Source organism: Prunus persica, chromosome G1 (assembly GCF_000346465.2).
Source record: "Prunus persica cultivar Lovell chromosome G1, Prunus_persica_NCBIv2, whole genome shotgun sequence".
Taxonomy (NCBI): Eukaryota; Viridiplantae; Streptophyta; class Magnoliopsida; order Rosales; family Rosaceae; genus Prunus; species Prunus persica.
In genome coordinates, this window is record NC_034009.1 from 5,115,316 (window position 1) to 5,258,988 (window position 143,673).

General features: G+C 35.2%; 11 protein-coding genes and 1 pseudogene across 18 annotated transcripts in view; 6 read left to right on the top strand and 6 right to left on the bottom strand.

The window, feature by feature from the left end:
- LOC18793999 lies at positions 3,487-3,881 on the bottom strand (annotated as a pseudogene).
- LOC109946808 (calcium-transporting ATPase 8, plasma membrane-type-like) lies at positions 5,712-21,570 on the bottom strand. Its single transcript, XM_020555661.1, has 27 exons — positions 21,538-21,570; positions 20,992-21,064; positions 20,513-20,598; positions 20,294-20,377; positions 20,045-20,200; positions 18,691-18,759; positions 18,507-18,589; positions 18,195-18,297; positions 18,051-18,106; positions 17,890-17,932; positions 17,702-17,782; positions 17,471-17,611; positions 17,315-17,377; positions 17,118-17,216; positions 16,823-16,933; positions 16,346-16,516; positions 16,056-16,115; positions 15,783-15,950; positions 7,969-8,085; positions 7,752-7,850; positions 7,482-7,619; positions 7,182-7,282; positions 6,893-6,938; positions 6,619-6,747; positions 6,126-6,236; positions 5,927-6,018; positions 5,712-5,832 (listed from the first exon to the last, which is right to left on the bottom strand). The coding sequence occupies exons 1-27, from the start codon at positions 21,568-21,570 to the stop codon at positions 5,778-5,780; spliced, it is 2,568 nt and encodes an 855-aa protein (XP_020411250.1). The 3' UTR covers positions 5,712-5,777.
- Positions 21,333-28,894, bottom strand: LOC109946809 (calcium-transporting ATPase 10, plasma membrane-type-like). Its single transcript, XM_020555667.1, has 6 exons — positions 28,808-28,894; positions 28,159-28,272; positions 28,029-28,071; positions 27,233-27,348; positions 21,953-22,084; positions 21,333-21,838 (listed from the first exon to the last, which is right to left on the bottom strand). Exons 1-6 carry the CDS (start codon positions 28,892-28,894, stop codon positions 21,707-21,709), a joined length of 624 nt encoding a protein of 207 aa, XP_020411256.1. The 3' UTR covers positions 21,333-21,706.
- Positions 40,060-41,335, top strand: LOC18792839 (senescence-specific cysteine protease SAG39). The gene is made up of 2 exons (XM_007227607.2): positions 40,060-40,495; positions 40,604-41,335. The coding sequence occupies exons 1-2, from the start codon at positions 40,060-40,062 to the stop codon at positions 41,194-41,196; spliced, it is 1,029 nt and encodes a 342-aa protein (XP_007227669.1). The 3' UTR covers positions 41,197-41,335.
- On the top strand, positions 46,657-47,972 carry LOC18791692 (senescence-specific cysteine protease SAG39). The gene is made up of 2 exons (XM_007226430.2): positions 46,657-47,092; positions 47,200-47,972. The coding sequence occupies exons 1-2, from the start codon at positions 46,657-46,659 to the stop codon at positions 47,790-47,792; spliced, it is 1,029 nt and encodes a 342-aa protein (XP_007226492.1). The 3' UTR covers positions 47,793-47,972.
- LOC18793375 (choline monooxygenase, chloroplastic) lies at positions 52,344-55,500 on the top strand. Its single transcript, XM_007225231.2, has 10 exons — positions 52,344-52,723; positions 52,834-52,879; positions 52,970-53,105; positions 53,208-53,282; positions 53,387-53,587; positions 53,877-53,972; positions 54,253-54,374; positions 54,487-54,580; positions 54,987-55,037; positions 55,122-55,500. The coding sequence occupies exons 1-10, from the start codon at positions 52,438-52,440 to the stop codon at positions 55,257-55,259; spliced, it is 1,245 nt and encodes a 414-aa protein (XP_007225293.2). The 5' UTR covers positions 52,344-52,437; the 3' UTR covers positions 55,260-55,500.
- LOC18790372 (calcium-transporting ATPase 10, plasma membrane-type) lies at positions 55,740-75,529 on the bottom strand. Of its 4 annotated transcripts, none has more exons than XM_020554271.1 (35): positions 75,286-75,529; positions 70,382-70,549; positions 68,346-68,462; positions 68,222-68,264; positions 67,296-67,405; positions 67,076-67,207; positions 66,866-66,955; positions 66,475-66,544; positions 65,561-65,631; positions 65,387-65,470; positions 65,220-65,297; positions 65,067-65,138; positions 63,527-63,610; positions 63,360-63,442; positions 63,172-63,280; positions 63,006-63,061; positions 62,727-62,769; positions 62,539-62,622; positions 62,003-62,140; positions 61,829-61,894; positions 61,633-61,731; positions 60,788-60,898; positions 60,280-60,450; positions 60,134-60,193; positions 59,157-59,321; positions 58,935-59,051; positions 58,650-58,748; positions 58,345-58,482; positions 58,156-58,256; positions 57,475-57,520; positions 57,222-57,359; positions 56,718-56,825; positions 56,544-56,635; positions 56,335-56,434; positions 55,740-56,079 (listed from the first exon to the last, which is right to left on the bottom strand). In XM_020554271.1, exons 2-35 carry the CDS (start codon positions 70,535-70,537, stop codon positions 56,062-56,064), a joined length of 3,249 nt encoding a protein of 1,082 aa, XP_020409860.1. In that variant the 5' UTR covers positions 70,538-70,549; positions 75,286-75,529; the 3' UTR covers positions 55,740-56,061. The 4 variants fall into 4 exon arrangements, with proteins under 4 accessions (XP_020409860.1, XP_020409859.1, XP_020409862.1 ...); XM_020554273.1 differs by having other exon boundaries at positions 55,794-56,221; XM_020554270.1 differs by lacking the exon at positions 75,286-75,529 and having other exon boundaries at positions 70,382-71,189.
- LOC18790172 (lisH domain-containing protein C1711.05) lies at positions 99,639-104,555 on the bottom strand. The gene is made up of 7 exons (XM_020566095.1): positions 104,188-104,555; positions 103,731-103,789; positions 103,021-103,061; positions 102,132-102,850; positions 101,085-101,174; positions 100,935-100,996; positions 99,639-100,025 (listed from the first exon to the last, which is right to left on the bottom strand). The coding sequence occupies exons 1-7, from the start codon at positions 104,431-104,433 to the stop codon at positions 99,920-99,922; spliced, it is 1,323 nt and encodes a 440-aa protein (XP_020421684.1). The 5' UTR covers positions 104,434-104,555; the 3' UTR covers positions 99,639-99,919.
- On the top strand, positions 104,688-106,389 carry LOC18788702 (60S ribosomal protein L7-2). Its single transcript, XM_007223692.2, has 6 exons — positions 104,688-105,041; positions 105,141-105,238; positions 105,355-105,412; positions 105,529-105,608; positions 105,717-105,819; positions 105,922-106,389. The coding sequence occupies exons 1-6, from the start codon at positions 104,859-104,861 to the stop codon at positions 106,135-106,137; spliced, it is 738 nt and encodes a 245-aa protein (XP_007223754.1). The 5' UTR covers positions 104,688-104,858; the 3' UTR covers positions 106,138-106,389.
- LOC18792428 (zinc finger CCHC domain-containing protein 10) lies at positions 110,669-112,254 on the top strand. Of its 2 annotated transcripts, none has more exons than XM_007222130.2 (3): positions 110,669-110,867; positions 110,954-111,022; positions 111,149-112,254. In XM_007222130.2, exon 3 carries the CDS (start codon positions 111,219-111,221, stop codon positions 112,014-112,016), a length of 798 nt encoding a protein of 265 aa, XP_007222192.1. In that variant the 5' UTR covers positions 110,669-110,867; positions 110,954-111,022; positions 111,149-111,218; the 3' UTR covers positions 112,017-112,254. The 2 variants fall into 2 exon arrangements, with proteins under 2 accessions (XP_007222192.1, XP_020410996.1); XM_020555407.1 differs by having other exon boundaries at positions 110,669-110,816.
- On the bottom strand, positions 118,822-119,397 carry LOC18792993. Its single transcript, XM_007223918.2, has one exon. The coding sequence runs from the start codon at positions 119,270-119,272 to the stop codon at positions 119,069-119,071; it is 204 nt and encodes a 67-aa protein (XP_007223980.1). The 5' UTR covers positions 119,273-119,397; the 3' UTR covers positions 118,822-119,068.
- Positions 133,996-143,673, top strand: part of LOC18791202 — a 12,149-nt gene continuing 2,471 nt past the window's right edge. For 2 of the 4 annotated variants that reach the window (XM_020554237.1, XM_020554239.1), the window contains exons 1-15: positions 133,996-134,185; positions 136,122-136,173; positions 136,263-136,339; positions 136,419-136,552; positions 136,667-136,763; positions 136,888-136,945; positions 137,364-137,472; positions 137,578-137,701; positions 137,786-137,981; positions 138,069-138,394; positions 139,211-139,299; positions 139,429-139,499; positions 141,525-141,641; positions 142,478-142,543; positions 143,020-143,157. In XM_020554237.1, the coding sequence (XP_020409826.1) occupies positions 134,133-134,185; positions 136,122-136,173; positions 136,263-136,339; positions 136,419-136,552; positions 136,667-136,763; positions 136,888-136,945; positions 137,364-137,472; positions 137,578-137,701; positions 137,786-137,981; positions 138,069-138,394; positions 139,211-139,299; positions 139,429-139,499; positions 141,525-141,641; positions 142,478-142,543; positions 143,020-143,157 (1,707 nt within the window). In that variant the 5' untranslated portion in view covers positions 133,996-134,132. Of the gene's footprint in view, positions 134,186-136,121; positions 136,174-136,250; positions 136,340-136,418; positions 136,553-136,666; positions 136,764-136,887; positions 136,946-137,363; positions 137,473-137,577; positions 137,702-137,785; positions 137,982-138,068; positions 138,395-139,210; positions 139,300-139,428; positions 139,500-141,524; positions 141,642-142,477; positions 142,544-143,019; positions 143,158-143,673 lie in introns of all 4 variants that reach the window. The other 2 variants (XM_020554236.1, XM_020554238.1) reach the window with 2 other exon arrangements.

A 143,673-nucleotide genomic window follows, 5' to 3' on the forward strand; every position in this document is an offset into this window, starting at 1 on the left:
ATATAATATGGATATGTCACATTATGTGGTATAGAAAGGTGTGATAATAATGTGGTAAGTGTAGCATTGCTCCTGTTGAAAATGCTCTATCCTTGCGTTAGCATAATAGAAATAAATTTGAAATGTGAATAATGGTCAAAATTTCTAAACTGGTATACATAATTAATTCCTTTGTTTGTATTCACGAACAAAGAAATTTAGAAATTTCATGTTTGGATGGTATAATTTTCGACAGTTCATTTTACTCTCCAACTACTCCAAGTTTAACTAGAAAAAGTGGAAAACATGTGATTTTGATGGTCTAACCACTGCTCTAGGGAATATGGTGGTTGTGTTATGACAAATATTCGAGGGCATATTATCGAAACCATGTACTGCCATTCATTTCAACAATTAAATTATTAGATATGCTTTTTCTTAACTCTCTCAAATCATGCACTAAAACATTTTGAGATGATAATGTGAAAAGATACTTTAGTGGTTGAGAGAGGAGTTTTATTTTATTTTTTCCTGAAAAGGGCACATGTAGTTTGATCGGACTATGAGCGTAAGCATATACGAGTGGTAAGAACTCAGAAAATTTTCATTGTGATCTACATATTACCATTACTGGTTCTCTAAGCTCCATGTATGAATGAAATTTTTGGTCTCACGGTGATACTGCAACGTGATGTTAATAATTTTTTCATGTTATAACATGTGTATCTATTTATTATTATTATATTATAACTTTGTCATCTACTCATATTATAACACGTGAATTATTAACACCAAATAACGGTATGACATGTCACACGTTTTTAAAATATCAATCCTATCATCCACATATGATGACGTTACTAAAGTTGGATGAAATATTATTTTTAATTGGATGGTGACTCCACCAAGCAACGATGTATATTATTTTTATCCTAGGAGCATGAAATATTAGAGAAATAATTGGATGGTGACTCCACAGGATACGGTACTAAAGTTGTTCTTAACATGAGGTTTTAGCTTCTCAAGATCTCATCTAAAGTTCTGAACTTCGTGAATTCGATAGGAGATATACGTATACTAATTACATAATAAAACATATATGAAACATCGGTCCTCTTGTTTTACATTATTAATTAGTATCCCACACTGGAGATAGAAACTAGCATAAAGAGCTTTTTCTTTGGATCAAGAAAAAATAACTTCATTGAACTAGCAAATTGCAAACTTTACAAATGTAGGAACTGAAAAAACCATGAAAACTAGATTCAAGTTGGAAAATTGTGTCTCGTTAAAATCTTGACATAAAAAACCCCATAAAGATGAAAATTCGATATTAAAAAAAAGTACAACTCATAAAAAAACTCCCTGCCTACCCATCATCCCTATCTTCAATCAAAATAGAAAACAACCAAAAAGGTCCATCACTATCCCATCTACAATCTTGCCGTACATATAACCCATGTTGAGCCAACGAATGAGCTGCCCCGTTGCCCTTCTTGGGTTGGAATAAAACATTCACAACTCTCAGTTAAAAGCCTTTTAATATCGTACACAAGAGCTTAAAGAATCTTAAGTTAAGTCTCTATATATTTATTGTCAATTGATTTTATGTTGAATGCTCACATTCTATTATGATATCAAAAGTCACAGTTATTTGTTATGTGACAGTCCCTACGACCACATAACCCTTTTTGAAGGGAAGAAAGAAACTTCGAATCCCATATATGGTGCGCCGAGCTCTTATAATATTTGGGTTGTGAAATCTACTATTGTTTGTCATTTCCACAAATTTTTTCTTCTCCCATTTGGCGTGCAAGTATACACAGCAAAAACTATTTGTGCCTCCAGGTCCTCTTTTATCTTATCCTCTAATTATTCCGACCAATGAATGATTTGTGCAGCACATGCTTTTTAGTTGGCAGTGATTACTTATCTTAATCTATATAGCAGACCTTAATTCAATAATCTCAGTGCTAATGAAACAATCATCAATTTGATGATTTTTTTTCCATTAAAAGTTGGTTAGCATAATTTATGCCGAGAATAATGCGTTTATTCTCTGCATATCCATTGTATGTGACATAGATTTTAAGTATGAATATTTCCGCACTGCCCTAAAATTTGACTTAAAATTTGGAGGCGACGAGAGCCCATCTAAGTCAAAAAATTAAGATGTGATTTAGGATTGTATTTAAAAAAAAGCGACGAACCAATTTAAGTGCAGACTAATTTAATAGAAGCCGCCTACAACTTTTGTCACCTGGTCTCTTATAAAGAAATCTCAAATTCTTTGCTTTTCTTGTGAGCCGTACATGTTTAAAATCCCTGAAATGTACAGCGTAAGCACTAGATATTAGTGATAAGGGTAGGAACTTGTTCAACAAGGGTTGCTAATACATATCCATGGCTTATGTCACGTACGTTAAAATAGTTAGCCCGCATTAAAAATTCTGGACATAAAATAGGTACTGTACGGCAAGTCTTGGATGATTATGAGATAATAAGATTAAGAAGTCAAACAACTCCTGTTTTTTTTCTCACAAGAACAAAAACCGTACCAGATATTCACATTTCGTACATGTTTAAATGTGGCTTTCTTTAGCAAATGACAACGAAATGATGTGCTCATCTGATGCTTGACAAAATACATATAGGACTGGACCTGATGTTTAAAAGAAGGTTTGTTTAACACATCGCTTAAGAAGTTAATATAATACAAATGGTTTTATTGAAAATTAAAATATGATGATGACAGTACACATCTTGCTAAGCATAATTTAAACTAGGAATATAACATTCTTAATTGGTTAGGTCGGCTTTCATTTGTTTTTTGTTTATATTTTAATTAAAGATTGATAACGAAAAAATGACGCAAGAGGGAAGAAAAAGATTATAGATGCAAATGAGGGAGAAAATGTATATGGAAATAATTCATAAAGTAAATAAAATTAATAGTATATGGGAAATGGAAATTGCAGACAATCTTTTGGCTTGGGCCACAGAGTTAGCAAAAACTAGTATAAAAAATAGCCAAAATTTACTCTATACTTTCATAAATGTCAGTTTTTATAAAAAGTTTCAAAAATAGCTAAAAACTCACTTAAATAGACATAAATGCCATTAAAACTAAAATTCACATAAATAATAGAAAGTCAGTCAGAGAAAGAAAAAAAGACTATGCCAAGAAAACTTGATTTCATATCTAAGCATATGATTCGACTACTATGCCAAATAGACATCTCCACCTGTGACCTTTTCAAGCATTAACTGAAGAAGATAACGCCGAATATAGCAAATCAGAAGTATACAACTTTTGTTTTTTGTTTTTGTTTTTTTTGTTTCTTTTTTCTTTAAGAACTTATTGGTCTTCAAAATGGCAAGGTTCTAAACAATTGGAGACAATAGAAATAACCTAGGACCCTAGATTACATTATCAACTAAGAAAAATCAATCCAAATGTGATAATATACATTTTAACTAAGTGCAATTTCCTGAATGTTTGATCAATCAAGCATCATCAGCATCGCTTCCACCAATATGAGTTTCTAGAGTTAGAAAGTAGTTGCTTCCATCAAGACCAAGAATATGGAATGTCTCAAGGATAAATTTCCCTTCCGTGTACTTCTGGCTTTTCTCCTTTGTAGCCTCATATTTCCCACCCCACCATTAAACTACATGAAACACAAAATATGTTAGCAACAGTGTAATAGTGTTATCATGATCCACTCTTCTTTCTCTCCAAGTGTGACATTTACAAATTTATCAAAAAGATAAACCCTTCCATGTCTCCAGTTAAACGACTTATAATTTTAGAAAGTATGTCATCAACAAGAGCAGGATGGGTTTTGCAGTGCTTGCCGCTACATGTTTCCTTCAAGACTGATCCCAAATAGCCTTCCCATGTCGTTACTCTAGAGTCTACATCTCTAGCTTTCTTAATTTCTCTTCCCGCAGTTACAAGGGACCATATAGTAACAAAATAGACTCTGTGTCGCACTCTCCTTTTTTTTTTTTTTCCTTTGTCTGACTGACTTTCTTTTATTCGTTTATGTGAGTTTTAGTTTTGAGGCTATTTAAGTCTATTTAAGTGAATTTTTTACTATTTTTGAAAATTTTTATAAAAATTGACATTTATGAAATGGGGGTAAATTTGGGCTATTTTTGATAAAATCTTGTTAGGAAAGCAAAGGGCCGTTCTCTTCTCATTAAAACGGTGAAGAAGTTTATCATTTAAGTATATCCATGATTTTCAATACATTTGTAACATCCCGACCTAATTTTAACAATTTATTTAATCTATTTAATTATTTGTTTTATTTAAGTGAGAAATTACAATTTTGCCCTCGAATAAGGTCAAGATAGTCACTTTTTGTTCTTTATCCGAATTTGGATAATTGAGTTACCGTTGCGTTGGGATTGTCGAAACGAATACTTAGATGTCTAAACCACAAGTTGCCTAAACCACAACCACATCAACTTAATGACATCCACACATGAATCATCAACTCCACCAAGCTTGGACCAGCCTATGCCCCACAGATAATGCAACAACCAATCACAGCAAGAACAGGGGAAATCAAAACCCGAAGCCAAAGAAAATCAGGAGAGTGGAAGGTGGTGGTGCAAGCACTAGAGTAAGAGCTCTATACACGTTCAGATGGGGACAAGAGAAATCGCGTTTTGGATTAGCTGCTACAACCCACGGGAGAGGCCAGATCAAAAAGGGAGAAAGAGAATCCAAGGGGGAGATGGAAGATGGTAGGACGAAATTGGGTTTAGAGAGAGGTTGATGGAGAATTGGGAACACATAATTAAAATGAGACATATAGCCTTAGATCCTCCCACAAGAGTGGGTAGAAATCACCAAAGAATGCAAAGAGAGAGGGAATGGTGGGAATGGTAGAGGATGGTGAGAATGGTTGATTATGGTGACACTAGTAGAGGGAAGAGAGAGGAGAGAAGAGAAGGTTAAGAGAAGAGGAGAGGAGAGGAGAGGGGTCCTCCTCCTTGATGATAAAGCGACGGGTGGGTATTTCTTAGGGTTAGTCGAGCGCTGGGAGAGAGAGTTGAGAACGTCTTGGGTCATAATCAGTTCTTCCTCTTTTGTTTAACTTTGGGATTTTTATGAACATTTTTTGTATTTCTTTTGAGTTTGAATAGTGTAGATGATGAGATTAATCTTCAACTATTTTTAAATTTGAAATTCAGAACAATTATATTATTGTAAAGAATGAATATATTATTAATCAATATGAAATGATAGTACAAAGCGGGCCAAAACGAGTAGTTAATGTAGTATTAACTAATTACCCGGTTAGCGTTTGAGCCACTGAATAAAACAAGAACCCTCTAATTATTTTTTAAAATTTTGTGAATGGCCCCCTCTAATGTTTAATCCTGACTCCGCCACTGGGCTCCTATATTGAGCATAATAGTGAAGCTCTTTTTTATTTTTTACGCACCGACATGGGATTTCTTCCATATCCTTGGTCCGGGGCGTGATATGGACATGGAATATTATAGGAAAGTTGAGCAGATGATAGCGTTTGCCTATGCTTACTTTAAATCAAGTAACAAAAGGAACCTCTTTTGTAACCGAGGAGAAATGAATGAATTAAACTAATCAACCTAATTGACCGTAAACCAGGTTCTCTAGTTAGGAAACAAACAAATCAATTACAGCATTCAAAATTATAAAATGTATGTGTGTTGAGTATAAGGTATCTCTCGCCCGTTTGACCAGCCTGATCCTTTTGCGGTTGCTTGTGTTGGAATGCTGTATGAGTTGAACTGCTTTGCTAGTTCTTGTGTGTAGTCAAGTCCTTCATGAATAAAATTATCGCAAAAAACGTTCTGCAAGAGAGAGAATTTTGTCAACGACCAACAGAAGATTATAAATATGAGTGTTCAACTATGTTCTACTACATGCCAAAATCATAGAACTTACTCGGAAAAACCCAAAGTGAGGGAAAACTGCCACTCTTTCAGGTTAAGCGCCACTGTGGAGAAAGCTTTCCCTAGAAACTCAATGATGATAAACTAAAGAACACAAAAAACAAAGTGTCATCAAATGCAAAATTCGTGAAGACGACAAGGAAAAACAAGAACAAACAAAAAAAGAAGAAAACAAACTAAATATTTCTAACCTGACTTATGAGAATTGTTCCCGCTATTCCCATAAAGAGATAGTTTGAAGTAATCCACTTCTTAGGCTTCGATAGCATACCCTTCTTTCGAGCTCCCAATTGATGTATAATCTGTGATTTGAAAAATTCTGAATCATTGAAATCATAATGTAACATAATCTCATTCAATCGGGAAGGGCACATGAAGGGCTATGGCTCTTTTCTTCTTTTGATAGAGAAAGGAGAAACGCGATTCGAACCTTGAACTTATTCCAGGATTGGGAAGAGAAATAGAAGGACTACACTAATAGCTAGGTATGTTTCAAAGTGCGCTAATTTATGAAAAATCATGCTCGAACTTTAGACTAAAACTAACTTTTCAATTGAAACAGCCATATCAACGTTGTCATTTCACATGCTAGACAAAACAGGGAAGCTAATTAATATCTCATATTGCTGGGATCCTAGTTAAACTACTTTCTTATGATTGATGAGTTAAGACTAATTAACTTACTTGACAAACAACAAATGTATTAAATATCATTGTGTTATTCACTTTGATGGCATGACTGCGGTTATAACTTTTCAGTAAACTCCGTCCTTGAAAATTGATGATAAGAATGGCAACAATTTGGTACACGCCCTGAAATTTCCAAACCAAATTTAGAATGACAAATTATGAGGAAGACAACTAGGAATACGAAAATATATATATGTAAGAAAACTACATGGATTGATCTAATAATACTTTTTGGGTAACATGAAATCAAGAGAAAACATCCATGTACCTGAAAAAGCAGTTTCTTCCACTTTACATATCTTTTAACAGGTTGTCTGTAAAACATTGTCCCATTAGAACATCAAATTTATGCCAGCCAACAATTTGGTTTAACTAGCTAGCAAACTCAAAATTCAAGAGATATGGGCCTACTGGAAGTAAGCATTTTGATCAAAATAAGAACTAACAGAACATAACTATGTCAGCAGGAAGTGAAGGTCATCACCATGGATCATGAAAATTTCATGGTTAGTTATTTATAAATTAATCAGATATGTCCATCATCAAAGAAATGTTACCCAGGTTCGATAAGGAGTCCCGACGTCAGTTCATCTGCTGGAGGTTTAGTAACCGATGATAGTGGTACAAGAGCTACTATGAGTAGGTTCACCCAGAGAAGCTGTACAAAGCACAAGCAGAAAATATTCCTTAATTAGGTGCATCCTCACCTAAAGACTTAATAATTGAACAACCTAATCCTAAATCACAACTGCAATTATTCTAGTAACAAGTAGAGAGAAAGGGAGCAACACAAACACACACACAGAGAGAGAGAGAGAGAGAGAGAGAGAGAGAGAGAGAGAGAGAGAGAGAATTACCTGAACAGCATTTAATGGGACGTGACCATAGAAAACTGCAGCCATGAAATTGGTAGTTAGTGCTACAACATTGACTGTAAGCTGCAACTGCATAAACTTGATGATAATTGGATGTACAGATCGCCCCCATTTAAAAGCCTACATCCATTTAACCATTCCAATGTTATATAATGATCAGCATTAACTATTTTCAATTAACAACAAAATTAAAACACTTTCAGTTCAAGCATATGGCAAGATTATGTTGGGATCTATCCTACAAAAACAAACCTTTACACACGTAGCAAAATTATCATCCAAGATAATTATATCCGAACTCTCTTTAGCAACTCCAGTCCCTCGGATACCCATAGCAAAACCAATGTCGGCCTAGACAAGATCAAAAGTAACCGAAAGTCCAAGCAAAAACCATTAAAACGCATGCAAGAGATCACTTGGGGAGGGAGGAAGAGCCAACAAAAAAAGAAAAGTAAAAAGGCTCTCAAACCTGATGTAGTGCATCAGCATCGTCGGTGACATTTCCAGTGACGGCAACCATCTCTCCGATTTTCTTCAGTGCTTGCACAAACAAAATCTTGACATCGGGGGAACACCATGCCATGACCTACACAATAATCGAAAGTAGGGTGTGATATTGTTTTTATCTAGGGAGGGGGATTCGAACTTGTAACATCTTCCAACTAAGTGAAAAGAAATACCACCGAACTAGTAACTATATTAGTGTGATATTGTTTTTATCTGGGAAAGGGGATTCGAACCTGTAATATCTTCCAACAAAGTGAAAATAAATATGTCAATGAGCTGTACATTCCTAATTAGTCTAAGTCAACTATTTGATTATGCAAGATTATAGGAACATAATTACTTTCCAAGAATATTTTCCTAGGCTCTGTATATATAACCTTCCTATTTGTTATATATAAATATGAATGAAATATTATTTTTTACCCAATCTGATATGGTATCAGTGCTGTCGATTATGACTGTCTCTTGACCTAACCCTAGCAATCGCTTCCGCAACAGCAGCCGTCAACAAACCCAGCACCAAAAAATCACTCAATCGTTCCCTTACCTTCTTTTCCCCAAAACCTCTATTTCTTATTGCAAACTAGCCTATATTCCATCTATATTCCATCAGTTTGTCTTATTGTTCACCTTCATCAAATTAGTTTGTCAAACCAGCCTGTATTTCACCTCACAACCCAACACCAGTTTGTCAAACTAGTTGTCACGTCATTCAACAAATATTCAAATCTCACAAACCAACTCAAATCACCGTTTCCCTTCAAGCCAATATTTTTTTGTGTCCTTTTCTCTTCAGTTATCCAGAGTAACGTTTACAGATTTCTTTTTTGCCTTTTCTTCTCTCATCACTTGTAAGCCAATATCATGGCCAACGATGATGGGTCAGCAAACACCAATCAATCCTTGGTGTCAGGAGGCTCCAAAACTACCACACAAATCGTCACTTTGCAGAGTGACACCTCCAACTTCTCCGCAGGAATCAAACTGGATGAGAATAATTATTCTCTATGGCATCAAATCATAGAGATGAAGATAGCTGGGCGAGAAAAACATGGCCACTTGACCGGTGATATTGCCCAACCTGCAGACACAGATCCCACATTTAATAAATGGCGTGCATCGGATTGCCAAGTCAAGAGTTGGTTGTTCGACGCCATGCAACCTAATCAGATTAAACGATTTATTCGTTATGACACAGCAAAGCAAGTACGGGCTGCAATCAAGCAAAACCTATTCAGATGGTACTGATGAAGCCAAGATTTATGACCTTCACAGACGGTCATTCATAATGAAGCAAGCTGGCGCATCAGTTGCCAAATATTACAGTGAGCTCACTGAGATTTTTCAGGAGCTTGATCAATTAAGTCCAAGCACCATGGAGCATCCGAAAGACATTGAGACTAGACGCAAAGAGGTTGATCGTCTCCGAGTTTATATATTTCTTGCAGGTTTGGACAATAATTTCTATCAAATCCGAGGAGAGATTTTGCGGATGGAGCCAAAACCGAACTGGAGGCTACATATGCACATATTAAAAGAAAGAGTAACCGACAGGGAACCATGTCTGAAGTTGGTATAACGTCCGAAGCCACGGCCTTGGCTACTGCGAGGTTCAAACAATCTCGACCGAACAACTATAGTGTCGACCATACTCGTTGTAACACCCTGACCCCAAATTTCCCCAAATTTAACCCTTATTTAATTATTTAAGGGTATTTTAGTCATATTTTTAACCGGAGAGAGTTTGGGACCGTGACTTGTATTTTTGGATAGGTCGTACTGAGACGAGTTCATAGACACGTAGTGGGCTCGAATCGGAGTTGTAACGAGAGAGATATGGTCAAAAGAAGCCCAGTGGCACAATCGTAAATATTTTAAAATGAGATTTTTTTTATAAAAATCTGGTTTTCTCTCTCTCTCTCTCTCTCTCTCTCTCTCTCTCTCTCTCTCTCTCTCCCGCGGGTCTCTCTCTCTCCTCTCTCTCGCGCGCGACAGCCGGCCACATTTTGGCCGGCCGTGCTCTCCTCCGGCCACCAATGACGACGGGACCGGTACCAAAATGACCGGGCCGTCGTCCTCTTCCTACCCCAGCCACCTCCCGCCGCCAGCCGCCGCGAATTCGCCGGAATCTAGAGATGAAGCGGCCGACGTCACCGAAACTTCAAAGCCGCCGATCTCCCTCCTCCGACCACCAATTCCGTCGACCCAGGTATGGATTTTGAACCTCTCGAGCTGCTCCAGCTGATGGTTGGGTAGGATTAGATCGATTCTTAGCGTAGCCAACTCGATTTTCGAATTGAAAATCGGCCGAAACTTCAGCCGCCGTGATCGGCCATTTCCGGCCACTTTTTGGGGTAGGTACAAGAACAAAAGTGGCTCCAAATAGGGTGTTATACCTAGGGTAGGAGTTTGGAGCCGTGGTTTTGAGATTTTCCGGCGAAGCGTTATCGCTTTGGGCACCACGCGCTGCCGGCGCGTGCGGCGGCACGTGGGCACGGTGGAAAAAGTAGCACTGTGTTCCGATGAGATCTTTAGGTTGTCACGAGTGTGTAGGATTTCGTGGATCTCAATTTGGACATCGTTTGACTATCGAACGGACGATCGCATATTGTGCGTAATCCGGGTTCGATAGGTTGGGACCGTTAGATGGTCCCAAATTTAATATATGTTAATCTGGGTAATTCTAGGATCGTGTAGGAATTCACGGATTGTGAATCGGAGACCCGGATGTTCCGAATAATAATTTAAAGTTTATATTTTATTTTAATTGTCAGATCGTACGATCGTGGGCAATCCGACCGTCCGATCTGAACCAAACTCGCAGGACAAGTGTCCTATACTTGGTAGAACCCATAGGGACTTCCGGATCGGAAATTGGAGGTCGTGGGTTCCGCAGGTCCGTTTGACCTGGGTTAGAGTAGTTTGACCCTTGGTTGACCGCGAGTCTCTCGGAGTAATCTCACCTTTCTAGGGGGGATTATCGGGTGCTAGATGATTGTGGAGGGTTACACAATATTAGAATTAATTTATATAATTATAATTATATATGGTTGTACAAGGGTACAACAGGGTCTAGAATGTCAGTTTGGAGTGCTATACGCACTACTTTAGGTACCTCCCTGGATTTTGGATTCACTACAAGCACCACCAAGTGAAAGTTAGGTCCCACGTGGCGTAGGTTATCCGGCGTTGGGACAAGCCCCATACGTGGCGTTGGTTGTACCGGCGTATGGAGAAATTTGTAATATGATGTTCAGGTCGCACGTGGCGTAGGTTATCCGGCGTGTCGACAGACCCCATATGTGGTGTTGGTTGTACTGGCGTATGGGGAGATTTGTGATATGATGTTGAGGTCCCGCGTGGCGTAGGTTATCCGGCGTTGGGACAGGCCCCATACGTGGCGTTGGTTGTACCGGCGTATGGGGAGTTATGTGATATGATGTGCAGGTCTCACGTGGCGTAGGTTATCCGGCGTTGAGACAGACCCCATACGTGGCGTTGGTTGTACCGGCGTATGGGGAGATATTATGATAGTATGGCATGGTCGCACATGGCGTAGGTTATCCGGCGTGTTGACAGGCCCCATACGTGGCGTTGGTTGTACCGGCGTATGGGGAGATTATATGAAATACAGAGAAATGAAATAAGGTATCGCCCAAGTGTGGAATTGGGTTCTAGGGAAGAACTACGTGTGGCTTGATCCCTCAAGGAGGGTACGTAGGCAGCCTAAGGTTATTAGGCGCAGCCACAGACTAAATGCTAGTCATAATTGGTATTTGAATTGTTTGGTAGTTAGTTAAGAATTATTGGAAGGCCGAAGGCCATTTGTGTGAATTGCATGAAATTATATTGTGTATGCTGCCAGTTGGGAATATTAAATGCGTTTTTATGCAGGTTGAAATTTTGGGAAATGTCCAATTTATAGGGGAGACTCTGCCGAAATTTCGGCAGGAAGTCCCGGTTTTTAGTAAGCGGGCCTGGCATCGGGGTGATGTCAGGAATTCCAAAGGGTTCGCCTCGGGTTTGGAGAAAATTCGGGGCGGGTCCTTAAACTCGTAACCAGCCTCCAATGAAGTGTACCAAATGTGGTTTAGATAACCACACAATTAAGGGCTGTTATGAGATCATTGGTTATCCAGAAGGATGGGTCCACAAAAGGCGAAAAAAAGATTCTACCAGAGCCTCATTTGCATCCGCTCAGTCATCTGAGGAGACTGCATCAGAACCTCCATCAGGTACATCTGGCTCCAAGGCCTTGGCCACCTCAGGTACCTCTTGCACATCTTCACTTACTTGTAATAGATCATGGATTATTGACACTGGCGCTACTGATCACACGACATCTAGTTTTACTGGGTTGCACTCTACCAAACCATCAAGCCAAACACATATTACCAGTGCCAATGGAACCACCTCCCAAGTTATGGGAGAAGGGTCTTTATCTCTTACATCTTCATTAGGTCTTGATCATGTCTTAGTTGTCCCTTCACTTGATTATGACTTGTTATCTGTTCCTCAAATCATTGATTCCCTTAATTGTACCGTGTGTTTTGGCCATTGTATTGTCTATTTCAGGATCTTCTCACTAGGACCGTGATTGGATGTGGTACTAGGAGGGGAAAGTTGTATTATCTGGACTTGACCGAAGACAGCAGTATAAGATTGAGTCAGACACATCATGTGAAAGGAGATGAGTCTATCAGGATGAAGAAAATTTGGCTATGACATAGACGATTAGGGCATGCTTCTTTTGGTTATCTGAAACTTTTATTTCCAGATTTGTTTTCCCAGTTTGCTGAATCAGACTTTCATTGTGAAACTTGCATTTTGGCCAAAAGCCATCGTATTTCTTACCCATTAAGATTGAATAAAAGTTCTTTGCCTTTCATGATTGTCCATTCTGATGTTTGGGAACCATCACGAGTTCCCACTATTAGCGGTTTTAAGTGGTTTATGACGTTTATTGATGATTGCACCCGGATGACCTGGGTTTTTCCCTTAAAACAGAAAAGTGAAGTCACCGCCAAATTCAAGTTATTTTATCAATATGTTGCTACTCAGTTTGACAAGAAAATCACTACGCTTCGGTCTGACAATGGTGTCGCAGAGCGTAAGAATCGTCATCTCTTGGAGGTTGTTCGTGCCTCTTTATTTGAGGCCCATATGCGTCATCATTTTTGGGGGGAGGCTCTTTGTTCTGCTGCTTACCTCATTAATAGAACACCATCCAGCACTCTTTAGTATCAAACTCCATTTCAGACATTGACTACTCTCCTCACCATGCCATCCACACCAAATCTCGAACCACGTCTCTTTGGTTGTGTTGCTTATGTTCAGGTGTATCCACATCAGTGTGGGAAACTTGATCCGTGTGCACTGCGTTGTGTCTTTGTGGGTTATGCTGACACTCAGAAGGGCTATAAGTGTTTCCATCCTCCCACTCAGACCATGCATGTTATCGCATATGTGACTTTCCACGAAAGTGAGTTATATTACTCAGGGGAAGTTTCTGAGCATCCTCTGCATGGGGAGAGCTCTATCTTTGCAGAAGATACTCAGAGCATCCAAATTCAACAAACTGTTTTAGAGCAGTCAGTGTCCGAGCAACCAGCTACAGTAGTGCAACAAGATCAAGAGTTACTGGAAACTCCAGATGATGGTTCAGATAATTTCCCTCCTACTACAGTACCATCACCAATCATCCAATCAGGTTCTAAAGATTCCCCGCAGGTAACTGAGCATTTAAACTCCAACTTAAGCACTTTACATGAGTCGAGTCATACAGGAAACACAGGTTATCAGTTACCTATTCGTACCACTAGAGGGATTCCTAGACAAGAGTATGACTCGGACCCAAAAACAAAAGTTAAATAGCCTATTGCTAATCATGTGTCCCTACATAGGTTGTCTCCGTCATGTGCATCATTTGTATGTCAATTATCCACTGTATCTATTTCAAGTAATGTGCAGGAAGCTCTGAAAGATCCCAAGTGGACTCAAGCGATGAATGATGAAATGGAGGCCCTCCAGAAGAATTCCACTTGGAAGATGACTATCCTTCCCAAAGGGAAGAGAACAGTGGGTTGTAGATGGATATATACTGTAAAGTTCAAGGCAGATGGCACCATTGAACGATACAAAGCAAGATTGGTGGCGAAAGGTTATACTCAGACTTATGAGATTGACTATGGGGAGACATTTGCCCCTGTAGCCAAGATAAACACAATTCGGGTACTTCTTTCTCTGGCAGCAAACCTAAACTGGCCATTACACCAGTTTGATGTCAAAAATGTCTTCCTGCAAGGCGACCTAGAAGAAGAAGTCTATATGGATTCCCCTCCAGGATGCAAGATGGGGCCCAATACTAGCAACATGGTGTGTAAACTGAGAAAGTCTCTTTATGGCTTGAAGCAGTCACCCAGAGCATGGTTTGGAAAGTTCAGCAAATCAATGAAGGATTTTGGATACAAACAAAGTAACTCAGATCATACTCTTTTCTTGAAACATAAGAAAGGTAAAGTCACTGCCCTTATTGTATATGTTGATGACATGGTAGTTACCGGGAATGACCCAGTAGAAAAGGCAGCATTGTAGCACCACTTGGCAAGTGAGTTTGAAATGAAAGATCTTGGTGCTCTGAAGTATTTCCTAGGCATCGAAGTGGCTCGTTCAGAACAAGGAATATTTCTATCACAATGGAAATATATCCTTGACATTTTGACTGACACTGGAATGTTAGCCAGCAAACCAGCAGATACGCCAATGGAGTTGAATCATCAGCTTGGTGAATATCCTGATCAGCTACCACCAACAAAGAAAGATATCAACGCCTTGTGGGTAAGTTAATCTATCTAGGACACACTAGACCTGATATAGCATATGCTGTAAGTGTGGTGAGTCAGTTCATGCATGCACCAAATGAAGCCCACATGGATGCGGTAAACCGAATTTTGAGATACTTAAAGTCATCTCCTGGAAGAGGATTGATGTTCGCACGACATGGTCATCTAGATATTGAGGGTCACACTGATGCAGACTAGGCGGGCTCTGTTACTGACAGGCGATCTACATCTGGATACTTTACCTTTGTAGGAGGCAATCTAGTATCTTGGCGAAGTAAAAAACAGAAAGTAGTGTCAAGATCAAGTGCTGAAGCAGAATATCGAGGTATGGCGCACGGAGTATGTGAGCTACTCTGGATAAGGAATTTGTTGGAGGAATTGGGGTTCAAACCTAAACATGCCATGCAACTGAATTGTGACAACAAAGCTACAATATACATTGCACATAATCCAGTGCAACATGATAGAACCAAGCATGTTGAAGTTGACAGACATTTCATCAAGGAGAAGCTCGAGGCAAAGATCATTAAGGTATCATTTGTTAAATCCGAAGATCAACTTGCAGATGTCCTCACCAAAGCAGTCACAGGCAGGGTATTTCATAGCTCACTTAGCAAGTTGGGCATTGACGACATATATGCTCCAACTTGAGGGGGAGTGTCAATGAGCTGTACATTCCTAATTAGTCTAAGTCAACTATTTGATTATGCAAGATTATAGGAACATAATTACTTTCCTAGAATAGTTTCATAGGCTCTGTATATATAACCTTCCTATTTGTTATATATCAATATGAATGAAATATTATTTTTTACCCAATCTGATAAAATATACCACCGAACTTGTAACTATTTCCTAATTCTTAATAAACATGCTCACTGACATCTAATTCCTATGATCAATACTAGAGAAGTACATTCTAAATCAAGAATACCTTAATCCCCTGAGCACATTCTTGTCTTTGCCCATCAGTCATTTCACGAAACACTCTTCCATCAAAGGGATCATTTGGCATATTAGCATCTGCATCAGAATCAAGTATGCCACATTCCAAAGCAGTTGCTTTCGCAGTTGGAAGATTGTCACGAGTAACCATGCGTACCTATAGCTCAAGATATGGGAAGTAAAATATTTAAGGTTGACCCAATTTCAGTGAACATTGCATTGATCATGTATTAAATTGAAGTGCATACAGACGCAAATATACCTTAACGCCACCCCTCTGGCATAGTTGCACCTTCTCCTTGACCCCTGGTTGAGAAAGATCCTGCATTTCGTTGGGTACATAAGCTAAAAATACTTATACAAATGAAACTAATTTTGTAAAGAAAATAATAAAGATCTAAAATGGTACCCAAAAACAAACACATATAATTCATTCAGAGCGTGTTGCAATCTAACAAAAAAAGAAAATCTAACATGATATTGGGACTCCCTTCGCTCAATCAACACAGAAATATAATAATGTCCATGTATGTAAGTTTCTGGAGGCGTTACCCCTATTCCGACGATAGCTAGTAAAACAAGGTCATCCTCAGGTAATTCCCACTGAGCTAGTAGTTCAGGATCTGTTGGAACGTTTTGAAATTCATATGATCTATATGCAATAGCAAGACAATCCAAACCTCCAGCAGCCATTTCGTCAATAGCTTTCCTAAAAAACATTAGCTGCAAAGGAACACATATACCACGAGAAAGGAATCATTTGGAGAAAATTGTGGAAGTTTAAAATCACCACACAAAAAATAATGTAGTTAATCTAGAATATATAATCTTCAAGCATTGGGAAGCCATTAAATTAAGAGCTAGTTAGTAAATATTAACTGTCGAGTTGTCTTCCTAGATCAAAAAATTTTAAAAATTTTGTGAAGCTCGCAAGGAATGATAAAAATGAAACAGAACATTTATAGATGCATCTCACTCAAGAACAGCCAGAGAAATTAATGAATGATAAAAGAAAATATTATTTCAAACCTTATCATCATTCATTGCTACCAAATGATCATTAGCATCAATGTAATTTGTACATGAACACAAGAGTATTTCAGGAACTCCTTTCCAGTGTACACGAACTTGAGAGTCTGGCTGTAAATATTGAAACAGGTTACATGAGTCATGTTGTGTAACCCGTTTAATAAGAAGGTCGTGTTCATATGTAGAATTCTAGACAGGTTTATAAAAAAGGTAGTATTCGTATTGAGTGAATTCGTGTACTACTGTTGCCAGCCCGAGATTTAATATAGAACAGAGAAAAATTAGTTTAATTTACCAATCGAAGTGCAACGGCGCCTCTTTTTTTCTCTGAATTGAAAGGGGCCACATTAAAAACTGAAGACTGAGATCTGATGTCTTCAAAATTCATTCCAAGCTGCAAATAAGGTATCAGTAACTAACAGTGATTTTGAAAAATAAAGTTGTACATGAGAAATGGAAAAACGCACAAAGTTGGACAATAGAATAAAGAACCTTGATTCCCCAACGCAGAATTGCCTTTTCAATTGCTGATCCAGAAACATCAACACCACCACTCTACAAAAGAATAGCACGATCAAATTATATTACAATACTAAGCTTTTTCCAGTCAATGCTATACAACTCTGACTGACCAAATTATATATATACCTCAGGCACATAAACATTGCCTTCTGTGTTCTGCGCAATTCCTTCAGTAAGTAAAGATGATAGCTTCAGAGACAAGTATGGCGTATTATTGTCAGAAGGATCGATTTTCTTCCCACCGGCACAAGCCTGAACCACAGACATCTGTACTCGTATAGAAATCATAAATCAGAAACTAAAGGAAGGAGAAGGAAGAAAGGAACAAAAAGAAAAGAGAATAAGAGAAATCAAAACCTCGTTCAAAGTCAATACAGTCTTGTCACATAGGAGATTTTTAGCAAAGGCCATGTTTCCAAAAGCAATTGGCCTCCGTACCTACATTTTGAGTTCCATCCAGATATATAAATAGTATGCTTGAGCTTTTCAACTTCAGAAAATGAAAAGGCAGCATAAAATGCAGAATAATAAGCAATTTCACATACAAAGGCGTTATCTGCCACCATTCTTTTTGTTGCGCTGACAATGCTGTGCCAGTCAAAGAGAAGGAAATTAAGGCAAAAAAGAAATGATGTGAAATCCAGAAAGATGAATACATATGACAAAAACTAAGGAACAGCTGAATGTTAACGTTGGGCAGACTTACATTAAGGTAACAGCTAAGGGAAGCCCTTGAGGTACAGCAGCCACTGCAATAGTAAACTAAAATATCCGGATGTGAGAGTGAAATCAAAAGTATTCAATGAATTAATTACGCTAAATAACCAAGGAGGAGGAGGCATTGACATACAGCAATGATTATAATTTGATTGACTTCTTCTATGACGTCTCGAGGTTTAGTCTTGACCCCGATGAACTTGGGACTTCCATCTAAATTATGGCCAGTAAACCACCTGCACAAATGTTATTGTGATAATAATAATGATTGGTTGAATAATGGTGGTGTCATTGGAACCTCTGCATCGTTACCATCCAACCTAGTGGGTATCTATGAATGAGAGTGATTTAATATTATTGATCCTTGTGATGGTAAGAATGTAGTCCTCACTAGTAAGGACCTATGTATTATCCAGCAAAGATTGAAGATTCTTTGAATAATTACCTGAGCAAAAGGACCATCATGGCAATAAAAGCTACTGCAAGTCCAACATTACCAATGGAAGTAGCAACCGCGTTCAAGACCTCCTATTAAGATTCAATTATGTATCCTTAAGATAATATATACATATATATATATATATAGGAAATTAAATTGTGATTCTCTGTGTATTAGTTGATGGGCTGACCTTGAATGTTGTTTTGTTACCGATCTCTTGTGAAAGTTCCGATTTAGTACATATTCCAACACTCGTTACCTGAAGGAACAATATATGATGAAAGTTTCATTCCTTTTTCTGATTTTTTTATATATTTTTTTATGGCTTTTCATCACAAATGGTCATTGAGGTTTATGAAATTGTCATGAATGGTCCTTGAGGTTTTTTGTAACATTAATAGTCCTTAACATTAGGACATTTTATCACAAATGATCCCTACCGTTAAAAATTCTATTAAGTGTGACGTGGAAGATAAGTAAAACCCACATGTCCAATCACATCTTGACATGTGGATTAAATACATAAATATATATTTTTTTAATGAAAATACTATTTTTCTGCAACTTCCCATCCCCTCCCTCAACTTTGTCTCTCCTTTGCCCTCTCTCTCCACCCTCTTCCCCTTGTGCTCTCTCTCTCTCTCTCTGTTTTTTTTCTTGCCCACAACCCTACAACCTCCATCCCCACCCAAAACCCACACCCAACCCCACCCTCTCCCTCTGTATTTTCTCTCCTCTACTTTTCTCTTCTGCTCTCCCTTTACCTATGTTTTTAATTTTAATTTTTTTAAAGTTGTTTGAATAAATGTTTGTGTGAAAGGAAATGTGGAACTACCCTTATGCAAGTGATTATTTTGCAAAATATACAAAGGGAGAGGATGGGGTTGGGAGTTGGTTGCGCTTGCAGGTGGGGATGGGGTCGTCAGGCTGTAGGCCAGAAAAAAAAAATGGATTTAATTTTTTTTTATATATATGGATTTTCCTTAAAAATATACTAGCCTCTCCGCACGCGCTTCCGCGCTTGTAAGAGGCTTTTTAAAAAAAAATAAATTTATTTTAGAATTAAAAAAGATAATGGGTAGTTGTGTTCCATAAAAATAGGATCCATTATCTGCTTTTTCTTTTTCTTTTAATTTTTTTAAATATGAAAAAGTGTGAATTTACCATATTATCCTCATTTAATTAATAATTTGAATTCTTAATGTTTGCATTAACCAAGGGCATTTTCTGGTATTTTGAATGTTTCACCATTCTCTACCTTTTGCTTTATATATATAGATATATACTTATTTATTTAATTTAAATGCCACGATGTGATTGAACATATGGACTCTACTTATCTTTTACATCAGACACTAGGGACCATTTGTTATAAAATGCCCTAATGTTAAGGACTATTAATGTCACAAAAAAACCTTAAGGGCAATTTGTGACAATTTCATATACCTAAAGGATCATTTGTGATAAAAAGTCTTGGTTTATATTGGAGAAGAAAAAGAACAAAAACAATATACCGACACATATGTAATATATATAAACTTTACCAGCATGGTACCACTCCCATCCGCTATTTTCCAGCCAGGCTTTAAACGAGAGGCTCCAGAAGAAGCATGAAGGCTTACAATGTTGCTGTCTCCATTCACACGTGAGGTATCTATGGAGAGTGATTGCGCAGTGATTAAAATACCACAAGCAGGGACCTGTGGATATACAATCAAAGTAACATAATTAATATATTTTGCAGATATGAAAAATATGGACTTGTGAATGGAGACAGCAACATTGCCACATACCTGGTCACCAATGTTAAGGGGAATAACATCGCCAACAACAATATCACGTATTGAAACCTCAACGTGTCTACCATCTCTAACAACCTGCATAATTAGGTACGAGATCCAAATGTGTACACAATCAGGGCACGTTTGGTGACTAAAATTGAATTGGATAGGATAACTCCTTATATTTAAAGGTCCAATAGATATATTTTTACGGTATTGAAACATGCATACCTTCAAATACATATTCCTCCCTTCCTCCTTTACATTGTGGATCAGAGATAGGCTATATTTGCAAGTTGCTGCAGACCCAAAAGAAATTCAACACTTGAGCCCAAAAGAAAAAAAAAAAAAGAAAAAAAAAAAAAAAGAAAAAAAAAAAGGAGAGAGAGAGAGAGATGCAAACAACAAAATCCATAAATGATTAGACTTCATATACAATTTTTCTTTTCGTTTATTCAAAATCTTGGCTTTTGTTTTCGAATTTTTTCTTAAATGAGAGCTATTTTAATTTATTTGAAAGTTTAACCTCAAGAGTGTTTGCTTTATATATTGCATACGAGCTGCACATCACTTTGTGCTCTATTAGAATAGATGTGCAGAATTTCCTATTCTGTTTAAGTGGGAAAATCAACTTCTTAATTTTTTTTCTTTCTATTTGGTTAAGTGGAAACACACTCCTACTTTGTATCACATCACACCACGTTAAATACCTTTCACAATAATGTTCACCATAACCACAGCGGCAACGTTACCTCCCTCTTCCCAATATCCGAACCTTGTAACCTGCAAGTAACACGACACAGAACCTCATAAATAAATTATTGTTGTCAAAACAACTAAAACATAATTAAAAACCCTGAGATTACCCAATTGATCAATTTGCATTCACTCTGAATTTTGGCTATTGTTGACAATTCATTCTAATGGGGAAAAAGTTAGATTCCTCAAAATTGAGAAGAAGCTCCTCCTTAAAATCAATGTGATTGTAATATTTAACAAATTACTTTAATATTCTTTCTAATGGTCCATCAGATTTCTAAGGATTCTACCTTTTTATTTTATTTTTAAAGGTTTTGATACTTTGATTGGAAGTTGACAAGAAGGGATCTAGTCCTATTCAAACCAGTTACGATCTAGTCAACAAAAGAAAGATATACGTACAGACAGCATGACTCAATTGCAATTCTCTCTCAACTCTCCAATTCTACTGTATATCATATTTATCAAGAGGCCAACATAGTTACCAATATAGTTACCGGTGATTCATGTTTGTAATTTTCCTTCTTCATTACTTTTTACATAAACAAGAGTGTCCGAGGATCCTCTAGGGTTTGGGATCCTCTCTGTAATAGTGATTTCTTGTCGAACCAAAAAAAAAAAAAAGAAGAGCTAATTCCGATTTTTCTTTATACTAACATCCTACTGTCATGAAAATACTTGGAAGTACGGCCCATCGAGGCTCACCTTTGTCACTAGACCCATCACTGAAGAAGCCACTGCAACTACTATGAAAATGATCAGAGAAATATCTTGATGACATGCTTCCCAAAGACACGTCTACAAGACAAACAAAGTTGATGTGATAAAATACAAACTGTAAGAGCACTTAATTAAAGGTGTATTAATTAAATCCATCCCTCTTTCAAATTTCACAATTGTAACGCCACTAACCAAGAAGCTCGTTGATTTTTCCGGGGTATATGTGTTTGCTCCGAAAACACTTTTCCGTTTCAGCACATCAGCATCTTCCCCGTTAATCCCATCTTTTAAATTCGGTTTCAATTTGCTTTCTAACATTTCGATCTGATGTCAAAAAAGTATATAATTAGTGACAGTTTATATACTGTTATAAAAAATAATAGTTTTCCTCTTTCCGTAAAGCCAAATACAAAACATTTATAACATATAAACAAATTGGAAAGCTTTGAAGGTATAATAAAATTGAAGAAAACAAAATAATAGGTAAGTAAAGGAAAATAAATAATAAGTAAGAAGGTGAGTTTGGTACGGTGAAGCACGTCAAAGACGCTGTCCTAAAGCCTTTGTAGCCTCCCTACGTGCAGGTACTGACGGTTTACAAGACTCCAAGATACGACCCCTTGTACACAAACTCAAGATCCGCTATGAGCACGTTCACAGACAGATATAGGTATCCAAGTCACATAACCATTGCCCAAAATAATAATAATAAAGTAGAGAATATATGTAAAAGTAGAAAAGGAGAGAATTAGAATGTGTATGTGATATTCTGATAGGGTATTGTATATATCATGTGTTATTGTGTGTTTTTGTGTGTGTTGTGTATACTCAAATGTAAAGGAGGAGTGGCCTTTTATAGGCATCCAAAAATATGTAACCTTTACCAACCATAAAAGTTCACCAACCAAAAAATTAAAGCTTTTACCAACCAGAAATAAAACCTGAATATTAAATATTTATAACCCCCACAATAAATAAAATAAAACCGCCAAAATAATTAAATAAATAAAACGGTTAAATTTTTAAAACCTTTTAAAATTCCAACAATCCCCCACAAGGTTTTCAAAATTTTACCGTGACAAAAAAAAAACAGTGAAAAATATATAATATATATGTGTGGGCAATATAATACTATGTAATAGGTGTAGGTGCCTTCCGGGCTTGAACCTTCACTTAGTGATGATAGTCTCCATTTGAGGAACCTGAGTGTACACAGTATTGAACTCGGCACCTTTGACCAAACTTCAACATATCCCACACATAGTATTAGTTGAGACTTGGATGCGGGGTAGCGCTATTTATGGCCATGCGCTAATCTTGATTCTCATGAGAGTTACTAGAGAATAGCCCAATTCTCATAGTCGCGGCCTCACGACGTCTCCCACTTAGGTGAGTTCTCCAAGAGTACATGTGACCTGCACCCTGCGGGAGTTTGCCCGCCTCGAAACTCATTCAGGGATAAATCCCTTCCTAACGTCACATAAAATAGCACTTTTGCCTTAGGGATGAGCAGAAGAATATCTCAAGGATATCTCCATAGTTTTATGAGTGCTATATGAGTCACGCAATATGGATTGTTTCTACCACATTGAACTTCCTTCATGGGATCTCCAATCACAGAAGTTGGGTTACCTCCCTAGGTGACTCCCTTATGGGCTTAAGCACATCCCCCTCGACATTTTGCATTAATAGCCTCCTCCACGAGGCATGCATATCAAGACTAGCCTTCACAAGGCATATATAATGTAGGTCATGTCTTTGTTCTCCATTTTAGCGCGCTTTAAACCTGCATGTTATTAAAATATTTCCTACACAATCTTGCACACAAATAATTAATGGATTTCACCTCAGTATAATTGGAAATTAAATACGCATTGGTATACAGTTAAGTATAATGGAAATACATCATACATTAAATCTTCTGATCAAGAGTACCTCTCAAGTCCATGAAACTTTGAGTACACCTGCTACCACTTATGAACAACAATATAACAATTAATTCATTAAATAAATTTAACTATAAACACTGAGTATTTCAGGATACCCTTACTCCCTTTTGTGCACTCCAAATGGCTGAAATCATGATCACATATCCAAGTTGAAATTGTATCTTGTCGATTCTCAATATGAACCTATAAGACAATAAGAAGTCTCTACCAAAATTTTATGCCAAAATCATCATTAGTTGCAAATATTTTCATATCAAATTGAAGATAAATTAGTCTCATAATAAACTTGCATAATGAAACAAATTTCATACAGACACAGTATGTTTGCCAATAAAATATAAAAAGTATTATGTCACTAAATGAATCTTTTCCATGAGAGCATAAGGAAATTGAAAACACACAAAAATATGGGAAAGAGAGAAGGAAATGAATATAATATTTTTCAGTATAAAAGCAAAAACTGCTTAATGTTACTAACAAATTAAATTACAGTATTAAAGTTCCCATTTAGAAAAATTCAACTTCCACAAATTGGTCCACACGTTTTAAAATAAAAATATTAATAATTATCAAAACACAAATAACATAAGCATTGAGCGTTAATTAAAATAGAATAAATCTGAATAAAGGAGATATGAAAACTTGTATAATAAATGTACAAAATAACTTCAGTTTTAAAGAGGTAATCAAATCACTCAAAAACTGGAATATTAAATTTTAAAAAATAAGTATTGATATTAATTTTGTATTTGAAATACCCACAAAAATTCCAACAAATACCCACATAGTTAAGGAAAAACTCAACCCCACAAATTAGGGAATTCTCAAAATATATGAAGACTGTACCAAAATTTATTTAATTTTAAATTCATAAGATATGTACTCACAATGATCTTGATAGTAATTGTAAATATAACAAAACCATCGAAAGCCTCAAAAGAAAAAAATGCCTCAAAAATTTAGGGTGTGAAAGCCTTACACCAAAACTCAAAATTAATGCCACTTACAGTGATATAATTTATTATTTCATTTCAGTTTTCTCAGGAGGATTCCACAATGTACATTTCATGGCAATTAACTCAGTGTGGCAGCTGTCAAGACTTTATAATCAAAAGAACATTAGATTAACTCAAGAAACTAATATGAAGGATTGCACAATCGAAATATATAGGCGTTGGCAACTTTAAAAGGAATCCAAGGCATTAAAACAAAGATGTAATTAAATTGCATAAATGTTCAGAACATTAAATGCAATAATCACCTAACAATATCAACAATTTTACTGCCAAAATAAAAGCTCTAAATGTCATGAAATTGACATTAAAGTTTTGAAACTAAAGCTGCATAAATTAAAGAATAAATAAAATCTCGTAATTGAATGTGAAATGCAAAAGCTTCCAAAAGAAGTTAAGAGCAATTAACTAATTCTAGAATCAAAAGGAGCTAACGTCCAAGGTGTTAAAGTGATGCATTTATACTACAAAAAAACTGTAGGTTTTCTCCCAAATTCAAAGCAATGACAGCCATCAAAATAAAGAATAATTAGCTCAATAAAACTTGCAATAATGTCACATAAATTCTTTGCACGTTTTTGCAAAAATTAATAGATATAAATGAAAATAAGAATCAATATAAAATTGAATACACATATAGACCAAATCTAAAACTAACGCAATATTAGATTTTGAATTCAAAATTAAACTACAAAAGAACGGTTTGCACTTTTTCCGTTTTTTCTTTCAAGGATTTGAAATCAAAGTAAATATTATACAACACATATTTGCGAAGATGCAACAATTGAGTATTCAAATCATATTTGTCTTCATAAAAGGAAAACTAAATTATCTGTTCAATATTAATTCATAATTCATTAAACCACATAAAGATAGTGCATACAAATCCAACGTTAAAACAGTAATTTCAAACAATAAACTTTAGTGCCAAGAATATATTATAATTGCTTCTCACGTTGGTATGAAAGACTTCTAAAAATAAGAACAATAAAACGATATGAAGTCCAACCAAAAAAGATATAAAAGAAAGGACCATTATATAAAGGAAGATTGATGGCAACCAAAATGAATGAAGGCAAATGTAAAAGAGGCCCAACAATAAAATCAAATATATATACTTGTTCTAAAAATATATATGTACTTGCTTTGAAATTATCAGACCAAAGATTTTGAAACACTTCAATGTTTCGGTTTGAAACACTTTAATGTTTCGGTTTTAAACACTTCAACCATTCAATATTGGATGTTTCACCATAAATTGATTAATGAATAATAATTAAGTAATCGGTAATGAAACAATACAAGCTATTTAAAACAAACAGTAGTTTAGAAAAACATAGCTCACTTCAATATATATATTTTTTCATTATTTCAATGGTCATTAATTAGCTTTTGAATGCTATTAACAATTTTAAGATTCTGAAATGTATTTTAAAAACAATTGTGCTGTAGAAAACGGACACACCACATAAAATAATAATACGTTGAGCTATAATAATAATACCACATAAATTAGTCTGTAGGTTTTATTGTCAAACACTAACAGTAATTTCCCAAACGTTAGCAACAAATTATAAACATATAAATGTACCAACAATATTTAAAGCAGTTGAAATTGTATAGACAATATGAAAGCTTCAAACTGCATCTACCCAAAATAAATCATAATTTTCATTTTGAAAATCCAATACAAATGCAAAAGCTTCAGTCAAAGAGTTAAAAGATATTAAAGCAATAGCAATACGGGAAGGAAACAACTTTAGCTTACAAAGGCTTTAGATTGTTATAAAAAATAATAGTTTTCCTCTTTCCGTAAAGCCAAATACAAAACATTTATAACATATAAACAAATTGGAAAGCTTTGAAGGTATAATAAAATTGAAGAAAACAAAATAATAGGTAAGTAAAGGAAAATAAATAATAAGTAAGAAGGTGAGTTTGGTACGGTGAAGCACGTCAAAGACGCTGTCCTAAAGCCTTTGTAGCCTCCCTACGTGCAGGTACTGACGGTCTACAAGACTCCAAGATACGACCCCTTGTACACAAACTCAAGATCCGCTATGAGCACGTTCACAGACAGATATAGGTATCCAAGTCACATAACCATTGCCCAAAATAATAATAATAAAGTAGAGAATATATGTAAAAGTAGAAAAGGAGAGAATTAGAATGTGTATGTGATATTCTGATAGGGTATTGTATATATCATGTGTTATTGTGTGTTTTTGTGTGTGTTGTGTATACTCAAATGTAAAGGAGGAGTGGCCTTTTATAGGCATCCAAAAACATGTAACCTTTACCAACCATAAAAGTTCACCAACCAAAAAATTAAAGCTTTTACCAACCAGAAATAAAACCTGAATATTAAATATTTATAACCCCCACAATAAATAAAATAAAACCGCCAAAATAATTAAATAAATAAAACGGTTAAATTTTTAAAACCTTTTAAAATTCCAACATATACAACGTTCCATAAGATAAAAGATGATGTTATGTGTTGGACTTGCCCCCCCATATTGTTCCAGGCAACCAACATCATCCTTCTTAGTTATTAAGGCATCAAGTTCCTCTCGTCCAATTCCAAAATCACCAGTAGTACCGGTTCGTCTCTGTGGATTATTCACTGACAACCAGAAGAAACAAGTCAATTACAAAACTAATAGCTAAGTATATAATTCTTATTTGGAGAAATTACTAGAATACTATCATGTTAGAATATGAGTAGAGGACATAGTTGATATTTCCCACACATGAACAACTTAGAGTTAGTTAAACAGCTGTAATGCATCGTGTATAAGAGATCATGACTCTGTGTAATCAAAAACTATTGAATCAAAATCAAGAATTGGTCATCTACTTCTTTTGAAATTCATCCTTGTTATCATTTGTGGTAGGCTTTCATGGCAACTAGTGTTAGGTTTTTGTTTTTCCCTTTAATTTTAAGTTTTTAAGTTTTTAATTTTATTTTAATTAGCAGTGTTATGCTGATGTTAAGTTAATGGACATATGTTAAGAAATTAGATATACCGGACATAAAGAAGACACTTACTTTCTGGACCTATTTCTTCTTACAAGACAATCACAATTAGACATACGTGTTCATTTCATTCTTAATAAGCAATCACACTCGTGTACATGTGCCAAATTATGATTGACTTGAATGACATCTAATTATTAGATTCAAGGAGCCAAGCTAGAACATGTGACACACAGAAAGAACTAGCTAGGGAGTGAAGCATCGAGCGACGTGCAAAAAGAAGTTATGACAAATGAAAAGCAAGGATATTTGAAATGAAGTACTACCTATCACTTCTTCTCCAGCCTCTGTTGCTAAAGCGTGTTCAGCCTAATAAACAAAAAGAAGAAGAAAATATAATACGTCAATAGAAGACAACAAGAACACGTTAAGACACACTAATTTCACAACAATTACTTGTACAGCAGCATGTGCATGGACTTTGCTTGAAGCCTGCTCTTTTTCTCCTTCCTTTTTCAAGTATACGATTTGCAAAAATCGACGAGAAGCAAATAGCACAACTGCTGCTCGCTACAGTGAAACATAAAATTTGTTTAGATAAAGCTCATTAAATAATATTTCCATATATCCTATGCATATTAGATGGTAGTGTACCCTGAACATACAAAAATTTATCGATTAACAATGAGTAAACTAAGCATCCATGGGAGATTACTCAAGGAGATTACTTTCCGATTATAAATGGATATATTAGCCAATTACTTTCCGATTATAAATGGATATATTAGCCAACCAAAATAAAGAAAACCTAAATGCATTACTGTCATATATTATAATATAGGTAGGAAAATTGCATATTGCATGCTGTGCTGATGTATCAAGTGAGGTTTTCAATAGAAAAAGCAAATAAAGAAATGAAATGAACGATTCCTTTTTTAGCAAACCCTAAACTACCCGATCAAGGTGACAAACAGATAGACATATTTGGAGAGACATATATATATACAGCCATATTTGGTGAGACAAAGCATAATTTGAAGCAATCAATTACTAACAAAATAGTTTTTAATATAAAGTGATATAACGATATCAATGGGGAAAATACCCTCCAACGGCTGATGCTCTGAACGGCAATATCCCTAGTTCCGGCCTCCAAGTCGTTGTTTTCTTGCGAGAAGCTGTTCATCTCCATCGTTCTGTAATCTATCAGAAAGAGAAACTATAATAGCAGTTTTCTTTTCAGTTTTTCAAGTCGCAATGTGTGCCTTCAAGCTCATCCCAATCTCTCAGCTGATCTTTGTTAGCTATGGATTTTGTTTCCTTAGGCGATTACAAACGATGTTTCCTTAGGCGATTACAAACGATGTTTCCTTAGGCTATGGATTTTGTTTCCTTTTTGGTCTTTTTTTAAGGTTAGGCGATTACACACGTTGTTTACTGTTTCCTTTTTTGTCTTTTGTGTATAAAATGATGAAAACTTTTGTCTCTTTTCAGTTTAGGGCAAAAAAATGCGGTTGTGTTGTTGAGGAAAATGACTAGCAAAATCAATTATGACCACTCTAACTACCAGTCTCTTAATTGAGGAAAGTGATGGCAAAACTACTGTTTCTTTTTGTGTTGTTGAGGAAGATAGCAAAAATATTTCAACTATCTTAATTGACCAGTCTAACTACCGGTCTCTTTTGGAAGACTGACGAGCTATAAGATATGAGAGAACTTTCCAAGCAAATTCTCAAAAAGAAAAGAAGATAAAAAAGAATTATGACAGCGTATAATATGCATTTTCCTTTTCCTTACATCCAATAAAGAAATATCAAAACTTGCAATTATAACAAAATTTGAACCAAAAAAAAAAAAAATTCAAACCAAAATAAAACAAACCGAAACTGGTGGAACCTAGCAATGTATTATTCCTTAAGTAGTGAGATGCATAATTTAGTAATTCATCCCATAATTTAGTTTTATGATCTGAGTTGTTCATTTCCTAATTCATATCCTTACAAAATGTAGATAAGATTCAAAAGAGTTTTAGCTATTTTATTGTTAAATAAAACTATAATTTTCGTTCATGCTCATCATAGAAATTATGTGATCTTTATATTTGCCAGTGATTTTAATGACCAGGTCCCAAAATATTACCGCAATCGTCACTTCAGTTTTTCAAAGGCCACCAATTTGACCCCAAAAAAGCTAGCATTGTGTTTTCTTCGAAACGAAGGAACAAAAACTTGGGCTTCTCTGAACGCCCAGGCCCCAGCTCGGCCCAGCTGCCTCATGGTCCATGGACAATTGCACCTGCCAGCAAAGTGAGCTTGCTTTATCTTCTTTCTGCCTGCCGATCAAAGATTCTTAAAGGGTAAAGGGTAGGGATGGGAGCGGGTATTGCTATTCTTAACTCTGAAAAGTTGATGATTTTTAAATAATTGAGGAGCCATTAGTAATTATAAACCCATTTTTTCTTATTTAAAATCTTAATTTAATTATTGAATTTCATTTGTCATGAAATACGTATTTTTATATAATATACCACTTGCCTTGGGTCTTAATTAAGCTAGTTATTAATCGACATAAACTCTAATCATGATAAGCTAATTTGGTACATCAACCAGGAGATGACAAGTAAAAGAGTACTCACGTAGCTCCAACACCTGTAAATGAATACTGATGGGCTCTTTCCAGTCCCATAGCAGTTCCTTTTCACCTGTAAATCACATACTGACATATATACTGTAGTGATTTATTAAAGAAAAACTATAAAATATGTGTTTTATGAAAATGATAAACCAATTTGAGGAATGTCAAAGTATTCTTATATTGAAGAGGCCCATGCTAAGTGAAAATGATCTTTATAAAAAAAAAAATATTAAACATGTGTCAAACTGTAATTTAATTACATATGCATATAGTAAATAAAGTGTCAACAAATTCACCAAAAATTCGGAGTTTAACTTTACTTTCCATGAGCTTTTTCTTTGCACTCTAACCAATTTCTCTTCTTTCCTTCTTCCTCTCTTCGGCAAACGTTCTCTCTTTCTCAAAGTAAAAGCATCACAACACGCCATTCAAGCCTCCTCATCACCCTATTCCCTCTTTGATTTCCATGGCCAGATAAAAGCCTTCCACGGTCAAGAACTCAAGCCAAGACTCCATGAATACCCTCTCATTTCTCTTGAGCTAACCGACAACACCTCATCAGCCCTAAGAAATAGCACTTCACTTCTGACACAATATTGCCATAATGAGCACCCAAACTCTCTTGGTTTTAATTCCATGAAATTGAGAAAATGAATTGGAGACACCAGCTCTCCCTACCCTAGTTGCTTCCTTCACTCGGGGCCAGCTTCATTTGGCTTCCATTAGGTCTCGAGTCTTCTCCTCTAAAAGGCAAAAAATCTAGCTGGATAAAAGGCTAACAGAGTGGTTCGGTTGGAACGTTTGGTAAACTTACGTTTAAAAATTACATTAAAAAAAAAGTCCAAATTTATGTTTGTCGTTTGATCAAATTGATTGGCCGTTGAATCACATTGCTTAGTTTGATCAAAACGGCCTAATTTTGTCCAACTTGATTTGGCTACAAAACACATGGCTAAGATTGAGAATCCAATCCCAATAATTTTATTTGGCCCACCAAACGGGCTCTATGGCCTTAGCTCCTTAACAAAATCCATCCCTTGGGCAGCGATTTGTACAAAGATCAATACATGTATGATGTATGTATGTGCCTCTTATATATCTTGAAAAAATATTTGTGCTCCTCATAAGAAAGGTCTCCCTGTTGAAATCTGCCTCTAATTTGTAAATTCCCTATTATGCAATCAGATTTGGACATCATTGCTCCTTGTAAGGCCTAACATGTGTCGTAGGGTGGTTGACTATTTAGGATTTAGGGTTTAGATATACTCGTGCTATAACTTAGATGAATTCGATTTACTGTACCTGTGAGGTGATTTATCTTATATATCCTCTAATTTTTCCCTCTTTCTGATTAACTTAAGTTCCTCTTTTGCCATTTTATTTAATAAATCATAAGCCCAAAGGCTTTTTTTTTTTTTTTTTTTGGCATCATTGCCCTAAGGCTTTTGAAGAAATTTTATGCTAATTACTCATGTTAAGTATTTAATTACTATAGCGAGGCTTACCATTCTCTTTTGGAAGACGACGCACAAAGGTGGAGAACCTAGCCCAACAACGGTATGAGAAAGATCTTTATTCCTGCGAATTCCCAAAGGAATGCCTGCCACACAGCCTGAAAATACCTGTAGGATATACACTTATCCTAGACTCATTCTAGATAATGTTTACCGACTTCTTCGTAACTCAACTTCTGTCACGGGATGATCTTCGACACTCCTTATGTTGAACGCAATACTGGCCACGATTGCTTCAAACTCGCCGGAGGAAAACCGCCACCACGGTCTTGGTGCACTCAACCGTATGAGTCACCGACATGCATATGAATGCAATATGAATGATTAAAGTGTTTGATAAATCACCAAGTAAAACATGGAACACTTGATGATTTATCTCAAATATGTGGACAACAGCTTTTGCTTAAGAATTCTATATGCTCAACCCAATATCAAAAACCTTCAAAACCAAAGAGATGCAAGCTGCTTTTATTCAAAGCTTCCTATACCTAGTCAGATAGCCGCACACGAGTACCAAACCCACTTCAATTATAACTATGAACTTTTAGCTTAATTTGGACTCTTATGAAGACCACAATTGGTTTTCCAACATGAATATTAGTTCAATATGGATTCTTATTGAAAAACGCCAACCAATCAATTTTTAATAGAAAAACAATATTTATTAAAACAATATCTATTAAAACAAAAAACTCAAACTAGGAATCCTATAATGAATGCATGATTATGTCATGATTTACCTGAAATTAAGTTTCTCATATCGGTCAAGTCAAGCCTCGGATGTATGGGGTTGAATGAGTTGTGCCAAAACGTCCAGTAACAATTCTTCACACACTAATTTTCAACCTATGCTAGAGTCTAGGAAATGACAACACTATTTTCATACTAACACAGCCCAAAAGGAAAAGAAAATGAAAAACAAAATTATGACAGCATGTATAACACATTCTTCCTTTTCCTTATTTTTCAATAAATAGAATCAAAACATGCAATTCTAGAACACAGTAACATGAAATAAAGATTCAGTGGAAAAGAAAAGGGGGAATGTGGAAGTAAGAATAATGCAAGCTCAATTTGTATTCTAACACAAAAAATAAAAACTAAAAACTAAAATTGAAATAATTATCAAACGGGTCCTAATTTAAGCGAACACAACTTCATACATGTACATGAGATTCTTTTTTAAGGTTATTTAAAAGAAACATAATGCAAGCTCAATTTTCACTAGAATCCAGAACCATTTGGCGTCAATGTTTTGTTTCCAGTTGTGATTAAAAGGATAATGGACTGAAACAAGAGAAGAATTGATTTGACTAATGACAATGGTGATTTGATGGAGTTAAACATGAGATGAATTGATTTGATGGACTGAAACATCAGAAGAATTGATTTGATGGACTGAAACATCAAAAGAAAGAGAGGATCTTGCTGAAAACTGATGACAAAAGCAGAAAGTTGATGTTTTATCATGGCCTTCTTTGAACACCTGGGCCCTATATAGGCCGCATACTGTCCCATGGTCCATGGGCAATTGTACCAGCCGTAGATTATATTTTTTTAAAATTTAAAATTTTAAAAATTGTGAGTAAGAGGCACCTATTGACATATATATTGTAGTGACTTAATCAAATTCAAAACAAAAAATTTATGTAACGAGTGTGAGACTGTGATTTATCTGCAAGAAAACCAAACTCTTGGAGCCAAGGCTGATTTTTCTGATGAAAAAATTGATTCCATTCCACTTAAATGAAAACAAACAGAAAAGGGCAAAAAAAAGAAGAAAAGATTTCTATAATTCCAGAAATTAAATTACGTATGCAGATAGGAGACAAAGTGTTAGTTATCGAATTCACCCCATAAAAAAAAAAAATTCCGAGTTTAACCTTACTTTCCTTGAGCGTTTTCATTGCAATCTCTCTAACAAATTTCTCTTCTTTCCTCCTCCTGCTCTTCGGCAAACGTTGTCCATTTGCTCTCTTTCTTCTCTCTTCTTTCCTTCCATGAGCCAAAGAAACTGAAGCCAAGACTCCATGCATGCCCATTTGCTCTGTCATTGTTCTTCTTCGGGTACCCATACACCACATCAACCCTAAGAAAGCACTTCACACACATTAATTACCATGATCAGCACCCAAACTCTCTTGTATATAATTCCCATTAACTTGAAAAACAAACAACAAAAGCAAAGGAATTAGAGAAACACCAGCTTTCTTCTCTACCCTCGCAGTTGCTTCCGTTCAGACCAAAATGCCCAGCTTTATTGGCTTGCAGAGCTTTAAGTCTTGACTTGAGTCTTCTCCTCTAAAAGACATAGTCTAGCCGGATAAAAGGCTGACATAGTCTAGCCGGATAAAAGGCTGACAACATCTACATTGGATAGCCTAAGTCATCTCTTATACTATTTTTTTGGGAGGGATTAGAAAAATACAACTCAAACTATATTCACTATTCATCTCTTAAAATAGAGAGACCTTTAGGAGCTCCTAAATCTGATAAGACAACAAGGACTTTTAATTACTCCTTATAATTTAATGCCGCCTTATTTTTGTTTTTGAATATTTTAAATTTTTAATTAATACTAATTTTTTTTAAATACAAATGATTGGAGGAGAAAGGTTTGCACAAATATTCATTTGATGCATGGGAAGTTCTAACTTCTGCCCACGTGAGTGTAGATAAAAGAGTTATATCTCATTAATAGTGTTAAATATTTATATATATATATATAAAGATGTACTATTTATATTGAATTAAAAAATCATTATAGTATTTATAAGAAGGTCGGAGTTCAAATTTATTTTTAGGGTAAATTACTCAAATGGTCCTCAAATTTGTACCCGATTTATATTTTGGTCCATAAACTAAATTATTCGTTCAAATGATCCACCAACTTTTATTAATCGGCGCCTTGGTCCTACCGTTACATTTTCTGTTAAATTTAGCCATTTGAGCAGCACATGCTACATTTGTAGGGGTAAATAAGACTTTTGACCTATGTAGGTATCACCATTGTATCACAACTTTATCACCTATGTATATAACCACTTTATCACTATTTAGGGAACATAGGACGGTTATGGATGGTTTTACCCTTATATTTGACGGCAACATTAATGTAATGTAACGGTAGGATCAATGGAGCAATTAATATAGAGTTGATGGACTATTTGAACGAATAAATTAATTGAGGAACCAAAATATAAATTTGGTATAAGTTTGAGGACCATTTGAGTAATTTACCCTAAAAATTACTAATTTAGTAAATTTAGGTTTTAGCCATAAAAAAACATTAACTTTTGAAAAAAACCAAAGTTTTTTCATAAAAGACAGAAAAACCTCTCAATTTTCAAACCAAAGATATGCAAATGTAATGAATTCCTTAGAAAATTCAAAAATAAATAAGGGCAATTTTGTCTATTTTAGCTTCTTTTGAAAAATTTCTCTCTCTTTTGGTCTTTTCCAAAGTCTCCCTAATAATTTTGTGTATGAAACATGAGATAGATGAAAGGCTCCTATTTCGAAGCTTGTCCGTACACTGGAGCAATTTAATGATGCAATATTGTCAGCAAGAGGCAGGTGGGAAATACCACGTGTGTACGACCTTCCTCCTTTAACAGCCACTCACCATGTATTTATGTCCGCCACATTAAAAAGTATGGATCTAAGAAGCACTCTCGTTGTTTGAAAGAACCAGACGCTGTTAGCATTGCTGCACAATGATAATGGTCCAGTTTGAAACGCTAATGCAAGTGGTTTAGTTAGGATAAATAGAAAGGACAACCAGTTTGAAATGTTCACATATCACGATGAGGTAGTAACATACATGATGTAGCCAATTTAGTCTAACGTAGTGAAAAATGATCATAACTTGCATAACAGTGGTTTCAGGTTCGAAACTCTATAATATACTTTGGCAATTAATATAGTGACAGAGCTTAAAAATCTCTCAAGAATGGTCAACCTTAAATAAGTCTAAGACGATTACACCAAACTTAACTTTTACCATACTTAAGAATTCATTATACTTAACTTTTAATATTACAAATTTGATATCTTATGATTTAATTGTTATCATTCCAAAATCATAATACTAAGTATAACCCAAGTTTTATTATGGTAAAAAAATTGAAAAATTCAACCAAGAAAAAGAGTATATAAAAATTGATTTTTGCAGATAGAATTAGAAAATCAAATAAAATCAAGGTATGCACAGGTCAAGAGTACATATGAAGACATGAAAACAAGTGTAGATGTTTGGGCACAACTGGTCAACAGTAAGACTCGATGATGACTACATAAAATAACTTATGTGGAGATGTTGAAGGAAAATTGTGATCTTCCTAATATAATTTCACCACCACTAATTAAATAATAGGGTTTTATTATTTTAGGTTCGACCCATTCGAGACGCAAGTCTCTTAATTACAATCCCTTGCTTCAAGGGAAAACCCTTTGATTCCATCATAAAGAAACAGAACGTGTGTGTTTGATTTTGCAGCTGCTCCTAAGTCCAACCTCAGGATGCCTACGTATCCCTTGCGGGAATCAAGCCACTCGTAGTTCAAAGATTCATGATGAATAAATGACTCATCGCAAAACGAAGAATTTGAATGAGTTTGATTGAGGAGTGTTTGAGTGAATTTAGCTGAATAAACCAGGGATTCGATATGGAAATATGTTTGGGATAGTTGCATCTAGATTGAATCTCTAGATTGCCTACGTACCCTTGTAAAGAGATCAAACCAACGTAGTTCGAAGATTCAGAAATTAATGGGTAAGTGTGGCCCAATAATTTAGAGTTGGTGTCTTTGAGACGATTTGAAGATTTTCATAGGTAGATGACCTATGGGAAAAATTGGAAATTAATGGGTATGTATGACCCAATAATTTAGAATTTGTATCTTTGAGACAATTTGGGGATTTTCATAGGTAGGTGACCTATGGGAAAATTTTGAAATTAATGGGTAAGTGTGGCCCATTAATTGAGAATTTGTGTTTGAGATATTTGAATTTAATCTCATTGGAATTTTCATGGGTAGATGACCCATGGGAAAAATTTGGATGGTTTTGTACCACTTTTTCTTTTTGTCAATGTCCCAGAAAATTAATGAGCAATTTTGATTAACCCACTAATTTTCTAAAGTTGACATTTGCACTTGGACCCAAATATGGCTACAAGGATTTTTTCTATAACTAATCCATTAACCATATGATAGGAAATTTGGGCCTTAGGAAATTTAATGGGTAATTATTTGGGTTACCCATTAATTGTATGGGCTTCTGAGAGTCAATGGATAATTATTCCCTGACAGCCCATGAGCAAAGAGCCCAGAAAACTTTGATCCAGCGGGCGATTAAAACAACCTGATAGCTATCCAACTCTTTATAGAGTTTGTTTCTAAGTAAAATCAGACCTTGCAGTCCCATCTTTATCTGGAATACTTGTGATCAGCCCGAATTAAAAGTAAACATTGTTACTGTTCAGTCTTTAAATAAAAGTTCACGAAGTCCCAATCGGTATTGCAAACAACGGGAGAAAACCAGAAGAAGAAAAAAAAAACTGCTGCAACACATCAAGAGGTTTCAGACTTTTTTTGTCTTTTTCCTCTTTTTTTCTCTGCAACACCAAGTTTCTTGTGTCCTTGTTTTTTTTATTTTCTTCCAATCTCCAACAGAGTGGCGTCAGCCACCTCCTTCTTCTTTTCTTTTTTTTTTTTGCTTTGACTTTTCTCCTTCTTTTTTATGACTGTAGCAAACCTCTTTTTTTTTTATTGTCATACATCATGATCTGTATTTTGGTTGTTTGCTAAGAAACCAACAGATGGGGGATTCAATGCATGGGCTGCCCCAACGTGGCCCTTCCCAAGTTCAGCTCCTTTTAACCCAACGAAGTGGCGTACAGCCACCCTCTTTCCTTTTCTTTTTTTTTCAAAGCTGCCATATGGAACTGCCAACAAAAACATGGCCACTCTTTTTTTTAAAATTTCTTTCACACACCCAGAGCCCAACTAGTTTTAAGTTTTGTTTGTTGTGGCCAACAGTACCCCCGAAGCTTTCTCCCCTTTTCTCTTTCGACAGGAGTCTTCCTTCTTCTTTGTTATTTGCTGCTGCTATCTGCAGCATCGGGCCGAGCCACAGCCAACATGGTTGTCTTCCTTTTCAAGCACAGTTTATTTTTTATTTGCTGTGAGATTAAACCCTCAGTGATTTTGTTTGTGGGTTTTGTACCCAAATTAGATTTGTGCTCTTGAGAACTCACTGAATGAGTTTTATGCCCAAAAATGGATATACCATTCAGGGAATTTGATGTCTTTTTTTTTTTTTTTTTTTCAGTGGCTGTCTTTTTTGTTTGTTATTGCTATATACAACACCAAGCCCTCCTCCCGAAACGGGGCTGTTTTCCTGCTTTAATTTTTTTCCTGTCTGTTGTGATTGTGTGCCCAACAAGAGGATCATCTAAGAGAGAGAGAGAGAGAGAGGCTGTGACAGAAAAACATGGCCTCTATTTTCTTTTCCCCCTTTTTTTTTTACAGATCTCCATTTTTTTCTCTGCCTATTCTTTTCTTCATGACTAACATCCTTTACATTTTTTTTTTGATGTAGTTTGCTCAGAGAGAAAAATAAAGGCCTTCTTAAGCAGAGATGGAGAGGAGTGGTGAGAGAGCCCAAGAGGTAATTCACGCTCTCTTTTTTTGTTGTACATTTTTGGAATTAACCCTCCAAACACCATCTCCATTTCAAAGGATTTCCTTTTGCTCGGCAGAGCTTTGTTAAACAGGAATCCTCTCATGGATTTGTTGTTCATGATTTAAGGGTTGCCACCCATTATGGATTTATCATCCAAGAGTTTTATTTGAGGGTTGCCACCCAATATGGATTCATCATCCAAGAAAAAAGATTTTGAAGGTTGCCACCCAACAAGAATTAATTGACAGGATCCATATACCTGTGAAAATGTCTCCTATTGTATTTGTGCTCCTGCAATTTTCCTCCTGCAACAGTTTTCTTCTTCTGTCGTCTTCTGCCTTTTCTTTTTTCTTCTCTTTCTTTTTCCTTTTTAGTGCAGAATACTTATACTGAAAACTGAATAATCAGCTCCCCCAAAAATAGGAGCCACTAAACTCTCTTAAACGTTTTCATTGGTTTAGCCCCACCTTTTTCCAAACTTCCCCCCACCAATCCAATCCCACGTTCCAATATTTTTTGTGATTTTTGTGATTTTTTTATTCCAACAGGAGACAAGGAAGCCATCCATGCAGGATGCAGCTAAAATAACTGGCTTTCAAGATGTGCCTATGCAAATAGTGAAGAGACCCTTCTTAAGGCAGTTGCTAATCATTATGTTTCCATTGATCCTAGAGATTCTGATTCTCAATTCTATTCATGCGGTGTCTTGAAGGGGGAGTTGTGGAACAAGCCTCGATCATGGTGTTACCGATGTTGGTTCTGGGGTCATTATTGGATCAAGTATTGGTTAGTTGGGGCAGAACGAGGTGAAGAAGGATACATAAGAATGCAAAGAAATGTTGAGGCAAAGGAAGGCCTTTGTGGCATTGCTATGGAAGCCCACTGCATTGTTGAATTATACCTTCAAAATCAAAGCCTACAGCCTACTATACGAATATTGTTAGTAAATTCTGCATATAAAACAATCTTAAACAATCTTGATGTATGACATTTACAAACGGGTTTTAAGTGATGCGGAAAATGCCTAAGAAGAGCACAACTTTTTCTTATTTCTTTCTTCTTCTTTTTTAACCTAATTATATGGCACTTAATTTGTACACTACAGCCAAATCAAGAAAAAAAACAAAACAAAAGCATTGCCAAACTACAAGACAGATATATAATTGTAAAAAGGTCCGTGAGGTTTGGCACTACAATTTAATAAATTATGCATATAAAACAAAGTATTAGCATTTGGTATGAAAAAAATATTTAGGGTCCATAATCACACGAGGACAAATGGTTTTCCAATAAATTATCGTGCCGTCAAATTGTATTAATAGTCATATGAGCCAACTTACGGATTCACATCAGGACATTTGCTTGGGCACGAAGATTGCAAATCAACTTTTGGGCCACGATGATAGCAAGGCCATCGATCTATTCTCTATATTAACTGCGAACAAGTGTACCATTTCAGTGCATACCAACTCTTCAATTCATTTACTTATATCAACTCTAGCTGCTTCCAGTGTTAACTACCATGGAGTTTATTAACCAGTACTACTGCAAATGTATCTGTTTGGCCTTGATCTTCATGTTGGGGGCTTGGTCTTCTCAAGCCACTTCTCGCAATCTCCAAGATGCATCAATGTATGGAAAATACGAGCAATGGATGGCTCGCTATGGACGTGTATATACCGACATTCAAGAGAAAGAGATGCGTTTCAAGATATTCAAGGAAAATGTGGCATTCATAGAATCATCCAATAGCGATGCAAACAAACCTTATAAATTGAGTGTCAATCAATTTGCTGACCTTACAAACGAAGAATTCAAAGCCTCTAGAAATGGATTCTTAGGGCATGAATGCTCCACAAAGACAACTACTTTCAAATATGAAAATGTTACAGCCCCACCTACAGTAGATTGGAGAACGAAAGGAGCTGTGACGCCTATCAAAGACCAAGGCCAATGTGGTAATTTTCATCTAGATATCTCAAACACTACTCTCCTTTTGAAAATTAATTCAATCATTTTGTTATTAATCTAATTGGTTTTTAATTGCAATAAAAAAAAAAATGTAGGATGTTGTTGGGCTTTTTCAGCAGTGGCAGCCATGGAAGGAATTACTAAGCTTACAACTGGTAACCTGATCTCTTTATCTGAGCAAGAGTTGGTTGATTGTGACACCAAAGGTGTAGACCAAGGTTGTGAGGGTGGCTTGATGGATGATGCATTTCAATTCATCAATCAAAATCATGGGCTTAGTACCGAGACAAATTACCCCTACACAGGTGTTGATGGTACTTGCAACACCAAGAAAGAGGCTAGCCACGCTGCCAAGATAACTGGCCACGAAGATGTGCCTGCAAACAGTGAAGCTGCCCTTCTTAAGGCTGTTGCTAATCAACCTATTTCAGTTGCCATTGACGCCGGCGGTTCTGATTTTCAATTCTATTCAAGTGGTGTCTTTACAGGATCTTGTGGAACAAGTCTTGATCATGGTGTTACCGCTGTTGGTTATGGAGTCAGTGCTGATGGTACCAAGTATTGGTTGGTGAAGAACTCATGGGGCACAGAATGGGGTGAAAAAGGATACATAAGAATGCAAAGAGGTGTTGAGGCAAAAGAAGGTCTTTGTGGCATTGCTATGGAAGCCTCTTACCCCACTGCATAGTTTGAATTATACCCTCAAAATCAATGCCTACTGTATAAAAACCTTGTAGGTGTACTATATATATCATGATATGTATATGATGAACTTGTACCCTTACGTACATGATATTATGCCTGTAACAAAACTATCAAGTTTTATAATTACCAAAATGAAGAACTTATTCAACTTGTTTGAGTTGAATTATCCAGTAATGTCTAAAATTTACCACTTGCTTGTGTAAACTTCAAAAATACGCCAAATCAAAGACTTACTTAGATAAAAGGCCCCCTCTATTATCGTGTTGCATTTATTTATTTATTTATTTATATAATAATGAATTTAATCTCGAAAAAGATAAAGTTGCGTGTAATTTTATACTAACTAGACTATGTGTCTCTTAAAAGTGTTTATGAACAGAAATACTTCCTAAAGAAACAGTTCCAAAAAAGCCCTAAGATAATTGATTACCTCATGTTACACTTTATTTCTTAATGTTTTCATTTAGCACTTAATTACAATCGATTATTGACCATAGAAACAATTGAAAACAATATCTAATCAAAACTAAAGGGAACAAATGTTTGTCCTTTTTCAAACGACCAAATGGGTACCTTGGGACACACATTCAAAATAAAATAACTCAAGTTTTTAGACTTTCATCCGATTTTCTGTTAATTATAAGGATAAGTTTGTCATTTTACAAGGATAATATCCAAAAATAATAAAGAAAGAGTGCTGCTAAACGAACCTTAAAATTAACTGAGTACACCCTATTGCCAAATTAATTATTGAATTACTAATTTACCCTAATAGAAAATGACCAAAAACGGTATATTGAAATGTGAAAAGAATGTAATTTTATTAAGTACACCCTATTCACCATATTCAACCCTAATTAAATGACTAGAACCATCTATTTCATAATTTTTTTGTATTCTTCGAAAGCTATGATTTACCAAATCATTAGTTATTAAAAATCACCGGAAATCAAGTTATTACATCTCTTGGAAATCATCAAGAATCTTCTTTAGGATAGTTTCCAAGTTTATAGGGTCCCTTCTGTATTTCCAATACAACTTCAAGTTCAGATCAGAATGAGGGATGGACTAAAGTTTGGTTTTTTTTTTTTTTTTCTCTTTTTTATTTTACATTTTTTTATATGTAAATCGTATGTGCTGGGTGTTCTTGGGTTGTCATGGCTTCAAGGGAGTTCTAGATTTTTTTTCATTTTTTGTGTAGCAGGTTACTAAATGCATGCTCAGGATTTTGTCCATTCAACTTGTTCATTTACAGTGCTGGATTTCTGGATAGTGGACTTGATTCACTTGAATGATCTTTGACTGTTTCATACTGATAAAGCTTTTTAATTGGGGAATTAATGTCTATCTTTAGTTACTGTTTAGATGTTTTCTTGGTGAGTGCTGCTAAACGAACCCTAAAATTAACTAAGTACAGCCTACTATCAAAGTATTTATTGAATTACTAATTTACCCTAATATTAAATGACTAAAAAGGATATATTCAATTGTGAAACATAACACCACATATTTTTAGGGTGTACTCAGTTAATTTTAGGATTCGTTTAACAGCACTCTTTAAAAAACATCTAAAACATGACACCGCATATTTTTCCCTACACTTCTCTTCTTCTCCATCTTAGCATTTGGACAGCCGAACTCTTTTATCTCTCAAAACCAAGCTCAGTGAACCTCTTCTTCTTTCAATCACTCTTCTACTCATTATAAAACATACAAAATACCAAACTGGAAGATTAATTAGCAGTTTTCTTTTGGCCAATACCGAGCAGCAGTTTCAAAAAAAGAAAAAAAAAAGGGAAAAAAATAAAGAACTGCAAAGACTTGACTGATTGCTATAATAAACCACACAATGTAGTTGTTTCTTCTTAGCTCTCTACAAATTTTCATGATGAATGTACAGTCTCTGAACATGAGATCTTGAAAATGCAATTTTACATGAAGACATAGTAAAAACTGCTCTTATGTTTGCAAAGCAAAGTGTATTTCAGCAATACAGTTGTTGAAATTTTCGTTTTGCCAAGAATAAATTTACTTGAAGGAATTAAAAGAAATATGCAGGGGCTGATTCAATACAGTGCAGTGCTTGTTTGTGTTAGCCATTGACGGATGGACTCGCTGTGAGACACACATCAATCAATGGCTAGCATTCTCCGAAGAAAATTGAAGGCATATATAAATACAAGGCTGATTGATCTATACAGTGAAGTCCTTGTCTGCAATCCTAATTAATTATTTCTTTGAGTCTTTGTTTATTTGCTCTACCATTTGGAGTTAAAGACTCAAACATTAAAGAACTAAAGAAGACTTTGAAGCAGGCAAAATCATAATTTGAACGTTTTAGCATCAAGAGGAATGAAATCAAAGAATTATGTTGAACTTTTTTGTATCATTAGTTAGATTTAGGATATATAAAAAAGAACAATATCGTCCAGATTTTACAGTTAAAATTTTTGAGAATCAAAGTATGGAGAAAGGGAGATCATAGGGAGATCGATGAATGTTGTTGGGTTTTTTTTTTTGGCGAGATAGAATGTATTAAGGTGTACCATGGGTATTTTTGGTAGTTAAATAGGGTGTACTTAGTTAATTTTACATTTTGATTTAAATATTAGGATGTACTTAGATCATAGGGTGTACTCAGTTAATTTTAGGGTTCGTTTAGTAGCACTCTTTCTTGGTATTGCTATCAATTCAAAAGCAGAAGAATCTTCAAATTGTGAACACTGATACATGTTTTGCATTAGGTTCAGTCAGCTTTCAATATAGAGGGAGGCCAAGAAAAAGAAAATGGGGCAGTGAAAAAACTTATACTAGAGAGATGAATTGATATATTAGGGTGTACCGATGGTATTTTTGGTAGTTAAATAAGGTATACTTAGTTAATTTTATATTTTGATTTAAATATTAGGGTGTACTTAAATTATAGGGTGTACTTAATTAATTTTAGGGTTCATTTAGCAACACTCTAAAGAAAATGTAAAATCATGATTTCTTCTCTCTTTCTATTTGTTTGTCTTTTCCTTTTCCGTCTTCTTCCTCTCTTTCTCTTTTCTTTCTTCTATCCTTGTCTACTCCAGCTCTTTCAAATTTATTAGCTCCAGTTGTCCTCTCTTCACAAATATCCAGAGGCTCCACTGCTGTATCAAAATTTGTTTGTTCATGCAACAAAAGCATTTGGAGGGAGATGCGAATGATTAATAACAGCCAAGAGAATGCTAAAATTGAAGGAACGTGTGTAAAACACAATACAAGAAGGAAGAAGAGGAAAGGACGAGTGAATAAATAAACGGGCAATCTTCACACCTCATAGAAAATATGCCACACAGACCCGGTATTTTGGGGAGGAGTTGATAACTTGATGCAATCCCTAAATCTCATTGACCCAATCAAGAACAATTAGGTGTCGATGAAGATGAAAACATATCTTGATTTTGATTAAATGTTTATTTACAAGGACCAATCATTGGCATTCACTCGAAAACCCTTTTTGGATGCGGGATTACAGACAGAGTCTTGGAAGGAAGGGGCTGGGGAAGACGTTGACTGCCTTCCCTTTTTTTTTCCTTTTTCTTTTTAAGTTTTGTAGTTTTAACAATTTAATTATTTTAAACTTCAAAAAATTAAATTTTAATTAAACAGTGAATCACGTGCCTAACATGTGACATTTAGAGAAGAAATTAGATGAAATTGCATGAAAACTAACAGCAGGGGCTAAATTGGCCATTAAAAATAATATGAGGACTAAATTGGCTGACAAAATAATTCAAAGTGAAGATTTTGACAGTCGATATAGTTCAAAGGGGTATTCGACAGTTTACCCTTTGGATTACCATCAAAATCAATGCCTACAACCTACTATATGTATATTAATTGTTAGGTATATTTATATATATGTACATGATGAAGTTATCTTAACAAAAATATGTAGCAAGTTCTATAAATACCAAAATGAAGAACTTATCCAATTTCTTTAGGTGAAGCTGAAGTATCCAACTATGCCTAAATTTAACCACTTGCTTGGAATCGTTATAAGTTGAAAAATGCTTTCCAGTCAATAACTAATCCATGGAAGAAACAGATATATACATACGCAAGAAAAAAGAAGAAAAAAGAAGTAAATCATAAGAAACAAGATGCTATAGTACCTACTTCATTGTTGACAAAGAGCTCATTTGGAATGCAAGTCTCTGACGAAGTGGCCTTTCTCTTGGCTATGATTTATGGTTTTTGTTCTCAAATTTTGGTTGAGTTCAAATCACTATGTCTGATTTTACTTGGAAGCGAAGAAAATTGATCTTTTTACTTTTGCTTAATTGGTCTTCTACCAAATAAAAAGGTCTTTTTTTTTTTTTTGGATTGTTAAAAGAGCTTTATTCAATAAAATCAAGATTACAAATAGTCATGAAACAGGGATGCATCTATGTGGTCTCGTTAGAACTTTGCCATGAAAACTCTCAGTGAGAGAAAATCCAGTCAAGAAAAAAGGTCTTTGATCAATAACTACTAGCTCTATTTTGGCGTGTAGTAAGAATGTTTTTTCTTGGTCAAGAAAATTGAGAAGATTATTGAACTTTTTTTCTTTGTCAATACAATTGAGAAGGTTTTTACTGTCATCTCTGGGCTGTTCTGCCACAGTGTTGCCGGGAAGAACCAATTGGCTTATTCATGTTGTTCGCGATAACTAAAAACATTGAGAGAAATGCTCAAAGAAAGCCTCGAATTGATAAGAGATGGATAGTTATTTTGCATCGTTCCTCTTCTTCCGTTCAAGGGTTAGTACCCATTTAAGTTTTTCAAGTAACTTTCCTTTTCTAAATTATGAAAAAGAAAAAGAAAAGAAAAAAGTAATGGTTTCTATGAGAGAACTACTAGTAATTTTGTCTTAAACAATCTTGATGTATGACATTTACAAAGGGACTTTAAGAAGAGCTCAACTTTTTCTCCTAACTATTCTTTTTTTCACCTAATCATAGCCAAATCAAGAAGAAGAAACAAACTATAGCCAGCACAAAAGCAGAAGAACAATTCCCAAATTTTGCAAGCATTGCCAAACTACAAGACAGATAATTTTAAAAAGGTCCGTGAGGTTTGGAACTACGGTTCCATAAATTCTGCATATAAAACAAAGTAGTAGCATTTTGTATGAAGAAAATATGTGTTTTGATTTGACCCATAAAATTTAGGGTCCATGATCACACGAGGACAAATGGTTTTCCAGTAAATTATCGTGACATCAAAATGAATTAATAGTAATATGAGACGGATTCACATCAGAACATTTGCTTGGGCACGAAGATTGCAAATCAACTTTTGGGGCACGATGATAGCAAGGCCATCGATCTATTCTCTATATTAACTGTGAACAAGTGTACCATTTCAGTGCATACCAACTCTTCAATTCATTTACTTATATCAACTCTAGCTGCTTCCAGTGTTAACTACCATGGAGTTTATTGACCAGTACTACTGCAAATGTATCTGTTTGGCCTTGATCTTCATGTTGGGGGCTTGGTCTTCTCAAGCCACTTCTCGCAATCTCCAAGATGCATCAATGTATGGAAAATACGAGCAATGGATGGCTCGCTATGGACGTGTATATACCGACATTCAAGAGAAAGAGATGCGTTTCAAAATATTCAAGGAAAATGTGGCATTCATAGAATCATCCAATAGCGATGCAAACAAACCTTATAAATTGAGTGTCAATCAATTTGCTGACCTTACAAACGAAGAATTCAAAGCCTCTAGAAATGGATTCTTGGGGCATGAATGCTCCACAAAGACAACTACTTTCAAATATGAAAATGTTACAGCCCCACCTACAGTAGATTGGAGAACGAAAGGAGCTGTGACGCCTATCAAAGACCAAGGCCAATGTGGTAATTTTCATCTAGATATCTCAAACACTACTCTCCTTTTGAAAATTAATTCAATCATTTTGTTATTAATCTAATTGGTTTTTAATTGCAATAAAAAAAAAATGTAGGATGTTGTTGGGCTTTTTCAGCAGTGGCAGCCATGGAAGGAATTACTAAGCTTACAACTGGTAACCTGATCTCTTTATCTGAGCAAGAGTTGGTTGATTGTGACACCAAAGGTGTAGACCAAGGTTGTGAGGGTGGCTTGATGGATGATGCATTTCAATTCATCAGTCAAAATCATGGGCTTAGAACCGAGACAAATTACCCCTACACAGGTGTTGATGGTACTTGCAACACCAAGAAAGAGGCTAGCCACGCTGCCAAGATAACTGGCCACGAAGATGTGCCTGCAAACAGTGAAGCTGCCCTTCTTAAGGCTGTTGCTAATCAACCTATTTCAGTTGCCATTGACGCCGGCGGTTCTGATTTTCAATTCTATTCAAGTGGTGTCTTTACAGGATCTTGTGGAACAAGTCTTGATCATGGTGTTACCGCTGTTGGTTACGGAGTCAGTGCTGATGGTACCAAGTATTGGTTGGTGAAGAACTCATGGGGCACAGAATGGGGTGAAAAAGGATACATAAGAATGCAAAGAGGTGTTGAGGCAAAAGAAGGTCTTTGTGGCATTGCTATGGAAGCCTCTTACCCCACTGCATAGTTTGAATTATACCCTCAAAATCAATGCCTACTGTATAAAAACCTTGTAGGTGTACTATATATATCATGATATGTATATGATGAACTTGTACCCTTACGTACATGATATTATGCCTGTAACAAAACTATCAAGTTTTATAATTACCAAAATGAGGAACTTATTCAACTTGTTTGAGTTGAATTATCCAGTAATGTCTAAAATTTACCACTTGCTTGTGTAAACTTCCAAAAAAGGCCAAATTAAAGACTTAGAGCATCTCCACCTCAAAGGACTAAGAGCAAGTCCAGCGCTGCTGGTTTACCCGGGCAACAGGGGGCCTAGGCCCATCTTTTGGCTCCAGCACACAAAGGCAAGACTAGGCAATTGATGGGGGTCACAAGCCTGGGCAGGCCCAAAGGCAAATCTTGTCTGGGCTCTTGCCTGGGTTTGTTGACGTCATTAACGACGTCAGCAACTAAAAAAATTTAAAAAAATCGAAAAAAATACCAAAATTTGTTTATATATAAATACCTAGTCCTATTTTTCACTTCTCATGCCAAAATTAATGTATAAAAAATATAAAATAAATAGTAATTTCCCTTGCCCTTGCCATTTGGGGTGGAACCAAAAAAGACAAGGATGTCACTATTCACGTGAATAGTGGCAGCCCTTACCTTGCTTTAGCCTTTTGGGGTGGACTTGCTCTAAGGCAAGGGCAATGGCAAGGCAAGGGCCTCCACTATTCACGTGAATAGTGGCAGCGTTGCCATTTGTGGTTCCACTCCAAAAGGCTAAGGCAAAGGCAATTACTATTCATTGTACTTTATTTCCTATTTTTTTATACTTTAAACCATTAATTTTGATAATCTTTTGTAATTAAATTTTCGGATAAGATTTTTGGTTGCCACGTGTCCATTATTTTTCAGAAAAGATTTTCGGATGAGAATCTCGGTTGCCACGTGTCTTATTCCAGATAAAATTTTCGGATATTCATTAAAAAAAATTATAATCTCAGATTTCAGATAAGATTTACCCTCTAAAATTGTGCCACGTGTCCCATGTTAGATAAGATTTTCAGATATTTTTAAAAAATTATATTCTCAGATTTCAGATAAGATTTTCACCCTCTAAAATTGTGCCATGTGTCCCATGTCATATAAGATTTTCAGATATTTTTTAAAAATAATAATTTCAAATTTCAGATAAGATTTTCACCCTCTAAAATTGTACCACGTGTCATCTCTATCTTATGAATCCCTCTATAAAACTACACCATCAACTCATACCTCTCACACCATCTCTTATCTATTCCTTCATTTCTCAGATTTTACAAAACACATTCTACTCTCAATGTCAAACTTGAGGAGAGTGTTGGAGAGGCAACAGAAAGAATAGGAAGAAATCCGTCGCAGATTTGCTGATGAAGATTGGGAGGCCGATGAAGAAGAGGAAGAAATGCTTGCAGCAACGGTGTGTATGCTTAATCAATCAAGGCAACAACGCCGTCGTCGTGCCCTGAATGTGGACAGACGTAGGGAGTCTCGGGGTAAGAATCTCTTGGAAGATTACTTTATCTCAAATTCGTCATATCATGTTTCTAAGTTTCAAGAGAGATATAGAATGCAGCCACATTTGTTCCAAAAAATCATGCATGATTTTGTAATTACGAGGCATACTTCATTCAAAAGTATGATCCTGTTGGAGTTTTGGGTCTTCTCCCGGAGCAAAAACTTACAGCTGCTTTGCAGATACTTGCTTATGGGGCATCTGCAGAGCAAGTGGATGAGATTGCAAGGATGAGAAAATCAACTATCCTAGAGTGCTTGGTGAGATTCTGTGATGCCGTGGAAAATTTGTACATAAGGGAGTACCTTCGCAAACCCAAGCTTAGGGACCTGCAAAGGCTTCTACAAAAAGCTGAGGCTCGAGATTTCCCAGGAATGATTGGACTCATCGATTGCCTGCACTGGCAGTGGAAAAATTGTCCTACTGCTTGGCAAGGAGAGTACGGGAATCGGAAGGGCCAAAAAAGTATAATTTTGGAGGTCGTAGCTTCATTCGATTGTTGGGTTTGGCATGCCTTCTTCGGGGTTGCCGGATCTCAATGTCCTTGGTCAATCCCCGTTGTTCGAAGAGGTATTGCAAGGTCATTCCTCCCAGATCACGTACCAAATTAACAATACCGTATACTCTGGTGCGTACTACCTTGCCGACGGAATTTATCCTAGGTGGACGACATTCGTGAAAACAATTCCGAATTCCCAATCCGAGAAGGAAACAAGCTTTGCTTCTTTTCAAGAAGGTTACAGGAAAGACATGGAAAGGTATTTCGGTATCTTGCAAGCTCATTGGGCAATTATTAGGGGTGCTGCTCAGATGCTAGATGAGGAGGTGCTGCGGAGTATTATGATGACTTGCATCATCCTCCACAACATGATTGTGTCGGATGAGTATGATTATGATGCTCCAGAGGTGTTTGAACCCGATCCCATGAACACGGTGTTGACAAGAACATATGAAAGGCCGATAGAATCAAATGGACAACCAATGGAGCCCGAACCGTTACTTCGGGATGGTCGATACAACAACCTCATGATTGATCGTTATCAAGAAATGCAATCTTCATATGTTCACGAGAGACGCCAACTTGACTTGATCGAGCACTTGTGGGAGATGAAAGGCAATCACAGTGGATGAAGTCAAGATTAGTGCTTTGTTTGGAATTATGCTTTGTTTTTAATTATGCTTTATTTTGTGTGTGGTGTTTTTTGGAATTATGCTTTTTTAATTATTATTATGCTTTTAAGTATGGTTTGTTTTGTGTGTTGTTTGCAATAAATTAAGGTTTGTTTTTAATTAATCTTTGTTTTGATGCTCAAATGTTTTTAATAAATAGTCATATTATTTTTAATAAATAGTCATATTATTTAATACTTTCTTTATTGAATAAAAAGGAAACAATACAACAAATTAATACATATGTCAAAGGTGTTTCAATACAACCTAATGGTTTTCATCAATTAACCAATCCGTATTGCTAGGTCTGTCGTCATGGAAAATTTTTCTTCTCATCACATCCCTTCGTCTTTGCTTCCAATAGGCCTTTGTTTCAGAAAACATATGGCTTGTATCCATGGCCATGATTTTCATCTCTATCATCCATGTCTTTTTCTTGTGCCTACTGCTGTTGAATTGCAAATGCTTCCTGTCGTGCCATGTCCGCATAATCTCTTTTCAAGTCTCTCTCAATTCTTAGTGTCGTGTTCTTAACTATTTGCTCCAATAATTGTACACATTCATTGTTTGAAGTGCTCCCTCTCTTAGCCTTTGCTGCCTTTCTCCCAATAAGTCTACTCTCCAGTGGCTAATCAGTTGTTGGCGAATTGTGGAGCAGCTTCTCATTCAAAACAACCGGCGGACCTATGGGAATAATTTTGAATCCCGAACAATCCTTCACAACTTCCCAATATTGGAAATGCAAGAAACTTTTTTTGCCTTACCCTATGGCACCGAACCAAACTTGTGCTTGTATGATCTATTAAAAAATAATAATTGGAAGTGCAAGGAAGGAAAAAAAAAAGATTATGCAAGAAAATATAAACTATTTTGAAATGCAAGAAAAAAATTGATTATGCAAGAACATATAGACAAATTGGAAATGCAAAAAAAAAAAATTATGCAAGAAAAAGAAATAGAATATGCAATAAAAAAATAAAGTTACATTAAATTGATTAAAATGGCAATTGAATAATGTGAGTAGAAAGTAAAAAATATTGGAAGGAGAAGAGTAAAAAATATTGGAAGGAGAAGAGTAAAAAATATTGGAAGGAGAAGAGTTTGTATGAAGATTTGATGTGGAAAGTAAAAAATATTGGAAGGAGAAGAAATTGTATGAAGATTTGGTGCGGAAAGTGAATAAAATTGTTAGGTATTTATAGGGAAAAAATCCAGAATTTTTTGGTATTTTTTTATAAAAAAATTCAGAATTTTTTGCAAATTTTTTTGCAATTTTTTAAGTCAAAAAAAACGAGGACCGTCAGATTTCTGGAAAAAAAATCGATCGGAGCGTCCGGGTTGTGACACATGGCGTATTCCCCTTGGATTCTATCAGGGATGACGTCAGCGTCCTAGGGCTAAAGCCCAGGCGAGACCTACACTTGGGCTTGCCCGAGCTGGATTGGTAGCGCTGGAAAGGGTGGATTTGGCTCTCGGGGGGCCTTTTGCCCTGGCAGGACCCCTGCGCTGGAGATGCTCTTACTTAGATATAAGGCCTCCTCTGCTATAGTTCGTGTTGCATTTATTTATTTATTTATTCATATAATAATGAATTTAATCTCAAAAAAGATAAAGTTACATGCAATTTCATACTAACTGTGCCTCTTAAAAGTGCTTATGAATAGAAATATTTCCTAAAGAAACAGTTCCAAAAAAAGCCCTAAAAGACAATTGATTACATTTTATTTCTTAATGTTTTCATTTAGCACTTAATTACAATCGATTATTAACCATAGAAACAATTGAAAACAATATCTAATCGAAACTAAAGGGAACAAATGTTTGTCCTTTTTCAAACGACCAAATGGGTACCTTGGGACACATTCAAAATAAAATAACTCAAAGCACAACCACCGAAGCACCTGGTTGAGCTCGCGGAGCTTCCGAAGCCATGGAGATGGCGATGACTGTGATGAATGCGGCAACTCTCCAACCCAAACCTCTTCGACCCAAAGGCCCTTACCTTCTTCCAAACCCAAGAAGAGTCATCAACTTCAAGGCCTCTTCTCTCCACAACCCTCAAGTCTCATCAATCGGAGCTCCAACTCTGGTGGGTCAATTCGACCCAACAATCCCCATAGAGCGAGCCGTAACTCCACCCAGCTCATGGTACACCGATCCTTCCTTTTACTCTCTCGAACTCGACACCCTCTTCTACCGTGGATGGCAGGCCGCAGGTCAGCTTCTATTTAATTTACTTGTTATCTCTGTTTGGTCGCTGAGAAAAACGGTAGGAAAATGATTGAAGAAAATAGTTATGAGCTTTTGAATGGTTATTGATTTTCAGGATACACTGAACAGATAAAAAATCCAGGGGAGTTTTTCACTTGCAGGTGGAAGCTTTTGACTTGTAATTAGTTAAGCTCTGTTTGGTTTTTGTGGTTTTTGGTTTTGTGGTGTTGATTTAGTTACTTAACTAGCAGATTGGGAAACGCAGAGTTTGTTGTGTGCCGAGATGGTGATGGCAAGCTTCAAGCTTTCCACAATGTATGTCGACATCATGCCTCACTTCTTGCATATGGAAGCGGCCGCAAGTCTTGCTTTGTGTGCCCTTATCATGTGAGTTTACTTATGACATTGCTAATTTCTTGCTACATGTACATTATTCCAAGCATATTCTTAAGTAACTAAATTACTTACGCATGCAAAACCCAATTGCAGGGATGGACTTATGGGTTAGACGGCTCACTTCTCAAGGCAACTAGAATAACTGGAATACAAAATTTCAATGAACATGTATGCCGTAATATTGTTATGGATGCAATCACATTCCTGCTGTTGTACAATTATCTTCCAAATGGAGGGTTAATTTGTTTGATTTGTCTGGCCATGAAGGGTAGGAGTTTGGGCTTATATCGGTGAAAGCAGCTACTTGGGGCCCGTTTGTTCTTCTCAATATGGAGCAGGATGTTGATAGTGATACAGACATAGTGGAAAAGGAATGGCTTGGCAGCTCTTCAGAACTACTGAGTAACAACGGGGTCGATTCCTCATTAAGTTTTGTTTGTAGACGTGATTATATGATTGAATGTAACTGGAAGGTATGTTCCATGCTTGTTTTACTTTCAATTTTTCCTTGCCAGATGAGTTTCTTTTGAAACTTCAATTTGAACTTTCTCTGTTCTGATGATAATCTCTTAACAGCTTTATGGCCCCTAGTCATGAAAGTAAAATACATCACGCCCTGTTTTTTTCTTTGCAGCAAAAACCTCTAAAGAAGATTTAGTCTTTACTAAAACTCAGTTGTTCAAAAATAGCATGGATAACTGTTATTATGTTTAAGATGATGGAGCGGACAGCTGATTACTCTTTATCCATTTCTTGTTGTAGGTCTTTTGTGACAACTACTTAGATGGCGGATATCATGTTCCTTATGCGCATAAAGGCCTTGCATCTGGTCTTAATCTTGATCATTACTCTACCACAGTATGCTTCCCTTTCATTATTTCACTTTTCTTGACATGTGTACGTGGGTTGCAAAATTATGCTATATATAGATCTGAAGGAATCTGGAAGATCTTCATGTACCAAGGATTTCACGTATTTTTAACTTCCTTGAAGTACATTCAAAACAAGGGATTCCTTATTTAGAGTTTTGTCAAGAGCTTTTACTCTTGCAGCATTTATCCATCTACTATTACTGTTTTCTTGACTTAAATTGTTTGATTTTGTCCTTGCATCTTAGTCAGTGTTGTTAATTATATAGATATATGAAAAGGTCAGCATTCAAAAGTGTGAAGGTGGCTCGACAGAAAGAACAAATGATTATGATCGGCTTGGATCAAAAGCTCTATATGCTTTTGTTTATCCTAATTTCATGATTAATAGGTAATTGATCAGTGACTGAAGTGGAAATGACTAGTGCATTAGTTTCTTCTATAAGCTAATTCTACAATGAATTCTTATAAGTAATAACATAACTTTTTAAGGTTTCTCATAGGTATGGACCATGGATGGACACCAATCTAGTACTGCCACTTGGACCAAGGAAATGTCAAGTGATATTTGATTACTTCATTGAACCTTCTCTTATGGTAAGATTAATTTATTCTACTTTTGGATAGTCCCTGCCTGTATTATCTACAAAATTAAGTTTGCAAGTGTCTTAAAACCCTGAGAGAAGTCATATAGATGTCATACTATAAATTGGTTTTCCTCTGTTCTAGTATCTGAAGTATTTAGGGGTACTTGCTTTTTCTTGCAATCTGTCGAAGATCACCGTTATTTACAAGGCATTACGTGCATTGCATGAACTATACATTAGTTTGAGAAACCTAGAGAAACCAAGTAATGAACACTCGTCTGGACAAAAACAAGTCAGCACAAAAAAATAATTAAGATTCACACCCCGCGGTAAACCTATTGTTTTCATCATGTTGATTCCAAGTGTGCTTTGTATCTTTTACTTCTTCTTTTTTACTTTTGATTTCTGGTTCTCAGGATAACAAAGATTTTATAGAGAGAAGTTTGAAAGACAGTGAAAGAGTACAGGTATATAATCAAAACATGCATGGTTCATTCATGGTTCTTAATATCTAGGCCTAATACACTGATGGGGTGGCTGAGAATATGCAGGTGGAAGATGTCGTGCTATGTGAAGGTGTCCAAAGAGGTCTTGAATCACCTGCATATGATATCGGCAGATACGCTCCGACTGTCGAGAATGCCATGCACCATTTCCATTGTCTGCTTCACAAAAGCCTGAAAAAATGAGAATTACCCGATACATATCGGTAGATGTGCTCCAACTGTCGAGAATGCCATGCACCATTTCCGTTTTCTGCTTCACGAGAGCCTATCAAAATTATGTCCTGATTGTATCCATCCTCCTATTTTAGTTTTATATCTTTCGTTGTTCATGTTTTATGAATGATGCAATGGGGATTACATTGTCCTGGTGTTTTTCACTTCAAAGAATTTTACGAAGCAATAAAAACTTGTTTTATTTCTTCAAGTACCCAGTAGAAGTGATTCAATTTCAGAGAAGGTGAAAGTAATAATTAATTTATTCAACTGTGGGTAGGATGAAAACGGGTGGACCTAAATTTTTTAACGGGGCATTTGATTATAAGGATTCTGAACTCTATTAATTCATACCAAAGAGAGAGCATTTATTTGTGCACTCGAGACGTGTTCAAGCCTCCATCCATGACTATTACTTGAATTAAAATATAAAATAAAAGAAACTATGACTTCATAAATTTGATTTCATAACAATTGTAAAATAAGCGAATCATTCCAAGTCCATTTAAAGAGCAAATGCCCTGGGCTTAAAACGCAAGGCACCATGTAAGACCACACGGTAAATATAGGAGAGCAATACAACGAGATTTGAACCATTACACTTTCCCAAAATGTTAAAAAGCAAGGTTGCGATATTTCTTTGCATATAAACAAATCCATCATCCCAAAACATGTCAAACTATAAAAACACAAATCACTAAGTACATAAAAACTGCACAAGTGAAATCCGGTCATCAGAGACCAAACCAACCGTCTTCTTTGAAAAGCTGAATTACTGCAAATATATGTCCTACGTAACAAAAGATTAGTTTGTGATTTCTGTGAAAATATGATTCGTCGTGTTAGCCAAAAAAAGGGAAAATGCAGATACAGAAAACTACGAAAGCGGTTGATGTAACTGCTGTACACCTCCACACTTCCTACTGACTAACCTGAAAGACAAGCAGCAAGTGAATATTAATTGGTGATCACAAGCTTAGAACATAATAATTCGGCCTTAATCCCCCGGAAAAGGAGAATACAAGGAGGCATCCCTCATTCTTACCTCCGGACTCTTTTTTCGCCGATGAAATCTTCTTGTGAAATACTTGAAGAATGGAGTTTCGGGAACAGGTATCAATTTCCCAACAACAGCAAGTGGCCAACTGCAAGGAGAACAAAGTTGTGTTAAGCAACAAATGAAGACAACTACGGAACAAATAATATCATTGTAAGTTGTAACATCAAACTCTAGTAGTATCTGTACGGACTCACCTGATAAAGGCAATAACAATAGAAATGAGCCAATGATTCCATTCAAGTTTGACTGTTTTAGTAAACTTCCCCAGAAACTCGATGATGATAACCTAAAGAAAAGCAAGTGAATGTCAAAAAATTTAAACATTCATCAAAGCCCCATGGGAAAAAATGAAAATATTAAAGTCTCACCTGAAGTACAAGTGTTATTGCCACTATTCCCATAAAGAGACGGTTCTTAGTAATTCCTTTGAATATATTAAACTCATCAGGCTTTCGAGCATTGAATTCATTGAAAATCTGCGAGTTAAAGATTGTCACTTATTAAGGTCATAATGTAGCATATCTCATCCAAACTGGAAGAGAACACATGAAGTGTTATGTCTACAAGTACAAAAGAATAAACCCTAGTCAGACTCAATCAACGAGTAAAAGACATAAACAAATCCACACAAAGTTCCTTACAACAGAACTAACAAATTACAGAACATTTTTTACGGATCAACAATTTCACTTCACTTTCGTAGAAATTTAGTGCAGAACTTCACATGGGAAACAAGTTATTCCAGCAGATTGCTCAGATCATAGTCACGGATCTTTTAGAAAATTTTACAAGAAAAATAAAAACCATAAACACGTGTAGATATCGGATACCAAAAACAAGTGTTACTGTTCTATTAAACAGTCATGACGTACTTGACAAAGGACAAAGGCATTGAATATCAGTGTATTCTTCAGCTTGTTAGCATGGTCTCTGTTGGGATCATGTGTCAAACGCAGTATACTTATCCCACGAAAGTTGAGGATAAGCAGGACGATGACTTGGTAGAAAGCCTGAGTTCAATGACAACTTATCAAAAATACAAACAAGGCGGATTCTGTAGCACGACAATACACGTTAAAGAACAATAATACATTAGTTTACATAAACGCCAGAAAAAGCATGTACCTGAACCAACAAGTTCCTCCACATTATATTTGTTATAAGAGGCTCTCTGCAAAACAATGTAACCATAACTGCATTACTATTACCATCAGAGACACAAATAGGGCATCCAAAGTTCATCAGTCTGCTTAATGACATCAAAATTTAATAGATATGGGCCAATTAGAGGTCACCATATTCAAAACAATAACACAATATACCTAATCACTAGAGAAAAGAAAGTAAAACTATATCTTGACAGAAATTAATGATCTGAAAGTAATTAGTTCCTCATGTTCTGTGCACAAGAGACAATACTAAATATGATTTGGAGCATCCTTCCCAATCCCATGGATGCAAGTAACTAGAATGAATATTCGTGACAACTTTTTTTGACACGGACTTTTAACCTAATTAAAACACATTTTGGCACAAACTTTGCTGCCATAGCTGTGATCCTAACCATGTTTTGGTAGTCATAAACAAGATCAAGTTTTCTTCTCATATATTTTCAACTTTCCAGCGTAGAGAGATACTGTACCCTAAGGAACTTTAAAAACAGCTAGATTTAATCGAAAAATAAATGAATAAAAAAGTGAAAAATATTCAGACATTTTTGGCAATTAACATAAATAACAGTGTTTCAGTGATATGATACGTTTTTTTGTTGATTTTTAGAAGGCAGCCACCACTACGGAAACTTACTTTCGACCAACAGGGGTTCTGTCCATCAAGTGATCTGTAGGAGGCTCAGTAGCCAACGCTAGTGCTCCAAGAGTATCCATGATAAGATTCACCCACAGAAGCTGCATCAAGCACAAGAAAAAGAGTCCACAAGTGTACACACACAGAGAGAGAGAGAGAGAGAGAGAGAGAGAGAGAGAGAGATAATACCTGAACAGCATTTAGTGGAACATCACCAGAGGAAATCGCCGCCACGACATTTATAATTAGTGCTGCAACATTGACTGTAAGCTGGAATTGGATGAATTTCTGAATATTTGCATATACAGATCGACCCCATCTAACAACCTACAAGCATTGAGAAAGAACCAACAAGTCGTGCGACTTTAACATTAAAACGGTGTGAGGTGAGAGAGTAGAAGTAATACAGAAGGAAATAGTAATAAACAGAAGAAGAAAAAACCCCAAAAAACCAAAAGTTAGTATATGTAATTTGGTTGCATAGTATTCCTAACCTTCACAACTGAAGCAAAATTATCATCCAATATGATGATATCAGAACTCTCTTTGGCAACTTCAGTCCCTTGAATACCCATAGCAAGACCAATGTCGGCCTGAACTCAAATGTGGAAGATTCCAAACAAAACCATTAAGACATAACATCAAACATTAACAACGAATTAAGATAGGAAAAAAAAGAACGAATAAACTAAAAAGTACTACGGTGATTGTAACCTTAATAACTGCTTCGATAAATAGAATAAAAAGACAGAAAAAGCAAGTAAAAACATCTGAGAGACCTCATGCAGTGCAGGAGCATCATTAGTGCCATCTCCAGTAACAGCAACAACATGTCCTCTTCTCCTCAATGCTTGCACAAGCAGAAGCTTGTCATTGGGGGAAGACCGCCCCATCACCTGCACGTTAAAAAAAAGATTTAACTCCCTAAAAATTTGCCATGATACTTTAATTCTTAAGCGTGCATGCCAAGAACTATCTGGACAATACACAAGTATTCATACCGAAATCTTCTCAGCATACTCTTCTCTCTGCCCATCAGAAAGGTCACGAAAAACTTTTCCCTCGATGAGAGTTGGCACAGTAGCATCTGAATCAGAAGTAAGTATGCCACATTCCAAAGCAATTGCTTTTGCAGTTTGAACATTGTCGCCCGTAACCATGCGCACCTACATGTTTATCAAGTTGGAAGGAGAACTTTAAAAATACAACACCCAATCGTTCATTTTCTAAAAAGAAATATTTCAAAGCACGACCATAAAATAATTATGAAAACCCTACCACGAACAATATGTAAAAAATAGTGAATTTTTTTTAAAAAGCAAAAACATAACCATGGTGGGATATACACTGAAAGGCATCAACCACACAAAACTCTTGCAATTATAAAGCCAAAAACAAACCACATCCAGAAATATCCAATTGCTCACTTTCTGACAAGAATATTTAAAAGCATACCCAGCAAATAATTATGAAATTCCTACCACTAACAATATTTGAACAGTACAATAGTAAATTTCTTAATAAACAAAAAATGAAAGATACATGGTGGGATATACATCGACACAAACACCCACCTCAAAAAGCACGTGCATAGATAAAACCAAAAAATAAAGCACATCAAGAAACCATTCACGTAATGATCTTACAGTTAGTGGAAAACGACTTCCTTTTGCCCCCAAGTGTAATAATCAAACTAATGACAGTTTTAGGGGTAAGGGAACAAGCGGGAGGCTAAACATATTATTCCACATAAAATAGTATAATAAATGAAGATGCATCAGAGAACCCTATGACAGGAAAGTAGGCCTTCCATTGTTGCACAATCACAGTTGAACTTAATTGTAAAAAGCTGAACCCTATTGGTCTTCTCCAACCTTCCAAACACTCTTCATCCAATTATATAAACACCCCTCCATATGAAGAACAAAAATTCACAGGATAATTTCAAATATGGAATTGATATGTCACTAAATAATACCTTAACACCAGCTTTTTGGCATAGTTGCACTGCATCTCTAACCCCTGGCCGACAAGGATCCTGCATTTCATTATTGTGTACATAAGCTAAACAAACTAAATGTGAACGCAAATTTAAAAAGCAAATAAAACTTATAGATGCACTACCTTAATACCAACAATAGCAAGCAGAACAAGGTCGTCATCAGGCAATGCCCACAGAGCTAGTTGCTGTTCATCAGTCGGAACGCTTTCTAATTCATATGATCTATATGCAATAGCGACACAACGCAAACTGCGAGCAGCCATATCCTCAATGGACTCCCTGAACATCATTGACTGCAGACAAAGAACTTCATTAAAATGAACCATTTGATAAAATCTTCCAAAGTCCAAGGTCAACATAAAAAATACAAACTAGTGAGAACATTAGCCTAAGAACAAACTTGTACAACTTAAATTAGGCTCTTATGCATAAAGAGATGTTAAACTGTCTTGCCAGAATAGAAAAATTGTAATGCATGTGGAAATCATCACAAGCAGTAAAGGAATGACTAAAATATAAAGGAAAAAAAAAACAGGGAATGTATTACGCATGTCCCATTCACTGAAAAACCACAGAAATCAACAACTATCATGTAACTGTTCTGTAAATGTCACTATAAATTTCTCCTACCTTGTCATCATCCATTGCTGCCAACTGATCATTTGCATCAAGGTACTTTGTACATGAGGCCAATACTATTTCAGCGGCCCCCTTCCAGTGTATATGAACTTCAGAATTGGGCTGTAAATATTGAAAGGCAAACAAACATTATTTAGACTTGAGCATGGATGAAAAAGAAGTTATCCAAAAATCATAGTATTGTAATATTATTTCCCATATCTGTAAATCATATTCTCAGGCTTAACAGGATTTTTACTAAACAGCGTACAATAAAAGGTCATCTAGATCCCTGAAATATATGTTGCATTCAAGGGGGTAACAAATAGGCACAGCAACGCATGTGTAGTAATTAAAATATAACTTGTAATGTACAAACTTAAAATGCCACATGATTTATATAGTATATAAGCAAGAAAACTTTATGTACTGGAAATTTTCTCTTGCCAGAGCATGTAAATCTGGACAATTGAGTGGTTTGACTCTTGCATCATTGTAGGGTCCAGCTTCAGTCCCCATGAGAACATCACCCCTATATGCCATATCATGTTAAGAAAAGATCTACCATAACTAAAACTTTGCTCACAGAAGCCAAGTTTTCCAGGAAGATATTTACTAGTAAAAGCTCAATCAGGAACTAACCATACAGACAGATATAACAAGAATAATGAGAATGTGGACAACAATAATAATCTATCACCAAAGGCTAATGGCAAAGTATACCTACGTTGCCTCCCCTACCCACCAATAAATTTATTTATTTGTTTAATTTAAATGCCTCTTCAAAGCATTATCACTACTGTGAAGATTGCAGCATAAATGATTGGTCACAACAAAGAACAATTAATCAACTTTACCAATTTAACAGCAGCGCCACCTCGCTTTTTCTCAGAGTTGAATGGGAACACATGAAGAACCAAAGATTCAGACTTGATGGCTTCAAAATTCATTCCAAGCTGCAAACAAATTAATAGTAACCAATGGATCACTTAAAAATAAAGTCACATTAGAAGTAGCAGAATAGATGACATTTGGAAAACCAAAAGAAAGAACCTTGATTCCCCATTGCAGAATTGCCTTTTCAGTTGGTGAACCAGAAACTTCTATATCACCACCAGTCTAGAAAAAAGAAGCAATGGCAAATTGTTACAGTGTGTAAGCCTTTTTCACTCATATTCTGCTAGACAAATCTTACTAAGGAAAGAAACACAGACACTTAAAGCATACCTCAGGCACATAAACACTGCCAGTTGTATTCAGTGCAATGCCTTCAATAAGCAAAGCTGATAGCATTGGAGACAAGTCTGACTTATTGTCAGAGACATCAATTTTCTTCCCACCAGTAAAAGCCTCAACCACAGTCATCTATACTCAAAAAAAATTATCAAAAAAGAATCAGTCATTAGCAGCCCTTGCCTAGTCCACCAGCATCTTCCCCCAATCTCTGCACAATAAAAATAATTTTCCAGAAGTCCTAGAACGCTGCTTGTGCTCACATCCACCAGCGTTTTTCTTACAACAACCAAACAAACTAATCTCAATTTGGCCTTTTTTAACTAGGGCAGCACTTCGGTTGGGTTGAAACCTCAATCTAGCTTTCATCCTAACTTATCTAATTGGTAACAACTCTCCAGCTTCATCGTCATAAATCAACAAGGAAATAGACACTCTTTCTTCCATCACATTATAACCTAGCTTCCTCCTCCCAAAATTAATGAAGAACAATAGGGAAAAAATAAAGCCCATTGTTAGTTATAACCCACCTGGTTCAAAGTTAAGGTTCCAGTCTTGTCACTGCATATAGTTGTGGCAGAGCCCATTGTTTCACATGCAGAAAGCCTTCGTACCTACATTTAGAATTCCATCATTTTCATTTTATTATATGCTTAACCACAAAGTACATCATCTACAAAATCTATGTAGGAATAAAAATGAACAAAATTACACATACCAAGGCCTTATCTGCCATCATTTTTCTCATCGAGTAGGCAAGCCTGTGACGTAGCCAAAGAATAAAAGGGAAAAGAAATGAGGAATGTAGAGAGATGAATGCATACAATACATATATGCTTTACAACAAGAAAAAATAAAGTTTGCATCAACGAGAAGACAGAAGCATATATTATTCTTTCTTTCACTGATATCAGGTTACTCAGTATAAAGCACATGGTTGAAGTAAAAAATAAATAATAAAAATAGTTCTGGCACACAAAAGAACGAGCACACTTACGTCAAGGTAACAGCTAAGGGAAGCCCTTCGGGAACGGCAACCACTACAATGGTGACCTAAAATATTTTCATAGTAGTCAAAATCACACTTTTCTATTTACAATAAATAACTAGGTAGACAACGACACACATATTGACTGCAAATAACTAAGTAGTTATTGACGTACTGCTATAGTAACAATCTTAATGGCTCCATCTATGGCATCTCCAAATTTAGTCTTTCCGGCCATAAACTGAGGAGTTCCATTTGCATTTTTTGTATGGCCAGTAAAGTATCTGCACAAATTATATTATGCAATCTTAAGTCAACTGTCATGTCATGGAGAAGGGGTCGCTAGCAACGATCGGAATATACCTGACCAAGAGGACAACCAAGACAGCAAAAGCTACTGTGAGTCCGACAATTCCAATAAAAGTAGCCACCCCGTTTAAGCGCACCTATTCATTGTCATCCATGGTTCAGCACAACATGTCATGCATAAAAAGAGAATTATTTCAATATAACAGTTCATTAAAGCTGACCTGCAAAGGGGTTTCTTCACCAGTATCTTCTGAAATACTAGCCATGAGCAATCCCCATTCAGTATTAACCCCAACACTGGTTACCTGAAGAAACATTAATAATAAAAAATTGAATGTTCTATTTCAACATTACATGCTCGACAAATAAAAGCAAGCCTTACAAAAACAAAGAATCAGCAAGCAGACATGGAATTTCAGATAACCTCGACTAACTCAAGGAAAACGAAGTACCAGACACTGAAGATGAAAGATACGAAATAATCTACATATATATTTACACAAAAATCCACACTTTTTGACACACTTTTCCCCCCTTAGATAATGAGCCATCCAAGGGTTAGAAATCCACCAAACTTAATTATTAAAAAAATATAATATTCCTTTATTACTTTTGAAAATATTAATGCAGTGTATGGGGTTCATCTCTCTTCTCTACACCACCTGCTTTTCTTTCTCCATCTTTCCCTCTCAGTTTCTCTATTCCTGATCGTAGAATTAACCAGAAATTCCAAATCTTGGAATAAAAAGAAATATCTCGAATGCTTTGTTTCCTTCTTACATCTGTTGTTTATGTTTTTATCTTATTTGATTATGATCTCAACAAGTACAGCCAGTCATTTAAAAATAAAATTGTGAAGAAGAATTATTAAAACAGACAGTAGGAAAACATACTTTGTGGGTAAACTTCGGTTTCTTTCAAATTCATGGGTTTCTCAAAACAAAACAAAAGAAAGAAGAAAAAGTCTTCGTTGTAAATGAAATTCAAGAGTCAAGAAAGATCCATATTCAAAATATGGTTATAAGGCGGGTGCTCTATAATCTGGTAATAGGAAAGTTGATTATATGCCAGATCCAAAAACAGAGGTTTTTATGTAGTTGCTGGTTGTTTTCTGGGGTTTTCCCTTCTTGTTCATGTAGCACCAAGAGCATTCTTTTTAGCATCTTTTAAGAGTCCAGCCATTGAATATAGGCCAATGAAAGTTCAATGTGAACTACTAGATTGAAGATTAGGGGAGCTTACTGTTTTCCTAATGGAGTTTGAATGAGCAGAAGAGAGAAACCAAGTTAGAAAGAGCTTGACCAAAACAAAAAAAGTTAGGAGAAAAAACGAAGTGCCAAAAGATAGACAAAGGAAGGGCATGAGAATTTAGGAAGGATAGAGGAGAGAGAATGTAAAAGCATTCAGTGTCAAATTTGTTATGGTAATCACAATTAATTATTATAATGGAAGCAATCTGAACCATTGAATGTGATTAAATCTAACGGTTTGAAATGCATGTACTAATTTGTGTCAAAAATGTGTCCCCCAAACCTAACCCATGCGAAGAACAAAAGACGGTTGACCAGCAATACTTGTGCTACAGCTATGGTGGCTTTTTATAAAACATAACTAGGGTGGTACTCAGAAAAATATGATATCCTAAGCAGCCTTTAATAACCTTGATATGACTCCATAGCTTCCAAGATAGTGCACTACACGAAGGAAGGAAAAATAGTTGCAAGTATTGAAAAAGGAGAAGAGAGATATCTAAATATTTACCAGCATAGTACCATTGCCATCTGCTACTTTGCAGCCAGACATTAGAAATGGTTCCTTGGAGTCCTTACGAACCTGCAACAAAAAATATAATTTACAGAAAATAACAAAAAGGCAATGTTCAAACAAGGCTACAAAACAGGCATAAAGACTCACAATCTTGCTCTCTCCTGTCATGCTTGACTCATCTATCGCAAGTGAGTGACCGCTTATTAAAATGCCATCAGCAGGGACCTAAAAATAGAATCAGAATATTAATAAGTTTTGCATTTGAAATGCAATCGTAAAATATACAACAAAAGTTTACAGACAAACACTCATACCTGATCACCGATGTTAAGGGGAACAACATCACCAACAACAAGATCATAAATTGAGACCTCAACTCGTCTGCCGCCTCTAATGACCTGAACATTAACTCCAAAGATGAATTCCAGTAAAAGAAAATAAATAAAACCCCAACAAATATGAATTGTAATGCAACTAGAGAAGCACACCTCCAACTGTATATTTCTCTTTTCCTCATTTAAATTCTGGAACTGGAGAGATTGTCTGTAATCACTTATGGCTGCACGTAAAAAGTGCAGGAAAAACTTATGAGAGTGTATACCAGTTTTGGTTAATACATGCTCCCATATGTATTAGAATTCAAGTAATAATACAACCATATATGCGCATCAATGAAAAATGCTTAAACACACCACAAAAAGAGAATACAAAAGATAATAGATGATTAAACACAATCCAATGTAAGAATCCCATTACTGCCCATCAGTGACACGAATAGCAGCCCTACCCCCTCCAATGAAGACAGACGGATACAAACAGAGTCCCCTCCTATTGGGGGATCCCTCAAATAAACACCTAGTAGCGTTTAATGCAAATTTTATTTCAACGATCCGAACCGTCCATGTTTTAAGTCTTCATTCAAAGATCATCCTTGCAAAAAATTACCAAAATCGGAAACCATTAAGACATCTAGTTGTGATCAACAAAATCAATGATCCCGGTAGTTAAAGAAAACATTAAAACTACAACCATCAATTAAGCGGTCAAATGATTTCGAATTCAAATGATTTTTTGCACGAATGATCTTTGAAGGAACACCTAAAAAGTAGATGATTTGGATTATGAAAATACAGTGTGTATGGGTCCCACAAGGGTGTCCCCATTATATAGTGGGGTGGGGGGAGGGAAGAGAGAGAGAGAGAGAGAGAGAGGACGTAAATAAATCTTGAGTTCAAGACAGTGTCAAGTAATAAGATCCAATGAAGGATGGATGCAATCTGCCAACCATGATGAGTCTTCACTGAATTAAACATTCAACCACATTTTTAGGAACACTCACAAAACCTACGAGGGACATGCATACCTATACATACATATTCAATAAGCATGTCCATTCAAATACCTGTGACAACAATAACAAGGATAACTGCAAAAGCAATGCTGCCCCCATCATACCAACCATCATCTATACCCTGTAAGCAACAAAGAAAATATAAGGCAAACACCATAAACAAATTATTCATCTTTAAATTAAATAACTAACGGGATTCACAAGGAATTATGATATCATTTTTTCCGAACATATGCCACTATGAAATTGTAATATCATGGCCTTAACAGCATATGAAATCATCTATCCTATTTACAAAAGACAAATCATGGGACAACCAAAAATCAGACTTCAAAACAAACAAAAGCAGAAAGGCTTTGCAAGTAGCAGATACTCATAAGACTAGTTTCATATCCTAAACTGATAAAGAGTGAAGCTATTAAAAAGGTAATGTCATGCTCACCTCTGTCTTTATACCCAGCACTAAAGAAGCCACTGCAGCTACCATCAAAATTATCAGAGTAAGATCTTGCCAAGCTTCCCAGAGAAATGTCTATCATACAGCACAAGGAAATAAAATAATATTACATCACAAATCTATTCTTTCTTTCTTTTTTCTAATTATTTCCAATACATAAAACTTAAGAAGTTCATAATTATAACAAAAACTTACCCAGAAACTCCTTGCTTTTTTTTTCGGATACGTGTTTGTTCCAAATGCATTTTTACGTTTCAGTAAATCAGCATCATCTCCATGAATTCCCTTGTCTAGATTTGTTTTTAATAAATCTCCCAGCCCTTTGACCTAATGTAAGAGAACAGCCAAGAAAAAATATAAGCAACATTGTTTATGTACCAAGTCAAATCACTAAAGAAATTTTTAGTAGACTTGCCCCCCCATATTGTTGCAGAGCAGGAAAATTATGATCCCTCGTCACCGAAACTAGTTGCTCCTGTCCAATTGGAAAATCGCCAGCAGAACTTGGTTTCGGTGGTACAATTCCTAAAAATAAGAAACAGCAAGTTAACTATAAAACTAACCGAAAGAAGAGTGTTACTAAACACAGATTCATATATGACATAAATCTACAAAGGTCCAAAACACAATCCTAAAACAAATGAACAAGAATGTAGCTTTAGACATTCTATAACAATTGATTCTTCTTCAAATATAAAACTGTGAACAAGAAATGATGAGAGGATCACGAGATCAATTCCCATAGCACCTATTCCAGACCGACAAACAGGGTATTAACCTAAAATGAACAAAATTAAAATTCACTTTTGGAACATATTCAACGGGATGGTATCAAACATCAGTTTGTCATCATATAAGCTACAAGAAGAAACAGTGCAAAACAAAACGGCTTCCAGGATTTGAAAAAGAGCTACAGAGTGTGTTATTGAAAATAAAAAAAACAGAAACCCCTGTACCAGATACACATGGCTAGAAAGGATGGAAAAGGAGCAGATAATAAAAGAAAGGAAAGATGAGTGAAGCAAGAATACACCCCCTGGTCAGAACTGAACAATGGCATTATGGCATTAGTTGGTTATTAGCATTAAGGGAACCAATTGTCGTAAATGAAAGCAGTTTATTGAGTGAAACAAAGAAGAAATTATTCCGACTAGGTATAATGCTACTATTAGATTCAAATAATTGAAGCATGGAGCAGTTTCCAGAAATAAACCGGGCCAAAGGAAACCAAAAGATAAAAGAAGATGCAATTCAAACAACATATCATGATGTCCTCACATTTTACTACATATGATACTTACAAAAATTTAATGGTCAAAGAAAATACAGGAAAAGAAGTACCATTCACTTGTTGGTTTCCAGCCTCTTTGAAAAGATATGCAGCCTGATAATTAAAAAAAATCATAAATTAGAAGAACAATAGAACATGAGTCATGTAATACACATTTGTTTTCAAATGAATTACTCGTATGGCTTGTGCATGTGCTCTAATCTTCCTCAGTGTCTGCTGCTTTTCTTCTTCCTTTTTCAAGTCTAAGGTGTATCGAAATCGACGAGAAGCATTCAGCACAAGTGCCGCTTGCTACAAAGAAACGTAACATGGTTTAGCCAAAACCTTGATTGAAAAAAAAAAATTCCTTCCACTAACAACTATAACTAAGCTACCAATAGAGAATTTCAATTATCAGTCAAAATATACAGGGAACCCAGGTAGTACAATTTGACTTAACCGAGGTGGTTCAGGGACTCCCACCAAGCTGACACACATTCGTGGAGAAACCTACCATTGGTGCACAGCCACTGGCATCTAGGGTAGTAAAGCCCGTAACAGAGTGGCATCGCAATGGACCCAGTGAGTGCTTTGTTTTGGTTTTTCTTTGATTTTGGAACCAATTGTCAAATATTGAAAACCAGAAAAACCCGAAAAACCCAAACTTAGCTGAAAATTAAGTTCACTTTTGGTAACAATTTTGTAAAACAAAATTCACCCATCAACAGATTTTCTTGTTGATGATCTCATTCGACTTTTACCAAAACATGAATCTTGACGTATTACATATATATGTTAGTATTAAGTAATCTGCGATAACTGATATATAAAATGAAAAAACCTCTCTTGTGAGATGGTCTGGCTATGTTGCCAAAGTTAAAGTTTGTGGTCCAGATCTATAGTCTGGCAACATAACATGCCAAATATCTGAGAAGAAAGCATTACCTTGTATCTATATATACACATATACTAGTGCACTTTGTTGTTGATATAATAATTTTTAAGTATGACATATGAATTGGTATCATTATATATGCATTAGTATTATAATTATGTATGTTTTTTTCAGCACTTGTATCTGAACTCTTAATTTTCATGCACCTGTCATATAATCGGTACTATGGGATGGATTATACTTTTTTCTCTTAGATCATACACGCCAACATTTCCTGGGGCAAGGTCAGCACCACAAAGTAGCCTCTGCTAGTGCCTCCTTATACCTGTTTACATCCATAACCCAGCATATTGTATTCGGATTGTTGATTAAATACTCCACTCCTTTATTGATAAAGGGACTTGTACACATGCAACGGCACAAAAGGATTTGTTCATTTATTTAGCTATTGTAGGATGCAACAGTCCTTGAGATATAGGCCCAGTTTCAGACAGGTAGAAAAACTACAAGTCAGAGTCAAGAGTGACATAATAAGCACATCAAAAAGGAGTGTACATAGCTTATATTTTCTCAATATGCTCGACATTTTATAGACTAATGTGGCATAGCTTAAACATGAAGCAGTACGTATTATTCCTATCCACGGTATGTAGAGAAGCTAATAGTCATTCATCACAATTTCTCATGGTTAAATAAATAAATAAAAGAATTATGCTGCTAATAGCACCTTAAAATCATCACAATACCAAAACTATCATCCAAATTCTTTACCATTTCACGTTATATTGACTTTGTTAGTGAAAAAAAGAGAGTTAATACCCCTCCTCCTTCTACATCAAAAATACTCTTTCAGCCAACATTTTTCCACGTCTTCTTTCAACTGTACATGCACTACTTCTTCCAATTTTGGACCTACTGAACCTAAATCAGTTTTAAACAGACCCAAAGCCCTTTTCCTAAAAATTTGAAACTACACAACTCCAGATCCAGGGGACAATTACTATATATAGAAACTTACCATACAACACCGCAAACACAAAAAAAAAAAAAAAAAAAAAAAATTGGAAAACTAAAAATCAAACGCTTTAATCTCCCAACTCAGGATGAGAGTAAAAGTGTAATTTGACAAAAAATAGAAAGAAAGAAAAAAAATGTTAACCGACAAATGAACACATGAGCCTAAATAGACCGCCCAAATCAACATAATCCATAGCCATACATACAGAGACAAAGAACAAGTTGCAGAAAATATATCAATAAAATTAAATCTACAACAGCAAAATAATGTAAAGGACAATCAACAAAAAAGCAATATCAAATTGAAAGGTAAACATACCCTCCAACGCTTGAGGCGGTCAATAGAAGCATCCTTAGTTCTGGCAATGAAAAAAGTACTTGATGAAGACTCTTCATCGTCCGAGTCACCGGCCTGACGGAGTCCGCCCTCCAAATCTGTACGTCGTCTATACGGCGAGCCTCTTGATTGACTCATGTTTCACAAAACCTGTCGCAGGAGAGATGGCACCGTTAGCTTCTTCAACCTCTGAGCACAAACCGCACTCAAAAATTCTATCTCTCTTCGATTTCCACTATCTGAACCAAACAGAAGCTTCCAAATCTGATTCTACTTCAAAATTTCTCAAATATTCAAAATACTTCGCACTTCTCTGAACTATCTAACCCATTTCACGTCTGAAATTCACACAGAAAACAAATTGATGCAACTTCCGGTTGGATAGTTCAAGTGATTTCTCGAATCTTCGCTCTCTTTCTCACACTTTGCAGTACCGGGTGTCGCTATTGTGTTAACCCGTTAGCCACTCGATGCAATCGTGTCGTATCATGTCAAATCGCCAATACCTATCAACCGTTATACTCAGGGCATTTTTGTAAATTTATATCTCTATCTTTTTATTTTCTTTTTTCTTCTTCTCTTTTCTTCTCTTTCGTCTCTTCCTCCCCCATTCCCCCGTTTCTCTCTCTCTTCAAAACCCAACAACCTTTGAGCTCTCTTCTTCTCTCAACTTGAGAGTCTCAAGCAGCCACCACACCACCCAACCACCGAATGCCAGGTCTAGTGACAACGCTCCGATTCCTCAGTGCATTACTGCCGTACAAAAGTCTATCTTCGTCTTACTATCTATCTGTGTCCGAGGGTTAAAATGGTAATTATGCACTAAAGGACCTTAAGGAAAAATTTCAAAATGACCTTAAGGACCTCAAGGACTTAATAAAGTTAGAAAATCAAACAAAATTAAAATTACTGTTATGCACTCACCTAAACCCACAACAAAATAAAACTTATCTAAAACCCTAATAACTTCGTCTTCTTCTTAATATTTATTCAATCAATACATATAGCAAAAGAATAAACTATTATCAATGTGTGCCGACATACAAAGATTTTTGTTGTTGGACTTGTCTTCTTCTGCTTCATATTATTCCTACTACTAAATGGAATTTCGAGGATTCTACTAAAGAAGATTTTGATAGCGTTTAGTTTTGTAAATTAAGGCGAATTCATGTACTAAGTGCTCGTTTGGCATTGCTTATTTGGAGTGATAAGTGATATTTTAAAAATTTTGAGAAGCCCAGCTCATTTGGTAAACTATGAGAAAATCACTTAGGGTTAAAAATTGATATGAGATAAAGCTATAAAGCTAATGAGATGCTTTCATTTTCTAATTATGCTGGAATTAGTTTCGAAGAGGCGTTGGGTTTAATGATTATACGAGAATCAATTTCTGATTACTTGAGAAATAGTACTAACAACATTTTTAACAAAAATTTTACCAAACGTCAAAATGTTTTCTCTCATAGCTGATTTCTCTCATAGCAAATCTGACAACGATTATTTTTATAGCATAGCAATGCCAAACTCGCTCTAATAACCAGCTAACTCTTAATTTAATAAACTTCTCTTTTCAATATTAAAAGTAACTATAAGTATGAATCTCTCATGATTAGATTAAAAAAGAAACCTCGAGATCCATAGCAACAAATTAATGAACAGCATTAACATACCATGTAATGGACGATACAGAAGAAATACGAATTCTTAGCAAAAACGTATCACCCACCAAATAATTTAATGATTTGAAATGTTGATGACACAACATAACAATAGAATGTACCAATGTGAGATATCAATTGAATGAGCGTTTTAAGGGCATGTGTTACTCCTCTGGAGGTGAATAATTACCAAAATAGGTTCAAGGGTAAAAAAGAGTGCCACAAAATTATCCAAATAAATATTGACATTTATTAATTATTTTTGGGTATTTCTTGTTTTGTACGCGATGTGATTCGAAGAAGTGACCGACTTCAGCCGAATTTGGATCGCTTGCCGTTTCGGCAACAGGAAAAAAAAAACGCGTTTGTGGTTAGATGTACGTTTCTTTCCGCGTTTTCGTGGGCGGCGGGTGGGTCGCAAGTTCGCGGTTTAATGCTGCTGGTCTGAACGTCAGAGTGCTACTTTATTTTCTTTTTCGGTTTTGTGTGTGTTCAAATATTTACAATAACGTAAAAAAGCATTTTTGATTATTGTGTTTTGTCTCTAGTTGAATTTTAGTCGCTATGTTTTGTTTCAATTTCAACTTTTGTTGATGTGTTTTTAATTTTCACAATTTACTCATTATGTCTATGTTAGGAATTTTATCAGTGTGGTAATTAATTCAGATAAAAATTCTGATTTACAATTTGGGGAAAAATAATTTATTTCTTTTCGAGAAAAATACTATTGGGGTGTAAAAAATGCCATATGGGATTCTCAAATTAATTTTAATTTTTCATGTTTACTTGATAGATAGAGATTGAATATCAAAGAATTTTGAGGCTTTTAAAAATATAAATTTGAATTTATTTGCTTCCTTATTTGAAATCCAAAATTTGATTTAGTAATTTTCACACCGTTTAAGTTGTGAAAATTATCCTTAAATTGCTAACAAAACTAAACACAGTGACCAATTTGGAAAAAAATTAAAATTTAAAATACAAATGACCAAAATTAAAATTGAAACAAAACACTTAGCAAGAAGTTTCTTGAAAGTCAAAGAATTGTATAATATATAATATTAAAATGGACTTATTTATAATATTAAAAAATTTCTATCTGTTGAGGTTACCGACAAAAGAAAGAATGAAATGCGATACAGCTGGTTAACGTGGGAACAAGTTCCTCGAGTAACAATTTTCCCAAAGTGGAATTTGTCCATGATTAACTTGTTGATGAAAGGATGACAAACTTGCCAATCATGGAAAGTTTTTTTGAGTCGATCCATTAGACAGTTGGTCCATGATAATAACAATGATGCGAAGGTTCAAGGTGGTGTGGCAAAATGATGAAATTCAGTGTCGACGAGTGGAAAGGAGGTGCAGAAGGTTCAAAGTTTTGGTGTAAGACGGGGATAGGGCAACAGCAAGGCAAAATATAGGGCTGCCTTGTGGCAATAAGAAGGAGCAGGCAAAGACAGAAAAATGTTATATATAAATGAGTTGTCTATTAAATCACTATCTGATTGTATGATTCACTCATACGTGTAAACTTTGTCTATTTCAGATGCTGCCACCACAACGGATTTGGAAATGAGATTGGTATCAGAAAAGAGAATATGATATAATAAGATAAGGCAAGACCATTTTAATACCAAAGAAAAGTTTTCTAATGGGGGAAATCGTAATATGCACTCCTCTGAAAGCATATTGCATTAGTCTAGATCTACTTGATGTTTTCGGATGAGAAAATTTAAAAGTACTGAAAAACTTTGAAGTGTTAGAAGTTCTAAAACATGAAGCATAATGAGACTTAAGTAGGACTGTAATGTTTATTTCTATGTATGTAGTGGGGATGGCTCTATATGAAGGTGGTGGAGATGCCGGTGGCCGATGATTGAGGCAGAGGAGGTGGCGGTGATGGTGAGTTTGAAGAGAATTTTTTTTATATTCTTGCGTGGGTTGGTGGAATAAGAATTTTGGGTAAGAGAATGTGTTTGAGGGGAGAAAGATAACGTGTGCCTGTTACTTTCGAAAGGAGACTAATTACCACACCAAAGAAAATTAAAGGAGAGTAATTAGTGCCATTATCTTTGGACGACTAAGTACATATGGAGGTGGGTGGTAGTGGTCTACTTTTCCTTGAAACTTTTCCCAAAGCTAAAATTCTATGTGAATTAGGTCAGTTGTCAAAAGTAATGTGTTGGTGAGACTTCTATTTGTTCTTTCTTAAAGCAAATCTAGACTATTTATAAAAGAAAATGTGCAAAATTCGTTATCAAAATAAAATAAGTGCAAACACACACCTTTTGAATTCTGTCATTTAAAAAGAAAAAGAAAACCTTTGAAATCGATGTAAATAAAACACAATGGAATTTGGTTTTGGACGGTTCAAATGCTTGAAGAGTGCTCTAAATCCCTTTACCAATATTCTTCTTCTGTTTTCTTTTTCTTTTTTAAAAATAAAGATAACTTACAGTCTAGCTACTTCCTAGAAGAAGAAAAAGAGGAGATGTCTTTTCAAACAGAACAATAGTTGGTACAGTAGGCCAACGACTGGCCTACATGGTTGGTTTGATGGTTGTACCAAGTATACGGATCCTTTTAATTTCTTTCTGGCCATGTCTTCTGAGTTTTCAGAAATGGTCGAGGTTTTTTCCTCTCTTTTTTCTTGGTAAACAAAACGGTCAATTTTATGGAAATATTCCATTAACATTGGTGTGAATTGATAAAACCAACTAATATAAATAAAATAAAATAAAATAAAAAAACTAAAATAATTCAGGATTATTTAGTTTCAGTTCTCGATTGATTCAAATTATATAGGTCGGCGCATGGAATATTTTCTATGTTTTGTTTTTGGTTTACAAGGGTATGGAATTTCACGTCAAGGTGAGCTCCAACATAGAGAAATACATTTGGATATGTTCTCAATGAGCAGATTGCGGAAGACAATGCCTATAAAACAGTATATAAACGACGAACACCAAGATCGAACCCTCGAAACCAGACAAGAAAGTGGCATTTTATTCGAAACGAAATGAAGAAGAAATATAAATAAAAAAAAACCATGGAAGATCACTAGAGAGACAATATGGGTTAATGCATGCTTCAAGTTTTGCTTTATATATGTATGTCGCTTTCGTTCTTCATGGTTTTGTTTTCATTCAATATATTTATGTTTTTTCTATAAGAAGGGGATGAATTAATACTGTGAATTCAAAAGATGATGAGGAAATAAAAACGTACCAAAAACTAATTGGCAGAATATTCAGAGGAGTGCACTTTGTCTTCAGAGAAAACAACGTCGTTGATGATCAAAATATCTGCATCACCATCACCAAGAAGATTTGAGTTCTTATGAGATGGTGTCTCCTTCTTTCCAATATATAATCTAGCATATATGTATTTATTCTTCTTTAAGAATCGCACGTAAAAGCATGCAATTTTCCAACTCAGACGACTTGCATACTGGATACAGCATTTACGTACAGGTTTTATTTTTAAAGAGTTAAAGCCTCGCGTGCTACACCTTTTATAACGATGTAAAGGTATATATATATATATATTTTAATTATTATTATTTTATTTTTTTGGTTGGGGGCAAAGTTAGATGGGGGTTTTCTCCTACACAAGGTGTTATATCAAGGCCGACGTTAAATATTCCAACAGCAAATCAAGGTCATTTTTTACTGAATTATATCTTTATTTATTTTGAAATTTTTGGAATGGTCAGAAACACCCATTATTGTATTTACGTAGTTTTTTTTAAGAGACAAAACCATATGTTTTAATATTCTTATTGCTAAAAAGATATTGTGATATTTTTAGTCGACATATGCTATATGTTTTAATATTCTAATTGCTAAAAAGATATTGTGATATTTTCAGTCGGCAAGTTAGATTCAGACTGATAATCTAATAAATATCGTACATGACAAACTATCTAGCAAGGGATCAAATGATGATGGACACGTCTCTCAAGCTTTGTATGGGAATTCATTCTCATCTCAATTGTTAATAAGTCTATTTTAAAGTTCAATTTTAACTATAAAGACTATAACATTATTTTAGAAGTTTTTTTATTTATTTATAAAATTTGTACTTCAATCATGCCTCCTATAGTTTAAGAGGGAGCTATAATGAGTAAGAGTCAAAGTTTTTTGTTTCAAATGATATTAAAATATTAATAATTAAATAGAAGGAATTACATAGAGTTCCTTTTTCTCGTCTAAAACTCTCCCTATTTTAAGAACTGGATACGAATTACGGTTAAACAACATGCTAGTGTCTTCTAGCTTTAATTTTCATCTCTTTATAATTAACAACTATATTATACACGGGGATCCCATTTGGCTTTACGAAGCTTTCAAGGAAGGTATAAAATTTCCCAAAGAATTAATGCATTCTATATGTGGCCATGCAAGAGTGTGACACCATAAGAGTTGTCATCCCCACACCACCATCTTTATTACTTGTGTGGGCCTTTACTTCTTGTGTGGTTTTGGTAGTGTTGATGATGCATATCAATTAAAGGATATACGTGTAAGTGAAGCTACCTATATCCTTCGATTGGGACATTGTCTTCTTTATAAGCTTTCTTCTATAGTTTCTGTATTGTTTCATTAAGTTGAGTTTTTACAAAGTTAGTTAGCCGATATTATCATAAAGTTTTAGTTAATAAGTCATTAAGATAGGAAGGAAGCAGCAAAAGCAGGTAAACCTACTTTAAATAAAGGTACAAAATGAACCATAATCTGCAAGCTAGTTCTAGGATAGTACTATAGAGTTCATAAAGTTTCCTCATTCCTAACTTAGAATAACTCTTTCTTATGCTTATCTCCCTCCTAAGATATAAAGTTAGGTATTGGATAATAATCGAATGGGAACACGAATCCATTTTACTTGGATATCGAATAAAAATTACTTGGTGTAATTTAATTTGTTAAGTTTTCGACGTGGGACTTCATATAGTTCAACAGATCTAACACAAGATTTGTCTAGTTCGGTTGCCCCCATTAATCACAGACTCAAACCTCAAAAGTATCATCCATCAATATTTCAGCATTCAGCTGGTCCCATAATATATACCTTAATTGGCCAAAAATTCTGCATTCCCAAAAACGAACTCTTGCAGCATTTTGGTGATGCTTATGGAAAGACTTGTTGACTGATTCTATACATGCTTTGGTTACTATGCGTTTGAGCCTGATCCTTATACCCATTCCCATGCCCATGCATGCATCTATATACTACTATGTTTAAGAAAACCCTCTTTGCCAATCGCGTTTGAGCTTCATCTTATTGCCAACTTGCCTTCCTTAGCAAATAGAATGCTCCTTCTCATAATTACCTGTGAGTATGTATAGAAAACTGTAGCAAATCCTGACGGAGTTTGGAACCTTCACTTCTATTGTGTGCTGCAAAAAGTTTATAATCTACTAATAGCACCTCCGTTATCAGCACCTCCATTATCCCCAAAAATGTTTATCTACTAATGAATAGATATCACCTCCCTCTGCAAACTCACCAACCAATATCTTGCTGACCTCCAGATTAGAGACCGCCCATCTGAGGGCCGGCGAGTTTGCCAACCACTGTTTGGGTCTCCCGGCCTAACAGAGAAATAGGAAGAGAGAAGGAGAAATAAAAAGAGAGAGAGAGAGAGAGAGAGAGATAGGGGTTAGGGGAGGGTGTCTGTGGCGAATAATGGGACGTGCGGCTGGTTGGTTCTTGGTGGAACAGATGGTGGTCTTGGTGAATCAAGGATCCTAGGGGTATATTAGGGATTTTAGTGGCAAATTTTATTTTATTTTGGGTTACAGAGGGGGGGCTAAAGCCCCGACAAAATTTTTTTGTTGGGGTTGCTTATGAAATGTATTCTTTTCCATAAATATAAGCTACAAGGGCCGGCATTTTAGACCAAAAAATGCCAAATACCGATCGAGGTTTTACCGCATTTAAACCGACCGCAATGTGCAATTTATAAAACCAATATTAATATACATTTGTGATTTCGCATATCCAAATAATACAGTATACCGCAAATCGCAATATAATTTAATTAATTATTAAATAAAATACTTATATTTATTTTATATTAACTAACAGAGGCTAAGACTTCACCATTTAGATGACTTTTTTCTCTCTTCTTCTTCTTTTTCTTTTTACTCTCTCTCTCTCTCTCTCTCTCTCTCTCTCTCTCTCTCTCATCTTCTTCCTCTCTATGAGACTCACGTAGGCTTTGAATGTATTACTAATGAAGGGTATTCTCCACCAATCTCTTGAAGGTCCCTCTATTGTTTTTTTTTTTTCTTCTTAAATCTTAACCTTGAAGAAATATCATTTGAATATTTAGTGAATTAATATAACTTAATTAGTAAATAATTAAACTTTTATCTAGTAGGAACTTGAGTTTCAATTAGTATTGCAAACTCATCGATTGTGTTGGTAATTTTGTTAGGTTGTTATTAGTGGGTTAGCCGAGATAATCTCTAACTTGCAATCAACTATTTAGTTGATTTATTGTGGATTGTATTGGTTTTTAATAATAAAGTTCATTATTTCTGTATATGAGTTAAAGAATCATTGCCAATGATAGAAAGTTCTGCTTATTTCAGTAGTCTTTTTAAGCATGAGCATACTCTTTTTTTGTTGATAGAAAGTTCTGTAATGTTATGTTGTTCCCTATACCGACAATTGTGGTATACCACAATATGTCGATTGGTTCATGGTTCGTCTTTTTACCATATCGCAATATTATGTCGATCGGTTCACAGTTTCATTGAAAAGTTGTGGTAACCAAACCACACCCCTATAAGCTATAGTCTAAACTATAGGAAAATGGGGATTCTCACATACACACACACACACACACACACTACCAACTACCAAAGTGACATGAGAGTTTGAACATGAGACAATTGATCTGCAAAGTAAAGGCTTTTTTCCACTACGCTAAACCTCATTAACTGCTTTATGAAATGTTTGGATTCAAATAAAGGCACACAAAACAAAAAGTGGAAAAGAAAAATCAAATTTCTTTTTAGTTTTCATTTTGTGTAACATACATTATTTCCTTCCACCATGCTAGGGGTGTACATCAATTTGAAACAAATACAATTTCACCAATCCACATTTGGTATAGATTGGATTATGATTTTTTGCAATCCAATCCGATCACACATTAGAGGTTTAAATCCAATATGATCTAATCCAATTGATATTGGATTGGATTGGTTTGGATGATCGGTTTTCATAATGGAAAAATATATAAATGAAATATAAAACATTTATCGTCAAGTTTAATATAATCAAATATTTTAATAGACGTAAACGTAAAATATAAATGAAATGCTAGAGAAAATTATTTTGATTTTATAATATATTAAACATAACTCCATCAAATTACTTAAATTTTTTTTTTAACTTTATTAATAAATATGACCTAATTAGCATAATAGGCATGAAACTAACTAAATTGGATTGGATCCTCACAAGCAAATCCGTCATCCAATCCATCATGTCCGTTTTGGAAATTAGAGATCCAATCCAATTCGCCAAATCATTGAAACCAATTACAATTGGATTGGATTGATTAATTTGGGCGGATTGAATTGGATCTTGCACACCCCTACACCATCCTCTCACCACTCTTTCTTCACCTTTTTCATTCCTCAGTTCTCGCACATATTTCCCTCTCTCTCAGCGGCGGTCCTACATTTTGGATGCCCTGAGCGAACACCCTAAATGGCGCCTTCTACTTAAATGTATATTTATGTGATTTTTTTTTCTTCAGTAAGTTAAAAAAATATTACTCAAGTTTTTCTATCAGTCTTTTTCAATTTCCTAATTGATTCAACTAGGGTAATTGATTTAAGCTATATATAGTTTAAAAAATAATTGGGTCTTTATTGAGTTTACTCTTTTTAATTTTGAATTGAGTAATTGGGCAAGTTTTTTGTTTTCACAATTAGTGGGCTTTTATTGAGTTTCCTTTTTTAAATTTTGAATTGAATGATTAGGTAAGTTTTTTTAGATTTGCAATAGTTGGTTTAGACCTAACATAATATTTATATATCATATAATTTTTTTAAAATAATATAGATATGTATATGTAGGGTATTATATAAATCGAGGGCCCTCCCAATTTAGGAGCCTTAGGTGGCCGCCTTGCCTACTTGTGCTCAAGGCTTCCCCTGCTCTCTCTAACACCATAATGAAACTATAAACCAAAGACAGAAATATTACCAAAGGGGTCCTCCTTCCCAATCGGTTATTTCTCTTATGCATTTATAAGGGTCAATTATTGCAATGGTTCCTGAATTTGTACCAAGTTTTATTTTAGTCTCTCAATTCAGTTATTGAATTCTATAGTCCTCGTACTTTTACTTGTGTTTTACCTTTACTAATTTATCATAATTATAAAATAAATAGAAAAGTTGAAAGAATTTGACGGCAAAGATGAAAGTGAAGCACAGGTAAAAGGATAAAGGAAACAAACTTGGGATTTGGACAAAAGTCAGAATTTCTAACTTGACAAACACCAATTCCCGTGTTTGGATTATAAAAAATAAATAAAAAATAAAAAATTTAAAAATTCCACGAGAAAAAAAAATGAAATTTGGAGGTTATAAATCCAAACTTTAAATTCTATCTAAATAATTGTCATTTCTAAAATTCGAAAAGAATAGAAGTACAAATATAGGAACCAAAGTAAAATCGGAACCATTAGACTCATAAAACTAGGTTGTTTAAATTTCCCCATCCGTTAGAGAGTGGAAGTACCAAGTACAAATAAGAAATTTCCAACAATTGAAGACCAAAGTAAAACCCGGGTACAAATACAGGAACCATATAGACTCGTATTTATAACATGTACAGTTTTCTACAATATTCAAGCATTTATTTTGTGCAGCATTAAAACATATAATCACTCCACACCATTTGCAAGGTTTTGCATAACTCAATGGGGACATATTACCATAGTACCCCCCTAGTCCAATCCAGTTAATAGAATCATCAATCAACTTGAATCAAATATGCAAATGGTTCGGGTTTCTTTCTAGTATTCTATCGTTATTCGCAAGAAGAGTTCGATTCTAGCATCACTCAAGCAGGCACACCAAGTGCCGGAAGTTTATGATGTACTTTTAATCTTTTTTTTTTTTTTTTTGTCGGATGGAATATATTTTTAATCTAGTGGTTTATGATTTCAAAAAATTAGAATCTCTCTACATTTTTTATGCGATTTCCTTATTTCTCTGGTCTCACAGTCCTTTGATATTAGTGTTTTCTTTAACTTTTGTTGATATGGAGTACTTATGGCCATTAGATTAATGTGTGGCCATGATTGTTTTAAATGCAAAAAGAAAAAACTACAAATATAACGAAACAAATGCAAATGAGCCGACACGGGTCTAGCTAGAGGAAAATATATTCGAACTCCTATAACACTTTGATATTTAGTGTGACACAATCGATTGTATTCAAAAAATAAATAAATGCAGAGCAGCAAACGCTCTTTATCATTGACGATCGATATACGACTAAATGAAGAGGTTGAGAAAGTCAACAAGGCACTTTCCAAGAAGTGTCTCAGTTGGCTGTGTAAAAAGCTATACCGCTATAGCTTAGAATCAAATATGAGGTTGCACCCTGGATTTGATGTTTTATTCGTTTCTCATCCGAAGTGATTTGTAAAAGAAGTCAGAAAAGCATATATATTTGAAAGAAGGAACATGAATGATGCAAAAAAGCTAGGACCTTTTAACATATCATTTTCATTCATATATTCATTTATTCTTGACACATATTGCAAAAAAAAAAAAAAAAAAAAAAAAAGATAGAAAACCTACCTTACCTTGTCGAAGAATCCAAAGAAGGAAGCTTCCAAGAAAGTTTGCAGCTCCAGAAAGGAAATTGACGAAGTTGCCTAATGGAATCTGGGCCTCCAGGGAAAATGCAGAGAAGGATATGATCAGATATATATACTTGAATAAGCATATCTTTGATACCAGATGTCGATAAAGAAGAAGAAGAGCAAAACTTTGACGCAGCAAAAAAGTTTATTTACATTATGTGAAAAAGAGAGCATCAAACTTGTAATGGGAGAGCATATCTTCAGTTCAGGAGAGAATATATATGACTGCAAAACGCGTTGATTCGTACATATATGGACTAAGTAATGCTCTTTATCCTCATCTGGAGAAACTGCGATGATTCCATATGGAACAATGGCAATGCAATTTCCACTAGCTTCTATAAGGATGACATATGTGTGCTTCAAATTGAATGACACCTTCATTTAGACTCAGACGAGTAATTTCGAGGAAATTGCGCATGACTTGTCCCACCCTTTTCATTATTGGAATCCCAACCCTCTCCTTATTATTTTATTTTTGCCTAAATTTGTATATCATATATTTTTGAAAAATGTTGGTTGGGACTACTTCTTTAGGAAGCACTTATGTTCATAATCACTTCTAGCAAAAGTACTTTTATTATAAAAACATCCAAATTTTTCTAAGAAATCCGAGTGCTTCCTGAAAAGGCACTTGTAGTGTTTCTTGAAAAAGCACTTGCTGTGCTGCCTCAAGAATCACATATCAATAGTTCTCCAAAAAGTGCTTCTATGACTCAGAAGCACTTCTATATTTTCTGCCAAACGTTTCGATTCCAAAGCACTTTTTATTGTCAAAAGCGCTTTTATAAACAAATTCATCTACCACTCTCGTATTCTTATTTATATCACTGCTTCTGACCATCAATCTATTTTTTTCTTTCTTCCTATGTCTGCAACCACCATCATCAAACAATGAATATGGAAATTTTTTCTTCTTCTTTTGATATGGGAAAGAGAAGAGGGATTATGATTACAGAGGTTTTGGGGAAAAGAAATCTCAGTGAGAGGTAAGATTTTTGACGAAAGAAGAGGAAAAAATAAGAGAAGAAAGACAGCATGTGATGCAGGAAGAAGGAGAAGATTAAAAAAGACTCAGGAAGGCTAACTTTCCCGTTAGTTGGATTAGGGAATTTTTTTTTTTTTTTTTTTATAAAATTAGGAGTAAATGAATTTTTTTATGTTTAGTATGATGTGTTAGCTTTTAAGTCCCCTAGATTAAATTTTAATGAGGAGACATATGGAGAACAAAAGTCATGCATATCATAGCAGAGAAAATCAAAGCAGATAATCCGGATCCCATTGCATATTAGAGTAAGGGTTGATAACCATTTAATTTTCTATTTTTAGTTTTTCATTTTCACTTTTCTTGGGACCTCTAGATCTAAAATTCACCAAAAAAGCCATCCTAATTCTAACAAATTCATCGGGAAATACTACGAATTCTTTGCAACATGCACTTTCATTCTACGATCTCAAATTCATAATTTTACTCCAAAACATTTCATTTTCAAGTTCCACATAAAACTGAAATAAGTTACCAAACAGGTTTTCAATTTTCAATTTTTGAAAATTGAAAACTAAACTGAAATGGGTTAATTTTCAATTTTCAGTTTTACCCCAAAACATTTCATTCTTCCTTATAAAAACATAATGAAGAACTTACACTTGGTGGAGTGCAGTATGAGTGCTAACAACTCCAAAAATTGTATGTAACTTTTTGTTAATTATTCCGATTTCTTGAACTACAGGAGTCCAAGAGATTTGTGGTCACTTACCGTTGGATGCAAATTCAACGATTCACTCACTCTTGCACTCATTTTAAGAAACTTTTTTGAACCATTGGATTAATATCCAACGGTGGGTGACCACAACATCTTGGACTTCTGTGATCCAAGAGATCGAAACTGTATATATATATATATGAACGATTTTTGAAATATGCTCTCATTAGTATAATGGAACTACAACCTTCAGAACGCTAGCCATTGACTTGAAAAAGCTGAAAGACAATAATACTTAAAGGTGATATTATCCTTTACAACCAAACCAGATCCTCAAAACTCGACATCCAAATTCCAATCCAGGTAGTTATGTCCTACCTGTAGCTAGAAAAGAGTCGACTAATTATAGCACGTATCATGCAAATGGTCCCCGAGGGGTGGGGGAGGGGACCCTATATTTAAGAGATTGATTGATATATCACTTTAAACAAAGGGCTTATGGACAGATAAGCAAAACCAAACAACTCCATACAGTCTCTGTTGTCATCCGGCCGAAAGCATGCGTATTATGCATGCATGTTTAAAGCTTTTCTTTTGTTGTTTTCCTCGATTTTGTTTGTGCATGACTGTAAGAGCATATAACAAGTTCATTTTTTCGGACGCTATATGAGTGCTTTATGGATCCTCTTTATGTTTTTCAGTTCGGGTGAGTTGGGTCTTTAAGATGTAAAATTATTTTTACTTATTATCTTGCAGTAGTTGTATTTTATGGTTTGCAAGAATCCTTTATGAGGATATATTCTTTGTAATGCCCTTTTATTAATGGAATTTGATGTGACTATTAGAAAAAAGAGTGGAAAATGAATAATGAAGTTCTTTCGGTGTATATTGGTTTTATTTTCCATGAAAGTTGACAATTAAGTCGCGCCACATATATGACAGATATTTAAAAATGAATGTGAAGTATTCAATACACACGCTATCAGTGTCTCTATTCTAAGCAAGTAGGGGAAAAGGAAAAAATAAAAATAATGTCACTGAAATTTCTTGGTAATTAATATGCTAATGACATATGCATATATTATATGTATAGTGGTGTGGCATTTTTCTACACGTTAACATACTTGGAAATCTTCACAGAATAATTAACTAGTTTTAGGGTTACCAACACTTGACAAGGGGGCACAAATAGGGTTTAGGAATGAATTGGATGAGTATTAAGACCATTGACACAATTAATATTAAATAAGTCGGATCACGATTGACTAGAACGAAACAAGATCACGATATATAAGTGAGTAGCAAGGAACTGTCACCCTTAAGATGTGGGACAAGAAGTCAGTAGTTTCCCTGACAAATCTGGATCAACATTATTATGGCTCTCATTATCTAGAATAATGAAAGTTTTTTCTTGCGTGGTCCATGGGCACCCCCAAGACCCCGGCACCCACTTATGCATATGCTTCTTTCTTTTCTATGAATCTACTTGATGATTATTTGTATGCAGGCCAGGGAAAGAGTGTTAGCCACACAATATTGTTTTCTAATTTTCCACACAAAAACTCGTGAAGATATGGACCATATGGCATTAACAGAAAGCCGTGGTACGTACCCACTGGACCTGCATGTGCACCGCCTAATTGATTAAGATTTTAGAAGAAACTGGTGCCAGCCAGCTTTGCTGCTGTTATCAATTAAAATCTACCTTCTTGTGGTTCAAAGTTTCAACAGAATAATTAGAAAACACGGCATTGTTTCCTCTAAAATTCGTTAGGTTTACCTACTTTCAAACTACAAGAAAAAAATCCTTTCTGCGACCAACCAAGTTTTGGTCCCCCAAACAGTTTTCGGATGACAAAACTAAGCTTGAGACCTTTTTTCTTTTCCTCATCTCAAAACTTTAAGTGGCATGATGCCATGAACATTGAGTGATCTGATATTCAAACTCCAATACATGGTGCTTCCAGTAAGTCATTATGTAAGAAGACAACGTGGAGCAGTATTCTAATAAATAAATAAATAAAGGTTAGGTTGACCAAAAATACAAAAAGCTTGCCGACTCCATGTACAACCACGTGTCCAACACATGTTAATGTTGCTTTGTGTTACCAGAAGGTGTCAGACAAACGAGCCTTGAGGTCAAGTCAAAGTCCACATATGAGAATTTTTGTCAAGACCAGAAGGGAAGAAAACGGGACATAAAGATAAGATCAGTAAGGCAACTCTCCCATCTTTGGAAAAATTGTTGCTAATAAATATAGGGATGGGGTTTTTTCTAAACTACACATTTAATGTCTCACGGTGTTGTAAGTTGTAACCTTCGATCAAACAACAAAGCTTAAATAATTCTAAAATAAAATAAAGAAGATGTCAAATGCAAAATGTTAAATTTGAAATTAATGGCTTTTAAAAAAACTTAACTTCATCCAAAATATCAAATATCAAATTATTTTATTATATTTTTAAAAGCAAATGGGCCCATATAATGCATAAAGTTTTAAAAAATAGTAAATGATAGTAGGGTTTATGATTAAAATAATATTTGACATCAAACTTTTTGATATGTTATTTTTGACATCTCTCTTTCAGCCTTCAAATTCATGTAGAATTTGACTATTCTGGTGGAGCAATTTTAACTTTCAATTTTGGTCATTTCATGTCCATGTGGTAATTTGACATATCGATTAGAGATGCTCTAAGCCCTTACTAGGTTTCTCTACTTCGACCAACAACTATATTTTGTCGTCTCTTATTTCAATTTGTGATTCCACGATAAGATTGTTACTTTTAGGTACAAAATCACTTTTTAAGAAAAGATAGAGGTTTTAATTTTAACTCTCGAATTTTGAATGAAAAAAACTCTAAAGTTAAAATTTTAAAATCTACCCTAACTTGAGAATTAAAAACTTAAAATTTAAGCAAGAAATATGTACCCGCCTACTAGTGAGAGGAAAAAATCAAACAGTTACATTTAGATAAGAATATGACATCAAGTAATTTTGTTTGCCTTTTGCTTTTATCATCTTGCTTACTAAATTGGCATAGACTATCGAATTCAGCTGGGACATTTTTATCGATAATGTTAGAACTTGCTGTCATGATTTAAACCTTTTTATTTTTTCTGTGTCTTGATCTTAGCTTTGTGACATAGATCTTGCACCAATTCATCACGACCTTGGCACAAATTTGTCTAAGCCCCACGCGGCAGAACCATCTATAGAAGAGTGGTTGAGCTGCTTCTCTTAACAACTATGACTGGCCACCACAAAGTTATACCAACAAAACATTATCAAACTCTAAAACCATCGTAAATGTGTAAGTGTGTTTGTGTTCAAATGCTTAAGAAAACTTAAAAGGAAAACTAGGCTAGATTTAGGAGGGAATGCGTAAGCTCCAAGCAGCTTGAAACTTAAAACAATTCCAGGTCATGCTTAACACATAATTTCCCAGCTTACTTTGGGCTTAATATTACAAAGGCAAAAAGTTACTTTTAGTCTACTTCGACGAGTTTTCCACTTTGGTCATCGTGCTTTCAATGCTGGTAATTTGATCCTTATAGTTTGATATCCGTCGCAAGTTAAGGGCATCCAAATTTCTGTTTAGTTTCGTGACGGAATAAGCATGTATTGTTTTGGACGGAATTGAATGAAAATTTGGACGTACGTGTCCTTGAATTGATATCAAACTATAAGGGTCAAATTGCTAAAATTGAAATCACAAGAACCAAAGTGAAAAATTCGACAAAGTACATGGACCGAAAATAATTTTTTTCCCCATTACAAAACAACTAGACAACAACACTGAAAATTCTAAAAGGAAACTCACATCCCTTCCTTGATATTCAAGCGAAGGCACTTATGCCCTATTTGGTTCATGAAAAAGGAGCCTTGGGAATGGGAAATCAATTGCTTTCCCATATTTGGTAAGTCAAGGCATATGAAATCGTTGCCATGAGAAAGTATGGGGATAGTGAAGTCATCCTCCCAACTTGGGTTTTATTTTCCATCCTCATGGAAAAGTTTGGGAAAATGAGTCAATATTAAATAAATATTTTTCATGACCATTTTGTCCCAATTAATAATTTAGAATTACAATATATTATTAAATGCATTCTTTTTTATTTGATTTAAGATGGGTATAATTGAAAATTAATACACACTTCGTTTTCCATTCCTACTCAAAACGAACATAGGAAATGAAATAAAGTGATATCTCTCAGTTACTTTCCCAGTATTACCAAACGTGGGAAATGAATCTTTCATTTCTTATCCCTTGGAAAATAACATGAAAAATAATTTCCTCTCAAATTCATTCTGTGAACCAAATGTGAAAAGTAGGTAAAAAAAGTCCTCCCTAGTACCTACAAAAGCATATTTTATGCCTCAAATTTCTAAGGTTTGGCTTGAACTGAAAGCAAAGGATTCGTAGAATGTACAAGAAATTTCCTCTTTTTCTGTTTTTCAAAAAAGCCAAAGTATCATTTAAATGCTTTTGACAAACTAAAGCGATAAGTATTCTGTCAATATTCAATAGCTTGTTTGAATGCTCAAATGCAATCTCCATGATTTAATGCAATCTTTATAAAAGTTACCGTTGCCTTTTCCCTTTGTCAAAAGCTGACAGCATATCTGAAAACTACAAGAAAAGTAATTAAATACTGATTATCAACTATTAAAGAATTTGATTCAGAAAAATTTATTATCAAAGCCTTTGCGATATTTCCATGCTTCAAGTACGAGAACTTTCGGTAAGGAATGTTTTGCGTTTGCTTCTTTGCAATCTCCATGAACCTCTGACAGTCTTTTGTTTTTTTGTCCTTCCCGAAGAAAGAGGAGAAAGAATTATATTGATTTGCTTCAAGATTGTCTTTTACTTGAATTGAGCACTTTATGAGAGGAAGAATCTAAGTAACTTTTTCACTGTAGTGCCATGTGTGAAGGCTGTAGAGAGCGTAGACCATGCTATGCCACACAATGGGTTTTTGACATGGTCTATCTAGTCATTTATTAAAGCCATTGCCATCAAATTTAGGCACTGGGGTCCAATTTGGGCCCACAGACGATTTGGGCCAAAGAACTGCACCACAAAACTTTTTTTCTGTCGTGTAATTACTACAACCATTGCCCACATCCCCGATATCACGAGACTCTTGTTTTTGACTTTTGTAATTTACTTCATAAACTAAAGGGTTAATTATTTTATTAGTCTTTAAATATAAACTTGATTTGCATTTGAGCTCATAAATTCTCAAAATCGTTTTCGTGGTCTTTTAATTTCACTTTTGTTAGGACAAACAGTCATGCAGTCAATTTTGTTAATTTTTTTTGTTAAATACATGGGCAAAATGGTATATTTATATATAGTTTTAAAATGAATAAAAAATCATATCTTTAAAACAACAATAAAAAAATAAAATAAAATAAAAAATCAACCAAAAAAAAGAAAAATCAAGTTTGGGAGGAGTAGAAATCGGGATAGAGGGAGAGGAGAGAGAGTTCAATTTTAATTTTTTATTCATATTTTTATCAACTTAATACAAAAATATAATTTTGCCCCTGTATTTAACAGAAAAGTTAACAAAATTGATGGCATGACCATTTGTCCTAATGAAACTGAAGTTAAAGGGCTACTGGAACGATTTTGAAAATTGAGGGACTCGAATGCAAATCGAATCTAAATTTAAGAACTAACTAGCCTCTCTGCACGCGCTTCCGCGCATGCGAGAGGTTTTTTTTTAAAAAAATTTAAATTTATTTTAGAATTAAAAAAGATAATAGATATTTGTGTTCCATAAAAATAGGATCCATTATCTGAATTTTCTTTTAATTTTAATTTTTTTAATACGAAAAATTATGAATTTACCATATTATCCTCATTTAATTAATAATTTCAATTCTTAATGTTTGCATTAACCAAGGGCATTTTCTGGTATTTTAAATGTTTCACCATTCTCTGTCTTTTGCTTTATATATATAGATAAAACAATTATCCCTAAACTAAAGTTGAATAAATATTTGAAATATATTACTTCCTATTGCCAATTGGTTTCAGGGATACTCGGATTCTATTGGATCGGGTTAGCATCAGGCAAACTCTCCATTTTCTTTTTTCCTTTGTTGGGTAAACAAACACCAGCAAGAAAAAGAAAAGAGCAGTTTTCAACATTGAAAACACAAGTCAATATATGCAGCCCAGCACACGAACTAAACTTTTTTTTGTATCTTTTTATGCTTATAGCAAGACTTAAATGTAGGTTCTGCCACTCATTCATTCCGACACGATGCCATTTGAGATGCTAGAGCTTATGAGCACACACGTACAACATTTCGATAAGACAAGCAACCAGATCGGTAGCTAAGCCCTCCTCCAGAACATAGAAGCATTCTTAGTTCTGCTAGTGTTACCATTATAGAATCTTAATGCTGGTAAATGGTAACGTAAAAAATGTTGCAAGATCATGTGAGCCATATGAGTATCCTTAGTTCTGGTAAATATCAGAACCGGACTCCCATCATCTTGCAGCTTCATCTGCAATCTCCAGTGACAGAAAATGATACTTCTAAACATTTGCTCTTCCCACCGGCATGAAATCCATCACCGTAGTCGCAGGAGAAATGGCACCACCACATGCTACAAACGTCGATTCTGCACAGGAGAGATGGCACTTGTTTAACTCTCTTGCATGCAGAACTGGAAGAGGAAAGCACTGCATGAATATTGCAGCAACGAGTAAAACATTACACTCAAAACTTGTGTGGGTTGAGATTTTTCTCTTTCTGTGCTCTACATATATAGACAGAAAGATCTTTTCTAGATAAGGTAAAGCTAAGTAAAAAAAACAAAAGCCTTTTTAGTAATTGGTTGCTTTTTCTTTGCTTTTGGTTTTGCTTTCGATAGTTGTTTTCCATTTCTCAATCATTTTTTTTTAACCTTTGTCAATGGTGCGGCCCTCATCACATCATCGTTGAAAATGAGTAGCAACATGATTATTGTTTCAACTCCACTGACAGCGGTGGAAATGCAACAATAATGCAACAATAATGCAACAATAATGATTCAGAATTCTAACCTAATACACAGAACTAGGACCTTTTGGTTGGGCCAATGCAAGCTTTCAGCTTGCCCATTAGTGATGCACATCTCTTCATACAAAAATGAATCTTCCTTTCTGCTTAGGGAGACTCTAGAGAACTTAACTGCACCAGCAAGAACAGTCCGGCATCTATTTTGATTCACTTGGGTGGTCCAGTGGTAAACATTAAAAACAGTTCATTTCAAATATAATCATATGCATTTCGCCTACAAAATTAGTTGCTATGCCGTTTTCTGGACACACCTATTTTAATCTTTTTCTTTTCTAATTTTGCTGCCCCTGTTCGCTCTATACTGAAAATGGAAGGCAACAAAAAAGATTCCCATACGCCAGTCCTCCCCTAATTAGCCATTAACAAGATGATGAGAACAAATATCATGCTAGTGAATCTTGAAGAACCAAAAACGAATGTCGATCTCAATTTACCCCGTGGAACTCAAATTTTCCTACTTAACACTCTAGAACCTTACTTCATGTCCCACTTTGTCTTATTTCGTCAACTTCTTTAATTTGCTGATGTGGCATGAGCCCACTTATTTGTTGTATTCGTCACACATTACCACATACACAAAAGTCAATTTTTATTTTTGTTTTGTTTTTGCCAAAGTTAGGAAGGGGGAAGGGGAAAACTCACACACACGGGTACCATTAAGGTTTAAACACATGATCAGTTGGGAGCACACCAAAGGAGCCAATCTAATTAACACTCCATTAATACTTGTTAAAAAAACAATTCATGAATCATGTCCCACCTGAGTGATGGTTTGGGTTGGGCGTGCTGAGGAAAAAAATCCAAGTCTCAAATGGAATTCTAGGTGGTGAAGGAGAGAGAGAGAATGATGTTTGGGCAGGGGTGGTTGTTTGAGTTTTAATAGCTGAAATTATTAAAATGTTCATGCCATGTCAGCAAGTTAAACAAATTTGTTAACAGAGTTGACGAAATTAAGCAAAATAGGACACAAAGTAAGATTCTAGAGTGTTAAGTGAGAAAACTTGAGTTCCATGGAGTAAATTGAGATCGACATTTAAGTCAACACTTGGGTCCAATTTGGGCCTACAGACGATTTAGGTCTAAGGACTGCATGTCCCACAAAATTTAGGGAGCACGAGTACTTCCCTTTCTTTTCCGTATTTATAATATTGTCCATATATTCTTTTTTAAAAATTGAAGAATCTGCATATGAAGTTCTGTGTTCAAATCCCATTCTTTTCAATATTGCTTGTATTAAAAGAAAAGTGAAGAATGTGTTCATAAGAAATGAAACAACACTAAGAATTTGCGAACACTTCTGAATGAGTTGCCCAACATTTATTTTGAACAATGTCAGGGAGATAGAGAACATCATGAATGAATTTGAATTGCCCTCCTTTTGTTTGGACTTGAAGGACTCATTTTCCTTCAGCTTTTTGCAATTTTATGTCTCCAAGCTTAACTTGGGAGACCACTTTTTCATCTAGACAAGGGCGGAATCAAGAATTTTTTAATGGGTGGGCTAGCGAAAGTTATAGTTTAAAATCTAATGATAATTTTTTTTTTTTGGTACTAACAGTTTCTATTTTTTTTTTATAGAAATAAAAGTATACATTAAATCATATAAATCACGTCACAAGAAAAAAAAATGGAATTAGAGCCATAATATTCACAAAAGGGTGAATTTTATTTAGAAAAAATGTTCTCTTTTGGAGATACGTTAATGGAAAAGGATTAAAATTGATGTTTAGGACAAACTTTGACACCAAATACAAATGTGGAAGACTTTTGACTATGCCTATTGGTGTGGCAGGATATGCAATTGTATATATATTTTTATTTATTTTTAGTGAAATATTAGGCTATATTTGTTTAATTATTTTTTTCCCCAAAACCTTCCCTAAGCTACAACATGGCAACCCTTGGACTAGTTCCGCCCATGCATCTAGGTTGACAAAACATTTTTATTTTTCTATCATGTAGTTACTACAACCATTGCCCCCATCCCAAATATAAAGACAGAGTTGCAGTAGGGCTAAAAATAACATGGGACCCACCACTTATAGGCCACGGAGACTCATTGTCAAGGTGGAAACTTAATGACAATGCCAACAACTACCACAATTAGTTATTTTGTGGACAATTCGTGACCAACACCCTTTGGTCACTGATTGTCAGTGACCAACATAAATATAGGCCACGAGCTGTCTGTGGCTTATAATGAGATTTTCTAGTAGTGACTCTTGTCGTTGACTATAACACCAATAGAACAACTGGCATGATAAATCTTTTTCTCCATGTAATTTACTTCATAAACTAAAACTGAATAAATATTAGAAATATATTTATGTCTTACTGTCTATTGCCAATTGGTTTCAAGGATACTTGCATTCTATTGGATCGGGTTAGCATCAGGCAAACTCTCCATTTTCGTTTTTCCATTGTTGGGTAAACAAACATCAGCAAGAAAAAGAAAAGAGCTGTTTTCAACATTGAAAACACAAGTATATAGATACACCAGCACACGAACTAAACTTTTTTTGTTTCTTTTTATGCTTATATAGCAAACTTAAATGTAGGTTCTGCCACTTATTCATTCCACCAGGATGCCATTTGAGATGCTAGAGCTTATAAGAGAATGAACTCAAGAGGAAGAGAGGGGGATGAGAACAGAGAGATTAAGAAGAATTGCCACAATCAAGATGATACGTTCTCAGTATTATCTGCAGTATAAATATTGGTACATGGGTTAAACTTTCTCAACCCACATATATTACAGAGGACTTGACAATTAATCATTCTGGCTGATGAATGCCGTGCTTGTGGTTAGGAGGCTTCTAAGGCTGATGTAATGGGATCAGCTGATTTCATGGGACTGACAGATTGGATGGGATCTGCTGGTGTAGTAGTCTCTTTAGAGCTTATGAGACGAACTACATTTTGAAAAAACAAGCTACTAGATCGGTTGCTAAGCCCTCCTCTTGGATATAGAAGCATTCTTAGTTCTGCTAATTTCACTGGTAAATGGTAATGCAAAAAATGTTGCACGATCATGTGAGCCATATGAGTATCCTAGGTTCTGGTAAATATCAGAACCTGACTCCCATCATCTTGCAGCTTAATCTGCAACCTCCAATGACATAAAATGATACTTCTAAACATTTGCTCTTCTCACCGGCAAGAAATCCATCACCATAGTCGCAGGAGAAATGGCACCACCATATGCTACAAACGTCGATTCTGCACAGGAGAGATGGCACTTGTTTAACTCTCTTGCATGCAGAAATGGAAGAGGAAAGCACTGCATTTTTTGTTGCCCTCTAGGATGAATACTGCAGCAACGAGTAAAACATTACTCAAAACTTGTGTGGGTTGAGATTCTTCTCTTTCTGTGTTCTACTTATATAGAAAGGAAAGATCTTTCTAGACAAGGTAAAGTTAAGTAAAAAACAAAAGCCTTTCTGGTAATTGGTTGCTTTTACTTTTGCTTTCTTTTCTTTGCTTTTTGAAAAATTGTCAATGTTGCGGCTCTCATCATTCACTTTGTTGAAAAATGAGTAGCAACATGATTATTGTTTCAACTCCACTGATAGCGGTGGAATAATGCAACAATAATTCTAAGTTAACCTTGTATGCAAAAAAGTTGAAAAGTAATAGGATCCTTACCTTCAAATAGCTCCTACTATCTTGTGGGCATAGCTTTTTGAGTTCGTTTGACACGAAAACATGACCTATGCTCATGTTGGGCTTTGCATCTTGAAGTCATTTGACTTTCTTACATAAACTGTTTGCGGCTAAGCATCATATTTTTGCATCTTGGATTTCACAGATTTAATTGTAGCCAACCATAGGGAATTTTGAAAAGTAGCCAAATCTTGGACATGTTCATATGCCATGAAACCCAAGTCAATGGAAGCACATCTGTCAATGGCCTCCCTAAGTCCATGCATTTGTCTTTCACTTCCTTCTCGCCCACGCATTTCATTGAAGAGCCTAGGGCTGTGAAGGATTCAATCCAATCCATCAAAACTAACTAATTCAATTTAATCCGCCAAAACCCAGAATCAATGTATGGTTTACAAGATTCATCTACTCACCAACACCACAACCCAAGAAAAGAATCTTAAGAATATGGTGGGAAATGCTTAGTGGAATAAAATTGCACAGAACTGGACCTCTTGGTTGGGCCAATGCACATATTTTCTTGCAAAAATAAATCTTCCTTTCTACTTAGGTAGACTCTAGGGAACTTCTAACTGCACCTGCAAGATTGGTCCAACATCTATTTCGATTCACTTGGGTGGTTCATTGGTGAACATTAAAAACAATTCATTTCAGATATAATCATATGCATTTTCCCTACAAAAATATCTATATAACGCTGTGTTCAACCTTACATGATGTCACACACATTCATACATATAATAACCTTATTTCAAATAACTTCTTGTATATGGATGAGGCTGTAGACTGAGACCATGTAACAAACTTAGCCATATCTTGTATATTCTTAGCTTTGTCTTCTTAAATTATGATATGAGTCTCTAATTGCCTTCATTTGATTAACAACAACGTTCATCAGCATCCGCTCTGTTGGTGATATTGCAGAGCATGAGAGTCCTAGCTGCATCACTGAAACCAAACATTCCTCCAATCTTCTTGCTTGGACTGGGTAGCCATCCTGATAGCTTGTGCTTGGTCTTGCTCGTATGTTATCTCCGCATCTGTCATCAGCAGCATTTGCATTTACTTTTTCAACGAGCAATGAAAGGGCAACTACATCCATGGCATGGTCAGGCATCGCCATGGCAGTGATTCAGTGAATGCATAGGCCATCTCTGAAAAGGGCTTCTATAGGCCTTTTTCCTATAAATATTTCTAGCAACAGTATTCCGAAACTATAGATATCTCCCAATAAGGAAACTTGGCATCCTATGCCATACTCTGTCATTGAAAACATACATTAGGATGTAAAAGTCAAATTCGTTTTTAGAACTTAGATCTTACATATTGAAGAGTTTGTGAATACTTCTTTTCAAGGAAAAAGAGGCCATTATCTTTTTCTTTATTTATATGTATTATCAGAAGAAACTTATAATAAGTTACTAGGAGTAAAAAAATATGAGAATGATAGAAACTCACACCCGGAGGAATGTAGCCTATGGAACCCCTTAGCCTAGCTGACATGGTTTGACTTTGAGATTGAGTATTTGATGCTTCTAAGAGGAACCGTGCTAAACCAAAGTCACCAACATGGGCTACGATATCTTCATCAAGAAGAACATTGCTCGGCTTTAGATCACAATGAACAATGGATGTTTCACAGTGGTTGTGGAGATAATCTAATGCAGAATCGACATCAATTGCAATATTGAGTCTTTGTATAAAGCTCAATCTTTTACTTTGACACTGCTCCTCATTTATTGGATACAACCACGTCTAGACTTCCGTTTTCCATGAACTCAAAAACTAGACTTTTTGAAATCATTACCCTAGTTATCAATGCTTGAGCATGCAGTTATGAACTTGAGAAGATTACGGTGTTGTATACTTCTTAAAGCTTTGCATTCATCTATGAAACTCTTGGAAGCTCTTTTTTGATGAAGGTTTAATACCTTAACAGCAACTACCTTCCCAGTTGTAGGGATTGTTCCTTTGTAAACGGAACCAAAGCTTCCCATACTAATCATAGCGTCCATAGAGAACCCGTTAGTTGATTCAACTAGTTCTAACTTCTAAGTAAGAGACCTGATTTCCAATCCTTATAAGAACTTGAAGCTACAAGTCCACCTCTTGACTTTTTCACCATTAAACAAGTAGCAATGAAGCACTACAAAGCAATTATGAATGTAAGTATAGGAATTACTTCTTTTGGCGCAAGAATTCCTTGAGATGAATGAGGCTTTTTGCGCAAGCATGCAGGTAAAAGTAATTGTGGGATGCCACCACAGAGCCTATGGTTTCCAAGAACTGAGAGACCACTAGCATTTGAAACGATCCCTTCTTTAGGCAATTCACCCTCAAAATCATTATAAGAAAGATTGAGATGGTTAAGAGCTCTAAACTTGCCTAAGAAATCAGGAATTTTTCCAGATAAGTTATTGCGTGAAACATCTCTTCCAAGCCTCTTAAAGCTATAAGGGGACTCAGGAATTGTTCCTTCAAATTCATTACTTTAAGTGCAGGCGCTCCAAAATAGTACAACTATCAAGGGTTGCGGGGATTTCACCTGATAATTTGTTTCCGGAGACATCTAGCTCCGCCAGGTTTACCAAATCGCCCACTTCAGACGGTAGTGAACCAGTCAAAAAATTGTTAGACATGCTCAAAGAAATTGTAAGGGAAGAAAGCGTAAAAAGCTTCTTAGGTCTGGTGCCTGTTAGATTATTACTAGGAAGATTAAGTAGTTGTAGCTTTTGGCAATTGGCAAGACTTAGAGGTATGCTTTCGCTGAACATATTCTGCTCCATGCAGAGATTTATCACTGAAGTCAAGTTACCCAACATGGATGGGATTGGCCCATCAAATTTGTGAGCACCCAATGCAACTTCTGAATCTTCCCAATCTCATCAGGGACACTACCACCCAACCCAAGTAGTTATATTCCATTCCAAGACCGATAAAGTTTACAAGATTTCCAATGCTGTTTGGTTGAGTTGCGATATGGTGAATAAACTATACTTCCATTCTAAGGTCTGCAACCACTTAACCATCCCGCCAGTCATCACTTTGTGATAATAAGCTATGGAATATGTATTTATAATACATGCGAGCTGTTTCTCAAAATAGAAATTAACATAATTACTTATTGTTTTATATTGTTGATCATAATTTATTTCTTTTCTATTTAATCCATTTAATGTTATTGATTATTTTATTATTCATTACTAGCCCCTTGACACATGCTCACGCATGTGCCAATTGGTTTTCTTTTTCTTTTTTATTTTATTTTTAGAATTAATAAAAGATAACAAAGTAGTTATGTTCCATAAAAGTAGGACCTATTATCTTATTTTGTTTTTAATTTTAATTTTTTTAATATTAAAAAATATAAATTTACCATATTATCCTCATTTAATTAATAATTTCAATTCTTAATGTTTGAATTAACAAAGGGCATTTTCTGGTATTTTGAATGTTTCACCATTCTCTGCCTTTTGCTTTATATATATAGATAAGTACTTACATTACTAAATTCCCCTTCAAATTGTTGCTTAATTACTTAAATCTCTATAATTATTTTCTTTGTTTACTACTTAATTCTTCCTTTGATAAATTTATTTATGTTCTTAGTTAATTTTCAATCTTCACTATTATTTTTTAAGTATGGTAAAGTGCCTAATTTTCATGAAAAGTCAAGTTGGTTTAATTATTTTTCAATTTTTGATAAATAATAAATATAAGAACGTGTACCATGTCCAATGAATAATGTGAAATAAGGTTACACATGTATCTTACCATGCAATTTATAAAGTGTAAAATATTATACTAAAAAATGATAAATAAATTACTATAGGGTGTTTAATTCTCTTCATTAATTACTCCATATTTTCTAAGTCACGGAGTTTGTCAGCTCGCAATATAATCAACGTAAATCACTCAAACCCACTATGCAATGCATTTCCTTCCAATTTTTTGTGTCAAAATAATAGCTGATTGACTAAATAAACTTCTTCTAAAGTTTCATTCAAAATTTCCATGTATTTATCACAATTTCTATGGTTTTTATCCAATTTTTATCGATATCGATATTTTCCCGATATTTCCACCGATATTTTTGTATTTTTGAACTACCGATATTTCCGAAACTATCGATATTTAATACCTTGATAGAAAGCATAAGATGGTTTGGTATTCAAACAAGAAACCACCTCCCTCTCACTAGTTTCAAACTCACAGAGCTAACCTATTATTTATTATTATTATTAAGTTGAAGATTTAAATATAATATTACTATTCTTTCTTTCTTTTTATTTTCTAAAGATTTAAATAGAAATAAGAACTTTACAAAATAAGGAAAAGACGCCAATGGAGAATTGCACTGTATGCAGTAAAAATAATAATAATAAATGGAGAATGTAAGAAAAACTTGGAAATTTTTATTGAAACTTTGGAATGTCAATTTAGTCAATTATCTATGAGTTTATCACAAAAAATTAGAAGGAAATACATTGCAAGATGGATTTAACTAATTTAAGTTGATTATACAGCAAGCGGGCAAACACTATGAGTGTAAAAAATATGTAATAATTAATGAAAAAAGATTAAATACACCGTAATCATTCATATCTAATGATTTATTATAATATTTTACACTTTATACATTGCATGGTAAGATACATGAATGACTTAGTACCACATAGAGTTCCTACGAGGTTCAAATTTTTCACTATCTTCATCATCTCTATGTGTAGAGTAAGTGTATTGTGAAGAGTAGTCATCAAATGATAAATCCCCAAAATAGTTTTGCATGTAATTGTTAACATACCACCCATATAAATATAAATATTTTAGCATATTATCACAAAAACATAAGTGATATGGTGTTTAAGGTGTTGGAGGAGTAAAATGGAAGGGGTTCATATCCCCTTTGTGCTTTTTTCTCCCCTTTTTCCCTTTTTTTTTTAAATAACTTTTTTTTTTCCTTCACATCGATATTTTCGATATTTTAGCGATATTACACCGATATTTTGACAAAATATTGTTGAAATGTGAGCGAAATTATCGACATCGATATTTTCCGATATTATCGTCGATATTGTCGATATTTATACGATATGTACATTAATATGTTCCGAAATATCCGAGATTCAAAAAAACCGAAATATCCTCGATATGTCCTCGATATTATCGATATTTCAGACTATGCTTGTAACCACGGAAGTTGCAATGAAATACATCGGATCGAGGAGAGAGAAAAAATAACAAATAGAAAGGATTCTTATGACCACCACTAGTTTGAGAAAAAATACAATCAAGGACTGGAGCACACCTTCCATATTTAAGAAGGAAATAAAGAGGCTCATCCCATAAAAAAAAACATTAAGAAAAAACGTGAAAAAACGTGAAGTTCAAAATAAATTATCAACATGTAGAATCCCTCTCATTGAAAACTTGTGCAGAATATAAAAGACGCAGGTTTTCTGCAAGCGAATATTGTTTCTGTAAACTTGCTCCTCAGGAAAGGTTTCCGGTTATTCTTCATCATCATAATTGAACTTGACTGAGTGTGACTGCTGATCAATCTGCCCTCCTCTGTATGACCCACGCTTCTTCTTAGTCTTTTCATGACGAAAATCCCTGCGTAAGAGAGAGATTTAGGTTCTACACATTCAATTGAAAGCATAATTAAGAAAAAAGTGTCTATAGAGCACAATGCATTTTAGTGTGTGCATGCGCATGTAGGTGTTGTGTGTGTGAACAGGACAATCAGCTGAGAACATTTTAATTTACTGAACCCCCTTCCATTCTTCATCCAAGATGATCCCCAAGGATACCATTCCATTATGTATACTAGTGTTTCAGTTAAAGAGACCAATATGGGGGGTTTCTGTTCAAGTGAATAAAGACACAAGCAGCATTTAAACTTAACTTTGATCACAAGTCAGGTAGATGGCCCTTTTTTCACTATGAAATATAACCCCATTCTAAAGCCATCATCTTAGATGATCGATCTCTACCCAATTAACACCCATATAACTGTCAGTCAACCAATAACTTTTGCACAGCTTGACTCCAACTTACATCAAATAACTCTTTCTAACCAATACATTTGAAGCCCTTCACTTAACATGACCACCATCTCAAACAATTCTTCTTCATAATTCATTTTGTCTAGGATTGGTGGCCTCCCCACCTAATCGTAGATATATTGATTGTTAATCTTTTGTCACTCATTCATATATCGCAACTACACTTGGCACAACTCAGTTCAATGGGCATATTGGTTTGACCTTGTCCAGTGATGCGCATTTTTTTATAATTACCCAACATTTTTGTGCCACCAAAAATAGTAGCCCTTGTAGCAATCAAACAACTAGTCAAGTTTCATAGGAGTTTTATAATCATGAAATACTTCGTATCACTACTTTTACTTTATTTGTGCAAAGGGAAAAGTAAGATAATAATTAAAAGAGCATGAAAAACACTTTGAAATACAACAATGTCTTTAGTTAACATTAACAAACAAGTGGCAATCAGTATACACACCTTCCTCTAACTTGCCCAAGAACTTCCTGTGCTTTTGCACCGTAGCCAATCTCTGCACCATCCTGCACAGAATTGAGAGTGAGAAAATTAGTGGACACACAAATAAATACAGGGTGGAAGAAAAAATACAGAAGCCAACCAGTCTCACACCTTTGCCCAGTAAGAATTATCCCGAAGCTTCTCGTCTATGAATTCCACCTCCTCAGCTTTTACCCTTTGAAATGCCTTAAAAGCCGTTGGCTGCAATAACAGCATTTATAAACATTATTTAAACCTTTAAGCTACATCCGTATCGTGCAAAAAGAGAGAATAGAGAAAGGCAACATACATCACTCCAACAACAACATCATCAAGCACTGCATACAAAACCCATGCATACGTATAAAGCACAACAGTTGAGAAGAAAGTTTCACAATAAAAACCTCCTTTGAAATGGCTTAGATCCAAATAAAAACATGAAAAAGGAAAAGTACATTTGACATGCCATGTAGCAACCAGAGTCTCAAAAGAGGCCGCATGAATCACTCACATCTTAAATAGTTAATCGTTACAAAAATCATTAAAAACTTCACTTCCCTAACCATCTTACATTACACTTTCAATAAGACCATCTACATCAAGTCATAAAACCTAGGGACCTTTCAAAACCATAAAATCAATACATTATCAAGTGTTACATGTAAAAGATAACACAAAATATACCAAACTTCCTTCGTCTTAGTGTTACTTGTTATATAATTGGGTGATAGCATATATGGCAGCCCTAAAAAGGGATTCCCAAGGGGACAAACCATTGAAATAGATTTTGTCAAATATACAAGATAGTTGAATGATGGACATAAGGATGTGCTTTTTCTGACCATCAAGGAATCTTGAATAAATATGGATGTGCTTTTTCAATGCAGAAATGATTAGTAAAAATCTAACCCTTCTCAAATTTTGACAACTCCTAACATACCGTCAGGTCATAGTAACCAGGTATTTAAGCATTTTTATGTTAGGAATAGACTGATTTCTTTTAGTCAGATATATTATAAATAAGATCACAGCTTTTACAAATAAATGGTGTTTCACATATAATTCATGTAGCAAATTGGCAAATAAGGAGCAGTAGAAATCCATACAGAGGGGATAAACTTCTAATCTCAAATAGTTCATTAGCATGCTTTCTCATACACGTAAAGATCGAGGAAGTACCTCATCAGAACCATTGTGCTGCTTCTTCATGCTTTTCTTTATCGAAGACTTCTCAGCACTTTTCTCTAGGTTCCCATTTGCCTGGCCATCAAGCTGCGTAACAGAAGCTTTTTGAAACACATCTGGACCAACTTGACCACTTTCCCCTCCACTATCTTTACCAGCATTTTCAGCTTTTCCTAGGGACGCATCACTATTTGCTGGTTGCTCACTTCCCTTGGATGCTTTTAAACTCTCTACCTTTCTGCGCTTGGATTCTTCATCTTCTCTGTTGTCAGCAGGCTGCGAATCATTTCCTTCAGACGCTAATCTTTTTCTTTTCTTGGACCCTTTACTCTCCTTACCGGTAGCATCCACATCTGATATCTTCAAATCATCTTTTGTAGAACTAGTTCCATTTGTATCTCCTATACCAAGCACCTTCACATCCTCACCATCTAGACTTTCAGAAACCAAACCATCTTTCTTTTTCTTCTTACCATTAGGTTTGACACTCTTCTCATCCACTGGAATTTCATCAGCAGTTGATTTACCAATTCCATTTGCATCAACAGAATCAGAACTTGACTTGTTCTTCTTTTTCTTCTTATCCTTTGGTTTCTTCTCCGTCTCAGAATCAGAAGCAAGTGAATCAGAAGCTACCTTAGATTTCTTTTTCTTTTTCTCCATGCAATTCTTTTCAGTCTCCTCCAACAATTTTTCAGGCTCCTTTATGTCTTCTGTGCAGAATTAACAAGTCTAACATAAGAACTTATGTAAAAAATAATAAAGATATAACTATATCCTGCTGATGCACACACATTCACATACGAGAGAGAGAGAGAGAGAGAGAGAGAGAGGATTCTCATTAGATCATGCATATCAAACATATTTATAAATTCATGCATACCTTTCTTCTTCTGGCTGTTGACATTTGTGACTCCATTATTACTACATAACAGAGAAGCACAAGTACAATTAGAATAGCAACTGAAAGTTAATGCTTAACTAAACGCAGCATGAATGAACCACCAAATGCATTGAGTATTATGGTGGTCTTCCAGACAGCATTGAGACTCTTTCCATTGGATTTCATGCCAGTGAGTGTCATCAACAGAATTCTAGGATGTTGAACAAAAAACCTATGATAATCATCTAAATTACGAGCCCCTGACAACTTTTGTTTTAAAGATAATCCTGTAATTTAGAACCACTTAACGAATTAGCAAAATCTATCACAGTAGTGATAACAATTGATGTCATACTATAGAGAACACTACATAATCATCGGATCACAAATAACTATATCAGGAAAGATTAGCATAACAGTACCGATGTTGCTACCTCCACATCGTTGAACTTACAAAAATCAGAAAACAAAAGTTTTAGAAATTTATGCTGCCCAACAAAAACTGTCATCTGGAGTCAAAATACTGAGTCATGCCCTTATTCAGAAAAAAACAAAACAAAACTGACACCCAAAAGGCATGGAAGTGAGTAGATTGAGTAAAGATTTAAAGAATTACTTCCAACTTATTGAAGATGATGTTACAATTGATGACCATCTTGATATAAATTCTTTAAGAGACAAAAAGAAAGTTAAAAGAATTATCAACGTACCACATCAACTTGCAGTACATTTCTTCCAAATCCAGTGAAGATTCCTTCGGTCCACTTTTCTGTAAAAGGGTCAATATCCAATTTTGTAATTCAGTATCAATCAATTTATACTCTCTAATACTTCGTTAACAAATTTCCCAACTCCATCTTCTGGGACAATTATACAAACTCATTACTATTTAATCATAATAGATATGGACCAGCGCAAAAAAAAAACATCATATAGATATGAACTGAACTATATTGGCAACTTAAACCTCTACAATGGAAATAACAGAAGGTCCAAAACAAAACGGAAGGAATGATAAGGAGGAATCCTACAATCATTTAGGTTCTATTTGGTTTTCAAAAATTGTGTCTTTTAGAACTTCAGAGAACGCATCAAAATAAATTCCATTATGCTCTGCATTTTCCTCTGTTTTCTAGGCAACCAAACAGAAAATAGACAGCTGCCCACCTCGATTTGAGCTTCGGACCGGAACTTTTTCAGGGTTTTGGAGAACCCATTGCTCTCCAGGAATCGAGCCACGGCATGGAGGAGTGGACCCTTCTGGCCGGGACTTAGAGTTTGGGTGCTGTCGCTGGAGATATTAGGCTTACTGTGCTTCATATCTTCTAGGTTTGCGAGCTGAACTTGGCGAGGCCTGAAGGCGAGAAGGGTAGGGTTGATAGTGTCCTGCGTGCTTGTTAGGGACTTGGGCATGCGAGGCTTCTGAGCTCTGAGCTTATTTGGAGGGAGAAGGCTCCAACTCCAAGCGAGGGTTTAGGAGGCATTAGGGTTTATTTTGTGGCAGTGAAATTAATATTCGGGCCCGAAATTTCGTAAAATTACGAACACTAACATTTCATTTGTTATTACACGGAGGAGAAGGAGAAAATAATTATTGATATTAAAAAATTATATTTTTCTCAAATTTCGGTAATTGTTAGGTGTCGTCACCTTATTGTTCATAAACATGCATACACTTTTATCTCTTTATACTTATCACACCCGATTATAGTCTCCTAAAACCCTAAATTCTATTTCTTCGCTCCTTCCATTTTACCTCTCTACCTGCAGCCGCACAACACCTCCTTTGTCTTTTAAACTCTTCTTCTTCTTCCTTTCTTCACACCGGTTTTGCAGAGATGGGCGAAGAAGTGAAGGCAGGACCAGTGGTTCCAGAATCAGTGTTGAAGAAGAGAAAGAGAGAGGAGCAATGGGCTCTTGCCAAAAAGCAAGGCCTTGAATCTGCAAAGAAGAAGAACTCGGAAAACCGCAAGTTGATTTACAACCGGGCCAAGCAGTATGCCAAGGAGTATGATGAACAGGTACATATACAATACCCCATCGTTGAATATTGTTCAAACCTTCTTTTTTATTTGTCGGTCTTGAACTTGAGCTTGGTTTTCCTGAAATTTATTTGTCAGCAAAAGGAGTTGATTAGTTTGAAGCGTGAGGCGAAGCTGAAGGGTGGGTTTTATGTCAACCCAGAGGCCAAGCTGTTGTTCATTGTCAGGATTCGTGGGTATGTATGCATTTTGTGACATTGGCTATGGATTCTTCTACTTGGTGTCTCTTTGGTTGAGTGTTTGTTGATTATGATTTTTGTCTTCTTGGGTTTTTATTTTTTGAAACGTTCAGAATCAATGCCATTGACCCAAAAACTAAGAAGATTTTGCAACTTCTGCGTTTGAGACAGGTAACACCTTAATTGAAGTTTCATTTTTCTGAAATGGGTAATTAAATTAGGCTAATTAAAATTCACGTGATAGTTAAATTATCTGATTTTTCATTCCTTTTTTCTGATTGTTGTAGATATTCAATGGTGTCTTCTTGAAAGTAAACAAGGCCACATTGAACATGCTGCATAGGGTTGAACCCTATGTGACTTACGGGTATGCATTTTTCTCTTTTGGAGCTTCATAGACTGGTGATGGTTATTTCCAGGTTTTTTTGTTTATATATTTAGTTTTGCTGTTAATATATTATGCTATGGACTTCAGGTATCCTAATTTGAAGAGTGTCAAAGAACTAATCTACAAGAGGGGTTATGGGAAACTTAACAAACAGAGAACCGCTTTGACTGACAATTCAATTGTTGAACAGGTTTGTTAACAGAGTATATGATTAGTAAATTAAATAATATATGGATCAAGTTTTCCTTGAACACATTTGCATCTATTCACTGACATATTTGTGAAATCACAGGCTTTGGGTAAGTTTGGAATTATCTGCGTGGAGGACCTCATCCATGAGATATTGACTGTTGGACCTCACTTCAAGGAGGCAAATAACTTTCTCTGGCCATTTAAGCTCAAGGCACCCCTGGGTGGTCTAAAGAAGAAGAGAAACCACTATGTCGAAGGTGGTGATGCTGGAAACCGTGAAGATTACATCAACGAGCTCATCAGGAGGATGAATTAGGTTTATGCAAGATATTGATATTTTTGTTTTCGAGATTGAGGTGTTTACTTTCTTTTGTCTTGTCAATCAACTTTATCAGACTTTTAGTTCCCCTATTTCATTGTTAAATTTAAGTCGTGGTATCTTTACAAATGGTTTTCCTTGTCAGTCTTATTGATTTTTCTTACCCTGAAATGGTGTGGGATGCAAATTTCAAAGCACTGGATTCTCCGTATTAGTCATTTGAAACAGTGAAAGCATTTCAATTGATTACTTGCTCTGTTTGCCTACCCTTTTGAATGGTTGATATCGGCATTATACTATGTATGACGTAGCAGTCTTTATTTTAACAGGAGTGGGAGACTATCTGGTTGTTATTGAGTTGGTATGAAATGCTAAGTTTTAGTCTGACCTAATGCTAATGGTCTTTGAGATTGTATGTACTTCTGCAGCTGCATGTTTTATATGACAATTATGGTGAAATGCGTCCAAAAACCGCACGCTTCAGCTGCCCAAGCATATTCTTGCAGCCTCTAATGAGGGATTGGTATTTAGTAGAACTCTTCTTCTGTCAAATTGTCCAATATTCATGACCCTAACGCATTTTAAGCATACGATGCTTCTTGTGGCTTGATGAGCTTAAAAAGTCACAAAATGTACTTATCTTGCCTCTTTAATGACTTGGGTTGCATCTTTTGTCATTCTATAGGTGTTATTTATCTAGTTAGTCATCCAAAGAAAGTGTGTTTTTATATAGGTGTATAATACATCTCCTTTCTTAGGGTTGGCTTTAAAACGTGTAATTCTTTTTTGTTACAATGGAAGGGAATCGAACACTTAACCTAGTCTAATCTTAATCGACCCCATCATTTTCACCTCTTACTCTAATCCAATTTCTACGAGACTATTTTATCCCACACCAATAGCTAAAGCTCCAAGTGTTGAAAATAATTGCATCAATACGACATAATTGGGGGGGGCATGTATTCGAGTTTCCCCACTTTAAGAGCATCTTCTTTTGGATGAATCCAAGGTATCCCCCGTACATAGGCGAGGACTAATCCCTCGAGCCGGGTTGGACCCCCTTTGGGGGGAAAGCTCTCTCAATGATGGCTGCTCCATTTACAGGCTCGAACTCGAGAGCTTGTTTAAGGGGAACAAGCTCCTTACCACTTGAACCACCAACCATTGGCAATATAGTAGCAAACTAACTCTTCAAATTAAAGTTTGTTGACCTATGTGACAATTTGAAAAGGTTTATTGTTACTTTAATAATTTATGCCCCAACATACTCTTCAATTTAATTAATGTCATCTTATGAAAAATAATAAAAATATGAAAACATGTGAAGAATGTGTATGTATTTATTACCTGAAAAGAAAAAGTGTATGTTTTTAACATTTTCAAGGTAGGTTTTGTTTTTTCAAAGTAAAATGAAATGTTTTGAAAACCACTGTCAACTTAGCAGTTCTAAAGAGAGAGAAATAGGTTGCAGCTTTGATGACTGAGTTTGACAATTGTGTTGGAGAGAGTTTTGATGATGTGACTCACCTATTTAAGCATTCCAATATTATTAAAGAGGCTGTTGAAGATGCTCCAATATCATTGATATAAAGTAAAAACAAAAATTATATAATAAAAAATATCTATATATATAAAGGCAGAGAATGGTGAAACATTCAAAATACCATAAAATGACATTTGTTAATGCAAACATTAAGAATTGAAATTATTAATTAAATGAGGATAATATGATAAATTCACACTTTTTCATATTTAAAAAAATTAAAATTAAAAGAAAAATCAGATAATGAATCCTATTTTTATGGAACATAACTACCCATTATCTTTTTAATTCTAAAATAAATTTTAAATTTTAAAAAAAAAAAAAACCTCTCGCAAGAGATGAAGCGCGTGTGGAGAGGCTAGTTTAAATAGTAGACATGTTTGCAATCAATGACATATTTACTAATCCGCAATTGGATTAGGATGAATTGAATTGAGGAGAATTATATTTCAGATTCCTATTGAAGTTGTTTACTAAACTATGGGGTCGTTTGGTACACAGGCTTGGCTTGGACTGGCTTGGACTAAATTTAGTACCATGTTTGTTTCATTTAATTCTAGTCTTAGATGGGATTGCTAATACCGGGCCCACCAAAAACACCTCCTTAGGAGGGGACTACTAATCCCATGTAGAAAGGGAGGATTAGCTAGTCCTATGTTTACTAATGTATGAGATGCATATATTATATTGTAATACTAATAACATATATTACTATTATTATTATTATTACATACACATATACTATAATGTACATATATACATGTATATACACATATACAAGTATATATATACACATATATACATATATAATATATATAAATACATATAGATATATACACATATATTATTTTTATAATATACTCATATACACATATATATTAATATTATAATAATAGCATACATGTATACATGTATATATGTAATATATATTATATTATATATTAATGTACATATATACACGTATGTACATGTATATATATAAACACATATATATATATACATATATAATATATAAATACATATAGATATATACACGTATATTATTATTATAATATACCCATATACACATGCATATTAATATTATAATAATAGCATACATGTATATATGTAATATATATATTATTATAATACATATATATAAGTATATATACATATATGTGTATATATTATACCCATGTATGTATTATAATATACATATACACACGTATATAGACATATACATTATATATTTATACTATATGTATATATATTATAATATACATATGTACACGTATATACATGTATATTATTATTATAACATACCCATATATATTATCTATTATAATATACATATGTATATGTATATGTATTATACCCATGTATATATTATAATATATAGATACACCTATATACACATATATTATATACATGTATATACGTGTATATATATATGTATATTATAATATATAATATATATACATATATTAGATATACACAGTCCCCTTCTATTGAGGGATCCCTCAAATAATTTTATTTGAGGGACGCCCTTTAGGGTACCCTACAATTTTTTTCTCAATGATCCAAACTATCTATTTTTTAGGTCTTTATTCATAGATCATCCTTACAAAAAATTAGACAAATTGGAAACTGTTTCGACATCCAATTGTGTCTTACAAAATCAATGAACACAGTGTTTTAAGAAAATGCTAAAATTTCAATAACTTAATTGAGTGGTCAAATGATATCGGATTCAAGTGATTTTTTTGTAGAGATGATCTTTGAATGAGTATCTACAAAATAGACGGTTTGGATTAGTGAAATACAATCCGGAGTGGGGCCTACAAGGAGTGTCCCTCAAATAAGATTATTTGAGGGATCCCTCAATGGAAGCTCTCTGTAGATATACATATGTATTTTATAATATATATATATATATATATAATATATATGTATATATACATACATATATAATATACATATATACACATATATACATGTATATTATTATTATTATTATTATAACATACCCATATATATATATATATATTATATATTATAATATACATACATATATATAAATATATGTATATGTATTATACCCATGTATATTATAATATACATATATACACCTATATACACTTATATATATTTATGTACGTTTATATTATTTAAAATATATAATATTATTATAATATACTTATATACATGTATATACATATATATTATATATATTATAAAATACATATATATAGATATTTTTGAAAAAATAAAAAAATTATAGTTCTAGTCCAAGCATACACCAAACGCAGGATAAGTGTTATCCAACTTAGACCAAGCCAAGCCAAGCCAAGCCAAGCCAGTCCCTAAGCATAGTCCATGCCAAGACAGTCCTGTGTACCAAACGAGCCCTATATGGATTGAGGAGAATTAGATTCTGGATTCCTATTGAAGTTGTTTACTAAATTATATGAAATTGGGGTAGGAGTGGTACTAATTACTAAAATGTCCTCGTTGTTGGGTTAAAATAGATGGCAAATTTGAAAATTTAAAATTATGTAAGGATATAATGGGTATAAAAATAAAAAATAAAAAGAATTCATAATTGGTTAGTTCTCCAGGAATTAGAATAACTCATTCACAATCAGGAATTCAATTCCTCATTCTGTGTGGGCCCCACTTATTTTTTAATTCCTTGATGTGAAGTACATGTAGGAATCCTCTATAAGTGAAATGCAATTCCTGATTAGTAAACACACTATAAACTCCCACCTCCCAAACTTTAAAGCATTTTGGATATTTTCTTTTTCAAAAAAGTTATAAAATTCAATTAAGGGATCATCATTTGACCCACGAGTTCACGGGCCAATGGGGCCATCAAGCCCAACAAGAAAAAGCTCTGCCCAACTCTTTGTAGGCTATGGGGTGGCCCGGCCCGCTGTTTAGTGGGCTGGGCTTGGGCTTGGGGTCTAACCTTAAATTTTTTCACGCTTTCCTCAATTCAGCGAGCACTCTCCCATTCTGAAATCTCGAGTTGTCGACTTGACTTTCTATTTCTAGCACTTTAGGGTTCCGAAATCAGAAGATTTGATCTCATGCTCGGTTTCCCCTGTTTAAGTCTCAAACAGTTACAACTTTCCTCTTCTTCTGTGTCACTGTGAGTATTGAGCCTTGAAATCAAATCCTTCAAAGCTTTTGAATTTGCACTGTAAGTCTGTATTTTTCATTCTCTAACATGCTATCTTTGTTGTTAAATTTGGTGTTTCTTTTCTTATTCTTCATTTTTTTTCGCAGATTTTTTTTTTTTGGTTCCTGAAAACAAAAGGAAAGAGAAAGGGGATGTTGTCGGCCTTGTAGATACAGGTTTGTCAAGTTCTTTTTTTATATGAATTTGTTCGCTTACTTCGAATAAGATATGGCTTGTGCAGATGTTCCTTATTTGCTTCTGATACGTGGGTTTTTTGTTTGTTTATTTTCTTTTTTACGCAGAGTTTTGTTTTGGTTTATTTTCTGGTTCGTGGTTTTGCTGCCGTCCAAATTGAACGTTGTTATTTAGAACATGTCAAGTAAGAAAGAAGAAAAAGCTGAGGCTGCTGCTGAAAGGATCAAGGCTGCAGCCTTGACTGCTGCAAAAGGTCTTAGTCGAGCTCAGGCTGAAAGGGCGGCAGCTGCTGCTGCCCGCAATGTTAATGCCTATGGGCAGAAGGAAGAAGGACCCAGCAGATGGCAGGAGAAAAGGGAAGCCAAGAGACAGATGTATTTGATGAGTACTGAAAAGGCAGTGAGATTGGGTGAACGAAAAGACCTCAAGTCAAATGTATCTACCATTGCTGGTGCAGCTTCACAATGCCAGAAGTGTTATCAGCCCGGGCATTGGACATATGAATGCAAGAACGAACGTGTTTACATTTCGCGACCGTCTAGGACCCAGCAACTCAAAAATCCTAAACTAAAGATGAAGGTCTCAGAATCCTACGATTTGGATAATCCAGATAATATTAACAAGGAAGAGAAGAGTGAAAAGCAGTCAAAGAAAAGCAAGAGGAAGCATCGGGCAACTTCTGATTCTGGCAGTGATAGTGAGGCTTCAGTGTTTGATACTGATGATAGTGGGGCATCATCAGTTACAGGATCTGATTATTCTTCAGAGGAGTCTAGTTCAGATTACAGTTCATCTTCTGATTCAGAAGAGGAAAGGAAGAGGCTCAGAAGGAAGAAAAAGAAGCAAAAGATGGGAAGGCGGCGTAGAAGGTACAGCTCATCATCTGAATCTTCTGAGACAGAGTCAGCTTCTGAATCCGATTCTGATGATAGGAGGAGCCGGAGGAAGAGCAGGAGACACAGCAGAAAGCGTTAAATTGAGGTGATGGAGCATAAAGGAGAGCGCTTGTGTATGGTTCAAGATATGTTAAGTTTTGAATTAGTTCATTGTAGTTTTGGGGCTTCCTAGATGAAGGATTATCCATGTTGCCAATGTGGAGTAAAATAATCTTGTAGATGTTTCTTGTGATTTCTTTCTTTGTAACTCTTGCTTTATTTGAACTTGCGCTGTACTTGGGGTTCTGTTTTATAGATCAAAGTTTTTATTTGTTAAATTTCCATTGGTTTTTTTTAACTTTATACAAGGAAGCTGCGATTTTTGCATTGATACGGGGATAGGTCTAGGGCCCTGCCTATCCCTATTGGGTTCCAATTTCTGTTTTTGCAGCAACAATATCCTGTACCCAACAGAGGACAAGGACCAGAAGATCCTCCTCTATGCTTGCCGCAACTGCGATCACCAGGTAGCTCATTCTTCTTATGCCCCCTTGGATTTTAATTTTGATTTTTAAAACAATATTCTGAGTTGTATGTTTTCAAAAGTCTCCAATTTCAGTGCCAAACCCACGTGCCTCTTATGTAATATGGACTCCCAGTTAACCTTTTGTTCTTCTACTACTCAATACTTACTGCTACACTTGCCCTAATGCATCATAATCTCATTTATGCAAATAGTATGAAGCTCTTTTCAGAACTGTGTCCCATTCTGATAACCACCTTTTTTATTGGAGAGTTCCCATTAGCTCTTACTTCTTTCTTTATGGGCATGCAAAAAATTTGTACATGGCAGAAGAATCTGATTATTCAGAACTTCTTCTCTTATGGGGTTAATTTCTAGAGTCTAGCTTGAGTCTTCGGGTTGCTCTGTGCTCTAATCACTTTGCTGTACTGTAGGGTTTTATAATTTCTGATTAAAGGTCCCTCCGTAGTTCCTCCTTTGTTTTATGTAGTTATTTACTTAAGCTCAAGGCACCCCTGGGTGTAAAGAAGAAGAGAAACCACTATGTCGAATGTGGTGATGCTGGAAACCGTGAAGATTATTACATCAAAGAGCATCAGGAGGATGAATTAGGTTTATGCAAGATATTGATATTTTTGTTTTTGAAATTGAGGTGTTTACTTTCTTTTATTTTGGCAATCAACTTTATCAGACTTGTAGTTCCCCTGTTTCATTGTTAAATTTAAGGGGTCGTATCTTTACAAACATGATTTTGCTTTATTTTTCTTACCCGGAAATGTTGTGGAATGCGATTTTCAAAGCACTGGATTCTCAATACTAGTCATTTGAAACAGTTAAAGCATTTCAATACTAGTCATTTGCCTGCCTTTTGGAATGGTGATTTTGGTATTATGCGAAGTATATATGTATGACATTGGAGTATGCATTTGGTATTCCCATGGGTGCCTTTCGGAATTAAAAAAAATCGTACCTTGGCCCAATGCTGAGGTTAGATTTACCATTCGCCATGTTTTGTTGAGATTGTATAATACTTGTGCAGCTGTATGTCGTATGTTGTTGACAGTAACTGTGGTGAGGGAGCTCTATGTGGTACTTGGCTTTGTGTAGTGTTGTGTGTTTTTAGGATCTATTGTGTCTTAACCTTTATATTCCATCGCTCTGTGTCGTCTGCCTTCACAACCACGGGCCTATATAAAAACTATTCTTTTCTTGGCGTAGCAGCTGTTGCTAAGGACATCAATGAAACTCTAACCACAGAAATGGCAGGGTTTTCAAGTAAGAATTATAAGAAGCATAAACTTTAGCTTAGCAAGGCCATCAGAAAGCAAGTTGCTTTCCCTGTAAATTAATGTTCTCTCAAAACCACACCCTTAAGCCATTCCAACATAAGTTCAAATCAAGGATTTCAATGCTTTTATAAGTTGAAATCAATTTAAAGGGTGAACCCTTGTAGCTTGTTAAATGTCACAAAATTTTACTTATCTTGTAGCTTTAGCTTTCTAGTTTGTTAAAATGAAAGAGAACCGAACATTTTTCTACAAAGCGATATTATAAATTATTCTAATGTACAAATAAGGAGATTGAACTCGGATGTAAAAAAGCGAATACACAATCTTAGTAACTAGCCTAATCCACGTTTACAAAGAAAACCAACATTATATATAAAAGTGCCTATCCCATACGTGTCGCCTCCTTGCACTTTGCCCTACAGAGGAGACACGTTGTGTTAACACCTATACCTGCACTGGATTTATCTCAAGCCCACAGGCCACGTGTACACTCTTCTTCTTTTCTGTTCTTTTCTTTTATAAAAAGCCTCATGGATTGAAAACAATGTACACATCCAACCCAATAGACATATACAATAAACCCTAATATTTTATACAAAGACGGAGGCAATGGAGGCTCACAAAGAGAGAAGAGAGCAGATGATGGAGGAAGAGTCAAAGAGAAAAGAAGGAGGAAAGAAGAATGGTGCTGCTGGGTCTGCAGAAAGCTTGTGCAAGAAGAAAACCAATGATGGATTTGACCCAGCGGCCAAAGCAATCATTGAAGAATGCATAATCAGCCATGAGGGTGAAGAGGGTGGTGGAAGAGCTAAAAACCCCGATGATGTTCTTGCCTTTTCCAGATCTGTTAACAAAATTGACTCTTCACTTGAGTGACTGAGTGAGTGTGACAAGTTTTGTGTTAGTGCGTGACGTTTTGCAAGATTCAACATCATCGCATGCATATTATTACGTGTACGTGTAATTTTTTTTTTTGACACTGAGGAATTAAATACTTCATGTTTCAAGTTTACAGGAAGGATTTGTAATTTAAATGGTTAATAGCAGTTATTTTTGTATTTGAGTTATTGTACTAATATCGTTGCTATAAAAGTAAACAAATTAAATAGAAAAACCCTCCATATTTAAATAGTGGACATGTTTTATGGGTTTTGCAATCCAACAACTCCAATGCTAAAATATTTTTTTTTCAAACTCAAATACAGATGCTAAAAATAACTTCTTCGCAACTCAAATACGGTTGGAGTCATCATATAATTATAAGCGAAATTGAAAGAAGGAGAAATTCGAAATATGTAGAATAGAGAAAATTAAAACATACACGTGAGTATTCTATTATTTTAATAAAAGCGAGACTAGAAGAAGGAGAAAATCGAAACATATAAAAATCGGAACACCTTAATACAAATGAGACGAAACTGGAGAAGGAGAAAATCAAACATAGAACCTAGGTGAATTCAAATCCTGATGTTTTTTTAATTAATAAATTTAAATGGAGGTATGAAATAAACATAAGTTTGACTGCAAAGACAACATTATCATTGGTTGTCCAGAAAAAAAAAAAAGTAGTAATCACTTATTGAAGTAGCGAAGGTACCAGACCCCGTGCCAGACCCCATACGTGTCTTGTCCTGAAAACATGGTGAAATTATTTTATGTATATTCCCTCGACTTTCTCCGATAGGAACAAAAATGCATGGCTGGTTTGAAAAGACATAACAAATGAATAACGTTTGTTACAAATGAAATGGAATGCATCAATCAAAGACAAAGAGGTACAAATTGGATCCAAATAGAACAATTTCCTCTGAGTCATCAAATACCAAGTAATGTATATCTAGAAAATATATAAAAAGGAAGTTTTCCATCACATAATTGAGAGGATAAGATCAAAAATTCTTGGCCATACCAAATGGTACTTTATATATCCCACAGATGAATCCTTGGACAGACAGACTGTTATGGGACAAGATCACTTGATGGCTATTCTTCCTCTTTGTTTGATGAAGAAAACCCCCCACAATCCCAGGAGAGCATGAGGTATCAGATCTTCAAGTAAATCCCAGACACGTGGATCAAACCCACAAAACTACACATAAATCATTGGTTTGGCCTTGGACTAATTACCCAAATACTAGCTAGTTACGTTCTTCTTTGTACCTTCGCCTTCCACCTTCTTCCTTCCACGTCTCATCTTGTAACGTGGTTTTGCTAGCTGATTGGATCCGTCTTCTTTTCATGTCGCCACCATTTTGCAATAATCAATCAAATTACGAATCGTTTAGGCATCTAACTGTTATCAAATAAATAGACAAACCTAGTGTTAGTATTACACGCATTAAAATTATCACAATGTTAATTGTTAAATTTCAGGGACGGGTCTAGCTACACCGATATTGTCTCCAATTTAACCACCTACAAAGTCCAGTAGGTGTGGGGTTTTATCATAAAATGTCTCGGTGTTAGTAAGAGTGGAACCATTTATTATATGAGACTTTCTATTTTGTTAAGTTTCCGACGTGGGATTGTGTATTCTTCAACATTAATCAAATAACTAAAAGATCTTCAGCTTGGTTGATTTTTTTTCCCATGAATGATTGAAGGACCTTGAAAATGAACAATCCTACTCATCATATGATATTGCAGGTTGGGAAGGAAAATGAAGAAGGTAGATGGGATTAAAGAGAAAGGTGCCCTCCTTATTACTAAATCATATGGAAAATAAATTTAATGCAAAATCCTTCTCCTTAAAAAAAGAACTATACGTACTCGTAATTTTTGTGTTGATAATAGAACTATGTATATGGTCAAAACGACATCGATCGTCATTAGTTGTAGGATCAAGCATTTAGGGTTCAGGGTTTCTATCGACCTATCTTTGTGAATTCGTTGTAAATTACTCAAAATGGAAACCAAGTGAAACTAACGGAATAAAGGTATAGATATGAGAATTTATCCTCCTTGTGGACCACTAAAAAACTAACTACTTATAATGAACACTTACTTACGACAGGCCAAAAAGGCTTCTCACCCTTTACCCCAATTCATGATTTGTACTTTGATCCGTTATTCAATTCCACCAAAAGTTGCTGCTCACTTCCTTCATTAGCTTCCTTTTGAAGGCAACTTTTCTCTTCGGTTTTAGAAGCTAAAGCAACTGGTATGTAAGCATGACCTTAGACAAGGCAAATGTTTTGGTTATAACAATATTATTGTTGAAGGTGATTCTCAAGTTCTAATGATAAAAAGATCCATGGTGGAGAATTTTCTCTCGAGTTCGTCATGTTTATCGTGACACAAATTTTGTAGCAGATGAGTTAGCGAAGGTATCATTGACCAAAATGTGTATTTGGATGTCTAATTGGCTTGTTACTATTGCACTCAAAGTGTTGTATGAAAGAAGGAATATCGAGAATTAAAATCTTCACTAATTCTAGAAAAGCTACCAAAACACTTGGGTTGACGTTTCCCATGTATTATGGTCTTTGTTGCACGACGATATGCAGAACCATGTGACCAGAAATTCAATTGGAAGTAATAATTAAGAAAGGAAGTGGCCATGGCTGCGGTCCAAGCTTTCGCTTTCATATACCATTGTTATTATGGAGCACCTTAATTTCTTCTTTAAGCAGCATTACAAACTTCTTCAATGAAATATCCACCACTTCACAGTCAGTTGAGATAATATTTCACCTTTTCTAGTTATTTTTTAAAAGGAAAATATGAAGTTGCGTTCTGTGTAGGTTAAATTTAGGAATTTAGATGACATTATAAGGTTAAATTGTTTGTTTAAATTAGTTTAGCATCCGCTTTGTTAAATGAGATTTTAAATTCAAATCTCGTATACAGACGATCACTAAATACCCATCGTCTCATTTAGTGTCCATTTTGTTGAATGGTTAGGAACCGTCCTAGTTTGATAGTATCTTAAAATCGAAAAACAATTAGTGTTTTTATTTTTTGCCATGGAAAAATAATTAGTGTTTACTGGAAGTGTAATGTAAGTCGTTCGGCCCCGTCACTGTAATGCATGCTTAAACATGGCAAACATTGAAAAATAAAGTGAAATCTCATCCACTTGTGCAGATAGACGACAAGGGTGTGGTTTGCTTGCATCCTGCTAAAATCATCCAATCCTAGTGGTCTGATTCGTAACCACCTCACCTCTTTGTCTGTTTGCATGTATAGTTTTTAACTTTAACTTGAGCTCACACCCACCATATCTGACTTTGGCCTAAAAATGAATCAACTTCTGGCTCTGTAGATAATGGAGAGGTGTGGTTCAAATCTTATGGAAGAATTACATTAATTGTTGGCAATCAATGCTAAGCATTCCGAGCCTCCCTTGCATTTAGATACTGTGCATTTAATCGCATTTTATTAAATTTTTTAATCATTTTAATAATCTAACGATCTAAAATATGACACGTCAAATTTCTAAAGCTACATCTTAACGCTGTTAATTCCAAATAAAATAAAATAATTTGCCAGTCGAACCCTCCTAAACCCACAACCTTACTCATTCGGATTTGATGACATGCTTGTTTCTCAAAATTTCTCCCATCTTCAAGAATAGTCAAAACTTCTGTTACATGTCTTTTTCTTAACGAATATTCAGTTGGGCAAAAATATAAAAAATTAAATTAAATTAAAATTAAGGCCTCCTCGTTCCAGTTCCACCTAGAGAAATCTAGGCGGGCTTCTTTCCTTTACAAGTTGGTAGTCTGGACATTTCCATGACGAAAGATTTTATGCAGAAGGAAAGTCGGGGGCCGGCAAAAAAAGAAAAGAAAAAGAGTTGGTACTTGGTGGTAGAAAACCACAGTACGGATTGTCCATTTTCAATATTCCATCCCCTGAATCAAAGGAAAACATAGAGGAAATGATTAAATCTGGTAAAATCTAACCATAATTCTAAAATTCATTTTCGCACATTCACTAATTATTAGGATTAGCAAACAAAGGTATACTAATTACTAATGATTAGTGACTGACTTACCTCTAAACAAATTAAAACTTAAAGAAAACGGAAACCGCCCATCTTAATTAGATCTTCTTAAGCTCAGAATCATAATATATATATAAAAAAAAGGGACCCAAAACATTTCAACCAGTAAATAATTTAATGGAAAACTTGCATTCAAATCAAGAACCATCCAACAATCATTTTTACAACAAAACCCCATGGTTCCTAAATCCCATTGTAACCCAAAAGGGCCACAACTAAAATCCATGGAGAGAGAGAGAGAGAGAGAGAGAGAGAGAGAGAGAGAGAGAGAGAGCTTTAAGTTTCTTGGTCTCTGCTACTAATTGTATATGCTGGTGTTGTTGAACTTGTTGTTAGTAGTACAAGACCAAGCGCCTGGCACAGAGAGTGCAGAAATACTTTCTCTTGATCTTGAAGCACATGGGCAGAAAGCAAAACTTCCACTGGGCCTCAACATCCACAGCCTGCACTTTGCCTCCACAGTGTGGGCATGATCCAGGGGCTTGCTGCCTCCCCAGCTCCTTCTCTTCCTCATCACAGACATACACCAACCACATTTTTCTCCTGAGTCTTTAGTTTCTTCTGATCTTTGTTTCTTGGGTTGGGTTTCACCAAAAGGCACAGGCTTTTCTCGGATTTGCTTTTTGATCTTGCTGAGTCGGTTATGGGGCAGCTTTGTGTTGATCTGGTCTGGGTTTTTTGAGAGATTGGGGGTTGGAGTTTTGGACAATTAATGTGAATCCAATAAAGAACAACTGAAGCTTGTCAGAGTACTTATAAGGTGGAAAGAGACTTGGCTTAGTTATTTTATTATTTTTATTTTAGTTCAGGAAAAGAATATTCCCCACACAAGTTAAAAAACTTTATGGCTTTTACCTTTTTCTCTCAAAAATAAAAAAAATTTAAAAAACAACTGGGTTTTACCTTTACTTTTATACCATGGTCTCATTTAGCTTGCTTCTACATTTTTTATTGTTGTTTTGTTGAACTTAGATAAGAAGTAAAATTCGAATTTGGGACATCTTTTTAAAGTACTGATAAATACTTATAGATTAAGGGAGATGTATTCAATTGAGATTTTAATATATTATAATTACATGATTTTAATGTAATAGATTTCAATCAGATTTGTAATTATATGATTTTACTTATGATTTTATTCACTTAGGATTTTGCTTATGATTTTAATAGATTACAATTACAGAATTTTACTTTATATTTCTATGTGAGCATTTTTTGCTCACCACATTAACCAAAGTTGTATGCTCACCGCCACCCTTAAAAGGTGTCTGCCTCATTATTCTCAGAATCTCTTCTTCTGTAACGCATTAGTACTAGTAACCAACCAGCCACACCAATCAAAAATCAAAGAGGCAAGCTTTGAGTTTTGAAATTGGGAGTAAGATTAAGAGCAAGCAATTTCGTGTTTTTTTGTCATATTTTGATTGATTCATAATTTGGCGGTTTATTGGATTTGGAAGATTTTAGTTTTGGATATAGGGGCAGTCAAATCATATGGAGGAAGATGAGATTTAGGGGTTTAGTGGTGGTTGTTTTTCTGGAGAAAAAAATAAATTGGTGGTTGTTTACTGTACACTAAGGGAGAGAGGAGAGTGCAGGGAAAGATAGGTCAGGGGAGGGAGGAGGAAAGAAAGGAAAAAAAATAATAATAAAGGAAGAGGGAAAGGAGGAAAAATGGGGAGTGTGCTATGATGTGGGCCCTTTATCGTCTCTCTTATGATTTTTTTTTATACAGTAAAAAGCATGAAAAAATAGTGGGGAAAAAAAAGTATGAGAGCATATATGAGAATCATGCATAGGAGGTTGTGATTTGTTGTGTGATTTGGTATGTACACACTTAAAAGTCTCACACAATACACCATTTAATGATATACATTAAAATCAATAAGTTTTTGAATATCACAGTACTTTTTCTTATTTTTTAAAAGTCCTAATTGAATACCAATGGACTTGTATTGATTATTTAAAAATCTTAATTGAATACTACCAGACTTTTATTGATTACTTAAAAATTTTAATTGAATACCGCTGTACTTTTAAGCTTCAAAATAATCCATTAAATTTTTCATTGAATGCACCCTCTTAAGAGTTAGTGGGTCAGTGGTAGAGGTGTTTGTTTGCAGACCCCATGGTACAAGTTCCAATTCCCTTGTGTGTGGCACCCCCACCCTAGATTAGTTGATCGCTTTATTTATAACAAAAAGAGATGCAAATCAATGCTTTTTTTACTATATTAAACCCGTTAACTTGTTATAAAACAAAAATAATAATTATTTCTTTACTTATTTTTTCTTCTTTAATATTGAATTGATTACTACCCACCTAATTGACTTTGTATGTGGGTGGGGACCAGAATAAATCAATCTTCAATTTGAGTTTCTTCTTTTGGTGAGTTTGGGGATCGGAGGCCCCATAACAAATATAAATAAAGGCACTATTCACGACTGTAGATTGTGACACGTTAAATTAGAAAAACCAGTCCAATTAGGATTTGAATACTTGCGAGGTGAACGGAGAGTTTACACAGAGTAGTCCGTGACCTAAATTAAAATAGCTATATTGTTAAGGAGGTTTGTTTTTTAAATAGAACTAGTCTCTTTGCACGCGTTTTTGTATATGTGAGAGATTTTTTATTTATTTTTAATTAGAAAATATAATGAGTAGTTGTGTTCCATAAAAATAGGATTATTATCTTATTTTTTTTAATTTTAATTTTTTAAATATAAAAAATATGAATTTACCATATTATCCTCATTTAATTAATAATTTCAATTCTTAATATTTGCATTAATCAATAATATTTTTTGGTATTTTGAATGTTTCACCATTCTTTGTCTTTTGCATTATATAAATAGATAAAGAAACAATATTTTACTTAAATTTAATCTAATATTATAATAAAAGATATTCGAAGGGAGACTTTGGAAAAGCCCAAAGGAGAGAGAAAAATTTTAAAAGAAGTCGAAATGGACAAAATTGCCCTTATTTATTTTTTGATTTCCTAAGGAATCCTTTACATTTGCATGTCTTTGGTTTGAAAGTTGAGAGGTTTTTCTGTCTTTTTTGAAAAAGCTTTGGCTTTTTCCAAAAGTGAAAGCTTTTTTATGGGTAAAACCTAAATTTACTCAATAAAAAATACATCCGCTCTATTCCGATCTATCCAACTTAACTAGACTTATATGTCTACTAGGGAAGATTATGATGAAGAAACTTATCAAACCAAAAAAAGAACAAAAATCATATTCTGTGGCCAAACAGTAAAACTGAAAACTCCCCCTCCTTTCATATTCTGACACATGACGTCAGCACTGAGTCAATTGGCAGCCGTATTGTAAGGGTGGGCCCGAGGATGACGTCAACATTGCAGATCCACGTGTTGTAAGGTCCATTTCCCACAGCGCTTACCCTATGGATTTCCTTCACTTTCCAATAGGCGCGTCGGCACGTGCCACGTGAACGCAGAGTCTGACGGCTGAGGAAACTGCCAAACGGCAGTTTGGTGGCGAGTTTGTAAACGTAAGCACCGAAGGCAGGTTTGGAGGTGCGTGAGCGAGTGCCTGCATTCTGCTTTCTCTTGGTTGTTGCAGTGCCTCTCTACTGTAGCAACAAAAACCATCTGTTTTTCACAACTTTTTTGTTTTGGGCAGTTCCACTTGATGGCATCACTCTTAAAAATATCTTTGGGAGTTCACTTGGTTGGTTCAACATTCTGTTAGATGTTTCAGTTTTTTTTTTCTTTTCTGTGGATGAATAGCAATCGATATGTCAATTTTAATTTTTTGGTTTCCACCCAATTTTTCTTTTACATTTTTGATTGGCGAATCAAGCAATTAAAATCAGATCAACTACTCCTCTATCTAAGTTTTCCAATTCATGCATTCTCTCATTCCTAGTAAGTAGCAGTTTGACATTGCTTATTTGAGGTGATGAGTGATTTTTTTAAATAATTTTAGGAAGCCCACCCTGTTTGGTAAACTATAAGAAAATCACTTATTGTTAAAAGTTGTTGTGAGAGAAAGCTATGAGGGAAAACAGTTAATGAGGTGCTTTCATTTTCTGATTATGCAATAATCAGTTTCGAAGAGGCGCTAGGTTTAATGATTATGCGGCAGTTATTTTCTGATTATGTGAGAATCAGTACCAACAACACTTTTAACAAAAAGTTTACCAAACGCCAAACTGTTTTCTTTCACAACAATTATTTTCACAGCACAACAATGCCAAACTAGCCCTAAGTAACCATGTCATTAGATAGGAGAATCAAAGAGTTGGAATCAAATCAACTACTTTTCTATTTTATACTAATTTTAATTTTATGGATATTTGATTATGGACTTTAACGTGAAATCCACATAATTTTTTATTTATTATACCTATGTGTTAATAAACGCATAAAAAATTATAAATTAAAATCATTCTAATACTTATGTGCTAATAAATATTAAAAAAAATATAAATTAGAATCATTCCAACACTCATTCTGGATAACATGCTATTAATGTTGTGCATCAACGTGGGTATTCAATTCCCTCATTGCCCACAATGCCCAAAAACCAGAAAGACAAACTAGACATGGTTTCATTATTTGTTAAACACATTTTCAAGTTTTAAGGATATAATTATCCTTTTTTTGGTAATTATTTTATGTGTCGATACACATGGACCCGATACAATAATCCATGCCTTACAATATGTTTGTACCATCAAAATATGTTTGTACGTAGCTCTAATATGTAATATTTATCTTATGTTATTTCTTTTACACTTATGAATGGCTAAATTGGTGTAGATATTATGGTCCTATTTGATTCACAGAACGGATTTGAGAGGAAATCACTTTCTATGTCATTTCCTAAGGGATGAGAAATTGAAAAATCTTTTCTCATGTTTGGTAATGCCAGGAAAGTAACCAGGAGATTTTACTTTATTTCTTTTCCCATGTTTGTTTTGAGTACAAATGAAAAACAAAGTTTGTATAATTTTCTAGTTATACCCATATTAAATCAAATAAAAAAGAGTGCATTTAATGAGATATTGTAATTCTAAATTGTTAATGGGGACAAAATAGTTATGAAACATGTACATTGAATGTTGGCTCATTTTTCCAAACTTTCCCATGAGTAGAGGCGGAGCTAGAATTTTATATTTGAGGGGGCTAAAATGTTAAACACAAAAAGTTTAGTTGTATACTTTTTTTTGGCCTATCGAGTAAATAATTGCTTATAAAAGCACTACATTGAAATGAGTTGTTTTCTTTCATAAATGTCGTATGATTTTACTATTATATTCATATTGAAATACAATTTTGATAAGTATTGATTTGTGGTGAGGGGGCATAGGCTTAAGTATAGCAATTTTTCTTTGCACTTGTTACCACATCCAATATATACATTCAAAGGGATTAAATTAATTTGGGGGGCCAAGGCCAGCCCTGGCCTTGACACAACTCCACCTATGCCCATGAGGAGGGAAAATAAAACCCAAGTTGGGAGGAGGGCTTCACTTCCCCCTACTTTCTCATGTGACAGACAACTATTTCTCATGCATGAATTTACCAAATATAGAAAATCAATTGATTTCTCATCTCCAAACTTTCTTTCTTATGAACCAAACAGGACTTATGGATGGTAGATTTTGAAAAATGCTTGACTCATTAAATATAAGCTACAACGACCTCATCCTACCTGTGACCTGTCCCTCTCTTAAATGAAGAATATAAAAAATAAATATTTAACCTTTTGTTTTCCTTAGCTTCTCTTTCGTGTTTATTTTGTCACCTTTTTTCTTGGGGGTAATAAAGTCAGACGAGAATACTACTGGGGTAGGCCGTTCAAAGTCATAATCATAATATATATATATATATACAGTCCCTTTCTATTAAGGGATCCCTCAAATAATATTTGAGGGACGCCTTTTAGGGTATTCTACAATTTTTTTCCCAATGATCCAAACCATCTATTTTTTAGGTCTTCATTCATAGATCATCCTAACAAAAAATTAGACAAATCGGAAACCGTTTCAACATCCAATTGTGTCTTACAAAATCAATGAACACGGTACTTCAAGAAAATGCTAAAATTTCAATAACTTAATTGAGTGGTCAAATGATATCGAATTCAAGTGATTTTTTGTAGGGATGATCTTTGAATGAGTATTTACAAAATAGATGGTTTGGATTAGTAAAATACAATCCGGAGTGGGGCCTACAAGGGGTGTCCCTCAAATAAGCTTATTTGAGGGATCCCTCAATGGAAGCTCTCTGTATATATATATATATATATATATATATTAATCATTTCTCTAGCCAACAAAAAATTACGACTATAATTAATAAGTTCAGTTCAATGAGGATGAGGATGGGTTATAGCTCAATATAGGCAATTAGGCATGCTGCATGCAATGGAAGGAGAAGGTCATCTTATTCACCAAAATTTGGGACTATTTGGCCCGGGGGTCAAGTTTTCAATATGCTAGGGTTCTTGGTTAATATAAGAACCTTATCATATATATATTTTTTAATCAACGAGAAACTTCAACAGTACAATTAAAGATATTGACATGACATTTAGAATACCAATTCTAAGACGACAACAAACTAACATGTTTAAAACAAAACTAACAGCCACATTAAAACTAATAACCCACATCACCACAATTAACCATAATCTCAAACAAAGCTCACAATACAAACCCAATATAACCGAAACCTTAAAGTAACCCATGAGTCTAAATGAACCTTATCATATATAAATATACATATCTGAATAATTTTATTTGCTTGTATTTTTTTGTTTAACTTTATTTTAAAGTCTATCTTCATATTTGAGTTTTATTATAAAATCTTAAACTACAATAAGAAGGCTTAAGATTGAGATAGATTTGGTTGGAATTGAAAATAAAGCAATATTAAGACAAATCAATCGATTTCCATATGAATCCATGCATGCATAGAACATTCTTGTTATTCATTGGTCAAGTTTGAAGACCAACCCTAGTCCGGTCATATGCAGGGTGGGGAGGGAGGGGCAGGTGGGATGATAATTTAATTTACAATAAAATGGACCGGCAATATAGAATTCAGTTGTGATTTGCACAAGTCTATATAAAGGAGAGTTTTCAATCGTGAAAAGCTGGCTAATTGCTATTTAGGCCAATAGGTTTTGTAATTCCAGGGAGCAATTATTTCCTTTTTATTTCTTGTTTCCTTGTCTTTAATGTGGGCGATGGAAATTTGGTCTACAAAGAAAGGTGGGTGGTGCAAGTAAATATTTTCTTATTACGTGAAAATGTTTGAAATTCTAGGTTGATTTCTACCTTAGAGGATGAAGTTTTAGATGCACTTGGAGTTTGCAAGTACCAGGCTATTCACTCCATCGAACACCCTTACAACTGCAACTTTAGATCCCAACTGCGGATTATTGATTGAATCAAACGAACCTGTGGAGAAGATCATGCCCAAATAACTCTAAAACAATCTCAAAAGGCACATATATCTGTGCGCAAAAGAGAGAGGACATTATTGTATTAATAATTGGCACAAATTAATGTGCTAATTATCTAATTAAAAATACTTGCAAGTGTATGAATTTATTGGAGTATAGATTTTTAAATACGGGATCGTTTCCAAGAGGAATTGGAGGTTTATATGTAAGTCTAGTTTGAGTACGTATAGAATACTTATTTAACACAATCACAAAGGTAATATACAAATGGAATACTAGGAAAGAGTAAAGAAATGTGAGAGAAATGAAACAAAAACAAGAAACTAAAAGAAAACACAATCAGCATTTTGTATCACTCTTGTATCCCCACTGTATTGCCACTTTATCATCACAGTATCACCAGTTTATCTCGTTTTAGGTCAGAGACAAATTTATGAACTTCCTTTGTTTTCTAGCTTTGACCTATGTTCTGTTTTTTACCTGTAACATAAAGAACCTAACAAGGACCAAATGTCGAAGAATAAATAACAAAGTGAGCAGAATTTAGTGGAAAAAACACTCAAAGTTTTAAAACTACGAATACAAAAGGGTGGTCAATCAAAGAAAAATATAATTCTAATGCTTAAATGTAACCGAACTCTAATTTTGACAAGATCAACATAAATGATTATCAAAGTGTGAAATTAAAATAATAACGAACACTAGTATTTTCGGAATCCACCATAAACAATCCTATTCATGTCCATGGATACTCAATACTCAAGTTATGAACTTTAGATGCATTGATGAAGATGTTTGCAATCAAGACCGGGTTTAGTGGCTCAAGGCGCATGATTCTCTTTCAAATAAGTAAGGTGCGTGTTTAGTGCTACAATATTCATGCTTCCTATAAAATCAATCTAGGTGTGGTGAGTACTTCGATTTAATCATATGAAAAACCCATTAAGTTTGAAAAGAATATAAACATCACAAGAACCCTAATAGCATGACGTTTAGATTAGGTATTCAAGAAACTAATTCACATGGATGATTCTTACTTCATCCTAGGCCTGGGCACGGATCGGTTTGGAACAGTAGAAGGCTCTTCTGTTAACCAAATCAAAGACTTCAGTAGACCATTTTCTCTTCCGTTAACCAAACTAAAAATTTCGGTAGACTTCGGATCGGTTAACCTAATATTCAGTTCGGATTGGCCGGTACACCGATAGTACCGTAATAAAAACATACTAATAAAAATACAATTTATAATACTTTCACATAACATAAAATCTTGAAAAAATACACCAAATTATCTTTGTAAAATATAAAAATCCAATAATCTAATTCATCCAAGTATGAAATCAAATAACTTAGTCACTATATCATTCAATATGTACTCAAGATGTATTAGGAGCCACTTGTGTTTGTTGTTTGAACCTTGGAGTGTTCTTTTTATTGAATTCTCTACATTTATGTAAATAATTTTGACATTTGTTCCACGCTGTGTTCTTTAGTTTTTCATGCTGAATCCAATCATATAAAGAACATAAAATTTGGATCAACAGTTGGAAAGTTACAGGTAAAAAACGGGACAAAGGTCGAAACTGAAAAACATAGGAAGTTCATAAATTCCTTTATGACCAAAAAGTGCTACAGTACCCGGATCGGGTTAGGAATTTTGTTTTCATTAACCAAACCAAACATTTCGGTACGGATTGGATTGGAATAATTAAAATTAAAAAATAAATATTTAACCAAACCAAACCAAACAGTCGGTACGGTACAGTCAGTACGTGGATAATTCGAATGAGATGCCCACCCCTACTTCATCCATTAGTTGCTTAGGAAAACATGAAGGTACATATAATCCCAACAATCTCAAAAAGCATGCTTTCAAGGGTAATCAATCAAAGAAAAATATACATCAATGGTAGATTATTTTAGTGAAGAGGAATTCATCATTTGTTGTCAAGGCTGCCTACTCTATCTTGCCAACTCATTCTTCAATATTAAACTCCACCTTTTACCTAAAGTCTTTGGCACATGCTCCACTTGTCTCCACTTTTATCATTTCATTTTGGTATTAATACAAAGAGAGAGATTCTAATTTATTACCAATATGAAATCAAATCTCTACAATGTAATTAATTTTTACCAAGGTGTGGTAACAATTAGAAGGGGAGATAATACCAAAAGGGAGGTAAAAGTGACCCAAAACAGACTTTTAGAGTTAGTATTAATGGTGAATCGGTTGGGGAGGTTATACTTCTTCCATGGAGCTAAATTTCAGATATGTTGTAGTCGACACCCATTGGAACAAGTTTCATGAAGAACTTTACCACATACGAGCACCGCAACATGGTGATCCAAAGTCAATAAGTTGACCTACGAAAATGAGCAAAAATAGAATTTATATTAAATAATGCACTTTTAGCTCATATTTCTTCCAACTAAGGTAAAACTTATAAAAACGAAAAAAAGAAGTATAAAGCTATACATTTTCAAGAACTAATTCAAAACATTGGGTGAATAACATGAATCATGTATAATAATGAACCAATGGATATATATTCCCCTTGGATAGTACTCTTGTCCTAAAACTTGCACTGCACAACCACATGAATGCAACAAAATCAAAAGACCTTAAGTACTTGATTATGGTGTAGATAGAATTAACATAGTGAATTTAGTAAGCAAGAATATTAGGTCTCGTTTGGTGGGCTGGACTAGATCAGACTTCTCCAATTAAAATGTACTAAAGTCCTATTTGTCGTTTGGTGGGTCTAAATGTACCTTGGGACTGGTTGGGCCTCATATTTCGATCGGATACCAATCTAGCGAATGAGTGAACAATAGCACATTTGGAGAGTAGTCACGTTTTATAGAACCATTTATGCTTGCAATTATTCAACTTTTAGAGTGACATGTATTATAAAAACAATACACAACTCTTTCGCCTGATATATAACACAGAATTCATACAAATCATTCATAAATGTTCTAATAAGTTAAAGAGAAAGAATACACAGCCAAAAATAAACTAGGTTAAAATCCTTGACAGAATGTCTTACCTCTTAGTCTTAGACTCTTAGGCATGCTTCTTCATGTACTATATGCATTATGTTTGTCAATTTGCAAACTATGTAACACATATAACTTCCTGATTCAAAAGTCCAGAAAAACCAAATCAACAAGTAAAAAAATACCCTTGCAACATGAAGGGAAGCTATCACATAAGATTATATCTAATATTCCAATTTGGACCAAGAAAGAATCTTAATTCAAGGCATGAGATTCAAAATACAATTGAAAATAATAACAATTATATAATTATATGGAATTGAGAATAAAAAATTGAACTGCTTGTTTCAGCCCCAAAGAGGTTGGTGCATGCGTTATTTTTACTAGAATCTGATTGACAATATTGTCGGCCTGCAAGTTTCCTCACGCAAGTGCCTTTCGACAAGTGCCAAGAATGAATTGAAGTTTTTTTTGTCGCTGTCTCTCTAGATGAGAACTCCATATCCCTTTGAGTGGTAACTTCCAAGAACACTTAACCTTTTTGTTCTTTTGCCCCTTCCGCCTTTTCTTTTACTTTTTCCCGCAACCTTTCACTTCTTCTTACCCTGTCGATCTTTCCTGTTAGTAATAAAGCACAAAAAAACAAAGCTTCATATTCTCCCTACTTACTTTTTCTTGTTTTACCTACACCGCTTTTTTATTTTGTGTCTATCTATACAAATTTTTAGTGCTCTTTCCTGCAACTTTTTTCGATTGAAGACGACGCAACATAACTTGTTATCCATTTGGAAGACAATCTTGAATTCACTGATATGTGTAATGGGGTCCCCCTTATTGGGATCCTTATTATCGCTGATAAGCCTTTGAACAGAGGAGCAGTGAGAGGGATTTTAAAGAAATCTTGGGACAAAAATTTCAATTGTTAAGCACAACCTTCTGGCAATCACTGTGACAGATGAAACCATGGCAAATCGAATCCTTCAAGGCGGTCCTTGGGCAATCATGAGCAACTCTTTGAGTGTTCATAGTTGGACACAAGGTTTGGCCATTGAAGATGTCAATCCTTATGTTATTACGTTTTGGGTACTAGTCAGTGAGTTGCCTTTGGAAAAAATATGTGAGGCAAGTGCCAGAAAAATTGGGGGTACTCTGTGTTGAGATTTCAATAACAGAGCTTAGTTTTGGGGAAGAAGAAAAATAGGAAACGTTGAGAGAAGAATAGAGTCGTTGAGGAGAGAGAGAGAGAGAGAGAGAGAGAGAGAGAGTTTGTTATTGAGCACCAATCATTGCAATGCACTCTCTCACTGATTCATTCCAACGGAAAGATCCTATTACAAGGAAAAGGAATGAAATCCAGCCTTACAATAGTGTCAGCAATATGAGCTAGACACTTGGAACAAAACTAAGACATATGAGTCGTACAATACATGACTGAATCTAAGCCCTACACTTGTCTAGCTAAAGATTAAACCTGTAAAGAATTTACATTTTAACTTTCCCTTCTAAATTGTTAACTGGTTTAACCCCTAGCAGTCCTCTCAAATAGTTGAATCGATCCTTTGGTAGTGCTTTTGTGAATATATCAGCTATCTGCTTCTCTGACTTCTTGTATCTCAAGTCTATAACTCCTCCTTGCAAAGCTTCACGAATGAAATGATACCTGCGATTGATGTGCTTTGTCTTTTGATGAAACACATGATTTTTGGTCATTGCAATGGCATAGGTATTGTCTACCATCAGTGGAGTTGCCTCTGTCTGTAACTCTCCAAAATCCTCAAGCACAAACCTCAACCATATAGCCTGAGTAGTTGCTTCACTTGCACCAACATATTCTGCTTCTGCTGTGGAAATAGCTACACTATGCTGCTTGACGGATGCCCAAGAAACACACCACTGCCAAAAGAGAAAGCATAGCCAGAGGTGCATTTCATGTCATCTTGGCTTCCACTCCAATCACTATCACAATATCCTATTAATGAGTTTTTATGGTAACATGAGAAAGATGATGGCCTTCCATTCAGTCATAATCGTCATTGTAATATGCTGGAGTTTTTGAATGCAAATTCTCTTACTGATTTGGGTTTTCAAAGACCCAAGTACACATGGAGATGCTTTCGAAATAATGTAGTCCATATCCAAGAAAGGCTTGACCGGGGTGAATGACAATTGGTTACAACTTTGGCCAGAGGCACAGTTTTACGTGGGCGTCACATTGGATTTGACCATTGCCCTCTCAGGGAAAGAAATTCTGATTAAGGGTGTAGCCTCGGCAATACCTGCCTACCCAATGACATGCTTTAAACTACCTTCTACTCTATGTTATGAGATTGGCATGATCATGGCTAATTTCTGGTGAGGCTCCTCCTACTCTGGGGATAAAATTCATTGGAGAAATTAGACTAACCTTGGGCAACCAAAGTCTTGTGGCGGCTTGGGATTCCGAGACATGGACGATTTTAATAAAGCACTCTTAGCTAAGCAATGTTGGCGAATTCTTGCGAACCCCACTGCACTTTGGGTTAGAGTTCTTAAAAATCTTTATTATCCCCCCATTGTGGTTTCATGGAGGCTGGAAAAAGTGGCAGGGCTTCCTGGGCTTGGAATAGCCTTTTGGTAGGGTGTGAGATTCTTATCAAAGGAGCAAGATGGCAAGTCATGAATGGCAATGCCATTAATATATGGTCTGATACTTGGCTACCTCAACATGACCCTGGGTATCTTAGGGCCTCTTGTCCTGTGCCCCTACATGCTCCAACTGTTGTTGACTGTTGTTGCTGAGCTGATGGATAAAGATCATCATACTTGGGACCTTTCTCAAATCAGAGCGTTTATTTCTTCGCTGGATGCCCAAGCAATCATGGCAATTCCTATCAGCAATTCGGCTCTCCCTGACAGACTTATTTGGCCACATACTATGAATGGGAGATACTCAGTTAAATCTGGATATTACTACCTCATGAAGCATAAAAAGAATCAGGTTGTGATGAAGGCAAGCTCTTCTCATGTGATTGATTCTAATGTCTGGTTTCGTATTTGGAATTGCCAACACTCCCTAAAATAAAAATTCTCCTATGGCGTTCTGTCAATGGTTTCCTTCCCACTTTTGAGATCTTTTTCAAACGCAAGCTTTGCCAATCTCCCATTTGCCCTTTTTGCAAGGAACAACCTGAATCCATTGAGCATACACTCTTCCTTTGCCCTTGGGCTGCCAAAGTGTGGTTTGCTAGTTGTATTGCTTACAGACCTCTGCCTCAAGCTTTCACTTCGTTGGATAGCTGGAATCTTGATCTTTGGTTGTGTGAGACTTTTAATTTGGAGGAGAAAGGATGGATTATTACTCACTTTGCCTTTACTAGCTGGGCTATTTGGAAAACTCGTTGTACAATGGTGTATGACAATTCAAATTCCTGCCCACCATCGCCAGAACTCACTGCCTCCTTGGCGGATAGAAGTGTTGTGGAATTTCTCTCACTTGTGAGCTCGAAAGAAAATAGAAACCATTTCAATAATACACCTGTGATCAGTCATCAGTGGGTCAATCCTCCAGTGGGGACTGTCAAAATAAACTGTGATGCTGCTTGGGATAAAGTTACGAATGCAGCCTTTGATGGAGTTGTGATAAGGGATCATACTGGTATTTTGCTCGATGGCATTGCACATTGTTTCCAGTCATTATCAGTTGTGCAAGCGGAATGTCATGCGATCCGGAGTGGATTGGAGCTGGCACATGTACGAGGTTTCACTAATGTTATTGTGGAAACTGATTCCAAGGTTGGTTTTACTGCTGTCCAGGAAGATATTTCTGTCTCAAATTGGACTCTTTGCCCTATTCTCTATGACATTAGAATGCTAAAAGCTTCATTCTCTTCTCTCCGGTGGGCATGGACTCCTCGAGACGCGAACCATGCAGCTGACTGGGGTTGTGTGCTGAGGCTTGGGTCATTCCACCTCCAACTGCCCTGGTCTACATACTTTCACGGGATGGATTACCTTGCCCACCGAAGTAGACGGTTTTCTAAGTTTTCTCTTTCAGTTTTTTTTTTCCGTTTGTTTTGTTTTCTAAGTTCTCTCTTTCAGTTTTTGGAACTGACCTCTCTGGTTGGTCTTTTTGGTTTGTAGCCTTTCACAGTTTTGTTGTACTTCTATAAAGTACTCCTTTTACCAAATAAAAAATATAAATACATAAAAAATTGAAAAAAAACTATGTCGGCATTCGTATTAGAATTTACAACAAATATCCATGAAACAAAATTAGTTAATGCCCAATCATATGAACATGTGAAATTGCTCTATGCGATATTAGTTATTATTCACATTCAACACTTGGTAGTTTATGGATGCAATATTACTAGAAGAAATTTTTTTTGAGAGACACTCGTGTCGGAAACATGTTGTCAAGTGATTTAAAGGATAGAGAGAACAAGAGAGAACTTGGGAAATCCATGGTGTATCGTTTCCTTCTCATTAAACTCCTTTATATAGGATTATGATATTTTACATGATTTATAACACTTTACATTTTTTATTTTTTATTCATTTTTAAACTTGTCCTTGTCTTTTGTTTTTTTTGGTCGAGGTGGAGAATTTTTATTAGGCAATGTAATCTTATTTCGTTTTTATCTTTTACTTGTTGTTTTCATGCCCTTATCCCTGCTTTATCAGGCCCAAAAGATCCTAGCAAATGAACCCATAGCCATGCCCAAAAGAACTTCAACCCGGCCCAAAATACTGTGACCCACTTTTGCCAGCTCCGCAAGCATGAAAGGCCTCTTTGCCTGTCTGGCAAAATTTCTGTTTCTTTCCATCTCCTGATCAAAATCAAACACATCTTCCGAAGCTGCTCGGAGAACTTCGATGGTGTATATAGCGCTGCCTTTCGCGGTCGATCTTCGAAATCCCAATCGGAATGAATTCCAATAGTGTGCTCTAATCCGAACGATTCGGAAAACAAATCATGTGGTTTTCGTTTTGGAAGCCCAGGGATCGGTTCTCCTTAGACGAGCTCAGGTTTGTGTACCCCATATTGAATTCAAGCTCAATTTAGCTCCAATTTTGTATTTTTCGTTGGTTTTCTTATAATTAAGTTGGTGTTAATGCTTAACTAGGGTAATTACAGGCTACTGCGTGGTCACTTTGATGAATTTGATTATATTGTGACTGAAATTTTTACATTTTAGATTATAATTTGGACTTGCAGAGTTAATTTGTATGTAGAAGTCTAAGCATGGTACAAAGACGATTCTTTTTGTTTTTATGTTCATTGTTCTGTTTGATTTCTGAGAAAGTGGTGGGAAAGATAGGGAAATAGAAATTAGCTAGTTTAGCATTCCTAGAAGTAAAATTAGTGTGAAGGGTAAAGAACTTAAGTGGATACAAGTTCTGTATGCTAAAATAAGTAAAGAACTTTCTGTTGCCGGTGACAACATTGTTTGTTCTGTAGCTTTTAATAGAGGATGCTATTGTCTGAGGGAAATTTAGATGCCAAATATTCGAACTGAGAAGTAGGAAGCCAGCTTGACATAAGTAAAAAGAGTGTTAGAGACTGTACCTTTGGACTGTGAGTGATAGAGGATGCAGAAAGGGGTTTCAATCAAGGTTGTGGAATCATGTTGTGTACATGAAGGGCCAACGGGGGTTTGAATCCCCATGGCACCTTGGTAGTGTGTGTGTGTGTGTGTGTGTGTGTGAAACCCCCCTCCTTGTAGTTTAGACTATCGCTTGTATTTAAAAAAAAAAAAAATGTTGTGTACATGAAGGGGAAGCTGGACCGGCTTGAATGTTCTGTGGAAAAAAATTTGAATTTTGGAGAACACGCAATTTTAACCACTTGGGTCTCTGCTGTTGTTGTAAAGATAATAAGGTGGTAAGCTAGTTGAAATGCAAGTCATACATGTTATAAGTTTTAAAGAGCCACAAAGAAGCCTGCTGCTTGCTCTAGGACTAGCATGGTGAAGGTTTATCTTGATTGGGAGGAGTTCATGACGATTTACAAAAGGCGTACAATTAACTGGCTAGAGCTTGAAATAAATAAGGGTGGAAAAGCATTTCATCTTTTGTCAAATAAAAAACTAGAGAGAAAAGGAACAAGGGTTTAATATTCTCCTTTAGAAGATTACTTCTTATTACCTGTTGGATGATTTGTCGTCACTGGCAAAGCAACTTGAGGACCAGGAGGTGCTCAGGCCAACCTCACAATGTGGTCCATTTTCAAACCCTTAACTTTTTAGGTCTCTTTAATAATCATTCCTTCAAAAATAAAATAAAACCGAAATTGTTTAGCTATGATCATAATTTCAGTGTTTATCGGACAAATGACATCCTTTAAATGAGATCATTTTTATTAGCATTCACTCAAATGGGGTCCTTAAATGAGCCATTTTTCTGAGCCACATGGATGAATAATGTCGTTAAATGGGTATCTCAATGGTCCATGTGTGATCCCATGGCTGAGAAACAAGACTAATTGTATATATACAACACATAGTGGTGGAGTTAGATAAGACAAGGTACAGACATGCTGGATCTTGAAAAAATTAGAATACTCTGTGGTAGGAATATACCCCTAGAAAAGGATATGCTATATAACTATTAAACCTTAGCTGTATTATCGAAAACTCCTCTTCGTAATTATAAGAATCCCTTTGTATCTATCTGGTTACAATACTTGTGCTTTTCTAATACATTGATGGTACCTAACATCCGATTCTGAAGATGCCTTTTTTTGATCTCTTATAAAAAACAAAGAACCTTTTTTTAGTCACAGTTTTTCCAATCCTGAAGTTCTATTGGTGCATAATTTCTTTCTTTGTCATTCAGGAGCATTGGTTCATTAGAGGACTGGTGGTGTTTTGGACCTTGATTTAAACACATGTTATGTGATGTTTTGGCATTAAATATTTGTCATAGATATGTTTGTTAATCAACATTTGTCTTACTGGAGTAGGTATTTAACTGACCAGCTGGTAAAAGTTCAGATTGTGAATGAAGTGAACAAGGTAATTGGAGTCAATCTTCTTCCTCTTTCAGCTGAATTCTGTTATTGAAATTGTTTTCTCAATGTACCAACATTTAGTCTGTTATAAAGGATTTCGTTATTGAAGCGCTGAGATCAATTGCGGAGTTGATAACATATGGGGACCAGCATGACTCGACCTTTTTCGAGTAAGACTTCTCAATACTTAGTGTTGTTTGATGTATGTTTTACTGGTACTTTTTTCACATTGTCCTCTGAATTTTCCAGATTTTTCATGGAGAAGCAAGTCATGGGAGAGTTTGTACGAATATTGAAGGTTAGCAGAACTGTGAGTGTTTCACTTCAGTTGCTGCAAACAATCAGCATTATGATCCAGAACCTAAAAAATGAACATGCCATATGTAAGTTGTTTCTGAAGAAAGATACTAATAAATTTGCAGTTGCACTAGCTACTCCAGTTGGTTATAACCATGTTGATGGATTTGGTGGTGTGACCAATTAATTTTTTTTTGCAGACTACATGTTCAGTAATGAACATATGAACTACTTGATAACTTATTCGTTTGATTTCCAAAATGAAGAACTACTGTCATACTACATATCCTTCTTAAGGTTTGTTTTTGGTTTCTTTGTTGTCCTTATGATAATTGATGATCACCCTATATACAAGTTCTCTGCAACTAGTACTTTTTCTGACATGTTTGGTTGCTATGTTTGTGTGGTATGGGCTGTGAAGAGCAATAAGTGGAAAGCTAGACAGGAATACAATTTCTTTGCTTGTAAAGACTCACAATGTAAGTAATATTTTTTTTTTCTTCTCTTTTATTGTGTTTATGGCACTTACAATTATCTTTCAAATGGAAGTCACTTTAAACTTTTTATGTATGTGGTTTCGTAGCTAGTGATTACGTGAATGCGGTTGCATGGAATATCTAAGGAAGATTGCTAGATCCTATTCCAATTTCTGTATCACTAGGCTCCAAGATTGACATTTTAACTCCTTAAAAATAGCCTCCAGTTTTACAAAATACGTTCAGGCAGACACAGTATGAGGAATTGAGGATTATGATTTACTTGTCCTGCCTTAAATTTTGCACATTGCTTGCCTATCACCTATAACTTCTAAATTTTGTATGTAAAGGCTTCATTGATTAGTTAATCTCTTTAATTGCTAATTTTCCTGCATATCTCTCTTTTTCTTTCTGCATCTAGGATGAAGTGGTTTCATTTCCCCTCTATGTTGAGGCAATACATTTTGCCTTCCATGAGGAGAGCATGGTCCGCACTGCCATACGGGCTTTGACGCTTAATGTTTATCATGGTGAGTTTCGTCTCTGCTTAATAAACTTAAGACACACACAACTAAAAAGTGTTACCCTGTTCACTGCAACTTATTTGATACGTAACGGTTTGTTCTGATTTTCAGTTGGAGATGAGTCTGTCAATAGATATGTCACCAGTGCCCCTCATGCAGATTATTTTTCAAACCTAGTTACATTTTTCCGAAAGCAGTGCATCAATCTAAATGCATTGGTTTCTGACACTATGAAGTAAGAGTGATAGCATCATTCTAATTTTACCATAGCAGGCTCCATTCATTTTCCTAAAAAGTTTTCATTTGAATTTTGAGACAGAAATCTGGGTGCTGAATCTACAGAGACAACCACATTAATTTCTGCCGCTGTTGATGAGATTGAGGACAGTCTCTACTATTTTAGTGATGTTATTTCTGCAGGAATTCCTGATGTTGGGAGGTTAATTACAGATAACATCTTGCAGCTTTTGATATTTCCATTGCTTCTTCCTTCTCTTACAAGAAAAGCTGTCGAAGTATGGAAACATACCCTTTTTGCTTCTTTTATAATTACAAGAATGCAACGTGCTCTTATTTAACCTTTGCTAGCTTTGTAAATCCAGGGGGTACAAATTGGCGCTGCCATTTCTTTATATTTGGTTTGTTGCATCCTGCGCATAGTGAAAATCAAGGATTTGGCAAATACCATTGCTGCTGCTCTTTTCTGTCCATTAGATGCTGTCGTACCAAAGTTCGGATCTAAGCCCAATGGCTATACGCCTTTGTGTGCTTTTGAACATGAAAGTGAACCGCCAGACAGTAATAATCTAACCAAGGCAGATGCTGGAATACTAAGAGTTGATGTGACAAACTTGTCAAGCTCTCCCAAAATCCACTCAGCGGATGTCCCAAGAGAAAATGACTGTTGTGATTTTCATTTGTCTTTGAGGTAACATGATGAGATTGACTACAACTACAAAAAAAATTTATTTTTATTTTTCATACTCCAATAAGAGTAAGTCTCTAATGATAGACTGCTCTGCTCTGCTCAGTGACATCGTTTTTATTATTTTGATTTTATTAGCCTGCCAAAATCAAATTCATAATGTGTTTCTCTAGTTTGGCACTCTGGTAAACATAATAAGGATAAAGAGGAAGATAATTTGTGTTCCTTTGCGTGCTTGTCTGATCTTGAAATTTTGCCTTATGATATACTATGCCACACTGGAGTTCATTTATTGGAAGTAACTTGTTTTCTCTTGATTGTTAAACTGTACGTTCTTTTTTCTTTTGAAGATTTTTTTTTGGTTGTCTTATAAATTGCAAATTAGACGTATGAAATCAAGTTTTCTTGACATGGGAAATCGAAAGGAAAGAAAATTAAAATTGGGATACATGTCTTATTTATGAGTGAAGCAGAGATTTTTGGAAGTTTGAAAACATGTTTGTGCTGATTTATGCTTCCTGAAGTGATATTGCTGTTCATTTTGAAGTTGAAACTGTGCTTTTGATTACAAATTTTATTAAATTTCTTTCACTTGATAAGAACACTCGATCCTTATAGTCAGAACAAGGCTAAGTTGTTGTTAAGAATTGTCCCGTGGAAATCATGCATTATCCTCTTTAGATTATTTCAGGAGGATGAATCCATGCACATAAAATTCTGTGAAACAATCTCAGTAACTTAATTCAACTGACTCGGCCTAATCCCAAGTCTTTCCAACTATCTTCTTGTTATTTATCATTATGTTGATCATCTGTGTAGGGAGGCTTTGATTTCTTATATTACTAGTGGGGACGATGTACAAGTGGCGGGTTCGTTGAGTGTACTAGCTACTTTGTTGCAGACAAAAGGTTATATTGCTGAAATGCAGATCTCACTGCACCTGCTTCTTATCACTGTTTCCTTACCAAATTCCACTTCTGTCAAATTAACACAACTGTTTCTTGTCACTGTTTCTGACCAAATATGCACTTTTGTAGAATTGGATGAATCAATGCTAGATTCTCTTGGAATTCTTCCTCAACGCAAACAGCATAAGAAACTCCTGCTGGTATGCCATTCCTCCTAAGTATCTTTGTGATATTTTTCTGCTTGAGAAATGAGTTATCTAATCAAAGTCTCAGAAAACAAGAGAATTATTAGAATAGAATGGTTGATATCTTTGTCATTCAAGGACTTAGATGACATGTGGACGGCAAAGGGTCTGGTTTAGCATCCTTTGGGTCGGTTTGATAATATAGTTTTCAAAATTTTGAAAACCAAAACTAAACCAAGTTTTGGAATTTTAAAAATCAAATGAACCCTAATAAATTTTGAAAACAGAACCAAACTGGTAACTTTAGTTTGGAATGGTTGGCTTTAGCAGTTTATTTGGTTCTTAGGTACACGCCAATTAGTTTTCCCAGATTACACAAGACTTCCTTGAGTTAATGGCGATGTCTGTGCATTCATATGTCCAGTGCCTTTTATTTTCTCCATGGGTACTGTTCGATCTAAGCTTCCCCTGTTCCCCTTCTTTTAAGCAATAATTGTATTTTTCGTCATAGATGCTTTCTCAATATGACCTAATTTTGACAATTTAGTGAACAGCGAGATATAGCAATCTTATTGTTTGAATTCCTTGGTTAGAAATGGGTCAGAGCTGTATGGACAAAAAATAAAACTAAAGTACTGTCACTTACATAGGCCAATGTTAGGTTCCATTTTTTGTTTTTGTTTTTAAAACCGCTGAGATATGTGTACAGTGAGCAGATTTAGGAAAATGCGGAAGATAAAATTTAGACGAGATTCCCCAACATCCCTGGGACATTTTCGTTGTTTTTGAAAATGTTTTCAGAATGCGAGATTAGAAGGTGAAAACGCGGAGAGTCGGAATTCCGTTTGGCTCTCTTTTCCTACGCCTTTTTCACTCTCTTCGCATCACTCTTCTTTGGTGAAATAGAGATTGTTCAAGGATTCCAATTTCCTATTTTTATTTGAAGGATTTATATATGTGGATTCACAATCTCTCTCTCACATTCATTTGAGCTGTTTTGGTCTCTTCAGAAATTCTCTATGTTCAACCTCCATAGAGACAAAAACAATGAAATCAAAGACCAGAAGGGTGACCTTCAGAAAACCCATCTTATCTAATTTTGCGGTGGATGGAGAATATCATCCTGAATTTTGATAATGAGGCACAAAAAAGAATGAGAGAGGCGTTCTAGTCAATGAAAATGAAGAGAGACAGGATTAGATAGAGACAATGAAGAGAGGGGTAGACCTTGAAAGTGAAGAGAGAGAGGGAGGGTTAGACCTTGAAAGTGAAGAGAGAAGATAATGAGACTTTTGTTTTTATTATTTACTGGAAAATAAATGAATTTGGTTCGGATTATAGTTTTGAAGAAGGAAAATAGGGGGATACAATTCTTTTTATGAATGAAAAAATGAATAGAGTTTTGGAATAATTTTAGATGAATTTAAAATACTGGTATTAATGGAGAGGGGTCGCTTTTTTCTTCACAATTTCTGTTATTTTCACATCTTTGTACCAGATTTCACTGTTTTTGTTTTCTGAAATTGTCTTGGATGAAGTTAGCAGACGCATTTTCAAATCTTGAAAATACAAATTTGTTTTTTCGTTTTCATTTTTGCAGAAATGGTTTTAGAAAATGTTACGGACCCTTAATTTCCTCTTTTCCACTTACGACTCGTCATTTATCCCCTTATTGAGTCACAAGAGTTATAGTTATAAATAAAGAAAATGATAGCTCAAAGGATGTCCAAGTAATTTGCATACTGAGGGAGTATTTAAAGTTAACCAGAGAATTGGGGTAGCTGCATGTATAGTTTTTCTACTTGATATGAGCCTGAAATTTTTTCCACCATTTTTTTGGTCTTATAACTCATGCCTAGAGCAATGCTTTGCCACAATTTGTAGTTATTCTTCTGCTATCTTTATCCATGTTTTGTTTTTGGGTTTTGATGGTTTTATTTAGATCTGCACTGTCGACTACTTTGTATGATTGAAAATGTTGTTGCATTGTTTAGTTTGAAATTTAATTGAATTTCTTGTTTTCTTGTTGCATTCTTGCAGCAAGCTTTGGTTGGTGAAGGCTCAGGTGAAGAGCAGCTATTTTCTTCAGAAAGTGGCTCATCGAGAGATGGTGTCGAATTTGGTAGTGAACTTGATAGCTGTCTACAAAAGCTTAAGGTAGTAATTTTTTTACAGTAAACATGTGGCCATCCTTCTTCCTAGCTTGCAAAAGAGTATTCCAGAGAGAGCTACGTTTACTGAACCATTCATTGCACTCATTGAATCTTCTTTAGAAAAGACACAAAGCGTTTCCCCTTTTTTATGTGGGAACGAATGGCAAAGATTAGTCGTTTTATTTTACCATAGTAACTTTGTCAGTTTAAAAATGGTAAGTCAACTTTTTACACAGATCCATGGGTGTAGAAGTTAGTTGTTGACTCTTCTAAAACCCATCCATATTGCATTCCCTTGGAGTGAAAGTGCTATCATGTTTGTAAACCATTTAACTGAACGCTACATTCTGTGTGTGCACACATATTCTTTAAATACGGTGTTTATATTGTTGTCTATTCCTCTTACATCTATTATGCACCAAAATGTAACCACCCGAGGGGTTCCAAGTTTTCCCTGAATTTCATCAATTCCAGGCCCAAGTGTGTGCTCATCCACCTTTTTCCCAGAGGCTAACATTTCCTTGAGTGACTGTAACTACGTGTCTTCCTGTAATAGGGATTTGTCAAAGACTGTAACTATGTGTCTTTCCAGAGGCTAACATTTCCTTGAGTACCAATTATTTTACGGAACTGGTTCCAAGCTTTCAAGTTGTGTCAATAAATCAACAGTTTGGGTTAATCATTATTATGGTTATTTATCTATTTCATAGCTAATAAAAATTTAAGGTTTCAAGTTCTAGAATGTTCCATTTTCTTTAAGTTTTTAGCTTGTTTTCATTGTTAGTTGTTGCCTATCATTATAAATTCTTCATTGGTTGGTTAACCTTTTCTAACTTACAGGAGCAGTATGGAGTTGTGTGTTCTTTTCTGGAAGTGAGAGCTAGCCCTCGCGTACACAGATTCCAGGTAATTCTAGGAATGGGATGGTTGTCGAGGTTGGGGAAGTTCTCAGGGGCTAAGATGAGTTATGTTTTTTTTGTTTTTTTGTTTTTTGTTTTAACAATTATTTTATCTTGTAAAATAATTTGCCCTAAAAAAGTGACCACATGCTGTGCACATGACACTTGTTGATGGCAAATTAGATGGACTTTGTGAAAGTTGACGGCAAGTCCTGAATATATAGCAAGTCATTAATTTACCGGAAAAAAATTGTCTCGGGTGTATATTCACAATTTAGTGATAGTTTAAGGGGTAAAATGACAGTTTACTCTTTATACAATTAGTAATCACATCTGTGTTCTCTCTCTCTCTCTCTCTCTCTCTCTCTCTTTTCCATACACGCAGACCCTTTTTTCTTTCCCCTTGTATTATTCAACTGAAATGGAACAGTGTTGTCTGTTTAAAATTTGCGACGCTAATATATTTCTTGGTTTGTTGCCTAGGTGCTTGACGCATTGGTTAGTCTTTTTTGCCGTTCAAATATATCTGCAGAGACATTATGGGATGGTGGTTGGCTTTTGCGCCAGTTACTTCCTTATAGCCAGGCAGAATTTAACAGCCATCATCTCAAGTTGCTGAATGTAAGCTCATTTCTAACGACAGAAAGAATAGTAGAAGAATAGCATATTATCTGTGTTCGTTATATAGGTTTATAAAGAACCCCATATTATATGTATGGTACTTCTGTTGGTATATGACTAAAGTTCATGTTTTTTAGTGGATAAGAATTTAGGTACTAGATAGGACATGGCAGTCTTAACAGTTTCATGTACTTTGTTTGAATTGGGTTAATGGAACCATCTATTGATGCCCTCTTTTTGGTATGATCTCTGTGTTTTCTTATCGTCTTTCTTTCATTTATGTTTATATTGTTTATAATTTTGTTGTGTACTGTTTGGCAAGGTTTTTAAAATTTATGTTCATAAGACTTATTTCCTTTCTTGGCATGGGGACCCTTTGTACCCTTATTTGTGGTTTTGTACTATCTTGCAGGCCTTATAGATTTAGGAGATGCCAATTAAGGGGGTGGACAATATTCTTGAAGTATTAGAATTATTAATAGAAATGTGTCTTTTAAGGCCATGCAGGCCAATGTT

What these genes read in the sequence shown, in the direction of transcription:
- LOC109946808 (XM_020555661.1), bottom strand. Translation starts at nt 21,570, where the DNA reads ATGAAGAAGGAAAATTACAAACATGAATCACCG. An exon ending in CCCTTAACATTGGTGACCAG is followed by an intron (nt 20,201 to 20,293) that starts GTATGTGGCAAT and finishes GTATATCCACAG; the next exon opens with GTCCCTGCTTGTGGTATTTT. An exon ending in ATGGGAGTGGTACCATGCTG is followed by an intron (nt 18,760 to 20,044) that starts GTAAAGTTTATA and finishes TTGTTCCTTCAG; the next exon opens with GTAACGAGTGTTGGAATATG.
- LOC18792993 (XM_007223918.2), bottom strand. Translation starts at nt 119,272, where the DNA reads ATGTGGTTGGTGTATGTCTGTGATGAGGAAGAGAAGGAGCTGGGGAGG.
- LOC18793375 (XM_007225231.2), top strand. Translation starts at nt 52,438, where the DNA reads ATGGAGATGGCGATGACTGTGATGAATGCGGCAACTCTCCAACCCAAA. An exon ending in TACAAAATTTCAATGAACAT is followed by an intron (nt 53,283 to 53,386) that starts GTATGCCGTAAT and finishes CATGAAGGGTAG; the next exon opens with GAGTTTGGGCTTATATCGGT. An exon ending in AAGACAGTGAAAGAGTACAG is followed by an intron (nt 55,038 to 55,121) that starts GTATATAATCAA and finishes GAGAATATGCAG; the next exon opens with GTGGAAGATGTCGTGCTATG.
- LOC18792428 (XM_007222130.2), top strand. Translation starts at nt 111,219, where the DNA reads ATGTCAAGTAAGAAAGAAGAAAAAGCTGAGGCTGCTGCTGAAAGGATC.
- LOC18790372 (XM_020554271.1), bottom strand. Translation starts at nt 70,537, where the DNA reads ATGAGTCAATCAAGAGGCTCGCCGTATAGACGACGTACAGATTTGGAG. An exon ending in TTCCACTAAATGCTGTTCAG is followed by an intron (nt 58,257 to 58,344) that starts GTATTATCTCTC and finishes TGCTTGATGCAG; the next exon opens with CTTCTGTGGGTGAATCTTAT. An exon ending in ATTGTTATTGCCTTTATCAG is followed by an intron (nt 56,435 to 56,543) that starts GTGAGTCCGTAC and finishes TTCTCCTTGCAG; the next exon opens with TTGGCCACTTGCTGTTGTTG.
- LOC18792839 (XM_007227607.2), top strand. Translation starts at nt 40,060, where the DNA reads ATGGAGTTTATTAACCAGTACTACTGCAAATGTATCTGTTTGGCCTTG. An exon ending in CAAAGACCAAGGCCAATGTG is followed by an intron (nt 40,496 to 40,603) that starts GTAATTTTCATC and finishes AAAAAAATGTAG; the next exon opens with GATGTTGTTGGGCTTTTTCA.
- LOC18790172 (XM_020566095.1), bottom strand. Translation starts at nt 104,433, where the DNA reads ATGCCCAAGTCCCTAACAAGCACGCAGGACACTATCAACCCTACCCTT. An exon ending in ATGTACTGCAAGTTGATGTG is followed by an intron (nt 103,062 to 103,730) that starts GTACGTTGATAA and finishes TCTGTTATGTAG; the next exon opens with TAATAATGGAGTCACAAATG. An exon ending in ATAATTCTTACTGGGCAAAG is followed by an intron (nt 100,997 to 101,084) that starts GTGTGAGACTGG and finishes AATTCTGTGCAG; the next exon opens with GATGGTGCAGAGATTGGCTA.
- LOC109946809 (XM_020555667.1), bottom strand. Translation starts at nt 28,894, where the DNA reads ATGGAGATGAACAGCTTCTCGCAAGAAAACAACGACTTGGAGGCCGGA. An exon ending in AGAGCATCAGCCGTTGGAGG is followed by an intron (nt 28,273 to 28,807) that starts GTATTTTCCCCA and finishes GTTTCACTGTAG; the next exon opens with CGAGCAGCAGTTGTGCTATT. An exon ending in AAAAATCAACGAGCTTCTTG is followed by an intron (nt 21,839 to 21,952) that starts GTTAGTGGCGTT and finishes TTTGTCTTGTAG; the next exon opens with ACGTGTCTTTGGGAAGCATG.
- LOC18791692 (XM_007226430.2), top strand. Translation starts at nt 46,657, where the DNA reads ATGGAGTTTATTGACCAGTACTACTGCAAATGTATCTGTTTGGCCTTG. An exon ending in CAAAGACCAAGGCCAATGTG is followed by an intron (nt 47,093 to 47,199) that starts GTAATTTTCATC and finishes AAAAAAATGTAG; the next exon opens with GATGTTGTTGGGCTTTTTCA.
- LOC18788702 (XM_007223692.2), top strand. Translation starts at nt 104,859, where the DNA reads ATGGGCGAAGAAGTGAAGGCAGGACCAGTGGTTCCAGAATCAGTGTTG. An exon ending in CCAAGGAGTATGATGAACAG is followed by an intron (nt 105,042 to 105,140) that starts GTACATATACAA and finishes TTTATTTGTCAG; the next exon opens with CAAAAGGAGTTGATTAGTTT. An exon ending in GAACCCTATGTGACTTACGG is followed by an intron (nt 105,609 to 105,716) that starts GTATGCATTTTT and finishes TATGGACTTCAG; the next exon opens with GTATCCTAATTTGAAGAGTG.